General features: G+C 37.9%; 1 protein-coding gene and 1 long non-coding RNA gene across 2 annotated transcripts; both read left to right on the top strand.

Annotated features, from left to right (window-relative positions):
• Positions 1-46656: 46656 nt before the first annotated feature.
• Positions 46657-108527, top strand: LOC149784283 (uncharacterized). The gene is made up of 3 exons (XR_016414126.1): positions 46657-46732; positions 104277-104403; positions 107467-108527. It is a non-coding gene; the product is annotated as an uncharacterized LOC149784283 (long non-coding RNA).
• Positions 84326-86053, top strand: LOC149784284 (L-xylulose reductase-like). Its single transcript, XM_089932303.1, has 2 exons — positions 84326-84522; positions 85139-86053. Exons 1-2 carry the CDS (start codon positions 84376-84378, stop codon positions 85877-85879), a joined length of 888 nt encoding a protein of 295 aa, XP_089788429.1. The 5' UTR covers positions 84326-84375; the 3' UTR covers positions 85880-86053.
• Positions 108528-118550: the final 10023 nt, after the last annotated feature.

Raw genomic sequence — 118550 nt, 5'->3', positions numbered from 1 at the left:
GACAGAGTACTGCGCAAGACTTTAGAACCACCGAGCCACCTTAAATTAAGAAGTTCTAAACGTCACTCCAACAAATAACGACGACAACCAATATATCATACTTGAAGCCACACTGATTCACTAAAAAGCGTCAGTCAGCAGGAATGGACAACAGCCCAGCAGAACTGATCCAAGCGGGCGAGAGAATAAATGAATAGCGCCCTGACAAACATATGCAACAAGATCTGGAAAAAAGGCGTATGGCCAGTGCCGTGGACCTAATCACTGATCATCACCCACCCCAAGAAAGGAAACTTGCAGCAGTGTCAAAACCAACGTACAATCAGTCTTATTAGTCATCCAATCAAAGTTATGTTAAGGATACTACATAACAGACTAAAGCCACATGCTATGAAAGATCATTGCCTAATAGAAGGCACGGTTCAGAGCAGGGTGCAGCACAACAGAGCAGATTTTCAGCCAATTGATATTGTGTGCGAAGTACTTCCAACACCAGCAAGATCTGTACCATGTCTTCGTGGATTTCAAGAAGACATTTGACAGGGTAGGAAAAGCAGCCTTGTGAATGACCATTAGACTCTGAAACATCAGTGTCAACATTATCACAGTAATAAAACACCTCTATGACAAGGCCACCATTGCAGTACAATTCAACGGCAGCATAGGGGACTGGTTTATAACGACAGGCGGATTCAGATAATGCTGTCTGCTTCCTTCCATACCATTCAACAGCTTTATGGAGAGAATCATGGCAGACGAAGAGTAGGAATGGTCAGCATTGAAGGCAGAACAACCACAAACTTAAGTGTTCCCGAAGCCATTGATGGACTAGCAGGAAATGAGGAAGAATTAGCAAGCTTAGTAGAAAGCCTCGGCTAAATCTATGCAGCCTACGGCATGGAAATTATTGCAGAGAAGACTAAAATTATGATCAACAGCACCAAGGGCATCAGCACTGACCTCAGGGTCCAAGGAATGAAGTTAGAAACAGTCCTTTGCGTCAAATATTTGGGGACAAGTGTAACAGATGACGGATCAAATCCTAAAGTACTCTCCAGGATTGCACAGACAACAGCAGCAATGAAAAAACTGAAGCCCATCTGGAAGGACAAGAATATCACACTCAGGTCAAAGGCAGACTGCTGCACTCGCTGCTGATTTCCATATGTCTTTACGTTTGCAAATCATGGATCATAACAGATGACTTAGAAGAAAGGATTCAGGCCACAGCGATGAGATGTTTCCGAAAGATCCTCGGCGTCACATACAAAAACCATGTTACCGCAGGTAGTTAGGTCTTGTGCCCTGCCCCAACGATCAAGATATCAAAAAAATTGTTTTTTTATAGTTTCTAATATCATTTTCGCAGGACATACTCGGGCACTTTGTTTGCTCTGTCCAGTCCGGTTTAAGAAAGAGAAATACGCAATTTACAAAGTTCTATCACATGAATATTATTTTCACGTTTTTAGTCTAGCAACAAGAATAAAGCAATATTGTACAAACACTAAAATAAACTTTCGATTCATAATTGGGCCAAACATTATCTTCATAAATAATATCCTTAGATTTTTCATACTCTGCAAGAAGTTGACACAACGACTTATATTACCTACCTGTCTCTCTCTCTCTCTCTCTCTCTCTCTCTCTCTCTCTCTCTCTCTCTCTCTGGAACAATGCACATAAGATGAATAATGTCTCGACCTTTCTTCTTTCATCTCCCCCATTCCAGTGTAAACTTCAATGGGGCAGCATTCCAACTCACTGACAATGACCTGGGTATGTTAGCACTGTCCATATAAAGTAGGCATTAGAGCTACCAACCCTAACCGCTTAGTAGAAACTTATGTCCACCTAATATGTTTTCAAATATAAATTGTTTCGCACCTTCGTTCACAGATTCCTAGCTGTCTAACCATGATGAAAGGAATTATTTCTTTGGGAAAAATTAGGGATCGCTGCCTACGATTGGGCCGAATAAATTAAGGCGTACACTATTATTTGTGGTCTAAGGTTGACATTGCCCGGGGTGGGAGTGGGAGACAAGCGCCCCAATCCTCCAAAATGCCCCATACGGCCTGCGTCTCTTACTGCCTCTGTCAACTAAAATCCAGCTCCTGGCCTTCGCGAGTGGCTTAGATTTGAAGCCCGGCAGACCATGTTTTCTACTAACAGGAGAAGGGGTGAAGGTGGCCCACTGGCGCCTTAAAACCAGTTGCTTCGGGTAGATGGGACTCGTAAACCTTGGATGGTAGCTCATCTAGGAGAAGGAAAACTCCGATTCCAAGCCTCTGCTGCCTTGTGGCTATACCCACTCATGGGAAAGGCTAAGGGAGTAAACCCCGACAGAAAATCCGGAGATGGAGTCCCTAAGGCGGTATGACATTGACTTCAACGTCATTCCGGCAACTCCTGCGACGCCGTTGGTGCCAAGCTGTATCGGCATTCGTCGTTCCCTTGGGCACACCAGCTGCGTGGAGAGGGGGGATCTGCTGCATGGGCAACAGCTGATTCTCCATACCACCCTGCCCAGGCTTCATAGCTCCACTGGAGAGGACACTCCAGCGTCGTCGTACGGCATCGGCACAACACGAGAAGTAGCAGTTTACCGGTTCTAAGTCAAAGCTCGATTGGGGTAGAGCTTGGCGCCAGGGGTTACTTCTGACGGTGGGAGAGATCATCAGGTCTCACTGGACAGCTACCGCCCGCCTCAAGCTGGGCAGCCCCCAGTCAGTAAGGTGCTGCCCGCCATGGCCTGCCTGCTTCACTGGGTGCGTGGAGCTTAGAGAACCATCTCGACAAGTGGGCCACAAAACTCTGCACCAGGAAAGACTAAAAGAAGAAATAAAAAGACTCCAACTCTTCGTTTTGCAACCTGGAACATCAGGACCATGTGTCCTGGATTGACCACTAACCTACAGCAGATCGACGATGCACGGAAGACTGCCGTCATTGACAGAGAACTCTCCCGACTGAACATCGACATTGCCTGCCTCCAGGAGACCCGACTGGCTGACAGCGGCACCATCAGGGAAGCCAATTACACATTCTTTTGGCAGGGGAAGCCCTTGGATGAACCTAGGCAACATGGTGTAGGCTTTGCTGTCAAGAACACGCTAATCGCCTTCATTGAACCTCCATCATCAGGTACTGAGAGAATCCTTGCCCTCCGGCTGTCAACATCCTTAGGCCCGGTCAACATCTTCAGTGTGTACGCCCCAACCCTCTACTCCACCTACGAGGAGAAAGACAAGTTTTATGAGGCTCTGGATCAGGCAATATCCAGTATCCCCAACAATGAAAGCCTTTACTTACTAGGAGACTTCAATGCTAGAGTGACCATGAGGCCTGGTCCACCTGTCTCGGCTTTTACGGAAGGGGCAAGATCAACGAGAATGGTCAGCGACTGCTGGAGATGTGCTGCTCCCACAGCCTATGTGTGACAAACACTTTCTTCAAATGCAAGGAGATCCACCAGGTGTCGTGGAGACACCCACGTTCACGCCACTGGCACCAGCTAGACCTCGTCATCACCAGGCGTGCAGAACTGGCGAGTGTCCTCCTTACCCGCAGCTACCACAGTGCCGATTGTGACACGGACCATTCCCTCGTGGCCAGCAAGGTGCGAATATTACCCAAGAAGCTGCACCACGCCAAGAAGAAGGGTCACCCACGTATCAACACCTACTGTGCAAGCAACCCAGAGAAAACACAGCAGTTCATCAGCAAACTGAAGGAAGCCCTCACCAAAGTGACACCTGATGACACCATTGATTCCAAGTGGTCCCATATCCGTGACTCTGTGTACAATTCAGCCATCACAGCTTACGGGAAGAGGGAGCGAAAGAATGTCGACTGGTATGAGGCAAACTGGGAGGAGATGGAGCCCGTGACTGAGGCAAAGAGGAAAGCCCTTCTGGCATACAAGGCTGCACCTAGCCCCAGAACAATACAAGCCATCAGGATTGCAAGGAATAACGCCCAGAAGACCGCCCGCCACTGTGCCAACACCTACTGGCTGAACCTTTGCAACAGTATACAGACAGCTGCTGACCCCGGGGATACAAGAGGAATGTATGAGGGTATCAAAAAAGCGACAGGCCCCCCCAGCTACAAGACCGCCCCCCTCAAGTCCAAGACGGGCGAAGTCATCACAGACCAGGGGAAACAACTGCAGCGATGGGTTGAGCACTATCTCCAGCTATATGCAACCCAAAACAATGTCACTGGAACTGCCCTGGACGCCATTCCAGACCTGCCTGTCATGGAGGAGCTAGACACACAGCCCACCCTGGAAGAGCTCGGAAAAGCCATCGATTGCCTTGCCTGTGGGAAGGCTCCTGGAAGCGACGGCATTCCGCCTGAAGTCCTCAAGAGCGGAAAACCAGCACTGCTCCAGCCCCTACACACACTCCTCTGCCTTTGCTGGGAACAGGGATACATCCCACAGGACATGCGTGATGCCAACATCGTCACTTTGTACAAAAACAAAGGAGACCGTAGCGACTGCAACAACTATCGGGGCATCTCCCTCCTCAGCATCGTCGGAAAGGCCTTCGCCCGTGTTGCCTTGGCACGCTTGCAGATCCTAGCCTCCCACGTCTACCCAGAATCCCAGTGTGGATTTCGAGCCGGCAGGTCAACTGTAGACATGATCTTCTCACTACGTCAGCTGCAGGAGAAGTGTCGCGAGCAGCGGATGCCCCTCTACATTGCCTTCATAGACCTGACGAAGGCGTTTGACATGGTTAGTCGGAGTGGACTCTTCAGACTCCTGCAGAAGATCGGCTGCCCCCCACGTCTGCTTGGTGTCATTATGTCGTTCCACGAGAACATGCACAGCACAGTGTGCTTCAATGGCGCAACATCTGAAGCATTCCCAGTCGTTAGCGGAGTCAAACAAGGCTGTGTCCTTGCACCGACGCTCTTTGCCATCTTCTTCTCCATGCTTCTCCAGTACGCATTCAAGGACTGCAGCGAGGGAGTGTACATCCATACCAGGGCTGACGGCAAGCTGTTCAACATCGCCCGTCTCCGTGCTAAGACTAAAGTCACAGAGGTACTCATCCGTGAATTGCTCTTTGCCGACGATGCAGCCTTGACATCACACACGGAAGATGGACTTCAGCAGCTGGTATGCTGCCTCTCCCATGCATGTAAGGAATTTGGACTGACCATCAGTTTGAAGAAAACAAATGTCATGGCACAGGACACAGACTCCCCTCCCTCTGTCTCCATCGATGGGTACAATTTGGAAGTTGTCGAGAACTTCACATACCTCGGGTCTAACATCTCCAGCTCACTCTCCATTGATTCTGAGGTGGGCGGCAGGATTGCCAAGGCAGCAGCAGTGATGGCCAGACTTAACCAGAGGGTCTGGAACAACCCCAACCTCACAGAGAAGACAAAACTGCGTGTCTACCAAGCGTGCGTGCTCAGCTCACTTCTCTACAGCAGCGAAACATGGACCACCTATGCAAGACACGAGAGGAAACTCAACAGCTTCCACCTGAGATGTCTGCTGCGCATTCTGCACATCCAGTGGCAGGACAAAGTACCCAACACAGAGGTTCTAGAACGCGCCAACATGAACAGCATGTTCTCCATACTCAGCGAGAGGCGCCTTCGCTGGCTCGGCCATGTCAAGAGAATGGACCCAGGTCGCATTCCCAAGGACCTGTTATATGGGGAGTTAGCAGAAGGTGCACGACCAACTGGACGACCACATCTGCGCTACAAAGATGTTTGCAAGAAGGATATGAAGACAGCAAACATCAATGTCAAGGACTGGGAGAGCTGTGCAAACAACCGTTCCAGCTGGCGTCTAGCTGTCAGGCAGGGAGTTCAAAACGCAGAGGAAAAGAGAAGAATAAAGCAAGCTGAAAAGAGAGCTAAAAAGAAGGATAAGCAAAAGCGTACTTTGGAGCTATGCCATCGTCTCTCGTAGACGGACGGATGCCAAGAGATTATTTGAATGTTTGTTTTACGCAAATGTGTTTTCTATGACTTGGTTTCTATATTATGTATCGTTTATTAAATTTCTTGGAAAAGTGTTGATGCTAGAGTTGTTATGCAATGTATCGTATTCAGTTTTATGGAAGTGTTGATGCTAGAATTGCTATGCAATTTACCTTTAAATTTTACATCCAAATGTTCATATGAGTATGATTTATATGGATATATGAAATAACTTCCTTTGTTTAATTGGACGATACAGACTATCGAGAGTTAACGATACTTACCTAACTATATCTGATTTTGTAATGTTTGAACAATCTTGTAGGTTAAAGATTGATTTGCGTTACAATTTGTGAATTTCCTGCAGTAGTAATCAAACATGTAGTTGCATTTGCAAAAGAATACGGTAATATTTGATAGACGCTAATTTAAGATCTGCCGCTGGAAGCGAGGTCAGGTCCTACGGTACTAAGTCAGAATTTACGCAGTGTGTGGATAGCCAATATGCTCTGAGTAACGCTAGGGAATTTTATGTAAGTCTGGAGAGTGGGGCATTTCTGGGGTATACATACATTATGGGGTAATTTTGTCCTTTAAGGAACAGCTTTCTGGGAGAGAGACGGGACAGTCTGAAGACAGAAGTCCGAATAAAAGAAGGACGAGGTCAGAATAAATGGACCAGAACGTCCATGAAAGGGCAAAGCATAGAGCCTAGGAAGGACGAACTAGGAGCACGTTGATATACGGTCAGGATAAGAAGGTGATGCAAATAAATCGTGAACATTGTGCTCATTTCACATCGCGTTATGATGATGATGAAAAATTCCAAATTGAACATTCCTGTTAAAGTCTACTGATATAATCTAACTTTAATTGGAATTGCTGTTATTAACTTTTCCTAATTAAATTTGTTATTTTCTTGTCAAAGGGGGCTCGTATCGTTTTATTTATTCCCAGTATTATCGCTCAGTTCTATGTTGAAATTATATTCTTCTTTCACTCCCGCCGGGCTATAATAACGAGGGACGTCATACTCTAGATAACGTCAGCCAAATCCAATTAAGCAAACCTCTTACAAAGAGGTCGATGTTACAAGCACCATGACACGTCACAACATACCGAAGCCTGCATAGGGTATGTTCAGCTACTTCAGCCGCATTTGAAAGAAAAGCAGGAGTGGAGACTACTCGTCGTCTACGACCAGCATGTCCATCCCGATGTCAGAGTTCCGTATACGGTCCATCTATACGTATTGTGCGACTCACTGACATGTAGCCGTTCCATATGAAAACATGCACTTTGGTTTATCCTTGCTTTTACACTTTCCCCATTTTCTGTATTGTTTTCTTGTTCACTATTTGAACTTAAGATAAAAGAAAATTGCAAAAACCTAAACGTTTGGTATAAGTAAACAATTAATTTAATTCCACAGGATACAGGGACAAATTTAGAAGAAATTATAGTTTTCTGAATTATATCCCAAATATTTCTAATAATGATTTCACAGGTTAAAATGAATAGAATATTCCGAATTAATGCTAGTGGTTTTCCAAATTAGTTACAATATATAATGTGCTGATGTACCAATAGCCTTGAATGGTGTTGATGTGCAAACAGCCTATGATATGGCTCTAAATGAATTCTCAATAATTCCTAAATAGAATAATGTTAATGAGCCCTTTATAACTTCAAACAAACAATATATATATGTATATGTATATATATATATATATATATATATATATATATATATATATATATATATATATATATATATATATATATATATATATAATCTCTCAGACACTGAAACTGAATTCAACTAAAAGACTGATTCCACGAGATATAGACCTCTGTATCTCCTTCTTTAATAATAAGAATGTGTAATTATGTTAATCATCAACTTTATATTAAAAAAACATAAGATAAAATAAGAAGACGAATATACGGTTATAAGTTCGTTTATTTAATATTCAATGTTTTAAGCGTCATGGTATCTTTTGTTAGTTGAATGATTACAATCTGATCTCCGAGACCATTATTTCGCTGCTCATACTGGAAGCTCCCTGTTGACAAACATAAGCCGCGGCTCCAGCCACTATAGCAGCTGCAACACGGAAGACGTCTTTAACATCGGTGACGACGCCTGAAATACAAGAAACCATGGCTCATCCATGAATTTTAATGAAGTTATATTTACAACTGTGAGTCCTATAAACATTTATCTCAGGTGTGCTTGCACCACTATGTCTTTCTGTCATGTTATCATTGTTTACATCTTCTACCGTTGACTTTGATCTTTCAATCGCATTGGCAACAACTAGCAGTGGCTCATAATAATACGTACGTATTCCTAAACTTCTCATACCGCCTGATACACTTATATGACTCTCTCGAACTAAGTCCCTAAGTTGATCCACAGTAATCATGCTGGTATATAAGATACAATTATTGTCAATTGCAGCTACATGTGCTTCAGTCCTAACAATTATTTAATTGATTTATGAGTCTCTTTAGCAGCAAAGACGTCGTAAAGGAGGATATCCATCATGCTGGTGTTGGTATTGTTGTTTGCTTGCGTACGCCAGAATGCTCGTGAACAGATCCACATAGCCGGCAAAGCTAATAACAGGACTTTTTATTACTCCGATACCACATTTCTGCCTCGGTCGAGCACTGTGGTCGACTTGTAACTCGAGTATAACTGATTTACAATATTTATAATGGCATATTCTGCCGTAGACATTTTGCTTTCCAATGATAATGACTTTGCATTTATAAAGCCAGGTCTTAAATTAAAAACATCAATACCTATTCGAATAATTTTTCAAAGAAGAAATCCGATCTTAGAACTTAAAGATTTGATTCACAGCATTGGTATATTAAGGACTTCAAGATCTGATTTGTGACATGTTTAATATCAGGACCCGAATGAATGGCTTCTGGAACCTGTTCACATCAATTTGGGTCAGGGCCTGTGTATAGGACTTCAAGATCAAATTCATTATATGTTTATAGTTATGACTTCAAGTTCTTATCCACAGTATGTTTAAAGTCAAAGTCACAATTTGTGACTTCAAGATCTGAATCGCAGTATTGCTCAGTAATGAAGTTTGGTTATTGTAAAATCACCGACATCACTCTAGCCGGCGTGCACCGGAATAGCGTTTCCATCGTTACGTACTGACAAGATGCATTATGATCTTTTGTTTACAGTTCCTATGAGGATATATGATATGGGTATGTAAGTTCAAATACCAAAGTGGCCATGATTAATATGGCTATGGTCATACGTATCTAAAACAATGTATATATATATATATATATATATATATATATATATATATATATATATATATATATATATATATATATATATATGCGCGCGTGTGTGTGTGTGTATAGAGAGAGAGAGAGAGAGAGAGAGAGATTCATATGCATACTTTTCAAATACTGCTGTCGGTGTCAGATGCATTCTCTAAACATCGATATGTGACATCATAATAATGACTAAAAATGGTAACAGGTTCAAAGTCATGTTATTATCGAAATTTGATGTTTATGTCGTTACAGAAGAACTGATAGATCGTAAAACTCAACAGTAGTTAACGATCGCTGTATAGAGCTTAAATGAGTTAATACTACTATACCTTACAAGGATTTACACGGCCATTATTATAACAGTTGTTTTTATAAAAGTAACTTATATCTCAAAAATACGACAAACCATTGTTTACACCACGTTATATCTGGTAGAAAATATCGATTATTATGTATATGGCAATATGCCCTGATAAAAAGATTTAGAAACTCATTCATCTTGAATATGATCGACATTTGTCAGATTCTAAGGTTCGTTACATGGAAATATTAATAACACAACTGCCCTTTTAGTGGATTCAGCTAATCATAGGACATATTCCAACGTTGCAGCTTCCACAGCCATAACCAATAGTCTCCAAGCACCACATACCACATATTGCATAGGTCAAAAGAAAAGGAATCTTTATGTAAACCTCAGGCAAGTACACTTTATTAGTATCAATTTGTATATCCGTTGGCTATCATTAAACATAGATATGTTAACAACACAAAGCACTGTTTAACGATGGTTCCATTAAAGAAAATCTTCCATTTTCTATTGTACGAGATTTAACATGAACTGTCGTCCACCAGCAATGGAACAGCTGCACAATAAACATTAATGAGATTATCACTGGTTACAAACGAATTTCCAGTTTTCTTGGAGTGATTCTATATTTTCAGTCCTAGAACATAGTCACCTTAGAACAAATCGGCGATGTGATATTTTCTATCAATCTCTCAATGGTAAATGTTTTTAAAAATGATGGTGCCTCACGTTGTACATCTAGGATAAGGTGAAACTCTGTTCATTTTAGAGAACACCTAACGATTGAATAAGCTCTAGATATGTACTCTTTCCTCACCAGACGCTGATTTGCACAGCAAATCCATTCCAACGTATCAACATGTGTGAATCCTTCATGATAGTTCGCCTAATATGAAAAATAAAACATATCTTCATTTAAGCTTAATCTCAAAATTTGTTTATACTAATTAAGTTGATGTTTAAAATTTGGGTCCTGGATAACAGCTACGAATAAACTAATAAATAATCATCCTTGTATTAATACGATTACTATTCTTCTTCTTTTTCTTCTTCTTCCTCTTCTTCTTCTTCTTCTTCTTCTTCTCCTTCTTATTATTATTATTATTATTATTATTATTATTATTATTGCAGATAATATCAGTGCAATTATTAATGTTATTAGGATTAGTATTATTATTATTAATGTTGGTGTTATTATTGCTGTTGTTTTATGTAGTGGTAGTAGTAATAGTATATGAGTTAATTCACTTCGTGAATTACTTGTTTCGAGAGATACTGCATACATGATTTGTCATTCACATACTCAAAATAATGTGTTAGCGTGTATGCCTGCATACAAAAAGTGTGGTGTGACAAACAATAGAGCGTATCTTTTAAGTTTGTGTGTGATTGCGCAGTGAAAGATAAAGCATCACAAAGAAGGTGAAATACAGCTACACACATGTATATATGTTATACTTGAGTTCGTGTGTGTATGTGTGTGTGTTTAAGCATAATGTCAGATGTTATGTCAATGTTGTGTGGGCGTGAGGTTTTCCTCCCAATATATGTACTGTATGCATAGGTTAATGAATAAGGCCTATTGATGTTTATGCACAGCACATGACAGGACCTACAAAGTCGCGAACTTATGTTATGCCGGACATAACAACTATTAACGTCGATGATGTTATGTCATCGATATCTTTATTTAAGTGTACGAAGACGTCGAGTAATCAGTGGTACTTAAATACATTTTTTGACAACACAAGTGTGATTTCATTTTAAATACGCATTGAAAACATATCACAATCCTGCTGGGATTTTTACTTTTAAATATTATGTTAGTGATCAAATAGAGCATACGTTCTTAAAAAATGATCTTCTTTCCACAATAATTGCCCTGAAACTATAATAATGCAACATAATCAGCACCTTGATGACACAAATAATTTTGAAATATATAAAACCTTTAAACAATAAGAATGGAGTTGAGAGCAAAGGAGACGGGGACAGGGTACAGTAATGTTGAGGTTTGATTCCTAGATTTAGTCTAATGTATATGTTGGAGATTAAAACCTATATTGGTTATGACGCTGCTTTGTTTCTGAATACCAGTGAAAAAAATGACATATCAGAAGAGATAATAAAGGAGGGCAGCGGTCTATCTTTGCTAAGGACGATTCCCTTTTGTTTTCCATGGAATTTGTAACCTATAACAGTTATGTACATGTAACTAAATGTAATTCGAAAGGACTGGTGAAAAGTTCTGCATTCATTTTCATTTAGTTATCAAAGTTTCAGCTGTAATTGTGCTGTTCAGTTTGCACGAATGATAGGCAAAATGGAGGTTATACAAAGGTAGATGGAAAGAGAAAATTTGGTATGGGGTTTAAAAATGCATGATCCCCATACCGTATTAGGAATTGGGTGAGTGCTCGTGTCAAATTCGGTATAGCCCGTAGGTAAATGTTATTATAACAAATACGGTTGTGCAAAATGCCAATGACAGCTGAAGGGATTGCCTCTCTTCCGACAGAAAGATGCAGGTCACAATCATTTATTCTGTATCAATACCCGTAGTTCCAGTCTATCTTTACGCTGTTTTTTTCACTCTTTATTTGCCGGTGAACCAGGACTTAGAGTAAGGTAATCTTTGCAATGTGAGTATTATGCTGCATTTGTGTGTATTTTGGCGCGAGCACGCAGTGAGTAATATGGGACAGAAATCTTCCAAATTCGATTGCAAGTGATTATGAAGCATAAATGTTTCATTTGGCTGATTTCTTCTAAAGACATTCCTTGAAAGTATTATATTATACTGATTCAATTAGATATATGCTGATCTTGTAATTTGCATTTTTTTTTTTTTGCATGTTGGAGGATTTGAAGCGCAAACCCTATATATGTGCCAAATTGTTCATTCATTACATTCAAACCCAATTAAGCAAACATCATTCATCTAACCAATAAAGCAGCCGTGAAAACATGGTCGGTAAATAATAGGTTTCATCCTGGCTAAAGTGATGATTTGTGTGGGAAATCATCGACCCTTCATCCTTTTTACAAGAACACTTCTTTTATGAAAGGAAATCTAATATCAGCCATGTGTCAGCTATCAAAACGGTGCATGACATGAATACCGGAAAACATTATACAATGTTATGGTGTTTGCTTGTGTGTTAAGCTTCGCCTACTAAGTGGTTTAATACAACGCAACGATACTTGATGTTTGTTATGGCTGATTTATACAATATATTATTACAATTGTACTGTTTTTGCTTGTATTTAAGCTTGTTTCAATCGGCAGTTTCATACAGCGTCACTGTTATTTGCTAATGTGTTAGCTTTGGTCTATTACACAAATTCGGCTCGTTATCAAGCGCACCGGCGACTTTAGCATGAACCCATATATCGGAGTGAGTGGGACGGGAATGGATGGCTCGACTGTTCATCATGCTAATTATGATGGCTCATTATGCGACAATGGAACGAGACTGCTCTATTTTTCAAAAGCACGAGTTTCGTACACGGGGTAATCCACCAGTTCATATGATCATCTACATGTTTATCGTTAACTCCAAATATGTTCTTTTTGTCCACCTGTAAGCAGTAAACACATGGCTTCTCAAATTGACAATTTAAGCGAGGAAATTATCGAAAACATGAAGATCAAGGAAGAACAAATCGTGCATGCCCGTTTGCTGTACAACTGCTTTAAGCTTGATGGCTGCTATGAAAATGTACGTTTTATGGCAATTACATATCCCGCAATAATAATAATAATAATAACAGAGGCAATTTTCGCTGAAGTCCCAGTAGTAATAGTCGTTTAGGTAGTCCAATATGAGAAGGAAACAGTAGTCGATACAAACTAAACTTACACACGAATATGACTGATTTATATCTATTCAAGCATTTATATGATTAACTTTTAAAAAGATTTTCGAAAGCCTAAGGAAGATTTGAAAAAAATCAGTGACTGTTATTATAACAGTTGTCCCTGTATGATATACCGGGCGAGAACATGTGCTCCACTTTCATGCACAAAATCTCAGTCAACTAGTTTTGGAATGAAATTAGTATTACTTGTAGCAGTTGTTTTCCAATGTGAGGAGAAAAGGGGGTAGATAAAGTCAGAAATGTACATAAAAATACTTCATATTTATTTCTCCTCACAATAATCAATGCCATATCACTTTCTCTTGAATAAAACTTTTGCACACCCACCCCAAAAAACAGATATCAATGTAAACTTTCTTAGATGATGTCTAACTATAGGACCTATGCCCAACATTTCAATAAATGAAATTGGTTTTACTTCCTGCAATGATACCATTAATTTTTCAGCAAGCCACCATCAACCACTAAGGAATGGCCATTCATATAAGAAGATTCATCACTTAAGAGGTAAACGATTCCATTCACAGCGTCAGAAACTGTCCCTATTCGATGTAAGGGTGTTCGTTCAGCTATAACGTTTACAAATTCCTCTCCGGATAACTTCCCCATGTCGGTGTTAACCAAGCCGGGATTTATGCCGTACCCGGAACCCATAGGGTCCCAATTTGCAAGCCAGCACCTCCGTCAACATCTATACTCCCGACTTAGATATGCAATATGCACCTATACTGCCAAATGACTTTGATCAGTTTTAAAATAAATTCAAATGTTTAATGTACCTCCTGTTTCAAAGTCCTTGATTCAATGTCGTTGCATGTATATATCTGCCAATCTGTTATGATTGACCATTCCAATAATTATGAATGATACCAGTGAAAAGACAGCACCTTGGAAGTTCGATATACCAGAATGACAGTTGCTAGTAAGCTACCTCTGACCAGCATGGATATGCATACCGCTGTGAAGACCTTACTTTTGGTCAGAGGAAAGTCATTATACAATCCTCTTCCCACAACATGCGACCGGTGTGTTTTGAAATCACCACTATTTTATACCGGATCCATCGTAGTAGCAATAAACCCCCATCCCTAGGTGGTGTATAGAGGAAAGCTATGTACATATTAAGTTGTAACCAAATAACGTACCATTATGCACAAGGAGGATGACTTAACATTCTGCTTAAGACATGATACTGGAACCGATATATTTTCTTTTTTTTTACCATCTCGAATATAAAAGCTTTATTTTCTGTTTCATCTGCATTTTAGGATCTTTTTTTCTGATTTTTGTTTTTTCTAAGATGTATGATCTGGTCGTTTTTCATATGAGAGATTATTATGTTATAAGCGTTTTAAAAATGTATATAAGCTTAAGAAACATCAAGTGATTATTCAGTGTCAAAAGAATAAACTTTAGAATTCGTTTTTGAGAACAAATGCATACCATATATATATATATATATATATATATATATATATATATATATATAATATGCTAGATGGTGTGCGTTATTACAAGCGTATGCTATCCTCGCCCAAAATAATATTATGTAGATAACACTCTAGTGAATTGTATTTGACTGGACAGCCATTAACATGCCATACGTTTCACCCATGATGGTTACTTCCAAATGCAGTTTAGTGAAAAGTAAAAAAGAAAACATTTGGTATGACTGCCGATACTTTTTCCAGCTCAATCATAATTTTCTTTAATCCAGCATAATGCCAAGGTTAAAAGATATAATGTTCCCTCCGTATGTTATCGTTGTTTGGTTATCTGTATCTAGGAGATGAATGACAGTGTTATTGACCGGATGGAGTAAATACTAAAATAAATTTTGAAATTAATGGATGTAATAGAAGATCTGAACATAAATAGAAAATAGAAAAACACGAGCCCCGTATGTCCAATATAACCGCTTAATCAAATATATACACAGATAACAATGAACATGTCATTTGAATGACAAACGTTATCGTAGACATAAAATTAAAACAATTATGCTCAATGCAATTAGCCGTTTTGTTATATCGATAAAACAAACGTCATCATAGGACTGATTGAATTATTGAGCTCACATTGCAGGTATGTCAGCATAGCTTGATGGATTCTGGTCCTCTCCAACTCACTCTTTGTGACATGTCAGTATTGAAATACTCTCTCTCTCTCTCTCTCTCTCTCTCTCTCTCTCTCTCTCTCTCCAACCTTTTAGGATTATAAACTGTAACTTGGTTGAACCCTTCTCTCTTTTTCACTGTTCAGTACAGGTATGGAGCTATTGTTTACTTCAATTCAATATAATTCTCAACCTAAACATGTGTCATGTTTGTTCTTTCCTTCTGTGATCAATTCCCATTATGTTTACGTCAGGTATCGTCTTACCATTATTTAAACGACCTAAGCTAATATCGTCAGTTCGGAACCTGATACACGCACAAATATACTATCTTAAAGTTAATGACTCTTCTTTAGCTACTACTCAGAATTCCTAACAGGAGCCACATCACACCGTAGGTTTTAAAATACTAGCTGATCAGTGTTTGTCGGTACATCCTGACTTTTGGGTTAAGACTTCACAACTGAATTACACAAAGTCATTAATGAACTTCACATGTTGCCTTAACGACCTGACTTGCTAACTAGCGATTCCCTGATATAGATATAATAAATCTATTTTCGAAATATACAATATTAATCCTACAAGATAGATCAAGTAATTTTAACAATTTGTGTCAACGTAAAGCATGAAATTCATACAAATGATGATTTCTGATACATACAAACACTGAGTCCGGACAGTCATATCAATGAAATTGTGTGTGACATTCTTACAAACCAAGAGTCATATAGCATTCAAGAAAAATGAATGCAGCATTAACTTCTGAACTCATCAAAAACTGAATGCTTAATTTATAATGACTAAATTCAACAAAGAATTATAAAATTAAATACATTTGTGCCTTCTCGAAACTCGCTCTTTATGTGCATCCTAATCTCTCTCTGGTTTTGGGTATCTCAAATTCTTCCAGACTTCCTTCCATTGGACAATTTAGTTAACGAGAAAAACTGCATGCTAATCTCATCGAAGTCTACCAGACTCTCCTTTTGGAATAAAACTTGGACTGTCAGACCTCACAAGGAAATTACTTAAACCTTGAATTTCGTCTCGGAAACGCACCGCTTCATTTCTTTAGTCTGTGTTTATTGGTAACTATCCGTGAAAAATTGAATTTATGACAACTATTTAAAAATGGCTATTAATTGCTTCTGGATTCTCTCAACTTTGTCAGTATCTGCTACTTGACCGTACATTAATTGCCCCCTCTTCTTTTTGTCTAACCCACAAAAGTTGCTGCGAGAAAACATCTAGAAATATTTTTCACCATTACATGTAAAGCACTTCACCGAGTATCCAAGAGCAGTCATAACTAAAGTTTTAAGAATCTAGTTCTTAAATTAAGTAACAGAAAGATGAACATCCAACAATTTAGGTAAAATCAACAAACAATTCATTTCTCTGAATTAAATATTAAGAAGTTGAGAGGAACTTATATTATTTGTGAATTAAATACCAAGTAATCCTAAATGTTTAATCAGAAATCTCAAAAATATAGAATGTGTCCATTGAATTCATATAGTCTTTAAAGTCTCATAGTACCACATTGATGCAATCCAGAATGTTTTTGTTAGAGGTCTCAATATTTCTAAAATAATTTGTTACTAAAGAGTAAATAAACACTTATTAATTAAATCACTAATAAAATTAATTCTTACTGAATTATATCTGAACATCAATGTAAATACTGATGGATGCCAAAGACTGATCTAAAATATGAATTAATTGTTTATCAATTCACTAGTTATATACATTTTTACTTGACCTAGATGTGAGACTTTCCAATGGGGAATTCCAAGCGAATTGTAAACAAGTCTGTTTCTAGAATGTTATAAACTCAAACAGCTATATCAACATCTGATTTACAACACACAATCGTAGATAAACTTTTGCTATGTAGACATGCTGTTTACATTATTTACAACTTAAAATCATTGAACAGGCAAACAAATATAGATAATACCTCCCCTCATAACAAATAATAAATATATATATATATATACAATAATTATTCTTATTATATATTTTAAACATTGCTATCTATACGGGCCAATATAACTGGGATTATACCACTAAATAATCCTTATATATTAATTATACACATTTCATCCATCTGAACTCAAACATACAACTACGATTCCTAGAGGTGACAGTTCCATTATAGCACACTAGCATCCACTGCAACTTGCCATAAGTTACCATGCGAGCTGTTTAATTACAGTGAAAACAAGACGCCTACTTCCGGCAAGCTTCCATTTCCTGATCAATAAACACATATTTGTTGACCTTATTTCATATTTACTTTACTTCCGTCACACGGCTTTTGCCAACATAACAACATAAAGTAACTGTAAGAATGTTTCAGTCATATAACTATCATGTCTGCGGTATGGCAGTTTGTAGTGATGTCTAGCACTGGGCATCATGTCGCAGACATGTCGCACCACGTCCCAGCCAGTAGCATTGTCCTGACGTCTGGATCCTCACATATGACCGCCAAGTCCTAACACTAACCTTGTTAAGCTTAGCGTGAAACAAGAGAGCTGATATTATATCGCCATTTTTATAAGTCTTTGAACCCGCAACCTCCCACATCCGAGGCGAACGTTATCATCGCTTAGGCCGTAAGAACGGTCTCCGCCTTAAGTGAAACACTAATTTAGATTTAAGTATCTCTCTCACACTCTCTGTCTCACGTGTTTATATGTTTATCATATCAATCCACACGTGCCTAATATGGATGTTGCGAGTTTTACTATCAAACTGTGTTGACTGACTGCAATACGGCTGGTATATTTTGGTGGAAGATCGCGAAATGATTCAGGGGGAACCAATCACTTACGTGAAGCTATCGGGTGAGCTTTCTCACGTACCCCAACAGATTGAGACAAATCTCCAACCCACGCGGAACCGAAACGAGATGTGAGTGATCTGTACAAGCGAGCGTTGTGGACAGCTCAGCCATACGATGCTCCCTATAATAATATAACCACTTGATATTTGATGGAACAATGCGGAGGTATTGATCATTACATACATGAATCGCTGAAATCCGAACACTGCCAGCTGAGCAATCACGGATTATCTTTCCTTCCAGGGCTGCGTGTGGCTGAGCGCTCACCGTTACGGATCACTGCCATCCCACCTCTGTCTGCGTGGGTTCGAGTCTCGGGCTCGGCCAATGTGGGTATGTGAGAAAGCTTGCCAGTAGCTTCTCGTCGGTCGCTGGTTCTTTCCTCCACCATTTATACTGACACCTTTCATAATTTATTTGTGCTGAAAACTGGTGTTAAACCCTATAACAGCAACAACCACAACAACAACAACCTTTCCTTCAAAGGTTGTGAATTGGAACAATCCTGATTCGTTCAAAATTTCCGAGGTCGCATTCCGAGGCTATCCTATTCACGTGACTTAATATGGAAAGCGCTACGTGAAAATTTACAGTATGATTTGTCCAGTGTACATACATTGTTTTCCTGGTTTTCCTCATCAGAACAACGAATGTGTGGGACAAACGTTTTTAGGTGGATAACATATCCCACCAATCCACCCTTAGTATTTGTACTCGGTTATTTTTCTTGATCTTATTCACATAATTAACTACATCAACTTCAATTTTTGTACAGATAATTCTCTTTTAATTTGCTTCCAAACTGGTCAACTTCATCCAAAGGCACTACAGCTCAAATATGTAATTTTAAAGATATTAAATGATTGGGTAATTATACTTTCCCTTTTTTTTTTTTGTTCTTCAAACGACATCATGTCTGAAGTTACCAATCTATCTTTTAATATTCTGAAGAGATATTAATTTTGAATTCAGTTTCACTTGTACTTTCTGACAATTTAGTTCTTATTCCCGCTATTATATATATATATATATATATATATATATATATATATATATATATATATATATATATATATATATATATATATATATATATATATATATATATATATATAGACACAATATAAAAAATACATACAAGTTTGAGATTTCAGCATTAATGAATATGTTTTTTAGAATTATATTTTAAATGTTACATATATAAACGCACAAACACGTGTTCCTTTGTGTCTGGTGCCTGAGACATTATTAACAAAATATGTTTCACTATTTAAGCATTTACGAAATTTGCAATAAATAGGTAGTAAAAGCAAGCCTTAAATTTGGGCTTTCTGTCGCCATGCCCTGTTTTAATTTACTCAAAAAGAATTGTGCCCTTTTTGATCACCTAAATAGTTTGTTTTAGCAAAGCCTTTATAACTGAATCATAATCAGACCGAAAAGAAGTACATATTAAAATGAATTTCCAACTTTAGGTTTAAAAACTTTTTATATTTGGATTTTGCATCATGGATAAACATGTAAATAACAGCTGGTACATTATTGGTCCTCATAGTATAATATGTCTATTAACACAGGCATGGAAAGATATGCTGTATATGTGCTTATAATTCGACTTCAACAGCAAGCAACACAGAACCAACCACATCATGTGCCGGCAGATCAGAGTCCATATTGTTTATACTACTCATGGTTGTTGGTTTGGGTTTAACACTAGTTCTCATCGCAAGATAGGTTATACCTGGCCGCCAGGAAATGTGGTGGAGGACGAACCCAGGTAAAACTTCATTAAAATCCACAAATCAACGGGTAGATAACGCATCTTTCTCACAGATTCACTTTGACCGCGACCAAGATTCGAGCCCATGTTGCCTTAAATGATATGGTAGTGATCGATAAAGTAAAGAGCTTAGGACAACTAGGGTGCCCCTGAATACTAGTAGTTATTCGGTATAAAAATGATTCTTTAGGGACAATGGGAATTGTAAAAGATGCCGCTAATTTGAACATATGCCCGCCCCATGCCAAGAAAATTTAATGTTAAAGCAGCCAATGGTTTAACATTAGTTGGTACTATGGGTAGAAGGGGATTTTAACATGATGTTTGATACAGACCATGACTCACATCATCTTTCATACCAGCACCAGATCTAATCAACTACACATATACCTACCAACCAACACCTACAACAACTAATACTAGGTGTTACTGACCAGCACTCATTTATTTTAACCAATAGCATTAGGCAGTAACCACGCCAATTCATCAGCACCTATACATACGTACAAGCATTTAGACCTACCATACTCACACTTACTGACCTACACAATTTAACTTAACAGCACCCACAAGTATTCATCATTAACCACAACCACTAGCCAACACAATCATCCGACGACCAACACGTCTACTAAACACTAATGTGTAAGGGTTCGATGTAAAGGGTTGACGTAATGATGACTATTGGCTGAAACTATGACGGAACATCCAGGCAACATCTGAGACATCTATGACAGGATCAATAAGGCAGTAAGCTCAATTTTAAAATGACAGCTGATCCAAAATCATTTACAATCGATATGATTAATATAGTAATGCTTGCTCCAAGTAATTGGATGGGGGTAGAACAAAACTCGGAGTCGTACTCCAGGGAAAACATTGCAAATTATACAGCCCCCAATGTTATCGAGTGTTTGCCCATCTTGGAAACAATCAATTTTTGACGAACCGTTGATGAAGTCAGGAAAGCCATATAATTCCTAGCAAATGGAACGTTTCTCGGAAAAGATGTATAAACCCTTTTATATCCAAATAACCCCGCGAGCTCTTGCATCTATGCTAGAAAATAGCCTAAAGTACCATGAGATGTCAAAGATGTTAACATCATGACTCTCTACAAACACAAACGCGTACAAAGTGATTGAAACAACTATTGCAAAATTTCCCTGTAAAGCAACAAAGCAAGATGCTTGTTCGAATTTTCCTGACCAGACTTTAAACAGAATGATCCACCATCAACATGATTTTCCCGGTTAAACAACTGCAAGAGAAGCGCAGTGATATACATCACTCTACCTACTCTTCATTTATTTCACAAATACTTTCGACACTTTCAGTGGATCGTTCAAGCTGCTAGAAACGATTGGATATCCCCCAAAACTTCTAAGCTAAACATTATCCAGTTATTCCATGAAATCATACATGACACAGTTTTTTGTGAGCGCTCATTGTCAACAGGATTTTTTCAGATGCATTGTGGATTCAAGCAGGGATATATTCTTGCACGTACCCAGAATAGAATATTCTTATCTCGTCTGCTGAAACATGCATATGGCTCAAAATCTTAAGGAAACAACTACATCCCCACACGCTTTAGATACATAATCTGATTCACAAAATTCTCTTTCATGATGTTCCTTTGCTGACAAATTTCACTGAACAATTTTCACAAACATGGCAGGACTTCGGGCTTTTGGGGTCTTAAAACAATGGCATTGATGTCTCAAACTGTTAAAGATCCACCTTCTATCAATATGAACAACTGCGAGCTTGATGTTCTGAGTACGTTCACATACTATTGGGTTACCATTACTGACAATCAATGATGCAGAACTCATGTCTCACATTGTGAATGCCGGTTCAGTATGTCTAACCTTATCAAGCGGCATGTATCGAACAAAAAAAAACACATCAAAAAATTACCAAGCCTGTGTTATTAATACTCTCTGCTATGACACATGTACCAAGAAGAGGCTAACTAAATTTAGCCTATGCTGCTATTAATGCAGCCTCTGCATATCTTGGAAGGATAGTGTTCCCATCAAACAAAATGGAGTACGCAAACACACCTCATCGTGGTCAGTCCTGCTTAGACAGCACCGTCTATAATGATTTGGTCATGCACAATGAATGAACGATGGGTGCATGCCAAATAACATCCTCAATGGTGAAATGGCTTATAGCAAAATGCCACTAGGTCGCCCACACCTGTGCTTGACGAAAGTTTGCAAAAGAAACACCAAGGTTTGGGACATTAATGTGCACAGCTGGGAAGCACATGATCAAGAGCGAGTCAGATGGAATGTATGAGCTCAACCATAGTCATAATAGATGCAAGAGAAAACAGCTAAACTTGGGACAGGTAAAAAGAGCTGACAAAGTGGACACATTGAAACATACTGTGACAAATAAGTACACCACCTTCAGTTACAGAAGATGCTACAGAGAGTGTCATTCCCAAGTGGGTACTACAAAGGAGCTTCTCCTCAATTAACAGACTACCTCGGAACACAACTCCATAGTTATGTGACTGAAGGATAGTGGAGGCGAACGATATCCAAAATATTTTATCAAACACGGTGGCTTATATTAAACATTATCCAAATTCATAAACTAAACACTGCTATCATGGTTCAAAAATGGAAGCGAACGATGTGCAGGTTGGGTTATATAACACATACCAGTCTACATAAACAGGAAGCAAACATAAAAATGTTACCTTAGCAAAACCTACAATCTAGGTCGCGATGACATTTAGATGTAAATATGTGGTTTTCACGGAGACACATAGTAAAGAAGTCGAGAGATTGTAACATAAATAACATTGCTTCACATTTTGTCAGTATAACATACATGCAACCCACAAAATAACCTAGAAGTTAAAAATTTCAACATCAGTTAAAAAGACAGTAAAAGTTGAAATATAGGAGACTGAACTCATTTTATTGTAATGGTGCTCAATTTCACAATTCTGGCATAAATACTACCTAAAAAATGAACATCAAAAACAACTTTAGTGCATGTATTTGAAAGAGAAATTATGTATCATAATGACCTACTTCTGCAATCAGAGTAGTGCTCATCAAGATCCATACCATCTCCAAGTATATGGGTTCAACAAAGGATAGCATGTCAACAGCATGCAAAACAATTTGTTGGTCAAACGTCAAATACAAAAACTTAACCTAAACGTGGTAAAAGGTGAACTCGAAGTCACATGATTCTTATTTGTGATGATGTGGTACTAAGAGAGATGAGTAAACTTCTCCACTTGTTGAATCTAGAATGAACTGTTAAGACATCAACAGAACCAAAGTTGGAGAAACGTAAAATAATGGCCACAGTTAACATCTTTAAATTTCAGAATGTTCTTTAATGGCACGACTATTAAAATCACGATCTTCATGCTGAGCTCTGAGTCTGGGCCACGAGTTTCTCCAAGTCGACGTACGGGTGTCTGTTTAGTTATCATAAATTCATTAACATTTCTCTCAGCACATATTATTCACACGGGAATTTACTCCGCCGGGTTTTATCTCCTTTAATACCCTATGGTCCAAACTCGCAAGTTAGCTTTTCTGTCCACATCTGAATTTTTGGTATGGATACACAATATGCACCTATTCTGATTAATGGTTATGTCCAACATGGGGCCTATTTTTAGCACACTCGAATTAAGGACAATTAACTCAGTGTTGGATGTCCTTCGATAGCTTTATTTGTTGATTTCAGATTATCTGGTTTCACTTGGGGTGGGTGGGATGCAGGCAACTTATAGCCAAATCAGAAATAAGCAAGTATATATGGTATTTACCTCACAAAGATGCATACCTATTTCTTTAGGATTCTGCAGCTGTACGTCAATGATATCCAGAACAATGGTATTTTCCCACTAACCATGAAGGCCCTCGTCACATCCTCGATAATTACATCTTCCTGCTTCAGCTACTAAAACTATCTGCTGCTTTTCTGAGAATAAAGATACAAACGTTTCGGCACTTCCTCTGCAGTTCTCCTACGGTCCAAATATAAAGCTGCAGTAAACTGTGACTCCTACAGGTGGAGCGATCATATGTGATCTACCAAAGAATCAGGGTCAATGTTTGAATTTTTTAATGGTATCTTGAGGGTATAGTTTAAGCATTGTTCCTGACCAAGCTGAGCTCACTTTCATTCCTTCAGCTCATAGTAGAATATCTAGTTCGGTAATCACTCTTCTGATATCGTCGTGACATGGCCTGCAAATCTCAAATGGGATTTCATCAACTGTCTGTGGATCATTGCAATGTTGGCTAACCATATGATCTCATTTTCGCGGTCCCCGTCCTGCTTGTCTTCCATGTCAGTTTCATATGTCAACCAATGTGAAAATAGTTCAGCTTCCTAGGGTCCCATGTTTTGCATGCATAGTTTGGGGTTGGCAACACAGTCGCTTTACAGAACTTTATATGCTATGGTTTCACAGTCAATGTGGACTGCACGTGACAAGGTGCTGCCGATATATGTGAACGTGTCCACTGCAATGAGAGTTCGGTCATTTAGTGTGATATCAGTCTCTAATCAACGTTTGCCTCATGCAGATTAGTGCATCAATTGTGTCTTTCTTTTACACGTTGTGAGACTGAAATTTTCACAAGAAGAAGGTAAATGAAATACAATGTTGTGTGTCTAACTCAGAATTTGCATTCAGGCAAAAGTTGCATAAAATAGGAGATTACTAACGGTCGCTTCCTCTGACTTATTCGTCACCTCTGATCTTAGATTTAACAGCTTTATGTCAGTCCGGCATCTTATTCGATCACAGCGGTGTAGTCAAGGACGTTATCATCAGGGCGTATAACATAATTCTAAACAGGAGAAGGGCCAACATAAGAACTTACTTGACACCATTGTTGAAAAGGACTGATTCAAGTGATTCACCGCCGTCTCTAGCACGAACATACACCCGATTATGGAATTGGCTACCCACTGCGCTTAATTTCTTCGGTCAACAAATTCATGCCATCTTCTAAATGCCTCCACGTCTGACTGTGTCTAAGGTTTTTTGAAGTAGAAGAATTTCGCTTAAACCTTGGAGGTCTGCTTCTGGCATTTCTCCTAGAATCGATGGGTTACACATATAGAACATGGATGTGGTCCCTCGTCATCTCTTGAAACCACACTATCTGACAAGAGGCTTTGATCGACGTGGTTTACGAGAGTATTCAGCTGAATTCTGGCAAGGAATATTCCAACTATTGACAGTAACCGGATGCCCTAATTACTATCGGTAGTATGCTGGGTTTCCTTTTGTACAACTGGACCATGGATGCATCCTATCACTCTTGTTGTATAATTCTGTGACTCCACTTTGATTGGAATAATTCGATCCGTTTATGTGTTGTGTGATGCAATGCGGGTGTGTAGACTTCTGCTGCTATAGAATCAGTTCCAAGTGCTTTGGCATTCGAAAGAAGATGGGTCGCTTTCAATTTCTGTCAGCGAGGAGACAATCGGTTGCCACATTTTGCTCACAGGAACGCCATTGTGTTACCTCCGACGCTTGCGTAACTCAACTAAAAACATATATGTATAACTTTTTCCAGCCTCATTGACTCTTAAACTGCTCTATAAGTAATTGTTCGGCAACTTAGCTTAGGAACAGATAGGGGTTTTTGCTCTTTGTATACATATTGTTGCACCGACGATCCTGAACGATTTTGAATACACGCATCTTAATACGGAATATGTCGTTTTTATTATAGCAGGTCAACGAAACCCATACTGGATTCCATCTCAACCAGAGTTTATGCTTCAATGATCAAACAATTGATTTATTTGCGCTCTGTTTGCACTACACTCTTGCAGAAAGATATAGTACGAAGTGTATTTCACATTTCATTGCTAAGACAACGCTTCGTAATAGTGAGCTATGTAATCCTAGATTACAGCAAGTTTACAACATTGCTCATTCCAAAATGCTCCAAATGTTCTACCCTAATGCTTTGGAAACCCATCTGCAGCTGCCCGCAGGAGCGGTTTGTTCAGCTGTAACATAGAGCCGTCTGATACGCTTTAGGTTCCTTGCGTTTGAGGTATCGGGATATCTGGTAGGGTTTACAAGAACACGTGCACTTTTGCAACATTCTTCATTTCAAAAAAGTAACCACGTTGAGGAATTAGGATCAAAGTAGTATGATACTGGAAGTATATGAAATCATGCCTACCTCTCATATCCCCACCTGTGACACCTTCATGCTGATTTGACAAGCAAACGCTTCTACGCGGGTGTACGCGCATGGAAATACCTAATTGGGTCAATCCCATGGGGAATATGAAAAGGGTCCCAGGTTGGGAAAAATGATACTTAAGAGAAGTCACAATGCCTGTTAACATATCATTTTTGTTACGTTGTGCCCTTTATGTAGTTTACACAGTGAGTCTATATTTGTTAGTGTTAACTTATAGTTCCACGTTAGCTGAACTCGCGTTCTATTGTTTCTGAAATAATTGTATACAGTGTTACGAGATTTGTTGCTTTGTTAACTTGTGCGGACAAAATGGTAATATACAGTACTACATCATCTATGCGTTCATTGTTGTCCAAACATATATATTCAGTATTTGTATATAGTGATGAGGTATTTGCACCCGAAGTAACAGGTCACTGTACGGTCTAGTAACATGAAAATTTGACATGGTGGGACAGGATTCTACATCAGCGACATGATGTGCCAGTACTAGACATCAACTGCAAAAGAGCAAACATCGTAGCTATATGGCTATAATTGTTAACACTACGTTAAAAATCTTAATCACAAACACACAAAAATACACAAAAGTGTCGTAATTTTATCGTGTAAGTATTGGTATCATCTGGTACAGCTTTGGTTCCGTTTTAGGTTTGTTCCATTCGTATTCATTGTGTTTGCAATTGTTAGTTTTGGTCTATTCTGCAGTTTCATCGCATTTCAGACCTGGAGTGGATTGCGGACCGTCTCTACTATTCCTTATGTTTATAAATGTCGAATGAATTCCACAATATTTACTTGATGGCATAGTACAGGATTGTACAGCGGAATCGTTTCTATCATAATTAAATGCGTTTTATAATACAGGAAATCTGCGAGAGAGACGGGGAGAAAGACGGCCTATTTCCGTTAGTATTGTTTTATTCTGTGCAAGTTTTATTCCATGGGATCTTGCAATCATCTGTTAAGTAAAACAATGCAGTTTATTTCAATTATTATCTGTTATTTCGATCTTAGTCAGTGTCAAGACTGGGTGTGTGATTTAGATTTGTAGCCTTTAACAATTTTTTTTTTTAATCAGATCGCTATGATATCTGCCGTGTGGCAGTTTATATTGATATCTAGCACTGGGGTATCATGCTGCAGACATGTAACATGATATCCCACCAAGTCACATTATCCTGCCACCAGACCAACCAGTCTTAACACTAACCTCTTAATGCTGAACTCCAAGCGAAACAGCTGTTAGTACCATTTGTATATGTTTTGGGTATGACGAGGTCGGGGTCCAAACCAGCGACCTACCGCATTATAGGAGGACGCTATCACTACTAAGCCTCAAGAGCAGTTAACATTTTGGCAATCATATGAGATAATGTGGATATTTCCTATTTAGACATAGTTTTAACAAATATAGAATAAATATTTTACTTTAGCATGTCAACTAAATCTAAATCGTAATTTGTGTACATATACGGTATTCGCACTCTCTTCCGGGTCTAATCTAGCCTCAAGAAATTTGTGGTGCATGAAGCCGACTTAAAGTTCAGTATACATAAGCGGAGATTAGTGTCGGTTGTTTACGTGATAATTATAGGAGATCAACACGTAATTACTGCATAGCACACAATTATATGTCTAAAGATTAGTGTATTAAATATCAAACCTCGCCTTCCCAAACATTTTGATGAATCTCATCAATTTAGACGTTCACTATATTACACTTGTTATGTACATGAATACATTAAGCGTTCACAAATCCTTCACTTGTGAACATAAATACAGAACTACAAGCTGTTGATCTTCCAATATTGTTGTTGTAGTCGATGATTGGAATATATCGCTCTCTCTCTCTCTCTCTCTCTCTCTCTCTCTCTCTCTCTCTCTCTCTCACACACACACATACACACACACACAGCAGCAGAGAGACTGGGTCCACCAACTTTTTCGTCAAACAGGACCATCTATCAAAAACTCTTCTGATAGAAGTTCTTATTTCACAAAATAAACCCTTCTAGCCAGAAACTATGATGACTAAATCCTCTTTTCTGGCCAACGGGGTTATTTCGACAGCGATGACCAGCGAGCCGCTATAAATAATAGTTTCTTCACGGGGTGACGTCGACGACGACGTTGGTGGCGCAGTCTCTCTGCTGCTAATCATTTTAGGATTTCTGTTGTGAATTAAAAATTCGGGTTAACAATAATGGCCAACATCGGAGAAGCACATTCCACTAGACTATCTCGAGAACGACTTGAAGCAATAAAAAAATTTCTTCCTGTTCGTGATAGTGTCAGAGAAAAATTACAACAACGACAGCAAGCAAAAGTTGAATTCACGGAGGGTACAACAGAATTATTTAAACCCGTAACAACAGCTACTGAAACAATAAAAACCGCTATCATAGGAAAACCTGATCCTGATAAACCGCAACCAAATCTTCTTCAGGCAATAGAAGAACTTAAGAAGGCTCAACCGAAACCGATCAAAGGATTTAATTATAAGGAGGATTTTGTTGAGGGTTTTGTGGATGAAATAAAAAAATACCCAGTCGGGAACAGAGATGAAATAATTGCTTTTGGCGCTGCCGCTGCTGAGGCTTATCACTCTCGAGAAAGGTTTATAAAAGATCCTAATCAAAAGGTAACTAAACAACAATTTCTCGATGGAATTTATAAAATAAAACGGGGTGTTGAACGGTTAGATACCAGTGATGCATTTTATCGAGAGTATATGTCGGGATCAGATCGATAAGATAACCAAATGCGACAGACAAAACGGCATAAAAAACCAACGCCGAAAAAAATAGTTAAACCACAAGCCGTCGCAGATCCAGCAGAAAAAGAATCAGAAGAATTATATCGACTTCCTCCTCCGTTGCAGCAGACCCGAGAGAAGACTCCTCGGATGTTGTTTACGAAATTCGGTCTTGGTAAAATGGAAGGAAAGGATTTTAATCTTCCCGCTTTTGCTTTAAATAATTTTGATGACAGAGAAAAATTTTTAAGAAAAAATAGTGAACAAATAATTGATACCTTCGATAAATGGGCAAAAGTGGTATATTTTGGTAAACATGATTTACCCGTTGATATAAACGATCCTGGTTACAAAAAATTTAATGAGAGATTGGCAGAGTTAAGAGAGAAACGACAACAACAACCACAATCATCCTCCGATGAGGGAGCCACTAAAGAGGAATTTTCTGACTCCAGAGAAATATCCGGGAGCGGTTTAGGGTCTGGTTTTATTGCTTGCCCCGATAATATCATCGGTGATGTATCTCGGTTAGAAGTTCTCATCGGAGGAAAACGTGCCGGAAATAACTCTCCGGAAATAATTAATGAAGCTGCTGATATCTGTCAACGACTATTTCAGCGTGGTATCATGGATATCGGCATCTATCGTGAACTTGTTAATGAACTCGCAGATGGTTATTACAGCGATTAGTTAGAGAAAACAACAATTAAATAAAATGATCATACACGATACTCGACCCAGCCCAGTCAGAGTAGTGAATTCACGATTACCGGTCTACAGAGCAACCTACGGAGATGGTCTCGGTGATGTTGTTACGGGTTTGTTTTCAAGGATAGCCCCTAAGGGGTTACCGATTGCGAAACAACTGTCGATGAAAGCGATTGATGTTGTCAAGGATAAAGCTCTTGGAGCTGTTGGTAATCTTGCGGGTAAAGCATTTGCGTCAATCAAGGGTAGACTGTCACGGTTAGCACGTAGACTTAGCGCGGTTAAACCACCGCCAGTAAAATTAGCAAGCACTGAACTTATGCCCGCGGATGTCAGTAAAGTAATAAATCAATCTGCAAATCAAAAGCTTGCGGCGCTAGTAAACCAAATACCCGAACAAATAAATACGAGCCTGATATCAGGAAGTGGTTTTCGTTTTAGACGACGATAATTTTATATAATGTTTAAACGTGAATCTGACCCAGCGTTCGACATGGATGCACCAACACTTAAAGATGAATCTGTGCGCGATTATCAGTATTATTCCTACGAAGCAACATCGCCCAATCAGCCGAGTCGAATTGAATTACGAGTTCAGGATACAAGCAGATATTTCCTGCCCGCGGAAGCGTTTCTTGAAGTCGAAGGTAGTCTTTTAAGACCCGATAACACAGCATACGGAAGAGATGACCAAGTTGGTTTTGTTAACAACGGCATCATGGCGCTGTTCAAAAGTGCTTCATATAGCATTGACGGAAGAGAAATTGAAACAATTCAGGATAACGTCGACGTTGCCACAACAATTATCGGATTGGCAAGATACTCAGATGATTACACCAGATCAGCCGGTCCGACTATGATGTTCGCTAAGGATAATTCTGATCATCCGGATCATAGACCCAGCATTTTGAGACGACCAAAAAACCGTGCTGCTCCTCCTGTTCCTTCTGATGATGTAGAAGATTTATATTTTCCCAACCCTAATTACAATCTGGGGTTTGCAACGCGCAAATCAATGATATCAGGTGACGGAAGATTTTCGTGTGCAATTCCGCTGTCTCACATCTTTGGATTCTGCAGAGGTGTCCGAAAGGTTATTTTTGGAGCCAATCATACTGTTGTACTTGTCAGAAAAGGTGATAGCAATGATGCTATCTGGCACGGTCCCGGCGCTGATGTTGCCGCAACTAGAGCACTTCATGGTAAAGTAGTATTATCCAAGCTTGCGTTGTGGATGCCAGTGATGTCCCCATTGTTAGCTGAAGAGCAACGGTTACTTTCTTTCATGGACACAGGTGGTAAATCATTGATATCATGGTTGACAACATCTACAGATTCTATTCAGGGCGCCGGGACGGGGGATTTTACGTGGCACATAGCATCACAGCAGGGGGTGTCAGCACCACGACATATTTTCGTTGCATTCCAAGAAAATAAGAGATTAAACGATCAAACAAGAAACCCTATGGCATTTGACCACCTTCAGGTCAGCGAGGTTTCGCTGCGTGTAAACGGACATCAAGAACCGTCCGAAGATATTCGTATAACTTTTGGGGAAAATAAGGTTGCACGTGCATATCACCGTCTGCTGACATTTATGGGACGTGATCAAAATATTGATACCGGTCTACAGATATCTCAGTTGGATTTCACAACGCGGTATCCGATTTATTACTTTTCTCTGGAACATATGGATTTAACCAAACAATCTGTCGTTGATATACACTTCAAGGCTAAAGTGGGCCTTTACCCACCTGCAGCAGTTGATGCGGCCGGACCTCCAGTCGTACTTGCAGGTCCCGCTGGTTTTAGAGCAATTGCTGTCATACCCTCCGATAAAGCAATGCTACTTGAAAGTGTTGGCGGCCGAAGGAGAGTCATCGATGCTCCAGTGGAAAATATGTAAACAATTAGATCAATCTCGTATTAAATAAAATGTCATACAGTTACGTTAATGTGTCACTGACTCCTGGTCAGGTGAAGAAATTACAATCGAAAAACGCGAGCACATGTAGGACATCAATAACGTTAAAACACGATCAGCTAGCGGGCGGTCCAAACAAGCTGTCGCTGACTAAAACTCAGCTAAAACATTTCAATAGCGCGAAGCAGGGCACGACTGGAGTTCGAATTGATCTCTCTCCGGTTTCGGTCAAAGATATGGTCAAAAAGACCGGCGGAATACTTCCATTTCTCCCAATAATTGCCGCCGCGTTAGCACCAGCAGCAGCCGCCGCGGCAAAGGCAGCCGCCGCGGCAAAGGCAGCCGCGTTAGGAGCGGTTGTAACCGCTGCTGGAATGGCACTAAAGAAAGTAACCGGAAAAGGAATTTTACACAAGGAAAGTCTAAAAAAAGACAAACAAGAACACAAAAACCAACAAGACGCCCCCGAAAGACAACTATGCCTCAGCCCAATCGTTTAAAACTTCCAGTGGAACAATACGGAGCGGGTCTAAGACTACCGGGAACTCCGGCGTCATGGTACCCAAAGCGGGTTTGAAAACACTTCGAGCGAGTAATTTTGATCTACTCGATGCTGCTAAACAATTACGTATAAAATCCTTCAGAGGTGTATTTATGCGAGATGAATTACCAGCACGACCGAATAATCCCGAAACAGGAATTATTAATCTTGACAACCGAGAAGGCCCTGGGACTCATTGGGTTGCTTACGCGATCGATCCGCGTGGAATTATCTATTTCGATTCGTACGGGCTAGCACCGCCAGTTGAATTTCTCAGGTACGTCCAAGGATTTCCAATTCCAGTTTGGCAGTCAACGTTACCAACACAAACACTAACCGATCCTCCGATATGTGGTCAAGAGGTTTTGAATGTTCTTGACGCGATAACAAAACATCCAGCGATTCCTCCTCATAAAGTCGTGCACGAATACACGTTGAAAAATCATCAATGATTTCCAAATTTAAACAACCCCATAACAGATAATGGTTGATATTTACGGAAGATCAAGCAGAACCAAGGAAGAAAAAAAAGATATCGATTTATCGAAGTATGCGACCCAAGATGAAATTGATGATCTTTTGAATCTATCCGGAGTAGAACCAGATGAGGTTGTTATTTTTCAGGACAGGCACGGCAAACTAAGAACCAGTAACATTAAGTGGAATGACATAATTCGCAAGGTTACTGGAGCTGTCGCGGACAACATCGTTGTATTCAGTGACAGCGGCAGAATCAGAGATTCGTCGATATCAATTGCGATGCTGCGAGATGATGCACGAAAAGTCGCCGGGGGACGTGTAGCGAAGACCGGTGATACAATGACAGGCGAACTCAGCATGAACGGCAACAAAATAACCGTTCTAAAAAATCCGGAAGGTCCCGAAGATGCCGCAGACAAACAATACGTGGACACCGTCAACGGTAAACTAGCCACGTTGCGGGCAGAGTATGATGATCACATAAAAGCGTTTACAAATCTCCGTAGAAACTTTAGAAAAGCTGATGAGTCCATTGATAAGTTCTTTGGGAATCCTCCAGTCGTCGATGTGAAACTCACCGATGTACAGAACGACATCAGCACGATCAAACAAAAACACAGCAGGATATCGTATCGGGAATTCCTGAGATCGTTAACAAAATCAGTTTGATTAAAGTCCCCGTTACAGTTACTCCCGGGCATATCACCAACATCGTATTCACGGTATCATCCGGGTTCGCAACATGGTCACGACAAAATAACACTATCAAATACACAGCAACGGTCACTGGCGTGTACAGGTTGTCTGTGTTTTCAGCCGCTAAATTTGAAATCTTCACAACGTTTCCCTGGAGACATACCACCGATAGGTATTCCGGGGTTGTAACCGTAATACTAAACAGCGGAACCGAAGAAATATTTATACTTGAAGCCGCAGACAAGAAATTAACCGCAACATCTTACTGGTGGTGTTTGGAATTCGTCGCTGCAACGCCTCAATTGGTTACCGCGTAATTGAATAATGTCAACGACACCAGATGCTCAACAATATCGATACAATCAGGTACGCGAATGGCAATCAACGTTGAAAGCTACCATGGACAGATGCGCAACAAAAATAAAAAAAATATCGACGCCGCATAACATTGCTGGACATCGCAGTGTATTCGGTATCCGCGGTGGTTGCATCCGCGGGTGTGATACTATCTGCATTGACTCCGGTAACCGCCGCCGTAGCAATACCGATCGCGATTTCAGCATCGACGACGCTCGCAGGTGTCGCTAATATCATCGCGAGAAAAATATCCTCGTGCGCGACGACAAAATTACACGAGCACCAACAACTGTCCAACGCGGCCAGCAGCGCCTACTCAAGGCTGTCTTCGCTGATATCATCCAGCGTCGACAACAATAACATATCCGATTCCGAGTTTGCGCTGATGTCTAGCTGCTACAGCGACTATTGTTTTCATTTGAAAACCAACAATAACAATAACGATGGAACGACAAGCGCTGCTCGACATAGCCGCAAATACAACTCCGACAAGGACCACAATGATATCAGTGTCGTCGACGCAACCAGAGTTCAGCATTAATTTTCCAACTGCAATTCCAGTTACCGAAATCGCGCTGGCACAATTACGAGTATATCACAGTTGGCCCAATATCAGGTCGACATCATTTCACGGACAAAACCCGAACAACTCATTTGTATTTTCATATCAGAATAACGCCGCTGGAACCCCAGATTGGAACGTTATCACGTTAACCACTGGGAGTTATCAGATCGAAGAAATCAACAAGGAAATACAGCGTCAAATAAAACGTGTCACCGGAAAGGAAGCAAAGATTAGTATATCAGCACACGAGCCAACGTTATCCACGATCATCTAAATCTCAACGCCGGGTTACGCCGTTGATATCTATAACAGTTCAATCAGAACCGTGCTAGGGTGGCCAACGGAAAAACCACCAATACATGTACCTGTGAAGTCGGATTATATCACTTACGCGCAATCGTATCACAAAATTACAATGCCGTATCAAGAACGTCTCAATGAGATCCGCCGTGATAAACTGCAGGGTAGGATTTTTCCTCAAGCGCAGTGGTCAGATATTATGTTTAATTTTGTCTACGAGCATGAACAAACTACGGTTACTGTTGGGGTTCCCATGAAACTAAACGACATCGTTGGGTACCTGGCGGGTATCAGTGTCGCGCACGAAACACACCGAGGTTATCTACGGCAACGTTTTCAAGAACATATCGCCGCGAAAAGGAACACCCTGGTGAGTTCGCGCGAAGAAATTATCAAACAAACTGAGATATTAAACCAACTTGCCGCAGATAACGAGTATATCAACGATATCGTGATTCGCGCGGTAATCAACAGTTACGCATCTGTTCATAGACAAAATTTTTTGAATAAGTACTCGCTGACGGAAGCTGATCTACCAAAATTTAAATTACCAGGATATGTTTCCAGAGATGACTTACAAAAACTCGTTACTGATATCGTCGATGAATACTTCGATGACATACTTGCACGACACGCGCAAATACAACTAGAACCTGTTATCTTGGCGTATGATAATTCCGAAGCGAGTGATGGCAGACACATCTCTACGGGAATAGTGAACATCACCGATGTCGTCGCGGTTAATCTTGTGTGTGACGTCATCGATGGCAGTTACAGTGTAAACACTGGCGAATCAAATCAAGCCCAGCAAGGGTTTATACTGTATTCGTTTACTCCTACACAACCGCCTGGATTTTTGATTGTGCAGGAGCCAATCAATCCGGTGTTTCTTCGGTGTCATAACCCGACACTGACAAGAATAAATTTTAAAGTCACTGACCAACAACAGCGACTGTTGGACCTGCCTGGGGAGACTGTTAGTATTAATCTGCTGGTAAAGTCCTAAAGGATTTCCATCTTAAGATTTTCATCGTGAAACGATTTCCATCCTAAGGGATTTTCGTCTTAAGACTTTCATCGTAAAAATACAAAGTATTTTTCAAGGATTTTCATCGTGAAACGATTTCCATCGTAAAAATACAAAGTATTTTTCAATTAATAATATCATATCATAATAATGTCCAAAAAATCTTCGAATTACCAACAGTATGATGATGACGAGGATGTCTCTGACAGTGATTTTGTTGTCAACGACGAAGATGTCTCTGACAGTGATTTTGTTGTCAGTGATGAAGATGATGAAACACAAAGTGTTTGTGAATCACAGCGTGATTCTGACAGTGATTTCGCTGACAACGACGACGATGACGATGATAGCACTGTGGGAAACGCTAACGTTTCCAACGGCATCACCATCAGCGACAGCACTGTCACAATAAATTATATTAAATGAACGCGAATAACATAGCAAATGTATCAACACGTGAAATGTTCCATCGTTGACAAGCGTGCGCTTGAAGAATTCATTCGAAAAATATTTACCGGAAATCATTCCCCGGGCGTTGTTAAAATAATCATCGATAAACACGGCAATGATGACTTTTTACTGACAGATTTTCAGCTGAAGCAACTGCGCGAAAACAATATCACGATGATTACTTGTGATGCAGACCAAATCCTCAATGTTGCTCACTCGTGCATTTCACGGGATCATCTTGATAAGATACTTCAGTGAAAATCCTTTGAAAATATTTTAGTTTATAACACATTTTTTTACCACTGACCATTTTCCCGATTTCATAACGGTATTTGCTAGTAAAAATCAACGAAATCGTCCATTTCACTGGTTTCATAGGGATATTTGCTAGTAAAAATTAACAAAACAGACCAGCGTCGTGGATTTAATGGGGTCTTTGCTAGTAAAAATCAGAGAAATCGTCCAAAGTCACAGATTCATAACGGTATTTGCTAGTAAAAAACCAGCGAAATTGTCCATTTTCCTCGATTTGATAGGGTATTTGCTATGAAAACCAACGAAATCAGACAGTTGCAAAAAAAAAAATACTATAATAATTATTTTTCCTGCGGGATTTTATTTTTTATTATAGTATTTTTCTGCAACAGACCAGCGTCGTGGATTTGATGGGGTATTTGCTAGTAAAAATTAACAAAACAGACCAGCATCGTGGATTTGATAGGGTATTTTGCTATGAAAATCAACGAAATCGTCCAAAGTCACAGATTCATAGGGGTAATTGCTAGTAAAAACCAGCGAAATTGTCCATTTTCCTCGATTTGATAGTGGTTTTGCTATGAAAACCAACGAAATCGGACAGTTGCATAATTTACACAGTAAAAAAAAAATATTACTTTTTTTTACTTTCGATTTCACTTCTAGGTACCCGATTTCACTTCCAGGTAAAATGCAATCAAGGTGAGGTATTTTTACTTCCCGTTGACTTCGTGAATGACTTCGTCATCCGTGACAAAGCTATCATTGACTTCATCCTTGACTTCGTCAGCGGACATACAATGCTTTAATTTCCGGACCCGATTGTTAATTATTGTTTTAGTTTCATACTCAGCTGCCAGTGCCAGCCTGATCTTTTCGACTGCACGAGACAGTGGAACAAATTCATTTATTTGTGTCTCCGCTACGCTGGCCAGCGATTTATACAAATGATTTTGGATCATCTTTATGAATCGGTATTGAGCAGGAAGAATATAACGCCCTGCGCATTTAGCTTCGTATAATGATTCAAAATCTGACAGAATAGTTTCAACATTTAGTAATATTTTAAATCCTTGTTTTTCTAATTTTTGAATAGCATCAATCACATTATTGATATTTTCTTGATTCATATTTATATATATTTTTAAATCTTTAAAATAAAAAAAATAAACATTGATGAGCGGTTAGTCTTATACTTGCTTATGGGTCTCCACGAGGTCCTTTCAGACTAGATTTTGTCACGCTGTGTTTTGAAACATTTTGTGTGTGATTTTTTTTTAATCTCAGTCTTACAGAGCTTTTCTTATAGCTTCTCGGCATCCTCGTGATCGGTTCTTTTAGCCATTTTGTTTTTGACCGTAGAGCTTATACATCCAATGACTGCTGTTTATTTTTGGGAGCTCCATTGTGCATATATCCCCCCCAATCGAATCCCAGGGGTAAAACGTACCCTCCACGATTCGACGTGGAGGAGGATAATGCACACAAGGCCCTTGATGGAGCCCCCAACTATTATAAAAACCCTATAAATCGGGCCCGTCGAACAATATGTCCGTAACGAGGATTCGAACAATGGCCTTTGATAGCGCCGGGACGAAAGTCAAACGCGTTACCATTGTGCCACTTTCCAATCTGATAATACAGGGTTTAAAAATTACTGATCTACCTGTGAAATTTATACAGGTAGTTATTTACTTCCTTGTGCAGAAAATCGTCTGCTTGTACCTGTAAAGTGTTATAGCGCGCTGTTGACAGCGTCAAGGTAACATCCTTGACAGCGTCAAGGGGGAAATAATTGTATCATTGATTTTCACGCAGTCACTGCAGAGTTATCTACATAATAAAATATAATCCAGCTATCAAACCTATTTGAAAAAATTGATTTGATAACATTTTCTGCGACACGTTGAACCGAACGCGGTTCAATACCAAAATACTTCGCAGCTGAGCCCATTGAGCGAAATATATTTTCTTTGTTAGTATTTTTGTTGAGAGATCTTACAGCTCTTGGGACTTTTGCAAATTTGCCAGTGCCACCTCGTGCAGAATTCTCGCCCTGCGTGATGGCTTGTAAATTTTGAAGAGAGTTATTAAGTTTATTATTATCTTTGTGATCAACTACAACACCTTTTTTGATCTCTCCGTTAAATACCTCAAACACAAACCTGTGATTAAGATAGTTTTTACCCCCAGAAACCTTAAATTTAAGATAACCAGAATTTGTAACAGCACCAACTGGTTTTTTCAATCTACAGTGTCTGACTATTCCCTCGCGAGATGCTTCGTAAATTTTAATGGCTGGATGTGGGACAAATTCTTGATTCATTTATACAATAATGTATTTGTCTGATTTATAATTTGTCTGAAAACCTAGTTATATAATCACTTTCGGACTTTAGCGCGTCTCCGTTATTTTTTTATTGTAATATCGCTTGAGTTCCCGGTAACGTTTCCCCCCGCACCCCGCACATAATTGTGTTTTACCCCTGACACCAATGCCAAATCGCAGGCAACGAATAGGTCCTGTGCTTCCTCGTTTGATGCTCTGTATATGTTCACCGCAGATATCCTTCCTACAGGGCTTACCACAGACTGTTACAGATCCAATTTTTAACCATCTGCAGTTATTCATTGTATATATAATATTTTCTTATTTAAATATTTGTCTTAAATATAATATGACAGTGTTTTCGAAATTATCCGCAGTTGGCGGCGGGAGATTCGATCATGACAGGCTAAACCCGGATCCACGACGACGGCATCTAACTGATCTGTTCGATATTATCAACGAGGGTAAGAAAGAATTCCGCGACGACGGCGCATCTCATGTATGGTCGACATTTAAAATTATCCGCGACGCTGACGAAGTCAACGATGTCATCGATGCTACAATGACTGATGCCCGAGCAAAAACAATTATTGATTATATTGATTTTCATCAGGGTAAAAAGAAATATTTTTTCAGAATAAAATTTATTGTCAACGTCGACGACGATACGTGGATTATCCGTGACAAACTCGACCCTGTTCTTGCTAACGGAAAGACCGCTCTGTTAAGCAGCAATTGTAAACCAGGAATGCTGACCGGGATTGATATACCATATTACGCTCGAGTGTATCCTGTAACCGCAGTCATTTATGGAATATACCCGGTAAAAAAACCAAAAATTGATAAACTCGCTCCGATGCGAATGACTGCGTCATTTACTTCGACGGTGTTGAATTGTGTAGCCGAGCGAGTAATGGAACATTTTAAAAACACAAAACGAGGAAACGGTTTAACCGACCTGCGACGTGAAAAAATAACAGCCTGGGGCGATTCGGTTAAGAATACCGGGGCAACAATAAATGATGTTGCTGCGCTATCGAGTAAATTAAAATACTCAATAACAGTAAAAACACTAACCGGGGAAATATTATACAGTTCGAAGCATTATAAAAAGTCAGGAACACCGATTGAAATTATTGATCATAATTCGCACGCGTGGACTGATGCGGTTACAATATTTCCACGAGACCGTGTTGTCAAGTTTTATCGTGGAAACATATACGAGGTTATTTACGCGCTGAGTAAAACCGACCCTGTGTCGGTGTGGTTATTTAGGAGCTCCGAAGATTCCGAGTATGATCAATTTGTGAGACCCAACGGAGAATTATACAGAACAGAATCGTTGCACCAACAAATGAAAAAACTCGCAAAAACGTATATGAGAGATGCTAGCGATGAGCAGTTATTGGTTAATTGTTTTACAGTTCCAAGTGTTGCCGCTCACGCCGCCAGAGAAAGAAATTCGTGGAGACCAACCCGAAGTCAGTTTCTTTCGGATATACAGTTAAGTTTTGTCGAGTATGGTCATGGCGGGTTGTGGAATACCCGGTATGACTATCGGGATATGATTTCCGTGGATATGATTGCCTGCTACCCAGGAAGCTTTCTCGGGAACGGCGAGTGCCGCGAATACTTTGCGCGATTTGGACACCCCACGAACTCGATGACACGAGTCGCCGTAAACGGGAGTTTACCCGACGCTGACCTGACAGGATTTGCTCGTGTGACTTCGTTTGAATTCGCCACGGGACTTCATCCGTGCTGTTATGTTTGGTTTGGCAGACACTTCGTTGAAAAGCGCTGGGTACCAATAGTGTTGCTACGATACATGCTTGACAGCGGCATACTGGTATCGTTGACTGTCAGCGAAGCAATCATATGTTATCGACCGCAGACATCAGTTTGCTTACCAACACCAGAACGTGTAACTCTCGAAGAAGTTATCGAAGAATGGACACAAGCACGTCCAGAAACTCCTATTGATGCTATCCGCGAAGGAGCTCCTGAAATTCTCAAGATTATACTCAAAAACAGTGAAAGTACAGCGAAAGATCTTGGACGAAGAATAATCGGTAAATTTACTCAGGGTGCAGCATTTGATCATAAAATGCATCACTCGCGGTTGATTATCGATGAAGCTGAATTGGATTTTATAATCGCCGACGCGGTTGCCAGAGACATATTTTGTAACAGGGAGGATGTGTTCTTGTCCGACGGGAAAAAGTTGGGCACAATTGTAAGTTATATCGACGGAGAATCGCCTCAATATACACATTTGAGATCTTCAATGCTGGCTTATGTTTCTATAAATTTGTTATCGATGGTAAATCGATTTCCTGACACCGCAGTCAGAGTTGCCACGGATTCATTTTACATCGACAAGAAATATTCAGAATCACTGACCGATATAATGAAATTCTGCGGCGGAGATGAATGGGGTTCGTGGAGAATAAAAGCCGAGATGTTGCACGGGTATTGTGAATCCGCTGATGTTGTAACAGAGGACGATTATTATAAATCAACAATGCCAGAAATATCTTCCGCACCGTCTGTGGATGATCCAATCACCAGACATAAAACTGTTTATTTGAACGGGCCGGGAGGGTCTGGTAAAACAACTCGAGCGATTGAATTATTTCGAAATTCGGATATGATTGTACTAACACCCACACACAGACTTGCCAGAGAGATGAAACAGCGAGGAGTCAATTCTTGTACTTATCACAGCTTTTTCAAATACAGCGGCGGTACGTGGACGCCAGATCGAATGGGCACAAAATATATCAATGATATAATAATTTGGGATGAGATATGTACGGTGCCGATGGAAACGTTAAAAACATTTCTTGATTGGCTGCTAACGAAAAATACCGCAGTGATTATGTGCGGCGATCACGGTCAACCACCTCCGTTTGTCGGCGCGTCTCCGCATGATTGGCTGAGAAATTTTGTTGATTATCACGAAGAAGTGTCTGATGATTACCGAGCACTTGATGCAACGCTGAAAGAATTTAAAACACTAATCAGGCTACAACCGAATAAAATTCAATGTGAAATCATGCGCGAGATGATTCCTGAAACTTCGATGAGTGACTTTTTACGCGTGTGGAAACCAAACGATTTGATAGTGGCGAGTAGAAAGATAGTCAGAGACACACTTCAACAACAGCTATTTCGGTTACAAAAAATAAAGTTTCCAATGCTGCCAACGCCGTTATGTTATAGACCAACTGATACGCGGTTACAAAATATAGATGTTGATATTCCAGGAAAGACAGAGAAACAGAATTTAGTATTGAATGATATTGTGTTAGTTGACATCGATGCAGTTGAGGATGCACTAGCGATGAATAAATCCCCGTGGACGCTAGGATACGCAATGACCATTCATTGTTCTCAAGGACTGACTATCTCTGATACAACGTTCTGGATCATTGATGATCGAATCGAATGGTCCAACTTAGTCTACTTGGCGGTGTCCAGAGTCAGAAGAATATCTCAACTGCGAAGAATTGTCTTGGAAAATCCTTCGGATTTTAAATCAAACAATGAAAACAACAGCATCACCGATGGTGATGTAATAAGAAAAAAACTCGCCGGTTACAAACAGAGTGACCAAAAAAATAATCGCGATTTTGATCTTGATGTTGACTTCGTTGTTGCGCTGAAACAACAGCAGAATAATCACTGTGCGAGCTGTAATTGTATAATGCTATGGCAGTATTGGAATAAAAATTCAAGACAATTTACCGTAGACAGAAAAGATAACAGTCGCGGTCATACACGTGATAATGTCATGTTGACCTGTCTTGAATGTAATCGACGTCGGGGTGCCAGCGCTAGTTAAGTCACTTCAGTGATTTTGGCGGTAATTGTGTGTCCTCGGGAATTACCTGAAGTTGCTCACGGGTGAATCCACGTTGAGGAGCAGTTGAATCCAACCTGTAGATTGCTGGTCTAGAAACGCTTGCGTTTCTCCCAGTGGATCTTGTCACGGTGGATATGCTATGTGTGGTAACACTCCAGATGGGATCAGTCGCTCTTCGTTTACCACCTTCAAGTTCGCCTGGTTCGTATAAATATCTAACTGTGACATTACCCAACACTGGCTGTGTTGAAATATTATTTCGTTGTATTTGTATATATTTTTTTTGTGATCGCGATGGAAGGTTTCATGTTGGTTGTTCGAGTTATTTCATTATTTAGCGCAGCTATCACGCTTGGTAATCTTGCAACCCATTCGCGCGATCTCGTATCCTGAATGAATTCCTTCGCGTATTGATATCCAAATAACCGCTCAGCAAGTGTTCGATTGAATCGCTCAACAATTGCCTGATCACGGTGAATTTCAGTGTGTCCTCGTCGTATGGTGACGTTATGTTGTTTCATCAACGATGATACCGCACCTTGAAATTCTTTGCCAGGATCAACTTGCAATAATTTTGGCCATCGCAGAGGTCCTCGCCGATAAATTCTTTCAAACGCAGAAGCAACCTCAGATGCTGTTTTAGTTGTTAACGGTTCCGCATCTTTGTATCTACTGTCAACATCAACTATGGTTAATACGTACTTGTATGTGCGTCTTCGGATAGTATCATGTGGCAGAAATAATATATCAGCTTGATGAACCTCATTTGGTACACTAACATCAAAATGCGCAAAGTGAATTTGTTTAGGGCGCGGTAGATAAATTTGCCATATTGCCTGTCGGGATAACCAATTTTTGGCAACCGCGCGTGTTACTGATGCCGCGCTGGCAAGTTTATCAATTGCTGCGTTACCTCTCCAATATCCGCTTGGGGAATAATAAATCGACTCCATTATATACCAGTACCTAACGCTAATTTACCCTTCATTGCAGTTTTTATCAACCAAGACGCTAACCTTTCTTTGAAAGATTTATCAGGGATGGCATTTAACGCGTGAATTAATTTCACGTCCGCGAGATGGCGCTGTTGCAAATCCTTGCTTCGGTAAGCTACATCATGAGCATGGCACGCTGCATCGATAGCGTTTATCGGATACTCACCGGGTTTTGGTTGATCCTGAGCATCAAGTCTGATATCAAGTCGGGTTCCTGGACCACAGTAATTATATCCTGGAAGATGTTTTTCTCCTGGGTATTTAGCCCACGGAGCTCCTGGCAGCACTGTTAACTTGGCTGCGATATCACCTCCGCTTTTTTTTTAATAAATCTAAATTTTTTTGTGCCACATCGTTCTCACTTACCCGTGAGCGCTTGTCGATTATTTTTTGTTGTAATTGTTGTTGTATCCGTAGTTGGGGTACGTGCTCGTCATTTCACACAATATAAATCCATATTATTCTATGATATATCTAATGGAAATCACTGACTTTTCCGCGACAAAGCGACGAGAACCAATCAAGCATAACTCAGTGTTACCAAATTCTGTTCGAATGATTATCATAGGCCCATCTGGGTCGGGTAAAACACAGCTGTTGTTGAATTTGATAATGAAGTGGATGAAGTGGGATAAATTATATTTGATAGCCCCGTCTGTGGACGATCAGCGGTGTTATCAAGTGCTAAAAGATTTTAACGAAAGTGCAAAATCGATAATGGAAAATCAAAGTGATTTTCACGAAGATGTTATTGATTTTATAACTGACATCGAAGAAGCTCCATCCGTCGACGACCTTGATGGATCAATTAACAACTTAGTTGTGTACGATGATGTAATGTTGGATAAACAAAAAAATCCAGCCAGAATATTCTCCCGTGGTCGACACAAAAACACTGATGTCATTTATGTGACTCAGCGGTATACACAAATTCCAAAAGTGATCAGAGATAATTGTAACGTTCTTGCGGTGTTTAACGGAGTTGACGCACACACGCTGAGAAATATTCATCAGACTTGGTGCAGCGGAGACATGGACCTCAATAAATTTAAAAATTTCTTTAGCCATGCTCAACGAAAACCACACGGGTTTGTGACGATAAATTTACATGATCCTCGAACACGATACCGAGTTGGGTTAGATACATTTTTTAACTAAAAATCCTAAAATGATTAGCAGCAGAGAGACTGCGCCACCAACGTCGTCGTCGACGTCACCCCGTGAAGAAACTATTATTTATAGCGGCTCGCTGGTTATCCCCGTTGGCCAGAAAAGAGGATTTAGTCATCATAGTTTCTGGCTAGAAGGGTTTATTTTGTGAAATAAGAACTTCTATCAGAAGAGTTTTTGATAGATGGTCCTGTTTGACGAAAAAGTTGGTGGGCCCAGTCTCTCTGCTGCTCACACACACACACACACACTAAAACACACACCTGCTCGCGCCCACACACATATGCCTACTTCTAAACCATTTTCTTTATATCTAATAATTTGTTTATAAAAGTATGCGTGTGTCCTTTTTGTAAACGGACTGTATTTGCAGTCTAATCCTGTCCTTTTCCCACCCAACAAACTTATATATATATATATATATATATATATATATATATATATATATATATATATATATATATATATATATATATATATATATATTCAATTTTTATGTCGATATGTATAAAATTTGCAAATCTGTGTTTTTCATACAGACCGACTTTATAAGTTTTAAGAAACAAAGTGGATGGAAACGGGAAAGAAGTGACAATGTTGAATATACTTTTAAGCGAAATATCATCGCTTTAAAATCGATGGTTCCTTAAAAGTGTTGCTCTAATGCCAATTAAATATCCTGCAATAATAGTAAGAATAATAATAATAACAATAATATATTGCAATACTAATAGTTACAGTAGCAGTTGCAGTGGTTGTGTAAAACACTTGGGGAAAACAGAGTAAATGAAGACAGGAAATTTACATATATTTTCTTCCCCATTTATTTCACTTCACAATATTCACATGTTCTATATTAAATTTATGCAACAACCACCAAGAAAACAAAATGTATATCATGTTAGGTTTACCCACAAAGCAAGAACCATATGGTATGCATATATAGATTGAAGAGAAAAAGCGTACATGTATATGTATTTAGATAAATCAATGGATAGGCAGTAAATGGTTTAGAAGTAGTTATATTTTTGAGAGAGAGAGAGAGAGAGAGAGAGAGAGAGAGAGAGAGAGAGAGACTAATCCATTAAAAAGTGCAGACCGCCGAACCAACACAGAGCTACATAGACTCTACATAGAGAAATTAAAAAGGATATATAATACGAGAAAGAGGACAATGAGAGGTCTATGAGAGAGAGAGAGCTCCTTTACCCGATCTCCTCTTAACCCTCTATCACATTTTATCTTTCCAGAGCTGTCTTCATCAATCTCTCTCTCCCTAACTCTCTCTCTCTCTCTCTCTCTCTCTCTCTCTCTCTCTCTCTCTCTCTCTCTCTTTCTCTCTCTCTCTCTCTCAGATCTGTCTCATATGTTTCTCTCCTTTCTTTCCATCTCTCTTTTCTGCGTTAGTCAGTGACTATCCATCTTGAACGTCCTTGAGTTCAGGCCCATTTCTTGCCCCCATTCCAAGTGTTTACGTTCTTGGAGTAGACAGATGAAAAGAGACAGGATGAAAGAGAGGGGTGTTGGAATGAGAGTAAAGGAAGAGGGAATCCATGAACGTTATGTATCATTTTTACATTCCTAAGTTATATTTTCGATCTGTTCATTAGAGTTTTCTTTATATATATTTGCGGTAACATTTATTATTACGGTTTTTTGCCGTGATCTTTATCGTTACACAATGTTCTGTTCAATATTACACGATGCAGATACCCTAACTGACACCGATATATATCAATGATAAAATGGACCGTTATAAAGTATAAAGTTCATTTGTGGATACAACGATCTCTTGTGTGATACTCCACCAGGAACGACATCAACGCATACGAAGTAAACTACGAAAGGATTTCCGTCTGTAAGTATGTACGTGTATAAATGTCATTTTCCCTGGTGTATAATAGACATACAAATTTAGAATCGGAAATGCAAACCATAATAAGTAACATTAGCTCCATGAGTTATTTTGCTGACTATTAACAATAATAAAACAATTTACTTCAACAATCAGACATAACGCAATCGTTTATGGTCTCTGCTAAAACTGCATGCAATTCTAATTATTTACAATTCTGTTTTAATCAACAAAATAAATATTCCTCTGCTACAGTTAGGTGTACTCAAGCATCTCGAAGTTTGCTAAGACAAAACTGGGATCATGTGATAAAGCTCTTCTGTGCGCAAGTGTTTGTATATGTGTGCGCAATGTTGCACAACTAGTTGCACCTTAAATATAGACACATGAAGCCTTTCCGAGAAGAATGTTCAGCATATGTGCACAACGGTTTCAGAATTGTGGTATATAACTTGTATCTGTCGCTTGGGTGTGAGAACAAATGTGTCTAAATTGGGTCTTAAAAAGCTTACAAAATTATGGTACTAAATTACTTTCGTGTGAAATAATGACTTCGCAATGGTACGATATGATGATACTTTACATGACTATACCATACTTTACCGTTCTATGTATGACTTTAATTTAATTATCTTTAACAAACATTTTCTACTGGTTCTAAGCATATCGCCACAAGATGTAATGTGGGTTGTTATTATACGCCCTAATGTGACCGGATCGGTTAAAGTTTTGTTTTATGTAGCAAGAATTTTACTAGCAGATGGAGTAGAAAGATGCATGTGTCTAGGGCCTGCATGATTATGGGGAAAATGTCGTTATTTCTGGATATCATAGCAGTACACCTGAATAATCGTAAGAATGAATATCATAAAAAAATAATGGTTAATTTGAAACCTTGGAACTGGAAATCAACAAAAGAACCTATTGAAGGTGTTCCAACATTACATTAATTGTCCCTAATTCAGGCGTGCTGAGAATAGGCCCCGTTTTGGACATAACCATTAGGTAGAATAGGAGAATAATGTGCATCTATGTCAATAATGCCGATGTCCACAGAAGAGCTGGCTTTCTAACTGGACCACAAGGTTATCGAAGTAAAGGGGATAAAACCCGGCGCAGCTGAAACCCGTTTGAGTAATATGTGCTGAGAGGAATTTTAATGAACATCAGTCACCCATCGTCGACTTGAAGACATTCGTGGCCCAGACTCAGAGCGCAGCTTGAATACCGTGCATTAAATTGTGGGGAAAATAAATGAAAAACCGCAACAGACAATTGTGCCAGAGCCTATTAAAACACTTTGCAAATTTAATGTCATCCAACTCATACACAAAAGTCCCATATGTTATCTACTCGGAGTTATAACACCTGAACATTTTTGTGGAATACGATAGTCATTATGCAAGGTTCCGTTAATTTCGACTTGAGTTGTTGACTAAGCTCCGTGCAGGTTTCATTATGTTGTCGTCTTCTTTGTCGGTGCCTTTGCTGTGCAAATGTTGTATCCCTTTAAGGACTCGAGTGATTGTGTTTATTTTGTCAAGTGTCATCCTACTGCGCACGCGCAATCAATTATTATTTTTATTAGAACACGTATCTTTCGAGATTATCAGCCAATTATTGCAAGATGCAACAAATATTAGCTAACTTGTACAGAATGTTCCAGAGAGAGAGAGAGAGAGAGAGAGAGAGAGAGAGAGAGAGAGAGTAAACAAGAAATATATCAAAATACATTAAAGTTTGACACAGTGGTTTGTCTCTTTTTATGATCAAGTTCAATAATATTCCATGTGACGAAAATGGTTGATAAAATATTAAATTAAAAGTTTAATTCTTGTTTATCAAGATGTACTGTTATATGAAAATCGTTACAACAATCTTTATATATGTTTAATTAAACCGGATTGTACCGCTTAAACAAAATGCAAGAGTATAAATTGAAACTCGTTCGGCAGTCCAGCTACCCTTGTTGATTGATCAACACCAGAATGAACACGAGACTGGCGAAACTGTTGGAACTTCACGTTCATCTGGAATATGCCAGGCGCCTGTTGAACGAACTGGCCGCGGAGGCCATTGTGGAAGAAGGAAGGATGAGAGAGGAGGAGGAAAGAAGAAATAAAGAAGAGGAGGAGAGAAGATACAAAGAAGAGGAGGAAAGAAGATACAAAGAAGAGGAGAGAAGATACAAAGAAGAGGAGGAGGAAAAGGAGAAAATAAGAAGAAATTTCAGAATCCCAGAAACCGAAAATTGGGATTCTGAAGCCACATATCCTGCCTCTGCTCTCTCCCCCAAAAAAGTAAAAAGTAACTGGGGAACAAGATGTGTATGTGGCGCCAGGCCTGGAAGGTGCCACCATTAACCAGGTGTCCATGAAGTTAAAAAAAAAACAGCCCTTTTCAGGGCTACCCAATACTCAATTTATACTAAAACTGCGGACGTGAAGGAAAAAAAAAAACATAAAATTGATCTTACCTAGATCATGACCAAAAAACAACGCGCGTCCCTAAAAGAAACACTCACTCACTTTTTTATACTACCCATTCCAATTCTAAAAATTTTTTTCATTAATCACACCAATATACTATTCACATACGCAAAGCAATTCAATCAAACCCCCCCCAAATCTACTCTCCCCACACCTCAAACAGCCAAAAAAAACATGATCTTAATCTACTATCCACACCAACGTACGTGAGATGTTACAAACACAAACACACAAACACATACCCTCACACTATAAAAAAGAGTTAGTGTTTATATTCACACTACTCTACCTACACACATTGGCAAATTGATTGTTATTTCTTTTCTAGAGTATTGGGGTAGCCCTGAAAAGGGCTGGGGGTTTTTTTTGTTTGCTATGGCAATCTTTTAGTTTCTAAGAATGCGATGTCCTCTGAGGATACACTTTCTGGCGATAGGTCTGCTTCTTCGGAAAAAGAAGAAGAACTCTTTGGTGTCGATACGACAATCGACAAAGCCTCTCTCAGTTTCAGGTTGCTGCTGCTGTTGTTGTTGTTGCTGCTGTCTCTGAAGTCTGTACTTCTCTGTCCATTCTTCTTTCTCCCTGTTCACTTCTTCTCTGAAGAGTTCTTCTATCAAGTCTTCAGTGACTTTTAGCATTCTCACATTCTCTATCTCTTCTGGCTTCGGTATCAGACTGTGTCTGACCCTATGCAAATTCACGTAGGCTTCGTTTAGCTTAGCTAGTTTGGAGCACATCTTCGTAGGAGGATGAGTCGACAATGGATGGTTAGACTGGAAACAACCCGATTCTTAAAGTCAAAGCGCGGACGTGAAGGAAAACATCCCTCCACGGTTTTCGAGCCGCAATGTTCAATGAGTGTCATGAGAGGGATAGTAAGAAGTCAAAGAGCATAAATCAAACATTCTTATAGCCAAACAAATCAAAAAGGCATTTTTTTCAAAACACATCATTTTTTATTCAAAAATCACTTAACACTAACCAACAACTCTAACATTTTTTAACAATGATCCAACAATATAACATCAAACATTTTTTTCAATTTACACTCTACTTTAAACAGGGTTGGCAAAGTTGTGAATGAAATTGTGATTTCCACTGTTGCAAGTCATTGAGTCATGGATGGACACTACGTTTCCTAGCTTAAGACAACAAAATAAGCATACTAGTCAAAAAATCAACGATTTACTTTCTCATCGTTTCTAGAAAAATCACGATCAAAATAAGTCACTAAATGTTCTTTTGCTGATAATAAGTGATCAATTTCGATCTCGACTTTCTCTTTGAATTTGTCAAAGAGGGTTTTGATGTAATGGATGTCTCGAGTCGTTAATGGAGGACAGAAATGTTCACGCAAGTCTTTATACCACCAACGTAATACGTCTTTTTTAAACAGACTCCAAGTTTCGTCCAGATATTCGTTGAATTTTTCTTCTTGACTGATGTTTTGACATCCATAGTAATCATGCTTCATCCATGTCGTAATTGTGTCTGCCAGGTATGTAGCACAGTAGGAGACCAATTGCTGTTCTTGTTCTGGCCATCTCGACTTGATCACGATGTCCTTTTCGTCTTTGTGTTGGGATTCTCCTTCCTCGGTCTCCTCACATTCCATCTTCAAAGCTTCTCCACTAGGTAAAGAGGGATAACAGTCCTCCATGGCTTCTAGTAATCTAGAATGACTTCTCTCAAACTGTTGATTTCTATGGTATTATCGAATTCTCCATACAGGATGACGTTCAATGTTACATCATCATCACCGATTCTGTTTCCGAACTGAATTTCCACACGAATCTGGCCGGATTTTATAGGGTGGAAATGTCCCTCGTCGCTGCCTTGGTCTGGAGTGAAATCAAAAGCCCACAAAGCATAGCCTCCGTCATAATCGTCGTACGTAATGCCGTGACTGGTGTTGGTTCCTAACTGTCCCGTGGCTTCGTACAAGGACAAGTACGATCTCAAGTAATTCTTCTTCTCAAAGTCAGGTTCGAAAGGTCGGGTACACAAGGTCTTGCCATCGCGACTGACTTCAATCTTGGACACGTTGAAGTGATGAAAGTTGAAAGGATTTTTAGTGATAGCTCCGTTGAAGGCTTCATTCGAGACCATACCAAGGATCAAACGTTTGGGTAGCTGTCCTTGGAACAGATGATCTTCGATCATGGATCGCTGTCCCCTAGGAATGGTGAAAGTTTTCACTTCTACGCGTCGGATCGGATACTTGGCGGTCGTTCTGCTCAACGTCTGACTGATGTCGTTACCTACTTTAGGAAACACTTCCACACGACGTACGTAGAGTCTGGTTTCTTGGATTTTGGTTTTGTACTCGCCAGCATCAGCCAATAAATTGAAAGCGGTACTGCTCCGATTCAGTCTCAGGCGGACATCCACCCCGTTCAGGAAATATTTTTCTTGCAACCACATGTCCAAATGCAAACGATCCATCAGTTTCTAAACTTTGGTTGGGTCCTATGATTCTCTTTCTTCGTTCTACAAATCCCTCATTGGTGATTGTTTTTGATTTGGGGTCAGCTTCAAGACCTGTTTTATCAAATTTGCCCGCTTCGTCAGGTTCCCATAGCACGCAGGCATTGAGATGAGTGTTCTTGGCGTCTATTCCGTACGTCAAGAGATTTTCCAGGTAGGCACGGTAAGGGTAAGTATCCATGCTGCTGCTAACCAGTTTGTTGTTCAAGTACAAGTCCACTGAGCTGAACAAGGAATGCATGAAATTGTTGACGGGAGCTACTGGCTCAGTGTCTATAGCATTTCCATCCTTATCTAGAAATTTGACTTTCAGGTACAAGTAACTGCTATTCAGATCGATGTAATCTTCGGACTGTCCTTTGATTTCAAACTCGATGGGAGCGGAATCGGTCAATGAGGAGACGGGATGAAATTCCACCCATTGGGATTCTTGCATGGTCATCATGGTGGAGGGCATGGCAAACAGATCCAGTTCCGTCTTGGAACAGGCGCAAGACTCTCGGTGCATCATTTTTTTTGTTGCAGTGTCTCAATAATCGAAAACGTCTAAGTCTCGAACGGTTCTTCTTTTCTTGGCCTTTCTCGCTTGAAGTCTGGTGAAAGGGTGTTTTCTTCGTCGTCTCTTTCTGCCTTGTCCTTGCTGAATGCTTGACTCGGTAGCGTGCAGGGCATTTATAGGTGTGTCTTGTCGGCCCAAAAGGTCTTTACCCGTTTGCAGCAAGACATTTTTGCCTGCCCTCATGGAGGCTTCTTTAGGGTTTTGTTTGTCGATGATGACATTTTGGAGAAATGCTTTGCCTTGTGTCAGTGCCGCATCTTTCAAGGCGTGCAATCCGCGTGTCACCATCGGTTTCAACACCGGGGCCACCGAACGAAAGGCCGATTTTAACATATCTCCTAAACCGTGTCCTCGCTGTCGTGCAACCCCTCGATACACTGGATACATGACTTACGAGTTGTGAGAGAACCGTTTTCGAAAATGGAGTTTCACCGTGACTTTTCCTTTGGTGAATGGAATATTTTGTCCCAAATCTCCTTTTATAGCAATGTTGACCGTGTCCAAATACGACTTGCTGACAGGCAAATAATGAGGGTGCACAAATTCCCGGTGGATGTGATAGGTGTTTCCACCTTCCTGGTCACTGGTCGTGGTACTATCCACTTTGAAAGGAATGACACGCAGTAACGGTACAGAGGTGTGTCCCACCACGTTATACTCCACCACATTGGAGTACACGAACATCAAATTCAGTCCTTGGTTCAGTTCTACAGAGAATCGAAAAAACTTGTAAAATTCCGTATTGCTGTTGATCTTCGGTTTAAAATTTGGAGCCATTTTTGTGTCTTCACCTAAAATATCAAACAAGTCACGATTAAAACTGATGGACAAAGTTTGGGTATCCTGAAATTTCATCAGTAAGCGACGAGCCACTTTATGGTACTCCAGGGTGACACTTTTTTTGACTCTGTTCAGGGCTTTGCCAAAGGCGAACTCGAACCTGGAAGTAATGGTGTCCACCAAATGTTGGCCACTAAAATAAAACCCTGCCGGATTTTTCAAGGTGTAGATATTGAAGGGTGAATTGTTGGATGGTCTTGCGTCCCCTGAAAACCGGATGTCATTCATGGCTTCTTGTAATTGTTGGTTCATGATTTCGACCTCAAAAGTGTTTTGCTTTTCGGTGATGTTTTGGATTTGTGTAGGGTGAATCATTTCTACTAAAGCCACTTCCCAATGGGCTTCGTGATCTAACTGGATGGCTTGAGGTAATTTATCCGTGTAACAGCACAACGTGTTGTAGGGAAACACCTCCATGGAACTGTCACTGGGTAAGGTTAAGTAAAATTAGTTTTCGTGACTCATAATTCCAGAGTTCTGTGGCTGTCCGAGGGGTTAGTGGATGTCAGAGGCGTGTCTCCGCCCAAAATGGGGTTCTGGTTGTGGTTGTTGTTGGAGTGGTGACTGGCACTGACACTGGATACAAGGTTCCCGTGGTTCCCGTTCGAGGAGAATTTCATGGAGGGATTGGGAAGCAGGTAACCGATGCAACTGCTCAATAAAATGGTCCACAATTGTTTGTCTCCTTGTTGCAAACTCAAATTGGCAATGGCTGCCCCGATGACACAATACACCACGAAGATTTGGCAGAAAAAGACGATTTGCGTTTTAGGCACACGTTCTCCACACCACACCCACAAGGGTTGTTTTTGTAAATCTTGCACAGAAGAACTAGGTGAAGGAGGAGTGGTCGACCTAGCTGCGTCTGTGTGAAAGGGCATGATGGTCACTTCTTTTTATAGTCGATGACTTGCGAAGCGTCGATCCAAGAATCAAAACTGGGCGGATATCCTTTCCAACGTACTTTGACTTCTTTGACACGTCGTTTGCCCACTTTACGGGTTCTGCGTTCGAGAATGCTTTCGATGTCGTACACGTCGTCTTCTTTTTTGGTCACACGTTGTAACTCGGGCAAATAAAACGTTCCTTTGAGCACTTCTCCGTTCATGTCTTCCAATTTATAGACGGCAGGATGACGGCCATGCACTCGTCCAGTGACGCGAAACAATTCGGTCGTCCAGTTAGGTAATTAACCTTTGTCGAAAGTGCGTTTGGTTTTGCCAATGCGCACCCAATCTCCTACGGCCAACTCTCCACTTTTCTTGGGGACAGCCCTCGTCGGGGACGTACCGAACAGACGCTCAAACACCAACACTTCGTTGTCGGGAGTCATTTCTTGCGGGGCACGTCCGATGCTTCGATGGTAAGATTGGTTGTACGCTTGCACCAGGTGCGGTAAGATGTCGATGTACTTCAGAGTGTGGTGATGCGTAAAGTATTTCCACATGCGTTCTTTCAAAGTGCGTTGAAAACGTTCCACGATGCTGGCTTTGGTTTCGGGATTCTCGGTGGTAAAAAAATGAATGTCACGTTTCTTTAATTCTTTTAGGAAAGCTTGGTTCAGAAATTCGGTGCCTTTGTCCGTTTGCCATCGAAGAGGGTGACGACCGCTTTGTTTCAACACCCGTTGCAGGGCTCGCACTAACTCGCTGCTCGATTTGGAAGTCAAGGGCACGACCCAGGCAAATTTGGAAAAGACGTCGATGACACAAAACAAATATTTGTAGCCACGATTGTAGCTGGCCAAATGAGAGACATCGGCTAAATCGGCTTGCCATTGATGATCGATGCCTTCCACTCGGGTGCGACTTCTGGCAAACTTGCGTCGAATGGGTTTGTGTAAAGTGTAGGTAGCTTGTTCTTGTAACCATCGTTGCACTTGAGGTAAACGGAGACTTTTCAGTCGCGTTTTGGCAGCACGATACAATTTTTGAACTCCTGCGTAACCTGCAGGATGCGAGGGATCGTAGTAAATGCTGGCTAAGACTTTTTCCATTTTTTGTGTTGGTTGGTGTGTTAATAAGGCACCCACTCTTGGAAGATGCTACTCTTTTTCTCTTCGGGTACTTTCTTGGATTGCAATGCTTTGCGTGTGCGACCAGCAATAGGTGTTGAAGAAGAGGATATCTGAGCGGGGGATATCGGTTCTTGTTTCACTTCTGTCTTCACTTCTGTCTTCACTTTCTTTTTCTCTTGTGATGAAGAAGGGGTGGCCATCATCTTTTTAATCCATCCAATTCTGGAGGTAGGTGGTGTTGTTAACTTGCGTACTTTTTCTGGTGGAGTTTGAAACCCTTCTTCTTCTTCTTCTCCTTTTTCTGTCTTGGTCACTGGTAGTGGTGGTACTGGTTCTGGTACTGGTGATGGTGCTGGACTTTTCATCAAGGTCTTAAAATCTTTCAGAGTGGGTAGAGCTGTTTCGTCTAAAGCTTTCTGGTGAAAGAGTTGCAGTCGTTGCAAGAGTTGACCGTACTTTTGCGATTTTTCTGTTTCGGACAAATCTTGGCGATCCATTAAGGACTGCAATTCGTGTTGTAACTGGGACATCTCGCTCAAATGGGGATTGGGATGTAAATGCGGGGTGCGTTGTTCTTGCCACCGATGGTATTCCATCCATCGTTTGTAAGGCACTAAAGCTAGTTTTCGTCCTTCCATAGGGTTGTCAGGGGTCAATTATGAGATCTTGGGACTTCCGAGGACCTTTTTATCTTGCTCCCACCAGTCCTCCCAATATGGTTCCCAAGACTCCTTTCAGTATGGGGCCTAACAAGAGAGGCAAAATGCCTCCACGTTGGACCAACATCTTCTTCTTTTGACGAATGGGAATTTTCTTTCGAACCATTTGGCGAAGAACGTGACGATGTTAGCTGAAGCATTGTTTCTGGTGTTTGGACAAAGGGATCGTGCCTTTCAAAACGTTCAAACAACATTCGCACACGGTATCGATGACCTCTTTGGAGGCCGATTGAATGAGTTTTTTTCGTAGAGGTGAAGAAGCTTTGGACAGGACAGATAACATGTCCCCATGTTTGACTAAACGTGATGGTAGTCCTTTTCTTTTCTTTCCTTGGGGTTTTCTGGAGGGTGACATCTTTGAGTCTTCAGGAGCACCAAAAAAACACTGATACCCCCGACTTGGTCACAGGTCTTTTTTATACTGGAACGCGTCTCCACTGATTGTCTTTACGGCGTATCAGTTTGAGGACAGGCATGACACGTCGTGGAGGGGTACGCAACGGACTAAATCGAGCCAGTTCTTGCTTGGACAAATCCAGTAAACTTTGTACCATACCCGATCTTTCATGGACTTTGATTTTGGGAGAAGGTACTTTGTGAGCAGCAGCCACTGCCACTAAATTGGAGGGTCCTGCCACTGGGGAAGTTCTTTTTGGGGTCATCAACGGAGAAGTTCTTGGTGTGATCAACGTCTCCAAGTACTCTTCAGTTCTTGGTGTCATCAACGGAGAAGTGGATGAACGTGAGGCTGCCGGAGATGCGGTCACCGCCGTGGCAGGTCGTGGTTTGCGGGTGTAAGGTTGCGTCCTGGCCGAAGTGCCTCTCTTGCGACTAGCTTTCTTCTGTAGACTTTTCTTTTTCTGGGGGCTTCTTTTCTTTTCCCGGGGTGGTGTCTGGTAAGAGGAGGGTCCCGCCACTGGAGAAGTTCTTCTTGGGGACCTGGTCTTTTTCTTTTTCTTCTTGGGGCTTCGTTGGACTTTTTCCTTGGGGATAACTTTGGGGGCATTAGGATCCCATATTAAGAGTGAGCGAATGATGACCCCTCCTAGAGTACCACTCCCTCCAGGTTTCAAAATGATTTGCTTTTTGGTTTGAGTGTCGATGCGGGGATCGGCCAGTTGGACCAAAGCGACTTTGTTTCGATCGAAAAAGCGTTTGGTTTGATGAAGAATCTGAATGATTCCTTGGAGTATTTGACGTGCCGTCACCGTGAACCATCGTAAGACTTCTTTGAGACTAGCTTCTAAGACACGAGCTCGTATTTGTGGATTTTTTCTCGACTGATGACATACAAGGCACGAATCAATTTGACGGGAAGATGCGACTGAAGGGACGTCATGTTCGCACTGTGAGTGAGACAGACGAAAAAGAGTCTGAGGTGTTTATAGATTTTTTATGTGGAGTGAAATGAAGTCGAGGACGGAGACGTGTACAGGACAGGCCCTCCGTCTTGGCACCAGTGGTGAAACAAGTGGGTACGAAATCGCAAATCCGCGGGGGTCGTAGGTTTCAAATCGACGAGTAAATAGGCGTGTGGCGTTTGAGTGGCATCGTCGTACGCCTGAGTCAGCCAAGGCGTTCCTAACTGTTTGGCTAAGACTTGCACTTGCGATTTATCTCGAGGGCTTTTAAACAAGACCACGTAATGCGCATTGAGACTGATGGTGCGATGGGCTTTACTTTGTTGAAACAAATTTTGGATAATGTAAACGACACTGGCATTACGGTGATGCCCTTTGCGCGTGAACCACAGTTTAATTTCTTCTTCGTCTTCTAATAACATGTCGTCGAAAATGACCAAATGGGTTTGACGGGAGTCAGAGACGATGCCGTCGTCTTCTTTAGGAATGCCTTCCACAAACACGATGGAATCGCCTTGACTTTCTCGCAAGAGGCTGTACACCGATTGCCACTCTTTGTAACACCACACGATCCGCTGAGGTGCTCGATCGATCAAATGATGTTTATGTTCGATCAAACGTTTGACAAATTCGGTTTTGCCTGAACCGCTAGGTCCAGCAATGAGCATGTTAAAGGGATGGCGAAGATACAAAGCCTCCCAACTGGCACGATCTAAGTGTTCGTCGATGACTTTGACAGTGGAGGAAGAGGGAGCAGAGACAGCAGAGGTAGCCATAGTGTGAGAAATGTCACTTGTGACACGAAAACAAACAAGACAAGAGTTTATATACTTTTTTTCAGAACACGTTTATTGAATGTTTCAAACATGAATACGAAAGACAAAAATACATCAAAGTCAAAGGCTTAAGTATAAGGATAAAAGACACATGATAACCATCAACGTGGAATAAACACAAGTGTCTGTACAACATGTTTTGGGTAATGTTCTAACCAGTTCTATAGTAGGGGGTAAGGTCACACAAGTGTCCTCCCGAAAGGGTCTTTCAGGCCTGTCCACGACAGTCCCGTCCTGGGTGACGGGTTCTTCTGGCACCGTCACTAACACAGGTTGAAAAGTCACAAGGCTCACAATCGCATTTCACTTCAGAAGCCCCACACTTGAATTGTGCCTGTCTAAACTTGTTTTGTGTCTCTCTGAAAGTATTCATCTTGTTCGCTCGGTCTTGGTAGTCACAATGAACTATCGATCTTGCCTAGGGTTCCTTATTATATACAGACCAATACCGACGTGTCCATACGGTAAGGTGAAATGATTGGGAAGTCGCACTCGCTTCTGGTACACGATTTGATAGACTTTTTCGAAGGGTCGACTGACGATGTGGTGAGTGGGTAAACGTACAATTTTGTTCGGTTGATAGGTAGTCACTTTAAAGTTTGCATCCTCTCCCGATTGCAAGGCTTCTTTCAATACCCCAAAGTTCACCACACGACTGGTACGATAATTCAGAGTCAATCCTTTCACTTTACACGTCGTGTGCAATTCTCCTTGTGGGTCCCGGTATTCGTAGCCGTAATTTTTGGGACCACCACTGACGAAACTTAGAATTTTGTCGTCGGGATGTTCGTCTGTCCAGGCTCCTAAACGGTCTCCTTCGATGTCAGGGTGCTGTTGACTCGGGTGATGGATGTAAATGCAACTGTCCGTGTCAAAGTACAGGACACGTTCCCCTAACAGTTCTAAAGCTTCGTACAATTTTAAGCGAGCATGAGCTGTCACGTAAGCCGCAATGATGACATTTCCAAAGGGGTCGTCTTGTACAAAGTCCAGATCTTCTTCGTAATTGACCAAGATCAAATCCTCGCGAACGACGTCCACGTGTTTCATGTATTTGGTTTTGTCGTGAATCATCTGAAAGTAGCGGGAAGGTTCTGTCAAATATTCCGTCTTGGGCAAACACGGTCGTTGTGCCATTTTACCCCACAAGCAATTTAACATCACTTTGGCAAACGACCGCCTGCCTTGGTTTTTCTCGATGTGGTCTAAAGAGATGCCTTCTTGTTCATAGTATTTCTCTTTGAATGTCTTTTCGTCTTCGGAAGTGTGACACCAGGAAGGATAGCCGCTGGCTTCTTGCTTCAGTTTCAAAAAGGCATCCACGTAGTCGGCGAAAATTCCTTTCTGACTGGGGTCACCCTTGTGGTATTGTTGTGTCTTGGGAAAGTGGCAAATTTCGTACACTTCTAACAGTTGGTATCCCATGTCCAGAGCTTTGAACAATTCTACGCTGACCCAGGTTCCCGTCAAGGCACGTTCTTCCTGGGTGTGCTGACAAGGTTGGTCTTGGTTGCACGTTTCGGCACAATTACGGCACAATGGAAACATCAGTTTACCTTGACAATGGTGAGGTAACACGGGATGGTACAAGTCCGTGGGCGACAAAACTTTACACTTGATCAAGCCTTCGTATTGTCGAATGTTTTTCAGGTCGATGTGTTCCGTTAACAATTGCGGGTGCCCTACAGGAAAGCGACAATATTTGCACACGTAGGGATACAGCGAACACACGTCCAAGTATTTGATTTCTTCTCCTTTCTCTTCGTCGGCTTGGTACAGCAACCAGGTGGCATTGGTCCTTCCTCCGTACAAACTATCCCTCGGGTTTAGGGGGTCCATCAGCTTGTAACTTTCCACGGCACGTTTAAACTCGGGATCGGTTTTCATACGGTGATCGTACTCGTGTTCCCACATTTCCACCACTTGGTATCCTTGCTGTTCTAACTTTAGGCGTCGCTGACAAGTGTCCTGGTACAAGTCTTCCATGGTTCGTTGTAAAAACTGATTTTTAGTGCTACGATCAGGGTAACAGACGGGACATCCGTGAAACTCGTACACGATCTTGGGGTTGTCTAAGTCCCAGCCATCGACCGAATACGTTCCGATGGTCTTTTCGCCTCCTCCGTTGCGGGCATGCTGAATCCATTTGTCTTCCTTGTCGCACAAGTAATGCAACCAACGTAGGGCTTTGACCGAGTATTGACTTTTGACATAGTGGGTCGTTTGAGGACTGATGACAGCCACGGTGTTTTCAGGCATGAATCGTTGTCGATACACTAAGGAACACGCTTTGGCAATGGTGCAAGCTTCTTTCAAAGGATCGACCCCTCCGTGTTCCATGAACAGTTCTCGAAATTTTCCACAGCATTGCCGTAAAATGTCCACGTCGGAACGACAATACTTTAGCAATACTTCCTGAAAGTCGAAAGGGTCGGAGGCGTGAGTCTGGTACCAAGCGTAGAAAGCTTCTCGTTGTTCGGTACGCATGTTGTCGGGGTCGTAATAGTGAGCCTCAGGCAAATGGGGTAGAACGGCGTGTTGATTGGCTTCCGTATTGAAAAAGTGTGGAAAGTACCCTTTAGCCATTTCTGTCATTCCAAACGTTTTAGGCATTCGACTCAAAGGCATGGCCAAATAGCTCATCGAATCTTTAAACTGCACTTGTCCCACTTGCATGAAAATGATTTTGGCTCCGTTCAAAGTGACTTTAGGACGTTCGGTGCCTTGTTCCGTATAGTATCTGAGAAGAAACTGTCCATCGTATCCGGAGAAATTGTGAGCCATCACTGTGGCATGACGATGACAATCTCCGTAACATTCGATGTCCTCTTGGCTCCACGTCTTGTCGATGGGATCTAAGACCCATTGGGCAAAATCGGCTAACGTGTTCGGTCCTCGAAAGATTTTTTCACGCCCTCTAGGAATCTTGCTGCAGTGAGGGCAATGACTAAAGATAGGTTCTTGAATGCACTTCTCGCACGCTCGATGAGCCACGCAGAAATTAGGAATGTGAATGCCAGTCTCTTGCATGCATTCGAAATCGAAAAAGATGAAATTGCCTTTCTTCTTGTGACCGTCCTCTTTCTCTGGTGGGGGTTGGTATTTTTGAACGTAGCATTCGTGTTTCAAGTCCACGATGTGGTGACAAATGTGACATTTTTTCTTTCCTGAACATACGTGTGCCTTGGCATTATTGGTACGTAGGCCTTGTCGACACGTAGGGCACAGTCAGCAGTTGACAAGCACATTTCTGCTGTGAACCTTGCGTCTTCAGATGTTGTTGGTAACAGGCAGGGCTGACAAACGTGCGCAGACAAGCAGGACAATGTACTCTTTCTTGTCCTTCGCTCAGACAGGGTGGAGAGGCCAAACATCCTGGGCATTTCCATCCGTAATGTTTGTGTTGCTCTCGATTGTTATAGCCATAGTCACATTTCTCACAGTAATAACTGTATCCCAGGAATCCAGTGATAGTGGTAATGGTATCGAAATGGTCATCGTGATAATAGACATGAATGTATTTTCCGTCCTTAAAGTCTTTCCCTCGAAACAACAGAGGCCCACGCACTTCTTGAGGGTGCACTTTCAAGGTGTAGCGTGGAGCTAGGACATCTTGCAATTTTTGCATTTCAGGAATGCCACAGGGTGTGTCTTTGGACAGGCCAGCTTGTTTCAACAGGAGTTCTGCTTCGTTTCGTTGTTTGGCTCGGTCCGATTGTTCAATAGTTTTCCAGGTTCTTTTCCATTCTGCCGTGTCGTTCTTGTTGGCATAGGTTCGTCCCACCACGATGGCTCGGGCTAAGCACATCTGGTCTTGAGGGTTGTTAATTTGGACGAGACTCTTTTTGGTGCTGCGAAGGTCGTTCACCAATAACACCTTATTGCGTTGTCCGGTCCCTTGAGGTGGAGAGACGTGGGCCATTTTCAGTGTGGCTTTACCATCGGTGATGTCAAACTGGTCATTAGATTGTTGTACGTGTTGAATCTTGTCCATGACTTTGGAAGGGGTTAGTTCTGCGGGTCTGCTAAACTCGATCCAAACAGGGGATTTCAAGCTGTCGTGATCTATGGATAGTGTCAAGCGATCGTCTTCTTTGGGTTGACATTGTCGCTTGAGTGCGGTGAGCAAAGAATCCCACATCTCGGTGATAAACCCTTCTGCTTTCTCCAATGGTACGTCGGACTTGAAATCTTTAAACTTCACTGTGTAGGTGTAAGCCGTGGTTCTAAATTTTCTAGAGGAGCGCTTTTCCGTCTCTCGAATGGAATAGTACTTTTCAGGGTTAACTAAGGGTGGTGAACTTTGTTTAGAGGGTTCGGATTTTGGTTCACTCATGTCCTCTTCAAAATCACTGGCATGAATTTGTGCCAAGACTTCAGCTCTGGTACGAGGCGATAGATCACGTTTCTGCCTCTTACTTTCTTCTTCTTCTTTCTTCTCGAATCAATAGGATCGTTTCATCTTGAGTGCAAAACGTCAAATGACTCAAGTTTAAACACCATAGACTAATTTATAGTCATGACAAACCAGCGTATATAAAAAGGGTGTGTGTCTTGTCCTTTCACTATTTATTTCACTCTCAAACCGAGCACAACGATGGAAGAGACTACCCAGATGGAACGTTTCATCAGAACTTTGCTAGGGGTCATTAGAAAATTCTCTTCAGACCAGCCGACGGACTACTCTCCTTCCTTTCGAGATAAAAGTCAAGATACTTGCTATATCTGTCAGAAGAAAGGGCATTGGTCTTCAGAGTGTCCAGACCGTCAAAAGAGAAAAAAAAGGGCTAGAAAAGACAAAAGTCAAGATACCTGTTATTATTGTCAAGAAAAAGGACATTGGTCTCAAGATTGCCCAAAAAAGAAACAAGAGGAGTCGGAAGAAAAGAGGGATTCTTCAGAAGAAGAGAGAGATTCTTCAGAGGAAGAAAGCAGCCAGGTGAAGAAAAAGAAACAGGAGAAGAAAAGAAGAAGGGAAGAAAGTGAGGAGGAAGAGGAGGAAAAGACTGTGAGGTGAAGAAATTGAAAAAAAAGAGAGAGTAAAAAAGAAAGAAACAGAAGAAGTGAATGCAATTTAGAAAGTGTTCTGTTGTGAATTGTGAATTGGATTGTAACTATGGAGAAAAGAGTACATTAATTATATAAGGTAAGTGTCTTTGAGTTTTGATTTTAAAATAAGAAGCTACAATCAAGCATTCATACACAGACATGTACTATAAGGGTAAAATGTTTTTTTTTTTTTGTTGATTTTTGAGTGATTGGCAAATTGAAAGGCTATCTCTTTTCGAGAGAAGTGGGTGGCCCTGAAAAGGGCCTTTTTATTTTGGTGTAGGGGGTGAGTTTAAGCAATCAACTTTAACTGCCTTAAGCCTTTGCCACGGCCAAGGCCTACTTCTGATGATTGGGTTGAAATCACTAAGGGTGGTAAGATAGGCTTAGTCACAGGGTTGGCATGTTTAGCTCGGGAAGGTCGTATTCTCTTCGGTCGTGATAAAGAAGTCTGATACATTTGTTTCAGACTTCTTAACTCCGCTAAAATGTCCAACAGTACCGTAGCCGTTTGATTTTCACCCTCTTGTTTCTTTGCTGCTACTTCTTCTTCTTCTTGTTTTTTTTTCTTACCTCTTCTTGTTGCTGTTGCTGTTGCTGTAGGAGAAAAGCTTGTTCCGCTTCCTTTTGTCGTTGCATAAATTTCTCCAATTCTTCTTTCTGTCTCTGTCTAAAATTCTCCACTTGCGGTAATGAAGAAGGTAACGAAGGTTCCGGAACAAATTCTTGCGAGGTAAGAAAATCCACAAAATCCCAATGTACCTCTTCTGAAAGTAAGTCCGGGTTCCCTTGGGTGGTCTCCACTGCTGGTGCACCCCAATGGATCGTTTTCTGAGTTTCCGTCATGTTGAATCACTGTCGCATAGATTGACAGCACACAGGCGCTAGCGAATCTATATAGACCACATGACGTCACAGACTGCTCTCCTCGGATTGGATGCGGACTGACTCAATTTTGTAACGCGTGTTCGGATTGGTGAATGGACTCAATCCGTTTCAATCCTTCCTCTACCTATAAATAAACGCAGTTCACTGCATTGATTCACCTGTTCTCGTCGCCTCACGATGTGGACCACAGTTGAATCATCCACCCTTGTGTCTTCCATGATGTTCAGGACGGACATGCTCATGTATGTCCGGTCCAAGTGGACTGTTGTTGATAGGACAGATACTAGTCTATGGATGAGAAGAGTTTACATAGAAAGACAAGGATGCCTCAAGAGGGTACTTGTGTATGGACCTGCAGTTAGAAGGAGTTTAAGAAGAAGAAGAAGATGTGACAGATGCCGTCTATGTTAATATTAATATTAACATAAACCCAAAGGCCCTTTTCAGGGCCACCCACATTTCTCGAAAAGAGATAGCCTTTCGATTGTCTACCCCTTTATAAAAAATTTATAAAAAAAAAATCCCATGTTCAATTCCCCTTGTCCCTAAAGTAGTTTTTTTTTCTAACATGTTCAATTCCCCTTTGTTCCTAGACAAACCCACACTCTATTCCCATGTTCAATTCCCCTTGTCCCTAGACAGACCCAAACTCTATTCCCCATGTTCAATTGCCTTTGTGCCTAGAATCGATATTTTTTTCCATTGTTCGAATGCCTTTGACGCTAATCGCAATATTTCCTTTTTTTTCCTTTCTCCAATGTTAAATTCCATTGACGCTAATCTTACCCAGGGTTTTTTGCCCATGTTAAATTTCCATTGACGCTAATCTCGCCCAGGGTGGTTAATGTTAAATTTCCATTGACGCTAATCTCGCCCAGGGGGTGTTTGTAATGCTAATTCCCACTGACGCTAATCTCACCCCTTTCACTACTTATATAGAAGGACAAAAATATTTTATACCATATACAGCTTGACACATATTATAAGCAAAAAGTTATAATTTTGTTGGCACCATGATTAAAGGCAAGAAACCAAACAAACAATTATGGTCCCTCTGTCTCTTTCTCATGCCCACAACCACATGTACTTTGAGTATGGTTAATTTTATGACGGGTGTACATATGAAGAACGAATCGGAAAAACACACTTCCGAATAAGCCGGTGCTGTTATTCTTTTGACAGGTTACTCATAAACACATCAAGTATTTAGGCACCTTTCACAAAGTTTCTAACTGACCTATAGAACATATGAAATGGAATAAAATCCTCCTGGCGTGGAGATACATTATGACAAATGTTAGATAACATTTGTCCGATCAAGATTAAATGAAAAATGCATTAATTGAAATCGTGCCATCTAGGTATTATTATATGCATGATTCAGGTCAAAGTTCAGTTTTTCTTTTAGTAATTGATGAAATATCAGTTTCTTTGCAAATGCTTACATGAAACTGATGCATAAACAACTGGGGCACCCTCTCTCTCCCTCACTCTCTCAGTCTCTCTTTCGTTCTTTCTCTCTCTCTCTCTCTCTCTCTCTCATATTGGGAAATTCAGAATCAAACAGGCTAACACAATATTCTTGGCTACAACTCGTTCCAGTCGGCACTTACAAATAAGAAAGAGACTTCGCATTTAGATAAAATCAAAGAGAGAGAGAGAGAGAGGGGGGGGGGATTTGTAGTGTTTATCGCCATTTTTCAGTCCAAGTTAGCCGAGCCTGAGACTCAAACCCACGCAGATGGCAGTGAGCAGGAACAGTGTCACCTTTAGACCATGTGGTCACTCGGTGTCGCAGAGAGAGAGAGATAGAGATAGAGAAAGAGAGTGCGAGAGTAACAATCACTAAAATCAGTGGAAATAAAACAAAATAGACATACTTCATCTTCAGCAATAAAATCATATAAAATCTGCATTAATGCTTGTCTCTATAGAAAACGAAAATTTAGCAATGTAATATCGATTATAACAATATTCGGTATTTCTGTCATATATGTTATGACAGAACATCCATGCAATGCGGAAATAATAATAAATATACAGACTTCATTATCTGTGGCCACTTGAACAATAATATACATTTAGTCCCTCAGAGATATGAATGTCGATTGAGGACTGCGTTAATGGGATATATAAACGACATAGTAAAGAGGTGCATCAAACAGGAAATAGCACATAAATCGAATGCTTTGCAGCATTTGTTTTAACTTTCAGATCCCCACTATACAATATCAAAGGAATAGCAAGAAAGAATTATGTCTAACTGATTTGTTGTATAATCATGATGTTATATCTGCCTTTAACTTAACTAACTCTTTTATCACATTTTTTATATTTATATTATATTACTATTCCCCTCTCTTATTGTCTTACATCTACCGCTATCTCTCTCTCTCTCTCTCTCTCTCTCTCTCTCTCACACACACACACACAAACTTCCACATACACATATACAAATTACATATTTTTTTGTGTCTGTGAATGCCAATCAAACACATTTTAAATACATATGTGATTATTATAAGATTAATCAACATGGGAAATATTGTTGCCTTAAATAAGAAGTGAATGTATATGCCAAATGGGAATTTAGATTGATCAAATATTAATATGGATTTACTGTCTTGAGCGTTACAACTCTATGGTCTTAAATAAAATAGCATCATTGGGGAGAAATAAAAATATTTAGGCGCTGATTACACTAAAGATTGATCAAAATGTAAGATTCAAACCTGTACCAGAGACAGCAACAAATCCAACCTATACCAGGGACAGCAACAATTATAACTTTAAGAGGGAGAGTAACAATTCCAACCTTTACCAGGGACATCAACAATTTCAACCTTTACAAGAGACTGCAGCAATTCCAACCTTTAACAGGGACAGCATCAATTCTCACCTTTAACAGGGACAACAACAATTCCAACATGTACAAGAGACAGCAACAATTTCAACCTTTACCAGGGACAGCAACAATTATAACCTTTAAGAGGGACAGTAACAATTCCAACCTTTACCAAGGACAGCAACAATTTCAACCTTTACCAGGGACATCAACAATTCTAACCTTTGCCAGAGACTGCAGCAATTCCAACCTTTAACAGGGACAACATCAATTCTCACCTTTAACAGGGACAGCAACAATTCCAACGTGTACAAGAGACAGCAACAATTCTAACCTTTACCAGGGACAGCATCAATTCTAACCTCTACCAGGGACATCAACAATTCAAACCTTTACCAGAGATAGCAACAAGTCTAAGCTTTAACAGAGACAGCAACAATTCCAACCTTTACCAGGGACATCAACAATTCAAACCATTACCAGGGACAGTATCAATAATAACCTTTACCATAGACTGCAACAATTCCAACCTGTACCAGAGACAGCAGCATTTACAAACTTTACCAGGGACAGCATCAATTCTAACTTTTACCAGGGACTGCAACAATTCCAACCTTTACCAGGGACATCATCTATTCTGACCTTTAACAGGGACTGCAACAATTCTAACCTGTACAAGAGACAGCAAGAATTCCAACCTTTACCAGGGACAGCATCAATTCTAACCTTTACCAGGGATATCAACAATTCAAACCTTTACCTGAGACAGCAACAATTCCAATCTTTACCAGGGACATCATCAATTCTAACCTTTAACAGGGACAGCAACAATTCTAACCTTTACCAGAGACAGCAATAATTCAAACCTTTACCAGCGACATCATCAATTCTAACCTTTAACAGGGACTGCAACAATTCCAACCATTACCAGGGACAGCATCAATTCTAACCTTTAACAGGGACTGCAACAATTCCAACCTGTACCAGAGACAGCAACAATTCCAACCTTTACCAGGGACATCATCTATTCTGACCTTTAACAGGGACTGCAACAATTCTAACCTGTACAAGAGACAGCACGAATTCCAACCTTTACCAGGGACAGCATCATTTCTAACCTTTACCAGGGACATCAACAATTCAAACCTTTACCTGAGACAGCAACAATTCCAACCTTTACCAGGGACATCATCAATTCTAACCTTTAACAGGGACTGCAACAATTCCAACCATTACCAGGGACAGCATCAATTCTAACCTTTAACAGGGACTGCAACAATTCCAACCTTTACCAGAGACAGCAACAATTCCAACCTTTACCAGGGACAGCAATGATTCCAACCTTTACCAGGGATAGCAAAAATTCCAAGCTAAAGACAATTTAAATGTTATGGATAATATTGTATTATATTTTACGTGTTTTATAGAATTTCAAATCCTCGACGGACACCAAATTAGCCTTAAAACTCCGAAATCTGGACTTAAGTAACAACGGCGAACCAACAAAAACATTAGAATCAAAGAATACATTATTTATCTCAGGTACAAAAAAAACAGTTTAAACAAATATTAAAGTATTGTGTATTTGATCACAAATAATCCTAAAGTTTCACCTACCATGTCAAAAAGTAAAGCGTTGGGCATTAAATCCAATTTTGACTATACTGATGCACGAATGGTCTTGAATAGGTTGACGTACCGGCAGTCTTGATGTATATAAAGGATGTAATCAAGAACGTCATTGAATGAATGGTGACTAATCCCCAAGATTCTGTTTTATTCCAAAAAGTCAACGAGTAGCTTGTTATTCCAATTATTAATTTATAAATAAAATATTCCTTCTTAATTGTCTCTAAAAACACCAGTAGATATAAAAATGCACACCGTACATGAAGAAAGAAAGCAATCCTATACCCTGAATTTAGTTATCAGTAAACAACATGACAACAACATGAAAATAGTTAGATAGGCCAAACATCTGCCATTTTTTACAAAGAAAGTTCAATAACTCAATACAAATTAAGTATATATTAGCTGATTCTTCTCTGGCTTAAATAAGAACGGATATAAACAGAAAATAATACACAAATTCAAATTCTTGAAGGGCTCACCGTGAGCACAGGAGTAATTATTTGTCAGAATCTTATTGAAACTCTATTACCTCGACGAAATATAGAATATCCCACGTATTTAATGATAATTGAATACATACAACAGTCTAATTAGTAAAGGAGAGTGAACGTTTTTTTTTAATACACGCTGGATTAAAATTTTAAGAACTCACATTCTGTGATTTAAATAATGTCAAATTGTCATTTACTTCCAATTATCAAATTGATGATACATCTATCAAATAACATAAACATTGTTTGCATTACTTACAGATCTGGTGTGTATAATATATCTAAATATGAGGTACGTCGCTGCGTTCGACTCATTAGTCATACGAACCTGATAAACGGAACTCTTAGTTGCATCATGCTTGTTCAGATTTTTTCTGGGAGAGGACATATTTTATGAAGGCCTCATTGTATTAAAGTTATACGTTGGGACTCAGCTGAGGTATTCCTCGTGAGGGAAGAAGTAACACGTATATGTTAATGCTTATAGTCCCCTTTTCTTTTATCATTAAACTCTTAATATATAATACTGCGAATCAGATCTTGAAGTTTTCGTTTGGGACCTGACTTTAAAAATCTAAGAATCAAATGTTGAAGTCATCATCGGCACGTTACTTACAAATTAAAACAGCAAGTTCTCCATTTGTACGGGATTGAGGGTATTTCCCGTACACACGGTGCTTGGTACTAACTTTGTTGTAAACAAGTATATTTGTAATTCAATTTTCTTGTTTGTTTATGTGTGTGTGTACGTGTGTACATTTGTGTTTCGTGCAAATCGTTGGTTTGAATTTGATAACCATTGTTATCTACATGTATATTTGTCCATTTGAACCATTTCGTTTGTTGCTGGCTTCCGGAGGCGAATATTCATGACAACTTAAAAAAGCTAATACAAAAGCCAATAAGAAGTTATTTATCCGATCAATAATTTTAAACGCAAAAAACAAAAGGAAGCAAATGTTGTTTGCCCTTTTCATTATTTCAAATTATTTTTTCCAGCACTATTGTGTATACCAGCTTTTCTTAATACGTGATCGTTTACGCTTTTAGCATTATCATGACATAGATAACAAAAAATATTATGTCTCCATTAATTGCTAATGTTTTATGTAACTGGAAATCGCCATACATAATATTGTTTCAAAGATGAAGATCGAGTATCTCACGATATAAAAATCGTCAACTGTCAGTTTATCATCCCTATAGTTCGATCGAACAAGTTCAATCAATAATTATTCGATTGTAACTTGTACCCCGTAATGGTTTACGTTTATCAGAAGCATTACATACACTTCGTACACTCATCTCTAAATTTCAATCAAATTAATAAACTGTGTATTAGTTTTTACAGTTAAAACTAATGCAACTGACAAATAATATTCTGATAATTCCAATCCACATAAAATAATAAAAATGGTCAGCATTAGACATGAAGGGTTTAAGTTTATTACTTGCAAACCAGGAGAAAATTTCCTAATTGTCCTCAAACTATCAAAACACCAAGTTTAATTAGTAAGCTGTTCGTCGAGTTAAATTGTCGTTTGTGGCCAAGGGCTTCAAGTCAAACTCAAATAATGAACAAATTCACCACTGGCGGTTATGACATTTTCAGTACAGCTATCAAGCTTTATACAAGATTCTTACAGTAGTTAATCGTAAGAGACGAGCGCCTTGTACTTTAAGACACACCTGTTAGAGAACTCAAGCGTATAAAATTAATATCAGCTTACATTTACTTATCTTACAATCATGGCTATGCATCAACATAGCCTACAAGATCAACGTGCGGAAAATATATCATTACTAACCGAAACACGACCTCCCGAGCAAAAACCTTCAAAGATTGTGTTTATACGTTTCGAATTTGAATATGTCCCTAGTTTATTGCATGTGTTTGTGAATATCTCTGAAAATGACTACGCTTACTGTTTCTGGACTCATGGCAAAATAGCGCTCGTAACGGGTATTATAGATAGAGAAGACCCGAAGGACTGGCGTATATGCCCATGTATAAAGCTCGTTTAATTAACATCGAAAAATAATCTGCTCCATAAAGGCATTAAACGCCGTGATATAAGTATTGTGGATTACACTCTAAAGTATAAATTTAAAGAAGGGTATATACATACTGTCCTCAACCACTAAATCCTTATTCAGTTTGTGTCATCTGAAGTTGGTGCACACTTACAACAGTTTGATGTACTTAACAAACGAGCCATACATGTAGAACACAGCATAGCTACAACACTAGCAACTACCGTGGTGATGCAGTAGTCATCAGAATAATATAATTAAAAGCGTGTAAGGACTTTGTTACTGTGGCGGCAATGGCTGAGAATAAAACAGTCGTCATAATAGGCTCATGATGTGTGTGGATGTCAGGAGTTAAGATGTTGACGTCGGTGGTGGTTTGCGATTTGGGTTTCAAGTGAATCCAAGTGAAAAACGTAAACTCATGATGACTGAACGGATATCTTTACGTCAAAAGAGAGAAACTCATGACATTGTGAATAAAAAGGTGTTTGGGCACATCATGAATAGGCAATCATCAAGAGACAACAATTATGATAACAGTCAAGGATTGTGTTTTCTTCTGGCATGCTTAAATGTATTTTAAAGATAATGATGTCCATTTTCTGAAAGATATAAACCAGGATCAGTCATGCAATTTTTTATTTTTTCTCCCCTCATTCGGCCCACATTTAGCTATCGATAATACTAGCATTATCACTGTTTTATATTTGCTGTTATTATTATTCCTATTATTATTACAGGAAAAGTATTTGTCCGAAAACGTCCAATGGATGATGCAACCATCAATTTAAAACTAAACCAATTGCATCCTCTTTAAATGCAGAATTCATATCACTCCTGATGTTCATGCTTACCTCATCTTTTATCGACAAAACTTTTCAAGGTCATCTAAATGATAAGGTCTGCTCTTTGCATTGGTTGTGGCAAGGGAATGTTCACAGTTGACGATACTATGAAGGAAATATCGGACTTGTCCTTATATAAAAACTCGCCTTTTGAACATAGAGGAGATTCTGCCCCATCATCGAATAATGTGACAGTATATAAGTACCATCACATTCGTTCGAAGCTATAATCTTATTGACCAGTCTGCCGCCAGGAACAATCGGCACATAATAAGTCGATATATATGGGTCTGCGTAAATAACGCATTATAGTTTTGATGAGTTTTACAGATCAGATTAAACGCTGGAGCAAAGACAGTAGCATTTGTTATAACTAATAAATAGTTGCAGATTCAACAGTTCTCAACTATACCACTCTACACTGCCTCCGGTTAGATTTAAATTATTACGAAAGGAAATACCGTAGTATTGTATAAAACTATTGCAAATATCAAACATAAGGAGTGCAAATAGCTTAGTACTGTACAAAACTACTACAGCTTTAAAGTGACACATGCACAAAAGAAGCATTGTAAACAGTTACTGAACAGACTAAATTTGATACAAGAATAAACGCCGTGGCATTACATGCAACTGCAGAAAAGTCCGAACTACACGTCTTCTTAGGTTCATCACATGTGTGATTTACCTGGAGTTTGTACATGCATATGGTGTGAACCAACCATCAGCATGTTGCAAGTTTAATGGAACACTACTGTTTACATGCCACTTTTTTTCCAAAGATGTCTAACCCCCAGTAGCCATTCGGCTACTTACCCCCTCCTTTAATGTTGATGTTATAGCCATGTTACGTGCAAGGAGAGATCTATATTACGGTTCGACAGAGGATTCTAGTTGATGCCAGTGGTTACCATATTGGGAAACTACGACTTAAAATGAAAACACTTAGATTGCAACAATGGCAGCATCTTTACAGGGTTGTTTTGTAGTTGTGAATATGGAAATAGGATGAATAATGTGCGTGTTTGAAACATTTGTAAATAGACTGACGAGTATCAGCATATAAAGAGACACCGCCATGTGCCCGACACTCAAACCACCACTCTCTCCACCAAAATATAGAGATTAGTTGGAAATCTAGCTGAGGTGTTTAAAGCTTTTATAGGTGTTTATAGCTTTCGATGGGAGATTAATAAACAGCATAGAACAATGATTGGGAGGGTGTTTTTATCTTTAAAAATTCTTTAGTAATATCGCTACTCTGTCTGCAGTGTGGCAGTGTAAAGTGATATCTAATAATGGGACATTATATATCGTGATGTCCAACCCATTCACGTTAAACTGAAACAAGGAAGACCATTCGTAACAATATAACACTAATTATTTACTGCTGGTTTTGTTTTATTCTACATTTTGAAATTTTATATTATTAATGATATTCTATTGTGTTTTTAAGAATTATCCTCTTGCAGTTTGAAATATATGAGAAATAGTTTATGTCATTCTAAAATATGAACACACGATTTATTTTTGATTGGTGATGGATCATTAGCTCCTCCAGCAACATAATAACTGCTAATATTGTCATGAATGAGATATTGCTATACAATTTTACATTCACGGTTATTTCATTCGTCCATCTTAATAGGACTGCTCTGATAGCCAAGAGGTTGCAACGTCCGCTTCTGATTCGAGAGGTCGCGGGTTCGAATTCTGGCCTAGTCATATCAGCGACTTATAAAAATGGTACTAACAGCGAGAGAAAGAGAGATAGACAGAGACAGAGATTCAAATATATCACGACATGTGATAAATTTTTCAAATGTGAAGATATACAGATATATTTTTCACATAAGAAAATAAAGAATAAAAAATAATTTGAAAATTAGTTTGCCAAGTCATTGTATATCACACTGAATTATATTATAAACATAGGTCTCATTAGCCAGGAATTAAAATCAAAATACGGCAATATAGGTAGCAATGGTTCAATACAAAATTAAGACTTTGGTGGGTTTCGTGACAATACAGGTCTTATAATAGAGCCATTTGTATAGTGATGGGCATAATGGTGAGGACAAATTTATTAATATACGTGAATGCGTAAAGTAAGAATCATTTCACTTACGTAAACAACTAATAAATGTCTTCATTATTCTCTAAGTGTATGGACTTATTATCGCGTTTAATATCCAGGTAAACAAAGAAGGAGTAAACATAATGATCAGGCTCAGGCTGTTGTACATTCCTAAGTGAACTTTGTAGGCTATTGTGTTGTAAATAAACAAGGCTCATTAGATCATCCTAGGAGGTTATTTTCCATTAGTTAATGGCAAGATGCTATATATCTGCAAACCAGGTCCGACGGGAGGCTGTTGAACCTGCCAAGACTGCGCTCGAAGACCAAAGTGAGATCGGTGCTCATCAGGAATATGCTGTTTGCGGAAGACGCGGATCTTGTGACCCACATGGAGGATGCCCTCCAGAGACTGGGATACCGTTTAGCTGATGCATGGAAGCAGTTTGGGCTCACCATAAGTCTGAACTAGACAAATTTCAGCGTGCAAGATGCTACCGGAGCCACTACCATAGAAATCGACAGTGTCACCGTAACATCAATCGACAACTTTACTTACCGGGGGTCAACCATAAGCATCACTCTCTAGTTCGATGCTGAGCTGGAAAGAAGTCTTGCAAAGGCAAACACCATGATGGTACGACTAATGAAGATAATGTGGGAAACCACACAGAGACCAAAGTCTACCAGGCCTGCGTTCTTACCACCCCCCTATATGGAAGTGATATCTGGAGCACCTATATGAGACAGCGTCTTCCATATAAAGTGCATATTAACGCACCATGACAATCAGCTGGCAAGACTGCGTCCCACACAGCGATATCCTGGAGCGTGCAAATATCCCCAGCATGTCAAGGAGAAGAATCATCCAAATAAGTGGCATCCTAAGGGTACAGGGTATGAAATTGTGTGGTGTTGGCAAGAAAGCTAAGACTCTATCACAAGGTTGAAAGCTCCTTTCCTTTGAGTTTTTATCATATCTTGACTGAAATGGATTGAAATGAGTGTAGATTTATTTGTTCATGCGACCTCACAAGCCTTTGACAATATACAAGATTAATTTCAGACTCTTCATTAGATATAAGTTTCTTTTTCAATAACTTCAATGGTCCACGCACGGTGTGTCCAAAATCCAGTTATAAATGCCTGAAGCCTAGAGATTCTTGAACGATTCTCTAACGGCAAACATCAGTAAATTAATGCCTTTATCCCAATCATTATCCGTATCAAAACAATATGATCGTATCATATTTTTCAAAAGTGTGATGGAATCTTTATAATGCCCTTTGCTTTTGATTTTCAGGGTGATAAGCAGAATATTTGAATTGTTGGATGCCTAATTAGTAGATAACTTGCTGAAACATTCCGGACATAACATCTGAGCCTTCATCAGACTGGACAGATTTGGGAATGCCACATTGATTAAAATAACTTATCAAATCTTATAATATTGTTTGAGATTTTATAATCCTCAATGGAATTGCCTCTGGAAACCTTGTTGAAGCACATATAATGGTCAACATGTATTGGTTACCTGACTTGGTCTTAGGCAAGGGACCAAGACACTCTACCATACTTCTAATTAATGGTTCGTCAAAGGCAGGAATAGATTGTAGATGAGCCTTATGTATTTTCTGATTGGATTTTCCTACCATTAGACAGGTATGACAAGATCTACAGTATGTATTAACCATCCTTGTTGACAAATACATACTAGTCAACCGGTATTCGTTACGTGACTTGCTCTTAGGCAACGGACCAACACAATATACCATAATTATACTTAATGGTTTGTCAAATGCAGGAATACGTTGTAGATGAGCCTTAGGTGTTTTCTGATCGGGTTTTCCTACCATTTGACAGGTATGACAAGATCGACAGCATGTACTAGCTTCACTTTTGATTGCTGGCCAATATAAGTTAGTCAAGATCTTGTGATACGTTTTATTAATTCCTAAATGACCTGACAATGGAGTTTCATGGGCTAGACTACTTATTTCCTGTCTGTAAGGTTTTGGAACTTCAGTTTGATGGTTTACTGACCATTCGTCATAAGCAGGTACCCCAGGAGGCCTCGATTTTCTAATAAGAATTCCATTTGTAATGAAATAATAGATGGTAACTTCAGTAGCTTCAGTTTCACAAATGACCCTTTGCAACAAATAGGAGATCGCATGATCTTTGTTCTGTTCGACGACAAGTAACTGTCGTTTATCACCCTGATTAGAATAAAGAGAATGTGTATTTAAAAGAGGATCAATGTGATCACTACCTTCTGATTGATCCAAACAATGAGTGAAAGTGACCTCATCAAAAGCGTGACCAATGCATGTGCCAGCTAAAGGAATACTTTCCTTATGAACATCATTCTCAAGAGCTTTGTTTGCCTTAGCGCTGGTAACTGTACAAGCTGGGAATAAATCAGGGACTTCCTTTTTTCAATTGGATACACTTTATGATCCAAACAAGGCTTGTCAGTTACATATAGATTAACCACAACCTTGTCTCCAGATATGTCGTTGCCTAGTAATAAATGAATGACCTAAGCGGGTAAAACAGACACTGTGTTGACTGTCAAGGGTCCTGAGACTAAGTCTAATGACAAAGTTACACAATGTAGAGGAAAATTAACAAAGCCGCACTATATTCCCTGAATAAGAACACTCTCGTTCGAATAGAAGAAGACTTCTCAGAAAAAGACTTCTCAGAAAAAGACCAAAGTACCTGACAATAAAAGACTGTGAAAAGCTCCTGTCTCCCTTAAGTTTTTAAATAAGGAATGGATTCGCCGAATCACTCACGAGCAATATAGAACCATTCGATATGATTCATTGTTCTCCATAATAGAATCAGACTGACGTTTATTAGACCCAACAAATGTACAACTTTCAATGCATGACCGTGACCTTCACCTCTTAGAAATAAGAGCATTTGGAATAGGTCTGTCTTGATTCTGATGCCTATTTTTTAAATTGTAGCAATCAGAAATAACGTGTGTTTTCTTCTTGCAATAGGTACATGTAGAAAGAGACAATCTTTGATCAAGCTTATCAGAAGCTTGACTTTTAGAAGTTGTGCCAGTTTGAGATTTATAAGGGCTTATATTAGGCTGTAATACTTTTCTGACAGAAGACTGTTCAATATGTCTTATTTGCGAAAGGAACTTTATGAGTTAAAGAATACTCATCAGCAGCTTGAGCAGCATTTTCCAAGATTTCAATTTGATGATCGTCAAGATAAGACTTAATATCACTATGGACACAGTTTTTGAAATATTCAAGTAATGCAAGTTGTTTGCGACTTTCATAATCTCGAACGTTCTTTGCTAAGCACCATCTATCAAATAACTGCTCTGTTTTCTTATCAAATATCGATATGAGTTTGCCTAGCTTCTTTTTGATAGTTTCTGATTTTGTGCCGATAAGCTTCAGGGACTAGCTTATAACTCCTTCAGATGCATTCATCAACCGTATCATAGTGACCACTTTGGTTAACTGACAGTGCATTGTAACTATCACTAGCCTTACCAGTGATTACACATTGTAATAATTTAATCCAATGCTCACTTTGCCATTTTAAATTTTCACAGCTTTTTCAAAACGAGTAAAATATTTGTCTACTTCTTTTTATCTCAGCGGGGGAACTAATCTAAGATTCTTTACAAAATCAAAGCTTGAATTTGAATATGCTGTTCACTTACTAACTCCATTTCGTTTATTCTAAATTGATATTCTCTATCTTTCTCTCGTTCTTCCTTATTTAATTGCATTTGCATTTGTTCTTTTTGTAATTACGTTTATTTTTCTTTCTCTCCTACATGTCTATCACTCTTCTCTTTTTCTCATATTGTAACAGCATTTGTCTTTTTTCTGTTTTCTTCAGATTGTAATTGTGTTTGTTTTACTCTTTCTTCTTTCTGAAGCTCCAGCTTCCTCAACTCCAATTCCATCATATATTTTAATTAGAATTCCTTCCTTTTCCTATCAGAGTCTGATACTTACTTACTGATCGAAACCAAAACATTTGTATCTCAAAAATATTTTACTTTCTACCAAATACTGATAAAAATATTTTTCATTTCTTGTTTCGTTAAGGAAGCCTTTACTTCATAGAGATCGTATTTTCTGGCAAGTTGAATCAATTCATCTTTTTTGAAAAAATCTAATTGCTTCTGTCAAGTATTATTTTTAAACAAATCCAATTTTGCTGACGTTTTAGAAACAGTTTGTCGATTTCACTAATATTTCAAAAACATGAGGAAATTCAAATTTCAAGAAAAACAAAGTGTTCTGAAATATCTTAGCCAAAATTCAAAATACCTGTCGAGCCCCCGATTCTTAAGTTACGTGTTTAGGCTCGAATAAACGGCATCACAAAAAGAGTGAAAACAATAAGCTTTTAAATATTTAACAAATAATTTATTTCCCTGGAAAGACACTGTAAAAGTAAAAAATTAAAATCATTATGGTTTCAAGAATCAAATCTACAATACATACTCCTTGAATAATTCACGATTTCAAGTTTGAGTCCCGACGAAGAATCCAAGATGGAAAGCGATGACGTATGCTGTATCCTGTTCAATGGTCTCAACATTTCTGCGCCGAATACAATGAATAATTCTCCGGATTTTGAAATCCAAATAATTTTTTTTAAAGAAATGTGGTTGTTTAAGAATTCTGTATGAGCATAACAAATATTTCCAGAGAAACGAATTAATCTTTTAGAATCCAAAACTAATCTGAAGTAAAATTAACATATGTGAGATCGATATGTAAGCGTCACTATTAAAAGTAAGTAATGCGCAATTTCGAACATGACTAATTGCAAAAAAAAAATGAATCACGTGATCATGTTTACATATAAACTATCACGTAGCCTCTACTATATGTCATTATTACTCATAGAAAACAAGTTATTTACGTCAGGAAAAGCTAGTTGCAAGTCGTGGGTCATAAGGGGTACAGGATATGAAAACACGCAAATGTAAATAAATTGAATCGATAGTTTGTACTTATGGGACAGTTACTTAGACGACTTTGATTCAACGACTCCTATACTGTTTCAAAAAAGACCCCTTTCTAACAGCATAAAACTGTAAAGGAAATTCGTCGACTAGATTTCGAGAAACTAGCGAATATTTCCAAATAGTATAATAGGCGTGAAATCAAAATCTGCTAAGTAAGGGTCACATGAGTACAAACTATTGATACAATTTATATACATTTGCGTGTTTTTTAGACTCGGTACCTCCTCCCCAAGGTGCCCCTGATTTTGCTGTTTCGTCTCCACGAAATTTGTCAGGACTTCCTTCTAAGGTGGACTCTATCTTCTAGAGATAAAATATCCATGGATGGTTCATATCCAGACTGTATATATAGTGGACGTAATGGCCCACATGTATATAATCTTACGGCATGTGTTATGTTCGACTTCCTTTATTTAGACGCGTGTTTTTCAAAATCGGCTCCAAGAATTTTCTCTAAACTTTTTCTGCTGTTAGATAAAAGACTTATTTCGAACAAGTAGGAGCGGCATTTAAAACAAGTTACCCTAAGAAAGGGTATCATGAGTACAAACTATTAATACAGATTATTAACATTTCCGTGTTTTTCAAACTCTGTACACCACACTCCCCAACGTACCCATGATTTTGCTATTTCGTCTCCACGAAATTTGTCAGGACTTCCTTCGGCATGTGCTATGTTCGACTTCCTTTATTTAGTCGCGAGTTTCTCTAAATCGGCTGGACGAATTTTCTTTAAACTTTTTCTGCTGTTAGATAAAACCCTTACATCGAAACAGTATGAGTCCCATGAGTACAAACTATTTATACTGTTTATTCACATTATTCCACTTCCGTGACGTAGCGGTTGTATATCAGTTCTTTCGGAGGAACTATTTTACCTTCGCTATCTCAGGCCAGTTAAATCTCGCTTTAACGACTCATTTTGAATTACCCTATTCTACAATTTACCATCACTAATTATGCACATGGACTCACATTATCGTTACAAACAAGCACCAAAGAACACTGATTTATCTAATAGGGTTATAATAACACCAATGTAATCCATGAAGGGCTTTTAATCTTCAATAAGTAAATTATAACCAAATATTTATGGAACTGTGAATAAAGAATGAATGAATACCCAACTGGACGTGAATAAGGAATAATAACCCAAATGTATTAGAAATAGTTAAATCGGGAATTGATTACTTATTCCTTATTCAATCGGTAACTGGTTACTTATTCCTTATTCAATCTGGAATAAGGAATAAGCAGCCAACTTGACGTCAATCGATTTGTTGTGGTTAGTTAAATTACTGGATGTTTTGGCAAGTTTTGGGAAGTCAGATAAAATGGGAACTGTGCAAAAAAAATAGGTAACTAATACTCATCAAAGGCAAAATATCTCATCCTACTGGTTTCAAATGAAAGACAAATTAATCACTTTTGGGTCTGGACTTCCCTGCATGTTGTATGAGGCAACTATTACGAACAGAACCACAGTGATTTATTGCTAATCATGCATTACATGAAACAGATAGAATGGTAGTTGGAAACCTATCATTGGATCAGCTCGCTATAGTTATGATATTTCCTCAGTACTACAATAAAGTACTTGTATTTTTCTTACAATCTGAACCAAACCAATCAAAGCATTTATCTCTTGATATATTTTAGTCCAATAGCCTTTCAATAATAAGGTATATGGATTTTGGAGTCCACTACGTTTGGGACTTGAATTCTTACAGTTTGACAGGGGTATGGTTTGTAAAACATATTAACTCCATGCATGCTTGATGATATCAGAAACAACTGAAACACATATTTTATCATCTGGTACCTAAAACCTAATATTTTAATGAGTGGCAAACCATGGGTTAATATATATATATATATATATATATATATATATATATATATATATATATATATATATATATATATATATATATATATATATATATATATATATATATATATATATATATATATATATATATATATATATATATATATAGTTTTGGTACCACAAGATGAAATATGATTGGTATTAACATAGGAAAAGAATATTTTCTTCTATTATATCTATTATATGCTAAATTTGTTCCAGAATCGAACTTTTGTATTCACTCTTCGACATAATATTCACACGCCCACTCCTTTTTCATAAATTCGCCTCACTTTCATATAAACTTAAGGAACCGGATTGATTGTGTTGACCTAATCTGTTTCAGTAAATTTCATTGTTTTCATATTCTAAATTGTTTGACCCTACTTGAAAGCCTGGTCGATTCATTCATGTTCGTTGTTGTTATCAATTAAGTAAGGTAAAATACTTTTAGAGACACCTGAAACTGCGTATATCAGATATCTTTATCAAAGATTAATTTCCATGTCTGAAATGTAAGGCAGTTTCTATTTATTTATTCTAGCTCGCACAATAATAATGTTGCTGCATGTACACATTTTCAAAGAACACACAGTCACGTGTCGCATGGAATGTTGTGAAATCTTATATTTTCACATGAACATAAAAGGATATATTTTTCACATGTGAAAATATACCGAGATATTTCTCGCATAAAAAATAAAGAATAATAAATAATTTGAAAATTAGTTTGCCAAGTCTTTGTATATCACACTGAATTATATTTTAAAATTAGGTCTCATTAGCCAGGAATTAAAAGAATAATACGGCAATATAGGTAGCAATGGTTCAGTAAAATCGTAAGACTTTGGTGGGATTCATAACCATACCTGTCTTATAATAGAAGCATTGGTATAGTGAGGGCAAATATATTAGTAGACATGAATGCTTAAAATAGGTATAATTTAATTTATGTAAACAACTAATACATGTCTTCATTATTATATATGTGTATGGACTTATTATCACGCTTATTATTCAGGTAAACAAGGAAGGGTTATATATGTTCATCAGGCTCAAGGCTTTGGAGTTTCCTATGCTAACTTTGTAGGCTCATGCGTTGTAAATAAACAAGGCTCATTAGATCATACTAGAAGGTTATTTTCAATCAGGTAAAGGTTGTTTTGAAAAATGCTAATGGTGACCTGAGGTCAAACAGAGACCTATATTAACTTGGAACTGTGAAGATTGTTTCAGTCGTGCTTAAATATCTAGCACTATAAGTTTTATTATGTTGTGACCAGTTTTGGGCTGAATGTTATTTTCTTCTAAATATTGAATTCGAGTGATTATTTCCTCTGGAAATACAAACTCGTTCTGATAAACTTATTGGATACAAACATTCACAGTAATTTATACCGAATTCAAACCTCGAATAATATTTATGTGACTCAACAATAAACTGATGACATATCAGCACCATGCAGGCCATAACAGAAACTCAATCGCCGCCAATGTTCGATCTATTCGGGACTTGACCTGAGTTTTATTCAGGACTTTGTATTACTTGGACTGGTGTCTTTAATTCTTTCATTTAATTCGCAATACCAAGTTTATTTCTTTTCCTTTTATCACTTTGTAATTATTTGTTAAATTTTGCAAAGCTTACTGTCTTCACTCTGTTATTATATTACTTATTGTAAGAGTTTAGACTCGTAGCAATACACACACACACACACACACGCAGAGTCTACACGATCAACATCGCCCTCACTAAGAACCTATTTGAACTTCTTAGTATGATCGGATGCCTCTCAAAACGCTGCATCATGATAATATCTTTCCATGCCAATATCAAGGGAACAGTCCTGTACAATTGGTCATCCTGTAAATCATTTCGGCGTGAAGCAAGGCTGAGTGTTGGCGTCAACACGTTTCGGGGTCTTCTTATCCCTGGTCCTTTCCTACTCCTTTGACTCGTCCATTGACTGCATATATCTGCACACCAGGTCCGACGGGAGGATGTTGAACATGCCACGATTGCGCTCGAAGACCAAAGTGAGGTCAGTGCTCATCAGGGAGATGCTTTTTGCAGATGACGCGGATGTTGTCACCCACATCGAGGATGCTTTCCAGAGACTGGTAGACCGTTTAGCTGATGCATGCAAGCAGTTTGGGCTCACCATAAGTTTGAGCAAGACAAACATCTGCGTACAAGATGCTACCGGAGCCCCTACCATAAAAATCGACGATGTTACACTGAAATCAATCAACAATTTTACTTACATGGGTCCAACCATCAGCATCACACTCTCGTTTGATGTGGAGCTGGATAGAAGGCTTGCAAAAGCCAACACCATGAAGAAAATGTGGGAAAACACACAGAGACCAAGGTTTACCAGGCATGCGTTCTTAGCACCATTCTATATGGAAGTGAAGTCTGGAGCACCTATATGAGGCAGCGTCTTCCAAGTACGGTGCCTAGTAACGGATCATGAAAATCAGATGGCAAAACTGCGTCCCCACACAGCGACATCCTGTGGCGTGCAAATATCCCCAGCATGTACTCCTTGCTGAGAAAATACAGCCGTCGATGGTTGGGATACGTCAGGCGCATGGAGGATGGGAGACTCCCAAAGGACATCCTAAATAGGCAGCTGGCCACTTGCACCAGAAGAGTCGGCAGCCCTACATTTTAAAGGAGGTGTGTATGAGGGACATGAACGCATGCAGAATTTCACCAGACGACTGGGAAGAGCAGGACCGAATCACCTGGAGACAGACAGAGCAGTGGCTGATGTAAAGAGAGGACATCTGGCGGCAGAGAACCTGAGAGAAAGAATAGCGCGGAAGCAACCATATAAACTCAGACTTACCATTACGTACGAAACCAACTACAAAAGGGAATGTCACTCGCGCATAGGCATTCCATGGCGCTACTCGCATGGTTTCTCGAGTCTGAGCCTCCAATGATGTGCATGCTACATAAAGCAAAAGTTCAGGGTTTATAATGTATATATATATATATATATATATATATATATATATATATATATATATATATATATATATATATATATATATATATATATATATATATATATATATATATATATATATATATATATATATATATATATATATGAGAGAGAGAGAGTTCCTTTGCCCGATTTCTTCCTAACACCTATCACCTCTTCTCTTTCCAGAGTTGTCTTAATTACTGTCATTATCACTCTCTCCGATTGGTCTCGTACATTTGCCCTTCCTTTCATTCCTTCTCTTTTTTATGCATTATTTGGTGACTCTCTCCATATTCTCTCTTATAATTTAAATCATTCTCTCTCCCCCTTTCCCATTTTTTTATGGAATAGACAGAGGAAAAGAGATAGAGAGAAGAAAAAATGTGCGAAAAAGAGTGAAATAGAAGACCGGTATCCATGTAGTTGATGTATCATGTTGACATTCGTAATATACATTATCTATTTTTTCATAAGTTATGTTCTATATTTGTGGTAACATTTGTTAGTACGGTTTTATCTACCGTGACTTACATCGCATACACACTGTGATGTTCAATAGTGCATGCAGTATATACCTTTTCTATGCAAGACAGTAACAGTGTTAAAATGTATCGCTTTAATGTGAAAGGTTTACTTGTGGAGAGAACGAGCGCTTGTGTGATATATAAAGATTCCATCAGTTACAAGATCAACGCATACGAAGAAAACTGCAGAAAAAGATTTTCCTCTGTAAGTATATGTGTATTTAAGATGACATTATCATTGGTATATCATAGTCACATCACTTTAGAGCCGAAAATGCAATCCAGAATAAGACACATTAACTCCATTGTGCACACAGGTTTCAGAACTGTGATATATAACTTAGATCTTTCGTTTAGCTGTGAGAACACGTTTTTGAACTGAGTCGATAATACCTGACAAAACGCTTTTAACAAATAAGTGTTGCGTGAAAAAATGATTTGGAAATGGTAAGATGAGAATATATTTTACTTAAGTATATCTTAATTGATCTTTATATGTATGCTTGTAATTAAGTTATAATTAACAACCCTTTTTACTGGTATTATGTATATCTGACATTCTTTCACGATGTCAAGTGGGTTGTCATTATAAACCCTGAACTTTTGCTTTATGTAGCAATAATTTTACTGGACTAAAATAGGAAATGTAACATATACCTAGCACAAACCCAGACTTAAATGCCATACGCACTAAGGAACCATATAGCCTAGTTCTTCCAGCTCCAAAATCTTCATAAACAACAAGATAGCAATACATTTTCAGGGTCACCATTGCCTCAATCAGAATATTTTGCTGCGTAACTCAGAATTATATGTTGCAGGTTGAAATGTCATCCAGTTTGAGATTTGCAGGCAGGACAGCTCTAGTTACTGGAGCAGGAAGAGGAATCGGCCGTGCAACTGTTGAAGCGCTTCAAGAACATGGTGCTAAGGTCATTGCCTTAGATATCGTAGAGGAAAACCTGCAGAATCTCGAAAAACAATTTCCTAAAATAACTACAGTTCAAGTAAACCTGGGGGATTGGAAGGCCACGAAAGAAGCCATTGAAGGTCTTCCAACGGTAGATTTACTGGTCAATAATGCTGGCGTGATGAGACTTGTTTCCATTTTGGACACAAGTGAAGAAGATATCAACCTAATTTTGGACGTTAATCTGAAAGGGTATTTAAACGTTGCTCAAGTTGTGGCAAGAAAGTTGATTGCAGAGAAACGTAGCGGGACCTTTGTAAATGTGGCGAGTGTTGGCGCTAATAAGCCATTTGGCAATGGAGGTGCGTATTGTATATCTAAGGCGGGAGTACAGATGTTGACGCAGGTGCTAGCTTGCGAGTTGGGACCCAAGGGGATCCGAGTTAACGGGATAAGTCCGGGCATGGTTAACACCGACATGATGAAAATGTTTGGCGGGGAAGGTATACGCATTATAACTGAACGGACACCCTTACATCGAATAGGAGAAATTTCTGACGTTGTGAATGGAATACTGTACCTCTTGAGTGATGAGTCTTCTTACATCAATGGCCATTCCTTAGTGGTCGATGGAGGGTTGCTAAAAACGTAACAGCGCCAATGCAAGAATCTGACCGATATTATTTGTATACAATTTTGGAAAAGGTCGTCACCATGATGGAGGACCTAACATAATGCGCATTTCGTTTTCTGGTTGGTGTTGCATCATTGTAATATCAACAGCATGTGAATATTGTGAGCTGAAATAAATGGGGATGTACATGTATGTACATTTTCTGTATTGATTTACCCTATTTTCACCTCAGATTTTACATAACTACTACATTTGCTTCTGTACTGTCAATATAGCAATATGTTATTATTATTCGTATTATTATTATTATTATTATTATTGCTAGATTTTTAATTGGCATAAAAGCATTGTTTTTTTAGGAAACCAACAAGTTTTTTGCTTGAAAGTATAACGAACATTGTCCCTTCTTTCCTGTTTCCATCCTATTTGTTTCTTCAATCTTATAATGTCGGTCTATATTAAAAACAAAGAATTTTCAACTTTTATACGAATGGATTTGAAAATTATGTCCGCCATTAGGAAAGGAGAGTATGACTCAAGCTTACTATCGTATAATTAGTATAAATCTATATAAATTTAATTATGGGATATTTGTCCTAAAATAAAATTATGCTTTATATTACCTCGTGTAATCTTTCTTCTTTGTCGGCACACAAAGACAGAGACACAGATACCGACACACACACGAAAGGAATATATATATCATATAGCAAACAGCAGTCCCTTCAAGTGCACTGGAACCAGCAAAGGATCACGTGTGTCAGGGATTGATTACGATAAATGCAATAGACTGTCAACAAACAGTGCGAGACTTGTATTTAAGTGGCCTGAGCGCTTTCGACTCTTGAAGGAGTCTTTATCAAAGGCTAATACAAAACATAGACAAGACAAACAAATACAATAGGAAAACAGTTATGTTAGCAAACCTTTCGTGGCTGTTTCTACAGGAAATAAACCTTTAAATTTTATTTAAACTTTTTGCGGATACTGGAAAATATTTTTATATAAATACGCATACAATCACTTATTGTTACAGGATAGGATTTTTTAAAGGAAAGTAAACCAACACACAAACATAAATGTAGGAGCGAGCAAATGCAGACATACACACACAAACGAAAGTGCGCATATAAAACACACATACACACATTTTGTTGTTAATAGATTTGGATTTTGTTAAGTAAAATATAGAAACACACAATCACATAGAAACGTATGTGCGCACGCATTCAAAACACACACACACACAAACAAAATACACACACAAAAGTTCGCGCGCACACTTACACGCATAAGCGCACACAAGCATAACACAAACGCAGCCTGTTGTGAACATTCCCTTGTCCGTAGTGTCTTTGTGTATGAGTTATGTTTCTATATTTGTTTATTTGGTTAAGTCTATACAGTTACATGTCCCATCCCCATAGGTGATTTGTTTTGTTGTTGCTTCTTGTATAAACAATCTAGGTTCAAATTTCCAACAGAAAAACAAACGGAAATGTAGTGATATATTTTAATTTCCTCCTCTCTCTCTCTCTCTCTGTCTCTCTCTGTTAGTACCATTTTTATAAGTCATTGGTTTTACTAGGCCAGGATTCGAACATCGACCTCCCGAATCTGGGACGAACTTTGCAACCACTAGGCCGTCTGAGCAGTCATATTAGGAGGGACGAATGAAAAAACCGTGAAGAGAAATTTGTATAAAAATATCTGCTTTCCGAAAGACCAAGCACTTCGCCTCAGTTGGAAATATTTTGTAACAATCAAAAGAACAAACTGGGATGGTCCGACGAAGTTTTCTGCCCTTTACACCTTACATTTCACACCAGAATGTTTCCCATTTAGGTATAGATTTGATGTTGAGCTTATGGGTAGGGCACCAATGAAAGTCAAACTCAATGATGATTATGTCCTGTCTTTCCGCTGAGTGAAGGAAACTGAAAACCAAAGCATCATTTGTATAGGCTTCAAATGTTGTCACCAACTGAGGAAGTAACTTGTTAAGTTTAACCGCCAAAGAAAGTAAGAAGAAGCTATTTAAGGAGAGAAGTTCCAGGGTGAGTTTTAACGACATGTCCCATATTAAATCTATGACATTCAACAGATCAGTCACTCCAACATTTCCTGTTGTACGATATTGAACGTTCTTTCATAGTTTTCAAAACAAATGCAGTAAATATATAATCAATCAAAAACTGAGATAAAAGCAGTTGATAAATATTCTCACAATTTTCATGTTGCCTTCAACTTTGTTTGACCATGTGAATAGAAATATCTTTCTGCTGGTAGATTTAGAAGGCCAACATATATGTTGTTCATTGTAGGACACATGTTTGAATCAGATTACATAGGATATTTACAAACATCGTGATGTATATTCCCATCCGCAATTAATAATAATCTGAATAACACAAAATATAGTATACATTTTACAATTTTGTAATATGATTTTTTCAGTGGAGGTGGTGTTGGCATGTTCAACATTTTTTAAAGCCGTATCTTGACAACAATCATTTAAGTCCATCAAGATTGTTCAATTAGTAGATCTATTTCTTATTGATCAATGATATTTGGTATGCAAAAGCATCTTATGAAATACATGTCATATAGGTATGTGTCTTTCATTTAACTGTATTGGTCAAGGAATGTATTGAATTTAGAGACATTGTTGTTAGAGCAAACTTTAATTTTGATGCAAGATAGCACAAACCAAGCTTTCATGAATATATTGTATAACGTATAGATTTTGGAAAGCTTGAAGCGAGTGTGACCAGCAGACAAAAGAGAAAATATGTACCAATGCTGTCAAGCTTCAGCACTGGAGGGATACCACTATGTGATCAATTACTTGCACCAAAGATGATTGTTATTTTATATCATGGAGTGATTTCAACGTCACTTTCATATTATTGCATATAAACAAATACTGATTCAGGTTTTCAGTATCTTATTTATAGTCCAGTATATTCATCTTCAAGTTAAATCATAGATATCTTGATCTGATTTTACGATATCCTACAATGTAAAATTGTATAACAGTTTTTAGTGTTTTGGAATGTTTGCAAGTATCTATAAAAATAAATTATCTGTATTCTGATAGAATTATATATTGTATTTGCATCTTTATTTACTTTGAAATAGGATATAAATATCCAAAAGTACAAGAAAGGAGAATACACTGTCAGAAACATCCTTGTTGATTAAACGTATGCCAAGAATATACATTAGTAATTATAGGACATAAAGGCCTATATCACTGAAAATACCTATAATATTTTTTTTATTATTAAATTCAAACAGTAAAGGCAAAATATGTGTTCATGGTCACTGGCCACCATATTGTACAAACGCGTGATATTGATATAGTTATAAACAAAACGAATTTGTTATGTGCACATAGAAATGTTAAAACAGACTTAAAACTCCAGGTTTTTAAATGAAACAATTATTCGGAAATCTCCGTAAACAATCGGTAGTTTCCGCGTGCCAAAACCAGATATGACGTACATTTATCCCGTCTATTCAACCTAGCCATTCAAGTGTTTAGTTTCCCCACGTAAATGCACAGGGGCTCGTTACAAAGAAAATTTGAAGTATCCGTCCTTCGATCAAGGGATGTGTGTTCTAACCAGTGACAATATAACACATTGTTAAAGATTAGAACCCACATCCTTTGATTCAAGGGCGGATACTCCAAATTTTCTTTGTAATGAGCCCCTGTGCATAAATGTCTACGTTGTGCTTTTGTACAACACATATGGTGCACTGTGTTGCATACGAATGCAACCAAAATATTGATGATAGGGACAAGGGTTCTTTCTTTTTCAGAAAAAAAAAATATGTTTACCTTAAAATATGGATTTAATCTGTGGGATCGAAATGGGGAGGGATGGGAAAGTTGTATCATGTATATCAGATTATAGAAAATTCAGCCAAAAGAAAATTCAGCCCAACTCGAAAGACAATTCGGCCCAACGTAACAATAGTTTATGCATGTTATTTCTCTTCAAAAAACAATTAGATACTAAGTAAGATAAGTTTTACAGAAGAAACAAATTAATTTAGACGAACTATCTTGATATTCTTTCAAATGACGTAATCATACTTAGTAAGGTACATATTTATGAGAGAAAACAAAACATTTCCTGCTTGTTCTAATTAAAATATTTATATATATTTTTTATGCTAAAAAAATATTCATCTGCACAACATTATCATTTTAAGTATTTCAGTCAAATTATTAATATTGATTATTAAAGCAAAAACACGTAACAGATAACGTTCTACAGAATACGTATAAGGGTAGTGTACATTATAACAAATGTACTTCATATTAGGCTTCAAGTTGTAACACTGCTGTATGCAATACACACCTCATTACACGTCAGAGAGAGAGAGAAAGAGAGAATAATGTTGAGCATTTTGTCAATGAATAGTTGCTACAATATGAACATCTTAATAGTTAATTTTATTGATTTTATTTTTCATGTTGTCTTAATGTGTGCGCTCATAAATTGAAAGCTTGTCATTAGTAGTCAATATCGTCAATCATATATGTTCCATTATTCCGTACAAATTAGAAAGGAAATAAATTTTTGGTATAATTTGTGCCCCAGACTACAACCACCACCCCCCAATGTACAAAAGTAATTGATAATAATAAACTAATTTGAAAATTAAGTAACGAAATTAACCTTGCATTGTTATCAGATATTCATTACTTTTTTCATCATGTGAAAAATATTATTAATATTATTATTATTATTATTATATATATATATATATATATATATATATATATATATATATATATATATATATATATATATATATATATATGCTTTATGCATTAGATCAAATTTGTAAATCAAAAGTTTTAATAGATAGTATTATTGGTGACCCAGTGAATTATTGTATATATATATTTTTCTGGCATGATTGATCAGTATCGCTGGTATAAAGGTTAGCCAGTGTAGGCCTCCATAAGAGGGGTTCAATCCAAGGTGTCATAAAATGACTTGAAAAAGTGGTTTATTTATTTGCTGTATTAATAACCCTAATAATATTACGTCATTCATAAATCATAAAAGCAAAATTTATGAAAACAAAAGAACATGAGAAATTGATTAGACATTTTACTTACTCATTTCCATGTTTTGGATGTTCTCCAAATTGTTGTCATTACCGGTAGTATGGAACTTTTAAAACATGGATGTCGAGACAAACTGGAGTGAACACTGGATGGTGTGTTATACACTGTATCCCTTGGTATTCATTGCGGACACTTGTCACCTTCTCTGTGTCACAAAAACATACACATTCTCCTGATGTGGGCATTATCAAACAATGTCCACAATTTCACCTAAAACAGAGTTTTCTTCTTTACTGCATAGTGTTGTGCTTTCAAAATGTAAACTCATATTTATGAACACATGAAAACATCGTTAGCACAGTAAAATGACACAAACTGACTAAAGTCAGGGACAGGTAAATCGTATAGTATACCACTGAAAAAAATTAAATTAGATGTGAAAGAAAATAGAAAGAAAATAGAAGTTGCAAGAAGATGCTTACCACAGGGGGAAACATGGTTTATTTCATAGTTGATAAAAACCACCTATCAGCATACATATTATAAATTATAAATTTTAACTTCTAATACAGCATACAGAATAGGAATTCAGTCTTGATGTCATGAGGGTAATAGCCTACCTTTCCAACAATTGTGCAAAAGATCACCTCCTCTCCTAGAAATCTTAAGTAATTCTAAATCATATAAACTTGTTCACAGGTTTTCAAAACTTACAACTGTGATACGATGTACCTTTCACTTATCAACCTATATATACGTCACTATCCATGAAATGATATACACTTGCACATCCTTTATTACAGGTGAGAAAAAATCCAAATTTGTAAAGGAAAATTAGACTGTTGGACAATCCTGTACATATCGTCGGATACACATATTTATCGTAACTTAGGCCGTGAACATATTCAAAAAACAATTGCCATGAATTGTCTGTCAATCTATCTCGTCTTTCTTCGTCATCTTTATCTGCAACTTCGGATTCGACAGTATTGAAATTATAGGGTTCAATCCGGTAGGGATTAATTTGGGTACCGACGGCCGCTTCTACACCATTATCAGCTTCTTCAGAGCTTATTACCTCCACATCTTCGAGGGACAATTCACTTGCAGCTTTCGTGTTGAGTTTCTGAAGACTTTTCCATAATATGAATATACCAACTCGGCCATTGTTTACAAGAGTTCAAATTCTGACGACACGCTTTCTTTTCACTACATACCGGATGTAGTCGACGGTTGTATTCGGTTATTATCGTAAACAGGTGCAAAACTCGATATTAGGTAGGCTCCCACGCAGTTATTACTCAAAATGTTTCAATCGGATGTTCTACATTTTTAAAAAATATATATTCTCTTTCACCAAGAAATGAACTGAATAAATGCAGATGTTTTTGTCCTTGAATATCAATGTTGCTAAGTTATCGTTTGCAATGGTGTATACCAACCACATCAATTTTTAGTCGTAATGATATCACTTAATAATACTTATTTGCTGTCTGGAACGATTTAGCGACAATTAAGATAAAAAGTGTGTACCTTAGCAGCAATCAAATATACTTACCATAATACATGTCTTAACAAAAAACGTATATTTCTTTGCAGAAGCTGCATATCTTTCTACCCATTTATAACTTTTATTTTAATAATAAGCATGTATTCATCTCTATACTTGATTTATTTTCCATCTTCTCCCAACTTTTCAAAGTCAAAACTGGGAACATGAGATGCAGACTTTATGTGCATATTAGGTTCAATGTTGCTCACGTGGTGCAATTTTAGGACAGGCACCTGAGGACATTGCATTATGTCTGGTCTGCAGATGCGCACAACTCATTCTCAGTTGTGATATTACTTTTACGCAACGTTTGGGCTTGCTGATTCTTGCTTATGGAGGTAGGATTAAAACAGCTCCGATTAGCACTGTTTGCGTATCGTTATTTTGGGAATTAATGGTTAAGCAAGTGTTATAAAAGAGGTTATTTTACTTTCTTACTCACTTTCACCCAACGTTTGGGCTTGCTGATTCTTGCTTATGTAGGTAGGATTAAAACAGCTCCGATTAGCACTGTTTGCATATCGTTATTTTGGGAATTAATGGTTAAGCAAGTGTTATAAAAGAGGTTATTTTACTTTCTTACTCACTTTCACCCAACGTTTGGGCTTGCTGATTCTTGCTTATGGAGGTAGGATTAAAACAGCTCCGATTAGCACTGTTTGCGTATCGTTATTTTGGGAATTAATGGTTAAGCAAGTGTTATAAAAGAGGTTATTTTACTTTCTTACTCACTTTCACCCAACGTTTGGACTTGCTGATTCTTGCTTATGGAGGTAGGATTAAAACAGCTCCGATTAGCACTGTTTGCATATCGTTATTTTGGGAATTAATGGTTAAGCAAGTGTTATAAAAGAGGTTATTTTACTTTCTTACTCACTTTCACCCAACGTTTGGGCTTGCTGATTCTTGCTTATGGAGGTAGGATTAAAACAGCTCCGATTAGCACTGTTTGCGTATCGTTATTTTGGGAATTAATGGTTAAGCAAGTGTTATAAAAGAGGTTATTTTACTTTCTTACTCACTTTCACCCAACGTTTGGGCTTGCTGATTCTTGCTTATGGAGGTAGGATTAAAACAGCTCCGATTAGCACTGTTTGCGTATCGTTATTTTGGGAATTAATGGTTAAGCAAGTGTTATAAAAGAGGTTATTTTACTTTCTTACTCACTTTCACCCAACGTTTGGACTTGCTGATTCTTGCTTATGGAGGTAGGATTAAAACAGCTCCGATTAGCACTATTTGCGTATCGTTATTTTGGGAATTAATGGTTAAGCAAGTGTTATAAAAGAGGTTATTTTACTTTCTTACTCCACTTCCCTTAGATATTTAACCGTAATGCTTATATATATATATATATATATATATATATATATATATATATATATATATATATATATAAACATATATATGCTGAAATACAACCGTTGATTTGACTTAATATAGTAACTCCAGATCTATTTGTGCATGAGTGCATGAAGTCAGACCACTTTCATTGTACCTGAGAACATGTTCTATGTTCTACTAGTTTTCGATTCTCGTAAGATATCACTTGGGTTGGTTTACCAAAACTGAAGCGACCGAGATCCGATACATTTTTGTTTTACGTAGAAGCGACTTTTACGTGTCTGAAATAGGATAATGTGAGTTACAAATGCCAGATAACGTAAGCAGCTCGAGCCGTAAGTGGTATTGGACGCTGAAAAGCTGAAGATGTTCACAGGCATGGGGCACAGGTCATTCCTTTAAATATCGTGCAAGAAAATATGCAGAACCTTAAAAGGAAAGAACATGGTATATCGACGGTTCGAGTAAATCCTGAAGATTGGAAGGTCACAAAATTAGCTATTGAGGGCCTTGAAATGATTGATTCACTTGTCAATATTACGGTTGTGCTGAATTGGGTCCCATTTTGGATACAAATGAAGATACCAGCATACGTTTGGACGTTAATCTGATACGATGTGTATCGTTGCACAGGTTTTGGGGAGGAAGTTTATTACAGAGAAACGTATGTGAACTTTTGCTAATGTGGCGAGTAAAGCGGCTAACAAACCATTAGGCCAAAGAGGTGCATATTGAGTATCGACGCTGCAGTACAGATGTTGACGGAAGTACTGGCTTCCAAGTTGGGACCCATGTCGAGCTGGTTAGCTGGGATAAAGCAAGTGTTAGTTCACACCGATATGCTCAAGTAAGTGTGCGAAGACAGTATAATAGTTTGACGTGAACATACACTGAGGGAAGCTTTTGACATTATCAATACAATATTGTTCTTCTTGAGTGATGTGTCTTCTGTCACGAATGGTACTTCTTTAGTGGTTGATTGTGGCCTGCTGAAAACTTCATAATTTCATTCTAAAAATAGTTGACAGGTATTATGTGTATCAACATGGACAACTATTATGATAACGGTCATTATTTGCTTCTCGTTTTGGTTGGATAAATGCTTGTTACCCAAAACATTGTAAATGTTTGAAGATATTTGAAACAGAGGTTTTGGATCTCATGTTTACCTTTTCTAACCCTGTTTCCTCATGTTTTACTTCCTATAAAATTAATCCTAGCGCGATCATTGTAACTGTTATTATTATTAGCAGTCGTAGGAGTAGTAGTTGTAGTAGTAGTATTACAATCGTGTGTCTCCGAAATGCAAATAGACACGTGCAAAACATATTGTGCGAGGCAAATTTATGTCGATTTACGAATAACACATTAGTTTTGGACAGAGAACAATTAGTTAGATTTATGGGGACAGGTGCTTGTTAAATCAATATGCTGGAATGATTTATAATGTCTGGTCGGTAGAGGTAGAGATTATTAATTAAGCATTTATTTACTTAACAGCAAGACGACTAGAGAGAGGACGGTTAAAGCTTGATTTCATAGTGGAACTATTCAACTTGAAAAATTCCCGAAATATTTCATCGAAAACCTAGGGCAAGCTCAATGCCATTTTGGTACCTAGATACAAAAGGCGGTAAACATATATTTGATCCTGACCGGTTACGCTAAGAAGGGGCGTGTTTCGTACAGGAAATGTCATAGCTGCAAACATTCCCATCATCGAAAACCCTAATTAGTCTAAGCTTGGCAGCAAGAGTAAAGGTACAGGGGACTTCGAGGGTGATTTTGGAAGACATTATCTCGTAAAATATTTATCAGAGGGACACGATGTCTGGATGGTCGACGGACACAGTTTTGGCGGTAGTAGCGAGACACGCTTGAAGCACGAGGGTAAAATAGCTCTTCAGACGTATTTGCAGACGTATCCTCAAATGTACCTACGCATTGATTTATCCAAGTATTTGTGTATCAGCATGCTTACATATCGAGCTACCTACGTTACATTTGCGGGTCGAAGGGAGGCAAAACAGTAAGAAGGAAGGAGTGAAAAAGGAAAGGGAAGGAAATTAAAAGAAAACGGAGAGATAACAGCTACAGTAAAATTAGACTAAAATTCGGTGAAAGATTTATTCCAAAAAGAAGTGTATCTTCCTAATTTATTGTATTATCACCATAGTTTATGTAATTGATTAAATTTATATTTTTATGTACGGGGGTTTGAGACATTATGTTCTATATGTCTGTTCAGATCTCTATTTTACGTATACGTTTACCCTATCCGGGCGATAACACCGAGCGCGATTATCGCATAGATAACAAGAACCGAATAAAGCGGACACCTTGATAGAATGTACAATCCGCCAATCAACCCACGCTCATTATAAAGAGTGGGGCGTTACACATATATAATAGAAAATGTTTTAGATTTGTATGCAAGATTTGTATGATTCAAATGTCATAGACAAAAAGGCTTTAACTGCACTTTAGCTGCATCTTCGTTTACAAGACTTGTCACTGTTTTGTACAGACGACTGTTGCAAAAACTAGTTGTTTATAAGATATATTTACCGGCTAATACATCTGTCAGAGAAGCACTTAAATTTTGAGTACCTATCCCTACGTCAAGTATCACAATAGACTGTGATTGAGCAATCTTTGTTACCACAGAAAACTTTGCAGCATGCGAAATATATTTCACCATCAGAAACATCGAAATTGATGATCAGTTTCGCCGACGATGGATTAAGCATGAATAAATATAGTTGACCTGGTCTTTTCTCAATGCCTCTTCTTTTTAGAACCTTATTCACAATAAGCGCATGTTATGTTGGAACTTAAAAACACCTTTAGTGCGTTATATTCATAGTGCTTTCTACTGGAGAAAGCATTCGGCTGCTTTATAGTGTTAATAGTGTAGGATGTCGCTACGATATCAACTGGTACTACTGCGAGTTGTCCAAATACGTGCCCGGGATATTAGATGTACATTGATGAGTGGAACTTATATACCGGCAATGAAGTCGTTATTGTATGTAGCAGGCACTAATTAATTAATTGCAATCGCTTTGTATATCTTAGTGTCTCCTTGATCATGTAATGGTGTCCCCATTCAGTTTAAGAGAAACTTTGCTGTTTTGAATTATTTAATAAACCTTTATGTACTGTTTTGGTAAATGTTATATGTGGTGTCCCTTAGGCTGTACGTTAAACCGATAACGTTCTGCGTGTGCAATGATCCCATGGTCCTTGAACGGCAGCTTCATTTGGTCTCACCTACCAGCTATGCTAGGGTATATAGAAAATGTCTCAGTGTGATTATCTGTTCTACATTTGTTTTGTGCATACAACCTGATTTTAAATTTACACGTGGAAGAGAAATGTTAACTTGTCAAAACAAAATATTGTAATTATAAATTATTTTAAACAGAATGAGCGTGCCTTACATATTCTAGTATTTCTCTCCAAGGAGATGGCGACATGCAAACTGTCATATTCATGGAAAGAAAACATGTATTAAATAAAACATTACATCTGAAAAGAATTTATAATCTGAAATCTTTTCATCCATCATTTCGCGAAAACTAGTTATCTATATGACACATTTTAGAAACTTATAATTTCTAACTCACGTGGATTACAGCTAAGACCAAAAGCTCGATGTTACTGTAACCCTATTTATGTGTGTATGTGTGTGTGTGTGTGTGTGTGTATGTCTCTCCCTCTCTCTCATGTGCACTTTTCCATCTACCGGAATTTAGCTACCGTGGTCTACATTGATTGACATGCTGTCTTATTCAACAAAATATGACCCAAATACTGGTTCCTACGAATATCACTAACAAGAAAAATATTACATGTGCATAAAACGAGCTGAAATGTGATATACACATTAAAAACTCCATCAAGCCGAGGATCATCAATACTAGGTTTGATAGAAGCAACGTTTTGCTCTCGTAAGTATAGCATATCTCACTTTATGTGTGTGTGTGTGTGTGTGTGTGTGTGTGTGAGAGAGAGAGAGAGAGAGAGAGAGAGAGAGAGAGAGAGAGATCTGGATTTCTAGCCTAGCTTTAACAAGTTTTTAATTTATATCATCGCGATGTTTACAGTGTGGTTATTTATAGCGAGTGAATCTTTGGTGGATATTTGGTAACGTAACAGGTTTGACGGACAACAAACCATTATATTGAATTGGTGCATTTTTTGAATTGACGACGGGCGTACAGATGTTGACGGAAGTGCTGACTTGTGATTTAGGACTCCAGGGTATCTGAGTAATGTGGTAAACCCTGGGTTTATTATCACCGATATGAGCAGGATGTGCGGTGAAGAAGGTTCAGGCTTAATGACTGAAGGGGACCCAAGACATGGACTTTTAGAAGTTGTCAGTGCAATTGCAGTATTGTTCCTTTTGAGCGATGAGTCGTCTTATATGAATGGCCATTCCTTCGCTATTGATAGTGGCGTGCTGAAAAATAATATTTTCATTTCAAATGTAATTGATCGACATTATTTGTTTGAACATTAGGCAAATGTGCTCGTCTGGGATACAATCTGGGGACAACTATCATGTTACCTCTTTTGGGTGTTTGCGTAAGTTTTAAAAATACGACAGGGACTGTAAATGTTTGAAGAGATATAAATAAGACATATTCGGATGTGATTGTGTCTCTATCGGCCCCTATGTCCTCGTGCTTTATTTTATACAACTATACCGCTTTAATTGTACTACTGCGGGAGTCTGAAAACTTATTTTATATAACAGAAATAATTGCTGTTGACGTGCACTTGCAACTATAAAATCAACAGGCCTCCTAAAATTAAAAACATCATTGATAACAGTCTCTGGGGCCTCGAATGGCCGAGTGGTCTATAGCGCTCATTGTTCTGGATCATTGCCATCTCACCTCTGTTTGTGTGGGCTCGAGTCTCGGGCTCGGCCCCAATGTGAGTATTTGAGAAACCTTGCCAGTAGCTTCTCGTGGGTCGGTCGTTCTTTCCGTGCAAGGCTTACAAGTTTTTTCAAATGAAATGTATGCGTTTATTACTATGGATCAGTATATTGAGCTACAAAAATGTCCTTGCTGTCTCCCAGTCATTAGACAGGTATATTAAAACATTAACCCCTGTTTCTTAAGTAAATGTTATTTCTTATATTGCTAATACTATTGTGCCCATAATCACTGTAGTTACTGTTGTTATTATTACTATTATTATTATTATTATTACTGGACCTATTAAGTACCATAAAATGGGCAAACGGTTATAAAAGACACATCAAGTTTAAAATAATGTTTGATTTGACGGACAACAAGAAACTGTTTTAGGATCACGATATTTATCGACAAGATCTAAGAGAATTGCCGAATTCCTGGTATGTCAAATGTGTCAACTTAGCTTAAAACACACTCTCATCTATCGTGATATTCATTTGTTAGTATAATCATATGGAAAAATAGAGACGCTATGTAACCGCCCACAACCCATTATGAAATGACGGAACATTATATGTTAGCATACATAGCTTCAAGCTAATCCCATTCGATGACTTTAACAACGAGTCAAATCTTGATAACACACCAAGGATAGCACACTAGCGAAGCATTTATGCGCTGTGTGAAACGGGCTAATAAAAAAAAAACGTGACACGAGCGCAAAAACGGTAATACGTTTACAATGTATTTTATAGATGAATCTTAAAACGCAATCAAATACCTAAGAAGATATAAAACTATTCAATAGACCCAGTCTAATATACACAAAGACATTGTACCACTACATAAAATTACTGATTAGACATAAATTAACTCACAATCACATATTGAAGTACTGTATAAAACTACATCGCAAAAATGCTGGTACAAACGGGTTTGATAGTTGACATGTGACTGATGATAAGTGTCCATTCACACACGATGTGGTGCTATAATGAGGATGTAAGGTCGGTGATTTCCCACGCAAGCCAATAATCGTTATTTAGCAATGGTACGATTCAGATCTTGAAGTCACAAACTCTTAGCCTGACTTGACTGTGAATAAGATCTTGAAGTCCTATATACAGGACCTGACCCAAAATTGATGTGAATCAGTTCCATAAGTCATTAATTCGGGTCCTAATTTTAAAAATGTCACGAATCAGATCTTGAAGTCCTTAAAATATCAATGATGTGAATCAGATATTGAAGTCATTAATATACCAATGCTGAGAATCAGATCTTGAAGTCCTTAATATACCAATGCCGTGAATCAGGTCTTTAAGTTCTAAATTTGGATTCCTTCGAAATTTCGAATAGGTCTTGAAGTTCTTAATTCGAGGCCTGACTTTATAAATACAAAGTCATTATCCTTGGATGGCAAGATTTTCTACGGCCGAACATTTTATTATGAATACTGTAATTCAGTTAGCCTCAAGTTACAAGTCGATCACGGTGCTTGACCGAGGCTTAAGTGTGGTAACAAAAGTTCCCGATATTAGCTTTGCCGGATTTATGATATAGGGTTCACGATCATCCTGGTGTAGGCCGGCAAGAAATCAGCATCACCATCGTGATGGACAACCTTGACGACGCCATCGCTGATGAAAAGACTCAGAACTCAGTGAAATAAATGTTAGGATTGAATCACATGAAGCTGCAATTGACAATACGTTTTCCTTTATATACCAGCATGACTGCTATGAATCAGCTTAGGGAGTTCGTTCGAGAGCGTGATATCACTGTAACAGGTGGTATGAGAAATGTGGAATACGTACTTAAAATTAGGACTTAGAGGCGAACCACTGCTGGTTGTTTCCGATCCTATGGAAACGTCAAAAGTCAGCGGTAAAATAACTTAAACAATGATAACATAATATGAAATACCTAAAGGTGCAACCACACCTGACATATTTGTGTTTATAGGACTTACGGTTGTACAAATAATTATATTAAGATTACTCGATGATCCATGGTTTCTGGTATTGCAGGCATCGTCGCTCATGTTAAAGACGTCTGCCAAGTTTCAGTTATTATCGCGGCTGAGGCCGTAGATTATGTGTGTCAACAAGGAGCTTCCAATTTCATCAGCGCAATAATGATCTCGGAGATCAGATTGTAATCATTCATCTCACTTCCAAACCATGCAACGACGCTGTGAAGCTTCTCTCAAAATGCGTTTTTGAATCTTTTCAGAATTGAAACTCCATTGTATTTCAGATGTTATATTGGACATTGTTCACGATGTGCACTTGAATATGCCGCTTAACCTCAACACGCTAGAGATTGGTGCTGAAGAGAGCACCCTAGTGATTTGGAAGTGGTGTCTTTGTGATTTTTAGCCACGAAGACATTGAGACTAATCAATGGTTAAATACACATTGGTTTGCAAAATTTTGTCCCTGTCATCATCACTGTACTAGGTACAACAAAGTAGAGATATGACAGAAATACAAACGGAATAGTTAAATTGTAAAGGCGACATAAGTTGTATCATTAAATTTCACCGGAAGAGGAAACAGAAAAGACCGTGCCACATAAATGTGTTAAAGGAGTATGTTAATAGCGATACTCGTATTAATCATTAAATCAATTTAGTTGTAACTGACCCACACACTGCGGATTTAAACGATGTCACAAAATATGACTGTATTAACTTTGGTTTACCCAATCTTTAGAATTTGGAAACATTGCATAACCTGGACCATAAACTTTCAGATCTGCAGACTTACTAACATATGGAATCAAAACAGCTATTATGTGAATATGAGCACTTGTTTCCACGAGATGTTAAACAAGAACAAAATTTGTCATGACTTTTAAAGTGTTGGTTTCACTCCTGTGAAACAACAATCACTAAAGGATGAATCCTCTCAAACAGGAATGTTAGAAAAAAGAACAAAAATAAATATATACAGGAGAATGATTTCAAAGAACCAAGTTAGAACAATTTTTATCGTGTATTCTTGAAAGGATCGGCATGTGTGCCAACTATAACAAAAGTGATAAGAGTCACCAAGACAGATTCGTTTCAGCTGCCAAGAAGCGATTGACAACATTGGCAATAATATATAAATGGCATTGTCATCTGCACCGTCAAGTAGAAAGTCTCTTGGAAACCATTTCGGAAATTGTTGATTGAGTAGGTGATGCAAATTTGATACATAGTTTAGGAAAAATTGTGATTTGACTTGATCGTCTTACAATCGTAGCACGTTATGTGACAGCCAAGTTAAAGTCAAGGCAATCCTAGAATTGTGCAAACTGATGTAATGTTTGGGTATGGTTTTATAATTTTGGAAAGTCTGCTTACATGTTTATATAATTGCTGAGTAGGAATACAGCATTGAATTGGTCTGTTAAGATGTTCAGATGCATAAGATAAATTAAGGCCATACTTAAGGTTGCACCAGTTCTTTCAGTACCACATATTTCAATCAGTATATAAACATTTTTTGATCCATGTAATGCTGATACTGGAGGGATATTGACTCACGAAGATGAAAATGGATCATCCATTGTATTATTTTGCTACAAAAATGTACACATGTAACATAAAAATGTTCCATAGTCGTGAAGAAATCGTTTAATTTGTTATTTGCTTCACACTCTGAGATTTTCAGCCCCATTTCTGATTACTATATTCCGGGATCACAACCCACGTATTTTGATTACCAAATGAAAAGCGAAATGCAGAGATTGTTAAGAATGAATTTGATGTTGCAGAAATTCGACTCTGACAACAGGCATATCAAGAAAGAAAGATAATATAATTGCAGGTTCAGTTACACGTGTGCAGAATCGACACAATTATGTACTTTGTACAGATCAACACCTGGTGTTTATACAGTATCAGTCAAGGTCAAACCATTTTCTGAAAAATGTATCATCTCTAGTGAATACATTTGCATAGCAATATCTTGTAATGTAAAAGAAAATTAAAACTGACAAACAATTAAATATAATTAAATTTATATTAAATCAGATACAAATAAATCGCATATGCATAACAATACCTATGATTCTAAATTATATATTAAGATAAGTATTGCTGTTAGGCAAGCAATTTAAGTTTGGGTTTAGTTTAGGATACTGGTATTCCCTTATGGAATAGCATGGCCTTCACGATCTTTACCAGACAGTTTACTATAATTGAGGCAATATACATGAACTTATTAACAACATTGAATGTTAAATAAACGAACTTAAACCTCCATAGTTGGCTTCTTATTGTGTCTTACGATTCTACATAAAGTTGATGATCAACAGAATTGCATATTCCTCCTTAACATGTCTATAAATAAGACTTAATTATATTCAGGTTTAGTTTGTGAGGGATGATTTATTTATATTTTTCATTTGGTATTATGACTATTTTGGGACTATTGTGAATTTTTTTAGACCCATATTGGATTAAATCGCTGTGATACATCGAGACTGTTTGCATATCAGCACCATTCTAGGCTATTGGTTCATCAGCACGTTACAGATTGTAATTTATTTGGAAACCAATAGCATTAACTCGGAATCCTGTATAATATTTAGCCTGTGAAATGTATTTTAGGACTATTTAGGATATAATTCAGAAAACTGTAATTTCTTCTAAACTTGTCACTGTATGTTAGAGAATATTTGAATTGTTTACCTTTTCTAAACGTTTCGTTTTATGCAATTTCATCCTACCTACTTTAACATCATAGAGTTCTAACAAGGAAACAATAAAAATAGCAAAAACTGTATAAAAGAAGGTATTAACAAAACTGCATGTTTTCAAACGGAATGGGTACGTGACGGTGGGCCGCTCAATATGGATAGCTGGAACGTATACAGAACTCTGGCTTCTGCATGGAAATGATGGCCGTAGACGACGAGAGGTCGTCACTCTTGTTTTGTTTTTGTTAATGCTGCAGAATTTGCGAACAAGCTTTGCTTTTGTTAGGACGTATCATGTTGCGACTGAGCAGCAAACGTTTTATAAAGTTAAGGAATCAGAATGCTTTTCTGTAATTCTTCAAAACTTCTCTTACTTGGCACGTGCAGTCTGTATTTATTTTGATCAGACCATTTACATTTCGTGCATGTCGTCATTTTCGTTTAACGGGGACCAAACGCTGGTTATCGTATGTGCATTGTGCCACAAAGAGAGATAGAGAGATGTACATCAGACGTTGTTGCACATTTTGACTGGTCTAAACATATTGCAGAGTATGAACATATCTAAGATAATGAGATAATGGTTGATCCAATTATGAATAGGCAGTTTATCTTACAGTTTGTGCACTATTGCTTAATCATTGTTACTAGAATAAAAACTTGGAAATAATATATATATATGTGTATATATATATATATATATATATATATATATATATATATATATATATATATATATATATATACAGAGAGAGACAGAGAGAGATACATATACATATAAACCAAAAATATCTTTTCCAGAGAAAAAGAAAGAGCTTGCATCCAAGATATTGATTCTGCTAACGGATCTTGCTGGGGAGATTGACGATGACAAGACTGGCACAAGAATAGCTGGAATAATAAACTCAGGGACCGAACTTGATTTCATGTACGTCACCAATTTGTATTTTTTGAAGACCTACTATGGTCCATCGCTATGTAATCCTTTAGCTGTTCCATTTGTAATTAGGGTTCACACGCTGTAGTGAAAATGAGAAAAAGTTGGAGGTTATTATAGTGTTCTGCCTGACGGCAAAGTCTAAATGATTGAATTTAGGAAAAACATGGACTTTCCAGACGCCACTTTAACTGATCGGGCAGGGATTTGTCGTAATTGGTTAAGTTGTGCAAACGTAGTTAAAATGGGAAGTGTGCACAAAAATAGGCAATTAATATTCATCAAAGGCAAAATATATCATCCCACATACAAACAGGAACCACAGTGATTCATAGCTAATCATGCATTAAATGAAGCAGATAGGATGCTGGTTGGAAACCTATCATTGGATCAAGTCGCTATAGTTACGATATTTCCTCAGCACTACTAGAAAGTATTTGTATTGTTCTTACAATGCTGAACCAAACCAATCAAATCATTTATATCTTGATAAATTTTAGTTCAAGGGCTTTTCAGTAATAAGGTATATGGATTTGGAATCGACTATGTTTGGAACTTGACATCTTAAAGTTTGACAGTTTTATGGTTTGTAGGACATCTTAACTCCATGCATGCTTGAGGACATCAGAAACAACTAAAACATATATTTCACCATGTGGTACCAAACACCTGATATTTAATGAGTGACAAACCATAGGTTACTATATATATAGATTTTGGTATCACAAGATGAAATATATTTGGTATTAACATAGGAAAAGAAAATTTTCTTTTATTATATACCACATTTTTTCCAGAATCGAAGTTTCGAAGATTGAATTCACTCTTCGACATAATATTCTCTTCCCCACTCCGTTTTCATAAATTCATCTCACTTTCATAGCCTGATCATATAAATCTATGTGACTTATTGAAATAGTTGGATTGGTTTGACCTAATCTGTTCCAGTAAGTTCCACTTTTCTCATCTTGTAAACTGTTTGACCCTTTCTGAAATCAACGCTTGGTCGATTCATTCATGTTCGTTTTTGTTGTCATGGAAGTAAGTGAAAATAAGTTTAGAGACACCTGGAACTGAGTCTACTCAGATCTCTTTATCAAACATTAATTTCCATGTCTGAAATGTAAGGCAGTTTTTTTGTATTTATTCGAGCTCACAAAATAATATTTTTGTTGCTGCATGTACACCATTTGAATGCATACACAGTCAAGTGTTGCATGGTATTTTGTTCAATCTCATATTTTCACATGAAAATAAAATGATATATTTTTCACAAGCGAAGATTTACAGATATATTATTCGCATAAGAAAATATTGAAAAACAAATAATTTGAAAATTATTTTGAGAAGTCTTTGTATATCACACTGTATTATATTATAAACTTAGGTCTCATTAGTCAGGAATTAAAATCATAATACGGTAATATAGGTATCAATGGTTCAATAAAATCGTAAAAGTCTGGTGGGATTCATAACCATACCTGTCTTATAATATAGATATTGGTACAATGAAGGGCTTTATAGTGAAGTCAAATGTATCAGTATACATGAATGAATAAAGTAAGAATCATTTTATTTATGTAAACAACTAATAAATGTCTTCATTCTTCTCTACATGTTTTAACTTATTATCACGCTTATTGTTCGGGTAAATAATGAAGGATTGAATAGGTTGAGCAGGTACAAGGTATTGAAGATTCATATGTGGTCAGTGCAGGCAATAGTGTTATAAATAAACAAGGCTCATTATATTATATTATATTATATTTTTTTCCCATTAGGTAATAGTTGCTTTGGAAAATGCTAATTGTCACCTCAGGTCAAGCAGTGAACTATATTATCATCTAACTGTGAGGATCTTACCAGTCGTGCTGTACTATCTAGCACTTTAAGTTTTATTATGTTGCGACCAGTTTGGTCCGAATTTTATTTTCTTCTAAATATTGAATTCAGGATATTATTTCCTCTGGAAATACAAAATTGTTCTCACAAAATTCTTGGATAAAAACATTCATTGAAAGTTATACTGAATTCAAACCTAGAATAATATTTATGTGACTCTACAAGAGAATTTAGTTCGTAAATATATAATTAGATCAAGAAAATATGACTGAGGAAATATAGTTTACTATATACAAACTTTTCATCCACGATTTTAACAGCAAAACAGATTATAAAGTGGAATTTAGAAATCCTAATGAAAACCTGGCAAAATATTAAGTCAACATCCATGCAAAACATGAAATGGATATATATATATATATATATATATATATATATATATATATATATATATATATATATATATATGATGTTTGGCTAACTGGAGATGTAGTATTTAGAAGATATTTTAAAAAATTACTGGTATGATACTTTATATAAAACAAAGCTTATACGCATTAAAAAAAACATTCGATATTGAACTGAAAAACAAATAAAGAGAGAAATATATTAACTGCAAAAATTACAACTCAGCATTGTACCTTTCATATAAAAACCTACTATACACAACGGATATCCATAGCAAAGAGATCCACAAAGAAATAATAAATTGCATTACAGATGTCATTATCATATGTGGTAGAGCATCTTATCCGACATGAAAGAAAAACAAAACAAAAACACGACATTTTATAAACCCTGGTATATCTTACAAATAAATACCACATTTGTAATCTATATGTTCCGGCTGCCAAACATGACGTCACGAGTTTTAAATTCGTATCGGCAGACGCAATACTCTTTTTAAAATTACTTTTCTATATTTATCTTCAAACTTCTTTTAAGCTCTCTCCCCCAGTTTATTTATTTTTTAGTTTTATTTTTTTAAATTCCTGTCCTATGACAGGCAATCAACCTAATCTTTTATAAGCACCCACATTTGTCTTTATGTGAGTCAAGGCTGCCAATCAAGACGTCGCGAGTTCGAAACTTGCGACGGCATCACATATCTTTTAAAACTTTATTTTGTATTTGTATGTTCAAACTGTCTTTTAAAGTCGCTGATCCTAATTTTTATACATTTGTTCCTTCTTTTTTTAATTCCCTTTCTAGGACGTGCAATTCATCTAGTAAATAAATACCAGGTGGTCCTATTCGCCGAAGCACATAATGAGAGGGGCGGGGAATGCTGGTTGAGCGTTGGTGAATTTCCAACAGGGCAGTCAGACATACTTTTACCTGTAGAAGAGGGGGCCCTAAGATGGGAGCTACACCACTTCCCCGCCAGGAATGGGAGGAAAGAAACACAAAAACAATTTAACTATCAGAAAAGGAATATCAGGTACCCGAGTGGTCTAGGATGATCGCCTTTAAAATCATGGAATGTTCTCATCTCGCTCGCTTCGGGTGACTCGAATCTCGAGCTAGGCGAAAGTGTGTATTTGAGAAAGGCTGGCAGCAATTTCCAGTTGTTCGGTGGAACTTCCCAAGGGTTTCCGGGTTCTTCCATCCCCATATACGCTGGCCGCCATGTTTAGCCTATCGTGTGATGAAAATTGCGTTAAGACCACAACAACAACAACAACAACGACAAGAATATGAAAATTGCAGATCCTAGCATAAATTAATACGAACACTAGCTACAGGAAACAAAGTAAAACCAGAAGTGCACCTTTCAGTAAGAAATGACGATGGTGTTCTGCCAATGCTACTGGCTAACGCGCGGTAGTACGGGTCAAACCAATTTACAATTTACATTTTATACACGTACTATATAATAACTGCAAGGGAGGACACTTTATTCCTTTTTCGTGCGATATATTTCAAGCTATATTTCGCGTAGCGTAATAAATTTGGAACCCATGTCAAGCTCATGCATTCGACTTTGTAAGCGTATCCACAATTTGGCTTGCTGTCATAATTTTAAGGAATGCCAGACCATTGTCCTACACTACTATTTGATATGGCCATGATCGCGCTTAATATGCAAGATCAACACGCTGATCAAAATTCTGCCTTCTCATTCGCCAACTGATAATAAGTTTTAAATAAACGCAGGACGTTGTTTTATTATAACCAATGAGAGGACGATATTCTATTCAGGGGATTTCACGTAGTGATATATTGCAATAAAGAGTCGTATTAGAGTCGTAAAGATATATATGAAGACAGATGTGAACGATTAATTATATTCGCATTATTCTTATTGTTTTAATCTCAATATGCAGATGTATTTAACCTTCTGTTTATATTCATTTGAGAAATCGTTTATTTGAATTACTTATTGTCATATGACTGTATGGACAAAAGAAACAAGTTGGGGTTATTTTGAACTCATTCAAGCCGCTCCTGTGGCCTAGTGGCAGAATGTCCGCTTCGGATGCGGGAGGTCGCAGATTCGAACCCCAACCGAGTCATACGAACAACTTTTAAAAATGGTACTAAAAGCTGCCTCTCTATGCGCTTAGTTTTAAGGGGCTAGCTTTAGGACATGTCGGCCTGGTGTCATAATAATGTGACAGTGTGTGACATCATGATACATGTCTGCGGCATGATGCTCCAGTGCTAGACATCAATATAAAGTGTCAATCTGCAGACATCGTAGCGATATGACAGAATTTTTTTTAAAGCTACGTTAAAATCGAAATCACATACACTCACACACACGAACTCATTCAAATAAATTATATACAATGTCACTGTAACATACACAAACTGTATGCATCTGAGAATCCATTGTCAAACATTCTGTACAACATATTGTTTTCAACCTCAACTTTCATTTCTCGGCGGTAGATACCGATAAATACCGTGAAGTGCCCTTAAACTGCTTGTCGCTACTTATGTGAATATCCCATTATCTCCAACGGCAAAAGCCGTTATGTTCAGCACATGACTGCATTTCTACAAATTTCAAACTTTATGACTAATGTAAAATGTATGGCAATTAAATTTCTATAAGTGGGCTATAATTGAATCTTTCAAATTTTTAAAAGTAGTTACAAATTATGAAATTTTAGATATGCGATGTGGAATAACATATTTAATAACTATATGCTATTTAATATCAGCTATGCAAATTTAAATAGTCATGTAATATAAATATGTATTATATAGTTTAATTTTAGAACAGAGAAGAAACGTCAGTTATCTTTATTAATAGATAGACCTCATATGGGAACATGACTTTATTCTTGAGATTGTACTGTTTATATTTTATTTGCAATCGTTATTTGTGTTTTGAAAATAAAATTTTTAGTTATTCTAATAGGAGGTGTTTATTGGAGTACTATTAGCATTAGTACCGTCGTCCTAACAATCCCCAGCAACAAGTCTGAAATATAAGTTATTTTTTATCCAGTTCTATAACTTCCCTTCTTCATGGGACTAATAATGTGCTGTTTGGATTTTATTTGGGACATGCCATACTGGATATAAATTTATCTACAAGCCTCGATAGGTTAGGAAGTTATGTTGCCCTGTAAAGGGAGTGGTGGTATTAGAAAAGGGGAATACTATTATAATAATAACGGTATATCTAAAAATATGTACGATTAAAATATAATTGTTGTAAATATGTTGAATATCAATACTGCTCATGTTTATTGCCAGACATGGATGTTGCAAGTATAAATTTCGCTGTGATTGCAAAAACGGTGAATATGTATTAGTGCATGCAGATTTACAGCTTTTAAGTTTAATATTATTAATAACACCAAAACTACTACTAATTATTATCATCATCACTACCATTGCTTTCTCTTTTTAATTATTTCTCTCCTTCACTCTTTTCGCTGGAAATCTAGAGTCTGTATACTTATGTTTTTTGATCAGAAGTTAATTTTTGTTTTTCAACATGTTTTGTTCTATGTTTATCCTAAGAATTAGAAATACCATCAAAATACATTAAAGTTAATTTTTTCAACGCTGTAAGAGTCAGGCTTACATCTATTTAAAATATGTGCATTTACATGCATTATATCATAATTGTTCTTATAATAAGTTAATCGAAGAATGATTGTTTCTTATAACAAATGGTTGATCTATTATACTGCTTTTCTTGAGGTAAAATAATACCAATGTGAACAGCAGTCTAGTTTAAAAATGTTTAAGTTCAATAATGTGTTTATATAACTGTATTGCATAAATGAATGCGAACAAAGAGAACAGAGATATATATCTGTAATGGCTTGTTCAAGAATAAATTGCGTGTCTGCCATCCACATGGTTTATATAGATTGTAAGATTGCATGTAAGGTTTGAGTGAACCATTTGTGTCCACGTAGTACATTTTCTAGCACTGATAATAATACATCTTATGTGCTGACTTCCAATGAGATCGTTGTTTATTCAGATAAAAGTTCGCATTTAAGTGATACAATCGGTTCGTACTGGCGCCAAGGCAGACCAAATATTGAATTACTTTATAGCCTTTTAATAAAAAGAAACAATATAGATGCATTGGAAGTATGAAGACGTACTAGTGATTGCCGTTTATCTATTCAAATTCTTATATTCATAATCTATGATTAAAGATAGCTACCCTCTTCTCCCAGGGTTCCATTCATACAAGTAATTGAGAATGTATACAGGTTTAAGGCCTGGATACCAGTGTATTCATTTGTCATTGCTAGATTATTAACACGCGCCAGATCACTTGTTAGAGCATAGTGCACATTAAATAAATATTAAAATACATTTTCTATAATGTTAAGCAAACTTGAACGTAATTTCATTACACATTTGCAGGGATGGTGAACGCTCACGTGCATGCAATTCTTTAACAACATGATTACCACATATTGGCCTTTCTGACATGTATTGCAACAGCAGAGTTGAATAAAATGATTGCTGTCAGTCTCGGCTATAACCATGAGTTCAAACTCCATGTGTAAAATAATCACATCTTTTAATCGGTGGTACAAGCCAATGCAAGTCAAAATATAACATGTTTGGGTCTTAGTATGTATGTTACCCAATGCGTTCTAGGTTCCGTTGTCAAATCTAGGTTAACAATACCATTTTGCATTATATGTTGAATACTCGATGCATATTCACCAGCATAAAGACATCTCGAAAATGTTTGATTGTACCATTGCTAATAGCACTGAAATCTCTGCGATGAATGAAACAACCCACTGAACTTTTGTATTTATTGGTAGTGGTATATAAAGGTAAAACTTTCTCTAATGAAAAATTCCATCAATAGTTTTGTTATGGTTTGTTTACTTTATCAGAATCATATACTGAAATCGCTTCAACCCTGGTTGTTACTTCATCAACAAATGTATTTTCTCAACAGTGTTAAATCATACGGGTATTGTTTTTGACATATGTCGTATCTAGTCTTTGTAGGAGTGCACAATAATACTCAAAAAACAGATCTGCAAGGTCGGCAAAACATGGTAATGAGATTTAAATCGGATTCCGCGTTTAAGACACCTATACCAACATGTTATGCGAGCAAATGTACTTTACAGTATACGTAATTCAAAGTTCTGATTAATAGTTAATATTTTCCAAGGGCAACACCTCTGCAGTCATTAGATACCAATGTCATTGAACTTTATATATCTACAAATTGTATTATAACAGAAATAATCATCTTGTTTTCATAAAAATCACCTTCATTTATGATTCTAATTGCTGTTCTGAGTTTAATGCTAATTTTTAGCAGATTATAGGATATAGATAGTGACCAGATGAAGTACTGGGGTTAACCTCGATAAGAACAGCCAGCCCATGGCAATCTACCGGCAAGCTTTCTCACATACCCACATTGGCCTAGCCTATGACGGCAACCCATACAAATCTGAGATGACAGTGATCAGTAAAGCTGACCCCTTTAGATTAGTTGGTCACCCTGGGCCCATCGTTTCTTTCTTTGTGTGTGTGTGTGAAATAATGGTGTACGTATTATCAGGCGTATAAGTTTATCAGCATATGCAGGTAGTCTTCAAAATACGCATTTGATTGTATGGTCATTTGCTGTGAAAAACAGCGCTGTGAAAGTAATTTGCAAAACTGGGGTAGTGCATTTTAAAAACATTTTTACACCAGTCTGCATCAACCGAGGATCAATGTCAAATACAATTTTGTGTCTGAACATAATTTTCTTTAATTCTGGATGTGATCCAATCACTACATGCTGTTTATAATGATCACAGTGTATTATACCAATACGTAAATGAGAACCACTTGTACAATTATATCTGATGTTCTTAAATTTCAAGCACTGCTTGTATATTGACACTATAACTTTTATCTTAGCATGTGAATCTCTTTCCACAAAACATGTCACATTGCATCATTTGCTTCGATTCTTAATCGTCAAAAAAAGTCTCCAATTCATGTAAAGATGTTCATAATTCAATATATTAATGCTAAGGACATCTCTCTCTAATTAATTCATTCTTGATGATCATCACTTTTATGCTAATATATTCACGTAAAGTTTTCAATGTTATCACTATCATCATCATTTCAATATTTATTCATTTTGGGTTCTCTAAATGTCAACTACTTCAGTTTTTTCCTTGTACAATATCAAAGGACTTTCCATGAATTATTTTTCCCCAAGTCATGTTACCCGGTACATCATTGCTACCGGTGCTCCAAGACAATTCATAAGTTTAATAAATTATCAATATGTCCAGGCTATGTCTTTAACAAGACTCTGACTAATCTGTATGATACATTTAAGCAAAACAGTAATTTAATCTTTTTCTGTAGCATTGTGCACCATTCACTGATCTGGTAAAATGAAACCACAATTTGATATGTTAATACATTATTTCAAAATACTATATATATCAACCTGAGACTTTTTGGCATTTATATATTGTGCAGTATTGTTTAATATAAAACTATCATCGGTTGCAGTTGATATACAATAATTTCAGACTAACTCTAACACAAACTAAAATGATTGTAGTGGTGATAAACATTCCTATTTCTGCAGTTACACAAGAATTTGCAGTATAGCCACAATCAATAATATAGGCCTGATTGAAAACTAAAGCTCTGTGTGTAATGCAGAAGTGGTCACTTTCTTTACCACACATGCATTACTGCAGATCAGGGTCATAATGAAAAATTGCTTATACAAGTAAAGTCATGCACGTCTTCTTGTCCATCTTCTTTTGAATAATACCTTGTCAGAGCTTTGCATGTGTACCTGGGCTCAACTGATCTAATTTTGTTTGGTTCATGAGTCAATGACTGGTGGTGAGACTAATGACAGCACCAGTTTACATGAGAAAAGCACATATGTGAATAAATACAACCTTACAATTGGTTTCATGAGAAAGAAAACATAACCAAGATTGAAAGAAAGAAATGTGAAAGAGCTTATGAATTTGTTTTCAATAAATAACAAAAAGCCTCTTCTTTTTTAAAAATAACCACATTTAATAATAACAATAAGCCTCTCCAACTTAAAACCATAAAACAAACATGCATTGTTTTAAACCTAAACATATTTACAAGGTTGACAAGTCTGGTTGAAATTAGTATGTCGGATTAATATAGCAGTTGCTGATTGACACAAGATGATGCACGATGGACGAAAGGCATTACCAAAGCATGAACAAAATGCATTACTAGCAACAGCTCACTTGGCTTTATAGTTAAGTAAAACAAAAGCTCTTACAAACAATGATACTCAGTCGGCCGAAATTAATTTCTAGGAACCAACGACTGTTCATTTCTGTTAACTGGTGGGTGTGGAAACTATCTCTGAAATTCTGGAAGAAAAAAACAACTTTTAAAATGGCCACCATGACAATCATAATGGGTGCAAGATTGTGGGCATTTTTTATGTTAAATCTTCTGGTGAAACTCCTGAGTTGATATTACCATTCATTTAGGAAAAGCAGAGACACATTGCTTTTCAAGATAGTCATTGTAGCAATCATACTGTCTTTGCAGACTGGCATCATTTTTTAAGACCAATGTTAAGTCATAGGGCATGAACTTAAGTAATAAGACCAGGTAAAACCAAACAAGTATTCAAGTCTTCCAAAATATAAATTTGCTTAAATAAAATTTAAAATCAAAGAATGTGAGAGAATTAAAAATATCTTAAAATGTATGAATTTCTAGTATGTAATCCTAATTATCCTAATTATACTACCAACTTCTCACTAATCCAGAAATTGAATGAAGGTTCTAAAGCGCTTATTTGCGACCATGATAACATCACTGAATTTAACACAGTTGTTATCCAAATGTTTTTATTTTAATGTAATGCCTTGATCATATAATATCACTTAAGCCCTTGAAATATTCGCATCACCCGATAGAATTAGTTATATATTCAGATACTTGAATACATTCACATAATCTTCAAAGTACTAACTGTTTAAATTAAATATTATCTACTTTGCAATATCTAACGAAAATATGATAAATAAATTACAAGTTCCTGTCTGACTTTTACAAAGCTGAAATAACTGAAGAGTATAATAAGTATATTAGAAGTATATACTAACTATATATGCAACAAATCAACAATATATGATTCTCATTGATTTTTCAAATAATCAAATAAGATTTCTTCACAATACATATAATGCAATCAGTAATAAGGTATCAGTCTTGTTCTGACCTTCTCAAATTACTGAACCAATGAAATGCTATTGCATGCATGATAGCTCTCTACAGGACAAATACACTACTAATTCCATGTGATGTTTGTTTTGGTATGGCATTCTTCGCTGACTTAGTTGCTGATCTGACCTTAGCAACTGGCCATGTCATGAACGAAACTGATATGACATAATGTATATGTACTTTACTATAGCGCTGACTATTCACTGAATTAATTTAAAATATAACTGGCATAGGCTCAAATGGCTTACATGAAATCTATATTAAAATTTAAAAGATGATACAGAGAGATGTAGCAACACAGCCATCTTATGAAGTCTTCTGGAGAGAACCCATGCTGATATGATCATCAATTCAGAAGTAGTAGTGATTACACTATCTTTAAGATGACTTTCATGGTGGCCATATTGCATGTCAGATCTGTATCATTTTCATTCTGGAAGATCTAGACAACAAAAGGAAGTCTTTTGGTGGAAATACCGCTATGACTTTCTGCTTAGATGAATATTGTTTTTCATTGGATCAGTAATTTGAGAAGGTCAGAACAAGACTAACACTTACAAATACTGCTAGGAACTACAAAATTTACAATTCTTGCAATTGCAATCACTATGGTACATTTGAATATAATGAGTACAATTTAAACACTGTTCCGGGTTCACAAGCACTTTGCACATAGCCTAATAAGGCAAAAACAATAGATTTCGCTTTGTAATATACAAGTTTGACGGAACAATATTTCATGAAATATTTTGATTTTTGTCATTCCTAGTGCAATAACGTTTACAAGTAAAGACTACTTTAACAGAAAATATTGCAGAACACTGTCTCTACTCAAATTTAATAGGTTTTCTTTCCCCAAATACTAAGCATAGACATTTAAGAAATAAAACTGGTCACTGTATGCACCGTTTCAAATATTTAATATAAATGTGTATATAAAAATGAATAGACTAAGTACATTCCGTGCATGCGATGCAAAACGTTAATAGAAATGGAGTTAAAAAATTGTAGCTTTACACAATCAATGTATGTGCAAAGATTTTCATTGTAACCAACTTTGTCAATGATGTGCAATGCTCCTTGATAATAAATGCTTATATCAAGTTTTATAACTGCATACAACAGCTTAAGTGAACAAAAAATTGAGATCACTGATAGTTCTAATAAATGGAACATAATAGGTCAATGTGACCTATTTTTACCAGTGATGAATGAAAATGTATATAATGATGAGTGTCACTACATTGTTTTTACAGATAAATATGCATTAATGTTAAATATGTTGCTTTGACCAACTCTTGCTAATAACTGGTATAGCTGATGCCACCAAAACCCTTGTTTGTTTATTAGTACTTTCAAGACTGGACTATAGTAATTCAATTCTGTCTGGTTTTTCTCAGTATCTGCTCGAGAAACTTCAGAAAGTTCAAAACACAGCTGCTTGGATCATACTTAGTGTACCACGATCAGAAGACACCTCCCCGCTGCTATGTACCCTACACTGGCTATCCATTAGATCCATTAATACAATTTGTTCTCTGTGCTACGTTTCACTGTCGGACTCTAGTCCACCATACCTATCCGATCTCACCCATGTGAACACACCAGCAAGATACTTACGCTCAACTTCTGACAATCTTATACTCATTATTTTCACTATGAAAACAAATTCATATGGACAGCGTTCTTTTTCATGCAAGGGCCCAGCAACGTGGAATGAATTGCCCACTGAACTTAGACACAAATACACAGTGTTCTCAATCCAAGACTGCTGTCAAAACACACGTATTTCGACTGCAATAACAAACTTAAAGACTTAATAATGTTTCGTACCTTAATTATTCTCAGCATGTTTTTTTTTGTTCTCTAATTTCATTGTATTTCTTTTCTGTAATGATATCATTATATGTGTTTTTATCTTTTATGTGTTGTTTAATGTTGCAAAGCGCTTAGAGCTTGTAAAGTCCTATTTTTTTTTTTTTTGTTGTTATTAATAAATATAAAATTAAACGGTTTCATATTTCAGCATGCAACAGTATGCAAGATCTCAAAATCAGCTTAACGTAAAGAAAGTATACTTAACCGAACCTGAAATGTAGGTCACCGTCCTAACATTTTTGGAAATGGTTTAAACAAACTTAAAATACATAATCAAATGTCATGACTGTATAATCAAAATTGGCAGGAAATAGTATTTAAAGGCATATAAATATATGTAGTCATGGGAGGATGAGACTGTCTTTGTTACTAACTTTGACAGTTGATTGCTGCAACACAAGAGTTGTTTCTGTGTGTACCCACTGCCAAACAAGAGGTTGCGAGTTTCATTCCAAATTTTGTATTACTTTTGTTGTATTTTTATTTTGAAATTTTCTTTAAAGCATCCCAATATGTTAACCTATTTATATACTTATTGTGAATTCCCATCCCAGGACAGGCAATTAATCCAGGTTGAAAATGAATGCGGCGAATCATACTGACCAAGAACTGCCTGTAAATGCCCATAGTGTTTCCTCAAAACAATGCAGTTTAAAGATTGTGCAACATTCCAAGCATTAAGAATTGGAGCAATGCAAACATATTCATACTAAATTCCATCTCCACCTTATGTACATTCTTCCTTTCAGCTAATGATACAAAACTTCAGTGTACAATAGCTTAGTTAAAATTTCTATAAAACTTTAAATGCACGCACCACTATATTTAATACGATAAAAACAGTTAAAGTTTTTAAAGAATCATACATAAAGTCTCATTTCACAAAGATTAATAAAATTGTTACCTAGTGCAATGAATCTATTAAACTGTTTTCAAATATTTTGCATGAAGAAATGAAAAGATAATGTTTCTGGTCACATTATAAAACAGCAATATTTTCCCTGCACACAAGAATTATGACATGGATGAACATGCTTCAATGAGAGATCGTAACCAGCTATCTTTCCAAACGGTGGAGCCATATTAAACTTGGTCCCGATATGTGGTTATTGTTGGACTTTATCATTCCTGAGAACAATCTATTATTGGTCAGTCAAGATTTATTAATTCACTCAGTAAAAGACAATTAAAAATACAAAACAACTTTGGGAACAGTTTCTTACTTACACCATGATAAAAAGATTTTAAAACATTGCATTTAATATAGTGAACAACTGCGAAATACATGATGGTCACAGAGAGGTAAATAAGAATTGGTATAAATTTGCAATAAACATGCCTTTTGATAGAGCCAGGCCTCATAAATAAATTATTATTACATTGGTGAACATTTGCGTGTGTATGTGTGTTGTAATCAGAAATAATTCCCTTTAAAATATTACATTGTATGTTCTACTGCAACACAATCCGGTGTCATGTTCTAAATCGTATTGCAAACCGTTCTTGCAAAAGCTAAAAACACACTAATACCAGTTTTGGACCATGATAATATATTTCATTTTGTCCCTGTCAAATAATATTTTAGGTATAGGTTATCTAAATAAAATAAAAACAGAATATGTCCCAATCTGACATAATTATGCTCTCCCTCTCTCTCTCTCAGCCGTGTATGGGCTGAATATTAAATTAATCCCATTTTAAATACA

Source organism: Sinohyriopsis cumingii, chromosome 14 (assembly GCF_028554795.1).
Source record: "Sinohyriopsis cumingii isolate HCF-2022 chromosome 14, ASM2855479v2, whole genome shotgun sequence".
In the NCBI taxonomy this organism is placed as follows: domain Eukaryota; kingdom Metazoa; phylum Mollusca; class Bivalvia; order Unionida; family Unionidae; genus Sinohyriopsis; species Sinohyriopsis cumingii.
The sequence above is the reverse complement of the archived record's forward strand: the minus strand, read 5'-3'. Positions and strand labels throughout refer to the sequence as shown.

Excerpts from the sequence above, each read along its gene's own strand:
- LOC149784284 (XM_089932303.1), top strand. The coding sequence starts at position 84,376 with ATGCAAGACAGTAACAGTGTTAAAATGTATCGCTTTAATGTGAAAGGT. Across the intron at positions 84,523-85,138 it reads GCAGAAAAAGATTTTCCTCT|GTTGAAATGTCATCCAGTTT; the intron begins GTAAGTATATGT and ends TATATGTTGCAG.